Source organism: Dermacentor variabilis, chromosome 4, assembly GCF_050947875.1.
Source record: "Dermacentor variabilis isolate Ectoservices chromosome 4, ASM5094787v1, whole genome shotgun sequence".
In the NCBI taxonomy this organism is placed as follows: domain Eukaryota; kingdom Metazoa; phylum Arthropoda; class Arachnida; order Ixodida; family Ixodidae; genus Dermacentor; species Dermacentor variabilis.
Genome location: NC_134571.1, coordinates 199,852,853 through 199,997,031, shown reverse-complemented (window position 1 = coordinate 199,997,031; position 144,179 = coordinate 199,852,853).

The following is a 144,179-nucleotide window of genomic DNA, read 5'->3' as shown; positions in this document are numbered from 1 at the left end:
TCCATATTAGTAATGATATTGCAGGCTTTGTCTCTTAACGCATGCATCTGATTCTTGCCTATTCCTAGTTTCTTCTTCACTTCTTTCAGGCTTCCTCCGTTCCTGAGAGCATGTTCAATTCTATCCATATTATACTTCCTTATGTCAGCTGTTTTAAGCTTGCTGATTACCTTGGAAAGTTCTGCCAGTTCTATTCTAGCTTTAGGGTTAGAGACTTTCATACATCACTTTTCTTGATCACATCTTTCGTCTCCTGCGATAGCTTACTGGTAGCAGGTCTAACGAGGTTACCACCGACTTGTATTGCACACTCCTCAATGGTGCCCATAAGATTGTCGTTCATTGCTTCAACAGTAAGGTCCTCTTCTTGAGTTAAAGCCGAATACCTGTTCTGTAGCTTGATCCGGAATTCCTCTATTTTCCCTCTTACTGCTAACTCACTGATCGGCTTCTTATGTACGAGTTGCTTCCATTCCCTTCACAAGTCCAGGCTAATTCGTATTCTGACCATCCTATGGTCACTACAGCGCACCTCGCCGAGCACGTCCACTTCTTGTATGATGCCAGGGTTAGCGCAGAGTATAAAGTCTATCTCATTTCTAGTCCCGCCATTCGGGCTCCTCCACGTCCACTTGCGCCTATCCCGCTTGCCGAAGAAGGTATTCATTATCCGCATATTATTCTGTTCTGCAAACTCCACTAATAACTCTCCCCTTCTATTCCTAGAGCCTATGCCATATTCCCCCACTCTTTTGTCTCCAGCCTGCTTCTTGTCTACCATGGCATTAAAGTCGCCCATCAGTACGATGTATTTTGTTTTGATTTTACCCATCGCCAATTCCACGTCTTCATAGAAGCTTTCGAGTTCTTCGTCATCATGACTGGATGTAGGGGCGTAGACGTGTACGACCTTCAACTTGTACCTCTTATTTGGTTAACAATAAGACCTGCCACCCTCTCGTTAATGCTATAGAATTCCTGTATGTTACAAGCTATATCCTTATGAATCAGGAATCCGACTCCTAGTTCTCGTCTCTCCGCTAAGCCCCGGTAGCGCTGGCCGTGCCCACTTTTTAGCACTCTATATGCTTCTTTGTGCTCGTAACTTCACAAAGGCATACTCTACATTAATTGGAGTGACCGACAGTGCAGCATGCGAGGTCTACGGCGCCGAAGAAATTATGGACCACCTACTATGCCACTGTCCACGATATGGCCCAGAAAGACAAGAACTTGCCGAAGCTCTCCAAAAACTGGACAATCGGCCGCTTTCTGTGCACGTGCTGCTGGAACACCGCCCCTATTGCTCGTCCATCCATAAAGCGCTTTTGTGAAGGCGCTTTTGTGCTTCTTAAAGACGACGGGCTTGTGCGAACATCTGTGACTATTAATGCATTTTCTATAAGACTACACGTGTCAGCGAACTCACCGCTAATTTCCTTCATTCCTTCCATTCTCTTTCTCCCTGTCATCTTTGTTTTCCCCATTCCCATTCACCTGGTGTAGGGTAGCCAACCTGATGTTATTGTGGTTAACTTCCCTGCCTTCTGCTTTTCTCTTTCGCCTCCCTTCATTGCATGTGGCTTTACATACATAACCGGAAAATAACTGATATATCTTCAGGTTCAAATCCGCAAAGCCAGATTAGGACCTCAAAATATTCTATTGTCAAAAATATCGCTGTTGCTAAAATATTACTGCCTCAAAATTATTTATATCCTTCGTCAACGCAGGCTGCAAAGGCAAGTGTACGTGATTGGCCTGATAAATTTTGTCGAAGTCGGCCTATAAATGATGCAACTTTATGTGGAACCAAGGAGAGGCCTTTCATGCCTGTCACATCCACGTGCCGCCCGTATAAACTGCGACTAGACTCTTAACAGCAGAACACCACGGTCGCTTGTATGCCACGGCACTTTGCTTCGGCGATTCGCTTTAATGTTTTCCGAACACCTCGCATAAAATAATAAAGTTATATAATATCGCAGCTCACCGAACTATTTATATAATATAATATTGAAAGTTAATTTTCATGCTCGTGGAATCGTATCTGTGAATGAATCAGCCCTGTGTAAAGCCTGATTACGCACGACGAATGCAGTTATCACCAGAAATTCGACGTAACACTCCTCCATAGCACGGAGAATGCAATGAACTTCTCACCACAGCTGCAAACGTCCGGCTTGCCAGTGCTTCCAAGACAGAATGGCTTCTCGCCAGGCTTGCATGCTATGGAAGTCGATGACACCACTGCACATCGAGAGACAGTGCAATCAGATATGTAAATAGCGATTAAAAAATTGTCATCTATCATTACTACACTCAAATGTACGGCTATTAAACTTTAGCACCAGCATTCCAACTAAATAAAGGTAAAAACTGACTCATGTTCACTCAAATAGGTTTCGCAAGTGCAACACAATAATTTGATATTATTGGATGCGGCATACTACCTTGCAACTTGTAGAAACGTCATGTCCTACAATGGTGGCATTGTAGGCCAACAGATTTATTTATTTATTTATTTATTTATTTATTTATTCGAGATATCCTCAATCGGCGAAGCTTTAACAAGGGCAGTGTGGTTACAACTGGAGAAGCAATTAAAATTAAAAACGAGGCGTTAGTCTATAATTGCTAAAAAATAAAAAAGAAGAAAACCCGCTGCAAGCACCTACCATAGCAAACGGTAAAGATGGCACGACAAGAAGAAGAACTAGTGCCTAGTCAGTTTTTAAAAAGAAAGAAAATGACGACTGATAACGATGTCCAAGACGCGCGCGCTTATGAATGCGCAGTGAACGTACGCCGCGTGAACAGATGTAAAGGATACATATAGAACGAAAAAAAATGAGGCGTCATCATCATAAGAAAAAAATGAAATAAAGAGAGAGAAAAAAGTATGCATACAAATGCAGGGAGCTTAACCAGAGGTAGTTCTGGTTCGCTATCATGCACGGGGGGAAAGGTTAAGGGGGACAGGCAGAGAAAGATGTTGGAAGGGGGAGATGATTAGAGAAATAGAGACGATCATGAACAAATCCCGTACGCTAGAGAGCGGTAGTAGTAGGTTAAAGTCAATCGTGAAGGCCCGTAGACCGCAGGAAGCTTAGTAACGGAAGTAAGGCCTTCAGCACGGATGTTTTTTGGGAGCACTGACCTAAAGATTGTAATTCTCATAGTGCACCATTGTACAACTGGTCCAGTACTCTGCACATCACTCGTCTCCGGGCATTATATCGTTGGCAGACACAGATAATGTGTGCGAGCGTCTCATCGCTGTTGCATGTGTCGCATGTGGGGCTGTTGGCCATTCCAATAAGGAAAGAATATGAGTTCGTAAATGCAACGCCCAGCCACAGACGGTATAGCATGGTCCGTTAACGTCTTGGAAGCCCATTCGATAGGTGCATCCGTATATCCGGATACAAGGAACGCAAACGACACATTGTGAAAACGTTCGAGTCCCACAGGGACAAAGTACATTCACGAGATATCAATCGCAGCCCAGCCGCAACTTCTGTTCACGAAAGCGGAATCAAGACACGTTGGCCAATTTTATGTGCCGATCGGGCAGCTTCGTCGGCATGGTCATTCTCGCTGATACTGCAATGTCCTGGAAGCCATTGAACGATTATTTTTACCTTTGTCATGGCTGCGAATTTCTGAGGCCAGTTGTTCATTGAGTCCGTGGCGCATCGGGCTTTGCATGCACTGAAGTCACTAAAGACTGTCGATTGTTGTAGGGGTACCTAAGTAATGACATCAAGTTCAGCACGGAAAGCTGGAAGTTCTGCACCCGTCGATGTGGTCGCACGTGAATTTTTTCAATTTGATTTCTTCAGATCTTGCCGGGATGGTGCCTGCAGCAGCAGAGCTATTGAGTTTTACCGAACCATCTGTGTAGACATGTTGCAGAATCCATGCACGTTCTGTATGTGTTCCGTAGTTGCTTGCTTCAAGGCTTGAAACGGCGCTCCGGCTTTCTTCCTGATGCCTGGAATTATAAATTGCACTTGCGGCCGGCTCAGACACCACAGGGTGTCTGATAATTGTGTAGCAGGCGTAAATTGTGAGGGTAATATCACTGACGTCTCGGAATACTTTTGGCAAAAGTTTAATGTAGCCTCCTGGCAAGCTAGCAAGATGGTGTTAGGGAATCCGAGCCTGGCGCCTGATGTGTGCTCTCGGGACATCTGCATCAATGTATACTGTCAAAGGAGCGTCCCTTGCAATGGCCACTGTCGCAATCGATGACGTAGTTTCTGGGAGACCGAGACAAGTTCTGAGTTCTTGTGCTTGCACACTATGGAGGTTTCAGATGTTTCTAGTGGAAGTTTTTCCTAGTACAGGCAAGCTGTACCGCAGGAAGCCCAGAAATTGTGATTTATATAGTTGCAACATAGATGGTACTGTTGCACCCCAAGACATCCGGCCGAGAAACGCGAGAAGCTGCACAATGGCGGCCAAATGCTTTGTCATGTACGAGACGTGAGGGCTCCGAGACACGTCTCTATTACTGGTGACGCCAAGAAATGGGTGCGTTCGTGTGTATCATACAGTTTGTCCATGAATACGCAAAGCGTACAGGGTTATCGCTTTCCGAGTAAGAGCAACGAGTGCACATTTCTCATATGAAAGCTTCCGGCCTTGCCTACTCAGCTATGCTGACACGGCCGTTGAAGCCTTCTGAAGTCGTGCGCGGACTTGTACACAGGTCACTCCTGAAGCTCTTATGCAAATATCGTCTGCATATACGGACAGCTGTACCGTTTGCGGTAACGAATCGGTGAGACCAGTGAGCACCAGGTTGAACTGGGTAGGGCTGAGTCCTCTATCTCATATTACACCACGACTGACAGTGGTCTGTGTTCTGTCAGACGGCGTTGGTCTGTCTTCAGTCAAAATAAATATCTTCCATCAAAATGGCTGCATATCCAGAGAAAGGTGTGTCCACCAATCCGTACAGCTTCTAAGGCGTGCAGAATTGCATGATGACCTGCATTATCGTACGCACCTTTATTATCAAGGAATAAGGCGGCAGTGATTCGCTTCAGATGTTTCTCGTGCTGTACATATGTAACAAGGTCAATAACACTATCTGTTGACGAGTGTTCGCGTCGAAAACCAGCCATTACCTCTAGATAGACATTGTAAAATTCCAAGTACCATTCTAACCGTGTAAGGATCATTTTCTCCAGTACGTTGCCGACGCAGCTGGTCATTGCTATTGAACGGTGAGATGACAATTCCAAGGAAGCGAGGAGGGGAACAAGTTGACTGGATTGCCACGTGGTAGGGACTACGCTGTCACGCCATGATGCGTTGTATAGGCCAAGAAGTGTATCGCTCGCCTCTTGACCAATGTTTCCAAGCGCAAAGTATGTGATGCCATCGGGTCCTGGTGACGAAGATCGCCTGCATCGAGCAAGTGCGACCGCCAGTTCTTTGCTGGAGAAAAGAGTGTCCATACGGGAATCTCGCGAGCAATGGAAGACAATAGTAATTGGTGTGCAAGGGAGGAATGTCGGACCCGCGATTCTTGCGCAGTAATCTTCGGCTACGTCGGCTTCTCGGCGTCATTAATGGAGGACTAGAGATTTAAATAGACTGCTCTGTTGAGCAGCTGTTCGAAGTTCGCGGACGGTTCTCCAGACAACCGATAGAGGTTTACGCGGATCCAGAGACTCATAAAAAGATTTCCAGCGTTGATTTTGCATTACCCAAGGCGACGCTGAATTTTCTTTTGAATGCGTCAAGCCTCTTTAAGGTCATAAACCAATTTATTCCGTCTGTACCATCACTCCGCCGCCCGGAGCATTGAACTGAGGCTATGTATTTCCGCATCAAAATCTGTGTATTTCTGCAATGGCCGAAATCAACACATAGCATCCTTCAAAGCCTTGGCGACTTGAATGTGGACGAAAAGACTTCGTGGTATGCGTCTTGCATAAGTGATGTAAACATGGGCCAATCTATGTGTAAGATGTGATAGAACGGATTTGGTTATGCCTTTTATCTTCAGGAAGCTAGGAATGTGGTCGCTTCCATGGGTTTCTATGTCTGCGAAAGAATGGACGCAGCGAGTGAGGCATCGCGAGACAAAAGCAAGGTCTAATCAACTACTGTAAGTCCGGCCGCGCAGAAACGTGGAACTACCATCGTTTAAGACAGCAAAGTTCATGGTCTCAGGCAAAGGAAACGAGGTTTATTTCGTTGGAATTTACCTTGATTCTTCCCCAATGTAAATGATGCGCGTTAAAGTCCCCAACAACAATCCATGCACCAGCAGTCACATCTATAATATCGCACAGTCTCTGTCTGTCGAAACGCCTTGATGGAAAAAGGTAAGCGCCCACTAGAGTAAACGCAAGAGCGTATTTTTTCACGGCCAAAAATATATACTGGTTACTGTCATGTGGCCGCGCTGGAGGAACAACGCAAGTCTGTTCACACTGTATGTAGATCATCACTTTGCTAATGCCATTACAAGTCGATGACACATAATGCTCATAGCCTGAGATCAGACAGGTTTCTGCAGGTTCGGTTCAAAGACAATAATGAGGAATCGATTGGCAAAAACGTAATGCGACAATCAGCAATACGGTATTTCAGTCCACGGGCATTCCACTGCATGATAGACGCCTCCTTGGCATGTCTAAAGAACGGCTGACACGGTAGAGCCATTGTGCTTGCATCTCGAGGCTTGCAAGAACCGGATCCCGACCGTCCACCACTGTTAGTGAATGCCCAGCAGATGGCGTCGGCATATCATTTATCAACACAAGAATGACTTTCATTAGAGACTTGATTATAGCGATTACTTGCTTTTCTTGGGGGGGGGGGCACCTCGTACGCGAGCTGCGCCATCATTGTTGCGTTGGTAGTCCACCGTCGATCACTAAAATCACTAAAGATTTAGTGTTGGAAGTACAGGCCAGCTGTTTGCAGTAGACGTATTCACTGCGTCACCAGACACCGTGTTGTTAGTGTGGTTGATCGCCTTGGAAGCACCTACTGCAGGAAGTAGCATCTTTCTTACGACGGTATCAGTATTTCTAGTAGAAGAAAATCGTGTGCGGTGTGCATGACGCTGTCGCACTTTGACAGCGGCCTCTATATGCGTTGAATTTTCTCTCACCATTTGTTTCAGAACAGCTCTGTTTTGCGTCTCGCGTAGTCTTTCAACAACGTTTCATGGGGACCAAAGCAATTGGCACGCTTGCAATCAGTCGCACGGCAAGCATCAGCGCTGTGCTGCTCAGAGCATTTTGGACACAGGGTCAAATTTTTGCATATGCCGCTAACATGCCCGACCTTCAAACAATTACGGTACTGGAGTAGTCTTGGAACGAACGGCGCTGGATGGCGAAAGAATGCTACTTTCAAGTGTGGCGGGAAGCTCCCTCTCTTGAAGGTTAGCTTCACACAGCGTCATTCTCTTAGGCGATGAATTTGAATAATAGTTGCATCTGCTCTGGCGGGTCTAACAGTATAGGCAGATCGTCGTCGTTGATTGACTCACTGACATCAGACATCACACCTGATGAAGTATCGCTGTCCAGCGGTATTATGTTGCGAACATCTCTTGCCCAGCAATTTGACTGTACTGAAGATATCCAGCGCTGCTCTGTTCTTGACATTGACCGCGAAAATGTTCTCACGGGTTCTAATTCTCATATCCGTAATCTCATTCGGAGCAGGAGCCTATAGTGTGACAGATATATGGCTCGCCTGTTTAGCTGATTCAGATCGTCGGTCGGTGTCTCGGCCAAGAAGAGGGTGGAATGAGCTGTTTAATTGTTCTTTGCCATCACCGTCGTCCTTGTTGAAGACAAGTAAGCAGTGAGGATTCTGCTCTTTTCTTTTTACCTTAAGGGCCCCTGAAACGGTTCGGACAAATATTGTGCACACGCAGGATACAGCTAAAGTTAATCATTCGCATCACAATTTGTGTGAGGCGTTTCATATTAAGAGAGCTACGGACGATTACAAGTTACCCTCTTCCATAGTTATACATTTTCTCCTCAACTCGTTCACCGAGTGGTCAGGGCTAAGCTCCGCCTTCACTGGCTCTGCGCCATCATGACGCGTCGTGTCGTCTATTTGCAGTTTTCTACTAGTGAGCGCGCGAAGCCTCTCCAACCTCTCCGCCATGCTGCTTGGCAGTCGACCTCAAGCGACAGCTATCGAATCAGCGTGCGTTGCGAGCATTCTGTCCCAGCGCCAAACGTGTCTCGTATTCCGGTAGCCACAGGCGAGCTGGGCCTTTCGACGGATGGGTGGAGGCATAAAGTCAAGCTGATGAAGGAACTTTAGCGTAGGCGTACGTGAGCTGCCTGATGGGTCTTCACGGTCCAGCCACCCGTTGGCGCTGAGCCTCACCAGCCAAACGAAGAGCTAATATTGCTCTAACCATGTGGAAAACAGTTTAAACATTTGCAAAAACAAGGCGTTAACGATCGCTCCTGCGAAAAATTTACACCAGCAGCAAAAAAGAATACACTTCGTTACTGCTACTGTGTTTGGCTGAGCTCTGTGTCACCAGGTGGCTGCGCCGCGCAGACATTCACATTTGCGCTTCCGCTCATCCCGTAAAACGGCATTGTCAAGCGGCCAGGTCCTCTCCACTCGATTGCGTTTAACCGAATACTGGACTCCCGAAACGCTATTGTGGTAGTAATCCGCCGGTGTAAAGTGACGGCAGCAAATCCTGGCGCCTATCCGATAGCCACACTCCGATGCGCTGCAGCCAGTCCGTTCGTCGGTGCCTTGCAGAGGAACATGGTACCGCAGCTTTACATATTCCCCGTCGCTACGTTTGCAGTCCACAACGCAACAAAGTCGAATCATATTGCTAGCGAAAAGGCTGAGACCGACTCAGACCGCGTAGCCCTCGCCCAAATGGAACACGTTGTAACACAAGCAGGAGACGCTTGCTGTTTTCCGGAAGTGCTTAAACGTAGCGAGAAATTGTTGTTGTGCATTCTCTTTCTGTTACTTTCTTTTTGCAGAAACAAATTAGCTAACATTCCAATTATTACGAACAACATTTGTTTACCATAAAGTTGGAAAAATTATTGATGACGCGCCCCGGCCAACCAATCAGATAGCTCGCCCTACTAACGTCATTGGGGCCAATGACGTCAAATGGGTAGGGGCGGTTTAAAATTCAGCGGAGCGATGCGCTGCGATCGGTAGCGATGTACATGTTTAATACCTTAAAATAAATTACACGCTTTATGTGGAGCGCTTAGATGCGTCAATTAATGATCTGAAGGACCTGCCCTAATGACTCGGTATGTTTGTACAAAATTGCCAAAATTGTTTCAGGGTCCCTTTACAACTGTCAAGTAAACCCCGTCACCCTACAGATCTTTTGAAGCAGAATAGTACAGCAGGGTGTCCTCGCTACCTGTGTCGCTCATGAGGTGATTGCGCTAGCTGATGCCGCTTCTATCGCCGAAGGTCTTGGGAGCAGCGCCTCAGGATAAGACGCAAAAATACTCTTAAAATTAGAGCACTGAAAAACTAGGCTTCACATATGAGCCACTTTGTCTTCTCCAATGAGACAAAGAATGGAATGAAATAAGCATTTCGAAATAAATGCCCTCTTGGCGATAGATGCAGTAAAAGCCGGTAAGCAGTTCCAGGCGGATGCATCAGACTTTGTTTTGTGGTCACCTGGATACGAGCAATAGGTGGGTGGTGAAATGAGCTGATCGTGCAAGTACGTGTGATTGTAAAATTTATGGAAAAGAGAAGGACGGGAAGACTTTCGGCGTAGTGACAGTGAAGGCAACGGTAAGCTATTTTTCATTTAAGATACACTGACTGTGCAGTAGCAATTGGAAGGGATAAAGTCAGTTTCTTTATTCTGGACCAGTTCAAGGGCTTGAAATAAGTTAGCTTGGTTTTGGTCCCAGATTGAAGCTGCAGATTCAAAATATGATCGAGCAAGTGTTTTATACGCGTAAATGAGTATATTTAGAGAATAGTGCTTTACAGATGGTTGAGCCGGAGTTTATACGCCTAAATGAGTATATTTAGAGACTAGTGCTTCACAGATGTTGGGAGCCTGAGATACCCTTTTATAACGTTAGCATTACTGATTATCGAATCAATGGGACATTCCCGAGTCAAACTAGCAGTTATGAGATCTGCTAAGTCCTCATATGACGATACAGAGGAAAGATAAACGTTCTGACGTGAAACGCGCGTTAGTTTAAATATCCTATGGTAAAGTTCCATTTTACAAGTATTGCACTTTTTTACGACGGAATTAAGATCGGCTTGTCAGGCCGGCTTATCACTGAGGTCACGTATTTCGCGGTAAATAACGCAGTCGTATGGATATAAGTACATTATTCAAGAGAGTTGGGCAGGTCATTACCTTAAAATAGAAAAACGTTATGGCGAAAGCCATCTCACCATGACAGTCGACGGTAATGCGATTAGCATTCCAGCAAGGTAGCGACATCAAATATTGCTGAATTCGTGTTTATACTGTAACATATTAGGCGGTTGTTCTGAGAGTTGCGTTACTTCGGCATTATGCGGCAGACACTGTCTCTTGCATCAGTGAGTTTTCTTGTGGCACATGCTTGCCAAGGTCGCCCATGAGCATGGCGGCATCACGATCACTGTACGACGACGACGCAATAATGATGATGGAATGACTAAAAAAATGAGGTTGACTGAACGACAACGGCGGCACGACTACAATCAGATCACGACTCTGAAACGTTGACGATGGTGTAACGATGGCAGCATGGCGACGATCACATTACGACATAGGATGATGACGAGTGTATGACGACGACGGTGTGACAAGGCTAAAATGACGATTATGTCAGGATCACGACGAACCTATGACGACGGTGTGACAACAAATGCAAGACACTCACTGCCGAAGACGCGATACGAGGATGACGAGACAACGGCGGCATAATCACGTTGGAATGACGAAATGACAGAATAACAAACTATAGACGTTCATGGAATGAATTCGACATGACGACGACGGCATGAGGGCAATAGGATGACGTTATTGGAGTGATAACAACGGCAATACTATAGGGTGATGGGGACGGCCTGACAACAGCATGACGACGACCGAGTGAGGACGATGGCGTGACTACGATGGCATGACGAGACTCGGATGAGGAAGTTACAATGACGATCATAGAACGACCATGATGGCATCACGACGACTTGTATGAAGACGGCGCAATGACGACTACGGAACGACAAGGGTATGAAGGCAATTCAATGAAGACGTTTGTGTGACGACGATGGCTTGACGACAATTGCATCATAAAGACTTTTATCACGACGCCGCGTGACGAGGATAGCGAAGCAAGAGTATGATGACAATTACTTGAAGACGAGTGCATGACGACATTGGCGTGCCAACTGTACCACGAATACTGTATGACGACGATGACGAGACGACGGCAGAATGATGAGAGTCAGACGACCAAGCTGGAGTGAGGACCGTAGAACGAAAACTGCGGCATCAGAACTGTAGCCGGACAACTAAACGAATACATCGACGGTGTGACAACGACCGCATGGCGAGATTCTGGTGACGGAACTCAAATGACTACGCTGCATCGACCTCGACGGCATCACGACTATGAGCACATACCTAGTTGCAAGCCCAGAATACAACTTCAGCCGCTGGGTTGCCGTAGAAGGGGCGACGACGACGGCATGGCGAGTGACATCACGAAGCTCGAATGATGACGATGTTAGGAGCACGACGGCATCGCCGCTAAGAGTGAATACTTAATGGTCCAAGCTGATAGACCACTTAGACCACTTGGAATCTTTGTGGTGAATAGTAACATACTGCAAGCCTATGGGCAGACGCTCAGCACGAAGGACTAACGCTCATAACTGACCCTCAGACACCAACCGGAATAGGAAACAGCGTAACCAACGACACGACACCAGATCTAACATTTACGAAGAATCTAGCAGTTTCTCAGTGGACAAACATGCAGGAAAGATTAGGTGGTGACCACTACATCGTCGTCACAACGGTACAAGCAGGCCCAAGGAAAAAGAGGGGGAGAGAACTCAAGCTAGTAGAATGGGACTCTTTCCGTAAAATCCGACAAGATGATGCGAAAGACACTATAACGGACATTGAGAAATGGGCAGAGAAACTGCAAGAAAACATTAAACGAGCTACCAAAACTGTTCCAGAGGAGGCAGGTATAGAGGAGATGGATAGCAGATTATTGCCCATGTGGGAAGCGAAAGGTAGCATGCTGAAAAGATGGAAAAAGCAAAAACATAATCGGAAATTAAGGAAGAGAATTGTGGAATTAAACAAGGAAATCGAGATATATGCAAATAGCTTAACCCAACAGAATTGCGACTTGATGGAAAGGCAGATAGGAATGTCCAAGACCTGGAACATTCTCCGATGTCTCTTGGACCCCGGTAGTACAAAAACCATACAAAGACACAATCTACAGAAGGTTATACACAGCTACAACGGTACAGAAGAAGAGCTCTTTCGAGAGCTCCAAAAGATGTACGTTGGAGATGCGGAGAGAGAACTACTTCCGGATTACCTAGGTAACGAGAATCCTGATCTTGATACCCCTGTTACGGAGGCAGAAGTCAGATATGAACTCACCAGGCTCAACTCGAAATCTGCACCAGGACCTGATGGGATAAGCAACAAAACACTCAGGAACCTAGACGATGTATCCATCCGAGCTCTCACGGACTACATGAATAACTGCTGGGAGCAAGGCAGCATTCCAAGTCAATGGAAATCAGCCCAAATCATTTTTATACCAAAGCCTGGAAAAAAACCACAACTGACGAACTTAAGGCCGATATCACTGACATCCTGCGTCGGTAAACTCATGGAACATGTGGTTCTCACACGTCTCACGAGATACATGGATGATGGAGGACTTTACCCACATACCATGGTTGGATTTCGACCAAAGTTATCGACGCAGGATGTTATGCTCAAACTAAAACATCAGATCATAGATGCAGGTGAGAAAAGTCTAGACACTAAGGCAATACTAGGTCTCGATCTAACTAAGGCCTTTGACACCGTCACGCACAAGGCCATACTACAAAATCTCCAAAAGCTGGATGTAGGACGTAAAACTACGCGTACATCAAAGACTTCTTGACAGATCGTACCGCAAAGATTTCAATTGGAGAATCCAAATCGGACGCGCTCAAGCTAGGTAATAGGGGTACCCCGCAGGGTTCAGTCCTATCTCCCTTTCTATTCAACGTGGCAATGATCGGTCTTCCTGCGAGACTTGACAAGATAGAAGGACTCGGACACAGCCTCTAAGCGGACGACATCACCCTTTGGGTGGCGGGTGGAAGCGATGGGCATGTGGAAGAGATCCTTCAAACAGCAGTAAACACGGTGGAAGACTACATCAAAGACAAGGGACTGAGATGGTCCTCACAAAAATCAGAACTTCTGCTCTATAGGCCCACATTCCGGGGTCGAAAAAGCATTAGGGAAAGGCCGGGCATTGTGGTCACAGTAGAAGGCACCACGATACCGATAGTGGAGAGCCTGAGAATACTGGGACTCCGCATATCCGAAAACGGCCATAACGGAGAAACCATTAGACTACTTGACAATAGTGTTCAACAAACAATCAGACTAATAAAGCGGATATCCAACAGCAACTATGGCATGAAAGAGCACAATCTCATCCGATTAATAGAAACATTCGTAATCAGTCGCATTGTATATGTAGTTCCTTACCTCAAGCTCTACGCTGCGGAGAAAACCAAGATAGATTGCATTATTAGAAGGGCGTATAAGCAAGCCTTGGGACTTCCGGCAAATACGTCAAACGAGAAATTCTTGGCGCTCGGCGTGCACAACACATTAGACGAACTTATTGAGGCCCAGAGAGTAGCGCAGTATGAAAGGCTTACACAGAGTTTGACGGGGAGACACATCTTAGATGACATCGGAATAACCTACGAAGCACAGCACGGAGTGCGGAGAGACATCCCAAGGAAAATAAGGGAACATCTATCAATACCCCCACTCCCCAGAAACATGCACCCAGAGTTTCACCAAGATCGAAGAAACGCACGAGCGAGAGCTCTCCACAAAAGATTCCGTAGTGCCAGGGACGTGGTCTATGTGGACGCGGCAGAGTACGCAAATGGACATAGTATGTCCATAGTTGCTACGAGTCTAGAGGGTGACTGCAGAGTTAGTGGGACGGTAAAAACATGGAAGGCAGAGGTGGCGGAGGAAGCTGCCTTAGCACTGGCAATAGCCTCCACGGAAGCTAACATCGTAGTAAGCGACTGCAAGACAGCCGTCGAAAACTATGCAAAGGGAAGAATCTCGCCGGAAGCACTGAGAATTTTAAACAACTTTCGTGGAGATCGCGACATCCACATTATTTGGGCACCCGCACACTCCTCCCTTCCCGGGAACGAAATAGCGCAGAACCTGGCTCGAGAACTGACAGGCCGAGCAGGTGACACGCAACAAATACTGGGAACGGAGAGAGACCGGATGACCAGCTTTAACGAGATCACCAAACACTATAAATTGGGAAGGGCCCATTTCCCCCGGCACACTCCTCGTTAAATAGACGGCAAGCGACGGCATGGCGCCTCTTACAAACAGATACATATCCGAACCCGGTGGCCTACCACCGCTACTACCCGGACCTTTACACGGATAGATGTAGATTCTGTGAAGAAAGGGCGGACCTACAACATATTGTTTGGGCTTGTCCTCGTACACCCATACAGAATAAAATAATTAAGACCAGAGAGCAGTGGGCGACCGCGTTGCTCAGCTGTGCACCGGAAGACCAACTCAAAGCAATCCAGCAGGCCAAAGATGCCGCCACGGCCCAAGGGCTCGAGGCCGTCATTTAGGTAGAGGCCTAGGTCTCAAATCTGCTGTGCACAAATAAAGTTCATTCCTCCTCCTCCTCCAATGTAGTAGATGATGGATCAAGTTAACTAAGGATATTTAATACATTTTACACCTGTGACGCAGCAGAAGGTGCTCAGAATCTCTGGGTCTGGACAGGCCGCCAAGGGAAACTGACCCTTGCAACGTTTAACACCCGAACCCTCTCGAGTGAGGCTACTTTAGCAGTACTCTTTGAGCAACTAGCAGACATTGTTTGGAATGTTATCGGCCTTAGTGATATTAGAACTAGTGAGGCTTACACATTGCTAAATAACGGCCAAGTCCTCTACTATAGAGGTCTACGCGATAAGAAGCAATACGGGGTAGGATTCCTAATTTATAAGCACATAGGGGGCAACTTTGACGAATTCTACAGCATTAATAAGAGGGTAGTAGTAGTCGGAATCAACCTAATAAGAGGTATCGATTCAAGATAGTAAAAGCCTACGCTCCAACATCCAGCCACGACGATGAGGAAGTAGGTCAGTTTGATGAAGATGTTCAATTAGCGATGACAAAAGTGTAAACTCGGTATACAGTAGTAATTGGTGACTTCAATGCAAAAGTGGGGTAAAAGCAGGCGGGTGAACATGAAATTGGCAACTATGGCGGCGATTCTAAAAACGCTAGAGGAAAGATGCTCCTAGAATTCGCCGAAAGAAATAAGCTGAGAATTATGAACACCTTCTTTAAGGAAACGTAGCAACAGAAAGTAGACCTGGAAAAGCCCTAATGGTGAAAAAAGAAATGAAATTGATTTCATACTTTCTGCCGATCCCGGCATAGTGCAGGATATAGAAGTTATAGATAGGGTAAAGTGCAGTGATTATAGGTTAGTGAAGGCTAAACTTCACCTCAATTGCAACAGAGAAAGAATAAAATTGTTCAAGAAAAAACAGCTCAACTTAGAGGCAATAAGGATAAAAGCTGACAAATTAAGGCTGGTACTTGCAAACAAATATGCGGCCTTAGAACAGAGAGATGATGATGACATAGAGCTAATGAATGAATCCGTAACTACGCTGGCTTCAGAGGCAGCAATTGAAGTGGGAGGCTGGCACCAAGGCAACCAATACGCAAGCTCTCCCGAGTAACAAAAGACCTAATAAGGAGGCTACAAAGAATGTGAGTGTCCTACTCAAGAGATAGGATAGCATTCGCGGAACTGTCAAAACTGATCAACAAAGCGAAAATAACTTATATTCGAAATTACAACGTAAGAAAGACTGAAGAAGCCGTAAAAAATGCACGCAGTCTGAAATCAGTGAGAAGGAAACTTGGCATAGGACAAACCAAGATGTATGCACTGAAAGATAAGAAAGGTAATACCATCAGCAATCTCGAAGGTATAATAAAAGCAGCGGAATAATTCTATACTGACCTATACAGTACCCAGAGACCTCAGTAGTATTCTATATGAAACAATAGTGAACAGTATACAGAAACTCCTCCTATATCTACACAGGAAGCCAGAAGGACCTTGCAAGACATGAAACGAGGGAGCGCGGCAGGAGAAGCTCGAATAACAGTAGATTTAATCAACGATAAAGGATACATAATGCTTGGAAAACTGGCGGTTCTCTATACGAAGTGTCTATCGACTACAAGGGTCCAAGAAAACTAGAAGAATGCAAACATTATACTTATCCACAAAAAGGGAGACGTTAAAGAACTTAAAAATTATAGAACCGTTAGCTTACTCCCAGTATTATATAAAATCTTTACCAAAGTAACCTTCAATAGAATAAGCGCAACAATGGACTTTAGTCAACCAAAGGCACAGGCTGGCTTCAGGACGAGATACTGTACAATTGGTCACGTCCATGTCATTAATAAGGTTATTGAGAAATCCGCAGAGTAGGATAAGCCTTTGTATATGGATTTCACAGATGACGAAAAAGCATTTGATTCAGTAGAAATACCAGCAGTCATAGAGACACTGCGTAATCAACGAGTACAGACCACTTACATAAATAACCTTGAAAATATCTACAGAGATTACACAGCCACCTTAATTCTACACAAGAAAAGTAGGAATACTTTTATATAGAAAGGGGTCAGGCAAGGACACACAATCTCTCCAATGCTATTAACTGCGTGCTTGGAAGAAGTAGTCAAGCTATTAAACTGGGAAGGTTTAGGAGTAAGGATCGACGGCGAATACCTCAGCAAACTTCAGTTTGCCGATGACATTTTTCTATTCAGTAGCACTGCGGACGAGTTACAACAAATGCTTGAGGACCTTCACAAGGAGAGTGCAAGCGTAGGATTGAAGAATAATATGCAGAAGACAAAGATCATGATTAATAACCGGGCAAGCGAACAAGAGTTCAAGATCGCAAGTCAGCCTCCAGAGTCCGTGAAGGAGTCCTTTTACCTAGGTCATTTAATCGCCGGGAACCCTGATCATGAGAAGGAAGTTCACAGAAGAATAAAAATGGGTTGGATCGCATACGGCAGACATCGTGAGCTCCTGACTGGGAGCTTACTGTTATCATTGAAAAGGAAAGTATACAATCAATGCATTTTACCGGTGCTGACATATGGGGCAGAGATTTGGAGACTGACAAAGAAGCTTAAGAACAAGTTAAGGAGCGCGCAAAGAGCGATGGAACGAAGAATGCTAGGCATAACTTTTAGAGACACAAAGAAAGCGGTTTGGATCAGAGAGCAAATGGGTATAGACGATATTCTAATAAAATATAAGAGACAAAAATGGCGCTGGGCAGGTCATGTAATGCGCAGATTAGATAACCGTTGGACCATTAGGCTGACAGAATGGGTGCCAAAAGAAGGGAAGCGCAGTAGAGGACGGCAGAAGACTAGGTGGTGCGACGAAATTAGGAAAATTGTGGGTGCTAGTTCGAATCGGTTGGTGCAGGACAGAGGTAATTGGAGATCGCAGGGAGAGGCCTTCGTACTGGAGTGGACATAAAATAGGCTGTGATGATGATGATGAGCTTATACACCAACAATTTAGTATTTGCCTTGTCAAATGCCTACGAACACCAAGAAAAAGTAATCAGCATGGGAACCTCTATCTATTATAGCATGCAGTTAATGTGCGAATTTAAAAAGTTGCGTTTCGCAGGAAAACAAACGTCGGAAGCTATGTTGTGATGAAGTCAAAAGAACCTTAAATTCAAAGAAGTGAAAAAGCTTTGAGTATAATATATGCTCCATTATTTGTAAGGCGTGCTAGTTAAGGCAATGGATCGGTAATTTAGTGGTGAAAGTCTGCTACCCGATTTGTTTAATGCCTTTATCTCCCATCGAAATGCTGAAACTGCATTATTAACGCGATAGCGTTAAAGTACCCGTGTAGCATAAAATACAGTGTCGGTGCCAGCGTTAGCGAAGTAGTCGTATGTATTTGAGTATATGTTTACACCACGCCTTCCTGTGTGGCTGCCGTATATTCGGGTTATATTGCCACATCAACCTATTCCTAAAGTTGATCGTACCTTGACTTACATTCTTGACAAAGTTATTGCTTTTAACTTTAAGAATGACAGCCTACAAACAAATGTCATAAAACAAAACACCGACAGCGCAGGTCTTTGATGATAAATCTTCTCACACTTATTATTAAAAGTGGGAAGCAATAACAGTAACCTGAAAGTGACGCAATTTTTTTCGGCGTGGCTTTGCACCACCTCCGGGAACGGCCTAAGCAAGGTGCCGCGTTTCTACCAGAAAGCTCCCCTTCGTGCATAGCATTCGCCGCCAGCGTTTCCCTGGAAGAACTGCGGTTACATAAGCTGCAGTTGCTGGAAGGACGCGATGAAGTCAGAGATTTTTGAATGCGAGAAAGTGAAAGCTCAAGCGTCCTCCAATTTTCTTTCCCCAACAGAAAGCTGAACAGAGATGAATAATAAAACGAACTGAGAACTGTCTTTTTAGCTGCTCCTCTTATTTAAAGGGATGCTGGATCGCTCTTTATCGAAGAGGAGAAATTAATTTGAAGTTAATATAGGCTATTTCAGAAATGCTTTGGCGCATTAAGTATTTTAATGTGTTCAGCAGAAGCGGAGTTATTAGCAATCAAATCAGCTGTGATCCTTTTCGCGGTGCCCCGGTGCCTTCTTCAATGCCTTGCACTGCGATGGCCACGACGGAGCGGGGCGTGCGCACATCGCCCCGCCTTCTAAATATCACCGTGGCGCGCAGTTCAAATTTAGTTTTGGATGTTAGTAGACGACGCTACATACGAGTTCGGGGCCTACGACGCGCCGAATATAAGCCAAACGCGGTTGTCCTCAGTAAAGCCCCTCCGTCGCTATTTTCGCCTAACAGATTAAGTACCGCCAAACTACCTTCCTCTTCCGCGCTCCTCTCCCACTCACCCCCTTAGCTTCCCGCGTCAAATTGAACTTACGTAGCTACATCATTCTGTTCCGAAGGAAAGTGACGCACCGTCACATGGCTCTCCGCGCCTTGTCAGCAAAACTGGACGACAGGCAAAGCGTGCGGGCGCAGCGTGCACTCAACAAACGCGCAAACGAACACGGACGATGCCTACACGTAGGTGGAGGGGCTACAGCGAGCTATTCAGGTTGGCGCCCGCTGTTGCATCTGATAAGCACCTGTGAGCGTCCAACAGCAGCCATCGTATAATAAAGCACTCGCAGGGGAAATCCCAGCAGCGCATCTACAGAAAGCGGAAATACCGGAACCGGAAATACCGTAACCAGAACTGGTGTAAGGGCAAAAGGCAGCGCATATCAAAGGTTGGCGTTCTTAGAAAAAGCATGGCGGCGCTAGGTGGAGGGGCTTTACGGAATAGCGCGGATCGAGGCACCCTAGGGGTTTTAGTCCTCGGCGGAGCAGCAGCGCGCTTAGAGAGTGGACTCGTCGCGGCGGCCGCGGTATCGGCGCTACGTAGGGAACCACAGCTTCATGCAAATTTAGTGCCTATGCGCACAGTTTGCTTTGTGCACGATGGGGCTTTAGTGCGCGCTCGCGCTCATATGCTACAGTATGACATTGCTTGTCCTTCAACAGCTTGGCCGACGGATAATAGCCACATCCAACTTGCGTATCTTTGAAGCGCTATCAGTCTGCCATGGCGTCTAACCAGGAGCGGGCGGGAGCGAATGCGCGCTGGCAAGCGTGCCTGTGGTCTCACATTAAGTTTCGCCTGGTTCGGCGCCAGTTCAGCATTCAAAACTACTCGAAATTAGCGAGCTCCACAGGCTACGACTCCAATAAGCAGGGAAGGTAAATTTTAATTGCTTCGTGGGCGGTAGCGGCCGAGCGTGAGCAGACAGCTGGTTTCTTCCGGAAATACGTAAGTATTATTGAAATTCGAAAGCACACTTTTGCTTATTACGGCCTGTTTATTGAACTTCGTCAATAAGTATTCACAGTGACACTATGAAGAAGCGCAAAGATCCAAACACCCTTCTTGATCGACGTCAGCAGCCACGTATGGGAATCCGCTTACGAAATACAGGAGCAGGGGCGCTATAACGTAAAGCTCTTCCAAACTTTTGTATCGCAATTCTGCAGTCAGCTCCCCGCGACTGGTCAAAAACTCTTTTGAACAACCTCCGCTTTGCCTGTCTCTCACGCGACGTCACGAACATGGCGATAGCTCCCCATCTGATATGACGTGTACACACTTATTATGCATGATTGGACTGAACAAAAGAAAAATAGTTATTTCTAATTGGACGCCTTTTCACCATTACACCTCGGATATTGGTCAAAAGGTTTAGGCATGTACCCAGTTCACCTGCCTGTCACGCGACGTCACAAAACCGCGAAAACTGACTCGTCAAAGTGATGTGTTTGCGTTAAAGATGCATTAATATGCCGAACAAATACGAACTTTTTTTCTTAATAGCCGGAGGCTGCCCCGTTCCATAAGGAATAAAACATGGCTACCGCCGATCGCTCAGGCACTGGCTACGTACTCGCTTCTGCCTGAGGTCATGGGTTTATTTACATACAATGAAGCTGTTACGCGGCCGTGTGGTGTTTTCGATCACTTTTGTCACGTTTACTACCTCGCGCTGCCAACTCTTTTTCGCTGAGGGTTCGTTTTAGTAGTATTCTTAACCTTCCGACGCATGTCGCCGCGATTTCCTGCCAGCCACCGCAGGCTAAGTAAGGGAAAGCGGACAAATCACAGACGCCGTCACCACCCTCTTCATCCGGTTATCGATTTTCAGTGCACTGGCTCGGCCACATCAAATCGCTTTCCACTTGAGCATGCTTTTCGCCTCTTGTCAGCCAATTAGATAAGACAAGCCGCTCAGTGCAGGCAATGTTATTCCTTTTTAAAGCAAACAAAATTGGCCTCCTGTGAACAAAAAAAAAGCGTTTGATTGGTCTGTTCAGACAACCCTGCAGGTGACCGCCCGGTGCTTGCGCCAGGTGTTACGCAAATCTGACGTCAGAAGATTGGAATAAAAAAATATCGGAATAGTTTCACGCTATAGGTCACTAGGTTTGGGTAGACACGCATCCTTCAACGGTGCGACGCCTGTTGCGCCACAGAGAAAGCGCAAGTGCTAGACATGCAAAGAGACGCCACGCCGCGAGCATGCGCAGCGTTGAAGCACAAACGGAGAGGGCGCGAACGCGGTCGGTACAATTATCACCACGGTGCGACATTTTATGCATTCCGCACCCTCTCCAGTGAAGCTGTTCGCCGGGCGATATCCGCGGGGTGGTCAGACGCCACTTGGCGACGACGGCTCAAAGCCTCCCACTCCCGCGCAACGCTCAGAAAAGATGGCCACTCCGTGAAGACGGCCCAGCTTGGCTCGGACTGACTAGGCGAGCGCGGCGCTGCGACCCAGTAGCGGAGAGCGCACGCGCCAAGCCGGTGGCGGCGCAGCTCGGCACCGCGCGTTGCCAAGGCTACGGCGCAGCTGCGGTCAAATGAAGGTCAAATTGCAGACGACGGCAAAACTCGGCTCGACGCGAATAGTAAAGCTATCGCTTTAATATCGCGGAAGTGCCGGTGGAACAAGCGTTCGTTGAGACTCCAACGTGCAGTGGCCTAGTTTACGGCGGACCATCACCAATAGCGGCGACGCTGTATTGTGATGACGTGGCAGGAAAAGTTCTCAAGTTCAACGACTGCTCCGGCTACAGGGGTGGCAGCGCCCGAGAAAAAGCGACGCGGGAGGAGAGCGATCGAAAAGAAGCTGCCGAAAGCAGGGCGCACGCTCTCTTTCAAGCAGTCCAATACAACGCTGCTGCTCATGAGACTGGCCTATCCGAAACGACCAGCCGAAGGTGTCGTTGGTTTCAGATTCCCTAATAACGAATTTTTGAAGCGAAAGCGCCACATGGCTCATTGAACGAACATTATGCAGGTCCCACGCACTGTAGGAATCGACGTAAGCGATGCTTTCTGTGCTGTTTGCTTTGATTGACGACAATTGTCGGGGGTGTTGACACCAAATGTTAAATTTTTTCAACGTTTAGTTCAACACGAAAGTGGTGGGTTGATGTTAAACGCTACCTTGCCTGTGACACTGCTGTTTGTTTGCGTAGCACACAGAACACCCCACAAGGACACGTGCTTACTTGAGGCGTTCTTGTGCGCCATTGTTCATGGCCATATCAGGGTTCACCATATTCATTGTCTCACATTGCACATCGCATCGTAGTAGAAGTATTCAACTTTATTCAAATGATGGGGCTGTACGTGCCAAAACCACAACCGGATAAGGAGGCACGTCGTAGTGGCGGACTCCGGATTAATTTTGACTCCATTGTTTTCTTTAACATGTCCCTAAACCTAAATGCACGAGCGTTTTTTATTTCGGCCCCGTCGAAATGTGGCTGCTGCGGTCGGGATCAAATCCGTGACCTCCACCAATGCCATAACCGCAAAACTACCGCGGCGGGCACAGAATTATTTATTGGTCGTGTGGCCGCGCTTTAAAGCGGCTCTGCTTCTGCACGCACTCCTTAAGTTGTGCACTTGACAAATGTGCATGGTGTTTATTTTTGGGAAATAGCAGAAGCGTTCCGTACAATACCTTCAGTTTGGCCGCCACCGCTGTTTTCTTGCCTTCTCGCGTATTTTTCCTCTCCCGACTTCCTCCCTGTGCGGTACTGCGAGCGAAGTGTGGCAAGGCCTGCGTCGCTTCTACCCACGCCTCTTGTTCCACCACCACCAACCCCACTACCAATTATCTGCACCCCTCCATTCTCCCATTCTATCTAGCTTTTCTCTGGTCTTGCACACTGGTAGAAAAATAACCACTGCAATTTCTGAAATGTTTTGCGGGGGGTCACGGACAATTACAGCTGTCAAAAGGGTAAGGTGGCGACGCGCAGGGAGCTCCAGAGGGCACTGTGGACATTCGACGCAGTGCAAAGGCCCAAACGAGTTCCTCGCGTCGCCTTTCCACTCTGCCATGCTCCTGTCATGTATACACACGGTCACTGGCCAGCGAGCGCTTTGAAACGCCTGGCCAACGTCTCCTATGTTGAATTCCAATGGTAGAACCAGATAAAGTTTTCCTCCTCTGTATGAAGCAATCCCATTCCAATGGCAGAATGAGAGCGTTAGTTGCGTGTTCCAATGGCAGATTGGGAGCAGCCACCGATTCTGGATCGCTCTGCGCGGAGCAAAAATACTTGCTCCATCGAAACCGACAGATTTGACCGGAAGTCCGCCTGACGTATTTCCTTCACCCGCCTCTGCTTCCTGTCACGGTCGCCTGTTTCTGGTCGCGGGCAGCTATGGACGACATGGAAAACATGGACGCTACATCGCGCCGTGCGTTTTTGTTCCTCCTCCTGGATAGTGACATCTCCGACTCAGTCAGTATAAGTTCCCAAGTCCAATGACGATTATTCTGACAAGAAAGAAAAACAAACGCGCGGAATGGAGGGATGATCCAGATGATTGTGGGGATGGTGATGAGGCCCACCCGATCCACCTTTAGTCTAGCGCCCTCTCGGTTGATATCTCTCTACGAAGTGCTCCCGTGGGAGCTCACGCATTCCATTCGCAGGTATGACGAGAACGATCTCAGGCGGAACCATGCGCTCCGTTCGTGATGCGGCCGAGCACTCGCGATCTCCCACTGGAATTCACCACTAATAGCACAAGGCTGGTGCACTTAGAACGGTGACATCTTGCTACATTGCCCGACAGCCATCGAATCTATTGGGGATTCTCCCGAGTAAGTCAGGGTGATTTTGACGTCACCGCTTTCGCCACGCCAGGCTTTGGCAATGGACATTTCCACCCAAGTTGCATGATGTCACTAAGCACAAGCCTGCAATCACTCATTGAACCCATAGGGTGAGACACTCAGCTTCTGAGCGCGCGGTCGTAGGTTCGGTAGACTTTTTCCTTTCAAATTCATTCTGTTTTTATACATTCGTTCCTTTATAGCGATTACAGAGGCGAGGTTAGAACGCAGGCGAGAGCTTGTGCGTGAAAGGAAAGCGCCGATAACAGACGATTCCGAGAGTGAGGGTGACGTGGCGTCCGCCGGTGTCCTCTCCCCTCACGCAACACTGGGCGCGCCATCGCGAGGCGCTGAGTAATGCCCCCTAAAGGGGTGCGAAAAATAGCACCTCTTCCTCTTCGCAATCACTCCCTCTCTAGCGGCAGCAGCTGTTCCGTTTCGCCCGTTCTTTGTCGAAGCGCGCACGTGACGTACGTCGCAGCCAAGGTGAATTGAGGTGCCATGCCGCTGCTGTAGACACTGGATTTTTCGCTCAATTGGACATTTGATTCTTTCGCAAAAAAAAAATGGAGGAAGCTTAAACTTCCCCTGTAATTGCGGAACATCGCTTGTTGCGCCGTCCTTAACTTCTACATTTTCCTTGTTATTCTTCAAGGCTCCACCCAATATGTTAGCGCCATTACAAAGCAATTATTGCACACCTTTCTTTTCACGGATAGCGGTGAGCTCCCGCACTTGATTAGACAGTGACTGCCGTATGCGCAACAACCTTGCTTTATTCTTTTCAATTTTTCTTTTCGTGACAATGGTTCCCTGTAAATAATCGGCCGAGGCAAACGTACTCTTGCATACATTCTCGAGGCTGCCTACTAATAGAGAATTCTCGTTCCCTTGTCAGACTATTGAACTTTAACTTTGTCTTATAATAATAATAATACTAGTATTCTTTAAGCTTACAATTGCAGTTTGTCTGTTAAGGTCCTCAACCGTTTGTTTTAAGACTCCCGCGCTGCTGAAGGGGATCTCATCTTGCGGAGAAATTCGCCATTTATCCTGACTCCTAATTCTTGTCAGTCTAATAGCGGAGATACTTCTTGAATGTGTGCAGCGAATAGCATTCGAAAGCTTTCATGTTGCTATATGGCTCCCATAGACTACGCAAAGGCGTTCCATGAATTATAAATACGAACAGTCATGGAAGCAATCCGTGTACAGGAAGGATGCTTGAATACCTTAGCAACTGTCTACAAAGATTCCACAGGTACCTTCATTCTTCGCAATAAAAGCGTTAAAATTCCAGTCCAGAAAAAGGTCAGGTGAGGAGACAAACTTTTGAAGGCTAGTGGGCTCATACCTATATATAAACATAAAATTACATACATATGTACATCTACGTTCATATATGCAAGCAAATATAGGCAGTCCACGTCATAAGAGTCTGTCAAACTGTAAGTACCAAGTGTAATGTATGCATGCTCGAAGCTTAAAGCGTACTTACTTGTATCCACGATAAAAATGATGACCACGAGAGAACACAGGGCTAGACACTTTAAATTCATGACGTGCAGAAATGTGGAGAAGCGAATCAACGCTGCTGAATATATCGGACTTGAAAACTGCAAAAAATTTTAGATAGGAAATAAGTTTTCCGAAAAGAATACAGGCCGTTCTTGCTCAAGAGAGCAGAGCCAATGCAAAATTTATTGTCCGCAGGCAGCAATTTGAACACAAACAGAACACAATCACAAACAACATCAGCAACAGAAACATCACTGGGACAAACAACTTCGTTAGCAAATAGATTTGAAGACATGTTAGTAAGTCACGTGACGCCGCGACGCAGTGACGGGGTGTTAGCACACACACGAAATACAATATCTGTGTCGCAAAGCCGTGATGCGCATTGTCCCGTCACGATCATGACACCGGCGTCTTTCGGGACAAAACATTTTCTCGCAAGCTTTTCTTCAAAATATGGACGCCACAGACGCTAAGAGCATAGGCTAACGTCGCTGGTATTCCGTTCTTGAGGAGAAACCGGCCAAGGAACGGACGGTTTCGGAAACCGGCCATGACAGTGACGGACGGGGGCCGAACACGGCTGAGGGAATCAGGCCAAGTAGTTCAAAATATAATCTGATATTCAACGATATTTCACCTAAGCAGTGGCCGCGCAGCCATGCAGAACTCAATGTGTTGAAACTCATGCTTGCAGAGTCTACACCACGCAATTTTTATCCTTGTATGGCAGTTAATTCTCGCGAAAACTTAAGCAGCAACACACATTAGACGTACTTATAGGACTGGGTTTTTTAAAAAAAAAGGTAGTTACATTTATTGTGCGCTTCTGTCAACACAATTCCATGTGTTTTCTAAGCACGCGAAGATGAGCTACATATAGCGCCCGGGTATCCCACGCGTTTCACCTATTCTGAGTAAAAAAAAAATAATTGATTACAAGCTCGTGAACAATCATAGCGCAAGCATTATCTATAATTATTTCGAACACAGCAGCGTCAGCCTACTAAAAGTAGCGCCGATACTTTACTACGCCGCGGCAAGCACCAGTTCTGTTCAATCTCTTACCTGTATTCGCCAGTTCAGGTGGGCCGAAGACCACAGAATCTCCTTCATTTTATACAGCGTTATGTGCGTGCATAATTATGAATGGCAGCATCTGCAGTGACGTAGAAAATGTATCACCCTTTGTCTTTACGCTGGTGAGACATGGATTGGCCTGAAGTTTCAGTATCGTGCATGAAAAATTTTTACGTATGACGGTGTGCAGCAGGAAACAATCTATTTCGCCAGCGCGCATATCATTGTTTCTTATAAACTTATGGTTATTTTTCTGAACCATCCCACCTCCCTGGAAATTTACCTGGACTGCAAAAATAGACTTTAGGCAAAGTTCTGGCTTCAGATGTCAAATACAGCATAGGAACACAGCATATTCCCAAATACATCACATTGTGAAGTATGCTAATAAAATGTTCACCTCTATACATTGTTCGAAAATAAGCATAGTGATCCCCACTCCTGAGTCGCAGAATAGTAATTTGATGTGTCTGTCTTTACGACATTATATTAAAGATGACTCACATCTGCATATGTGCAACTGCAGTACTAAAAAGTTGCGAGCAGTATGAGAGCACATGCTTCAGATTATCAGACACTTCAAGGTGCACCTTAGTCAGCGCGTCAGATGCTGTCTACATGTAGACTTTTGCTCTGCTCGCGCAACAGAACATTTAGCCCAGCACACTGCTACGAGTACGACTGGTAAAATAGAAAGTATTTGAAGACACACGTCTTTCCAGTTTTCCATCTTTCTCTGCTTATCCAAAAATTCAATCTGCTTCTCATATATTTAGTGTACCAGGATTTTGGTGTGATGATAATTGTGCATGATACTGCGGTTCTGGTCTTTTATTCCCGGGACAAATGTACTTTCAGCCAATATCACAGGCAGGTGGTCATATTTATTTTCACAGCATTCACAAAAACATTTAGCGATTCTATAAAATGCTGTCCCAAGGCATAACGGAGCATTGCAAGTGTCATTACTATGATTTGAGGATTTACGTTTAGCAGGGCAGAACATGCTGAAAAATCACCTTTTAACATACTTTTCAGGAATAATGAACGTTTTACGAAAAACATTGAATGGCCACCTTCACTTCGGCTCAAATAAGAACAGAAAATATATACGTCTTCGCGTTTGCTCTGAGCACCTGTGGCGCCGCTACCTTTACCCTTTTTACCGCAGTTTTAACTTGGAGGTTGCATATTTTCCTGGCGTGATCTCAGCGGATTCAAAATGTATTTGGAATAGTGTAGTACTTACCTAATGATTGTGTGTGGAAATATTTTGACCTATGTTCTCCATCATCACCACCCCATTTTTATCCCTAGAGCAGGGCGAACGTATCTCCCAACGATCTTCAATTACCGTGATCCTATTTATGCGTGCAAATTATCTGATTTTATCCCACCACCTAAGTCGCTGCCATCTCCCACAGCGTTTACGTCCTCTTGCCGCGCATTCTCTAAATATGACAGAACAGCTGCTATCTGTGACACATGTGGCCCCGGCTCAATTTCTTCATTTTTATTGCCAAGTACAATATCGTCTACCCCTTTGCTCCCTAATCCACACCTGCCTTCCTGTCTCTCAACGTTACGATTGCCATTTCTTTGTTCATGGGATGGTAGGCAACGAAATGTTCACTTTAAACATGGCCCCAACTATCAATACACAAAGATACTTGGTCTCTGGCTGTTCTTACATGATTTGCGATTTGTGTCCTGTAGAACTAAAAGTATATTTCTCTTCACAGGAAACACTGAAGTATGACTGTTGAAGAAAGAGGAGATCTCTGTTTCACCGAGGAGCACACGTGTACTCGTTTTCGTCGTCCGGTGACCGCTTTTCACCGGCTTAGAAATGTTAAACGTTATTGCTCGGCGCAGGACGCCCCTGCATGTATCGCAATCTTCTCGAATATTATCTATGGTTTTACCCGTTGTCCATTGTGACCGAACCTTATTTAATTTGATTGTATTCGCAACTCAAATTGTGTAGTGCTTTCTGGAAGGCACGCAGGCGCCAGTGGCTACGCTGGAACCTCGGACGAGTCATACAATCCGACACGCTTCACCCACAGATGAGATTCTCGACGCTCGCCAACTGCGCTCACCGCTATCGTTTGGTTTGAATGTAACCTAGTTTTATGGGCACAGGTTGGAACAGTAAATATTTTAGTGATTCACAGTATGTGTTACTTTGTCTTGCACCGTTACTACAACGTGACAATGACCGTACTACAACGTGAGTAGCAATACTGTGAACGACAAAACTAACTTTTATTGGGTGAACCTGTGCCCACAAAACAGGCTACACATATAGCACAAGGACAGCGGCGAACACGGTCGGCGATCGTCGAAAATCTGATCAACGGGTCAAGCGCGTCGGCTTTTATACATCAATCGTCGAATGTTCCAGACTAATCGTTGGGACCCGCGTGCCTTCCACAAAGTTCTACACTATTCGCGTCAGGCGATGAAATCAGATAACATAAGGTTCGGCGACAACAGACAGCGGATAGAAGCTTCGATAACTTTCCAGAAACTTCGGATACATGCAGGCGCGTTCTGCACTGTGAGGTAACACTTGTTAGGCGGCGAAACGTGGTCGCCCGATAAAGATAAGTACACGTGTCACTATCGTCAGAGAGCTCTCTAAGTTACCATGCTTCCAGTATGCTTGAACAGTGTCAGCATCCTGTTGCGCTCAGGTATCATCATTTTAGTCGGCGCCAAAGACACCGGAAGACGTAGAAAGTATCATCGAGGGCAACCAACATCTACTGCAAGAGTATCAAATTTCCGGCCCAAGAGGAATCTTTTGGCTGCATGGAGGAAAAGGGAAATTACTGCTGACAAACTTCAACCAGGAGTACAAACACCTCAGCAAGGGCACGGCTATCGTATATATAGAGGAAATTGTAGAAACTAGCAATGCGTTTCTCTTTTCGGATTATGCCGCATCTGCCTCGACAGCAGTAGTTCACGAACGAGCCTTCGACATCAAACCTATTCTCTCTATGAGTAACGAGCAAAAGCTCAAACGTGTTCTTCAGTGTTACAAAGACTGCTTTTCGATGTAATCGAGGATTAGACAAACACTAGCTGCTAGGCATCGCATAGTAACCGACAAATGCGCTCGGCCACTGCGCCAGACATTGTGCCAAGTTTCGATGCGGGAACGAGAAGCCTTAAATTTACAATTCGATGATATGCTACGCGACGAAATCGAGAAGCCCGTGGAAGTCAGCCGTAGTTTTGGCGCAGATAAAAGGACGAAACCCTGCGTTTATGCGTGGATTATCGACGCCTGAACAAGACCACGAACAAGGACTTATACCCGCTCCCACCGATAGGAGACGCAATGGCTCAGCTTCTGGCAATATATGTCGACGACTGGCATGGCAGGAAGACCGCCTTAGTGACGGTGGACGGCCTCTAAAAGTTCAACGTCATGCCATTCTGACTGTGTTCGACACCTGCAATGTCCCAGTGTGTGATGGACATGGTGTAAGCAGGGTCGAAGTGACAGACCTGTCTCGTCTACCTAGAGAACGTTGTTGTCTTCGCTATAAATTTCGACGACCACCTTAGGCGGCTTGGGACAGTACTAGGTTCCCTCAAGTCGTCAACGCTCACTCTGAAGCTCGAAAAGTGACCCTTCGCTTACGACGAGCTGGTATTCTTGGCCAACGTCATCAGCGAATCTGGAGTACACCCTCATACGCAGAAGACATCTGCCATTGCTGAATTTTCACCACCCGCCGACAAAAAGGGCGTGTGAAGATTACTTACGGTGTGGTTACCATAGATGCTTGGTCAAAGACTTTTCACACAAACGCCGCAAATTGAAGCATTCGAAGAGCTTACGAAGCCTGCAGTCTGCACTGGTGCTCGTCCACTTCGATGAAGACGCTGACATCGAAATACACACCTATACGAGTACCATAGGCCTCAATGCCGTCTTTGCCCAGAGATGGATTCGAAAGGGTTATTGATTACACTACGCGGTCACTGTCGAAAGTAGAAGCTAGTTAATCGAAGATTGAAGAAACCACTCGATAACATGTGGGCTACTATAAAATTCCGCCCTTACCTGCAAAACAGGCCCTTCGAAGTCGCAAGCGACCATCATGCCATCTGTATGCTGGCAAATTAAAAGACCCTTCAGGACGCCTCGCACGAAGGAGTGTCGAGAGACAGAGGGCTTTAATATCACTGTCATCTACAAGTCAAGCCTGAAGCACGCTGATGCCGTCTGCTTATCACAGGCCCCCACTGACCCACCGCCGCAAAACGACGAGGATGACGACGCCTTTCTGGGAAGAATAAGCACATAACACCGCTGAACAGCTATGAGCAGACCCGGTACTAAAGGACCTCGTGGAGTACTTGGAAGGTAATACTGGCGTTGTCCCTAGGGCATTTTGGCGAGAATTTCTTTAGTTTTCCTTGCAAAACGGCGTACTCGTAAAGTACTTCTCACAAGTCCACGCCAACTACCTTGTTCTTCTCTATGAACTGCACACAGGGGTACTGCACGGCCTACATAAAGATCCGACCACAGTGCACGTCGGGTTGTCCCGGAGGCTATAGAGAATGCAGTAAAGCTATTACTGGCCGCGCCTCACCGCCGAGTTGCCTATTACGTCAGGATATGTAGAGACTGCCAATTACACCCGACACCACAGACAAGGCCAGCGGGATTGCTGAAGCCGATAGAGCCGCCTTGCTGACCATTCTAGGAGATAGGAATGGACTTTTTTGGTAATTTAGAAGTAAACAGATGGTAATAAGTGGATCGTCGAGGCTACCGACTACATTAGCCGCTACGCAGAAACGAAAGCCCTCTCCAAAGATCCTGCGGCCGAAGTGGCGAAATTCTTTTTGGACAGCATCCTGTTATGACATGGTGCCTTAGAAGTCCCCATTACCGACAGAGGAACTGCTTTTATGGCGGAGCTTACTCAAGCTGTCCTGCAATATAGCCAGACAAATCGCAGGGCAACGGCCTACCACCCGCAGACGAATGGCGCTATAGAGCGCCTGAACAAGACCCTCGTCGACATGCTATTCATGTACGTTGACGTCGACCAAAATACCTGGGATGTGGTCCTTCCCTAGATAACCTTCGCTTGTAACACGGCGGTGCTAGAAAAAACCCAGATTGCGGCATTGAAGCTGGTTTCAGGAAGAAACTGACTCTCGATGCCACGCTACCGAGCTTCACCGAGGAAGACAACCTCGACGTCGCAGCCTATCTCCGGTGCACCGAAGGAGCTCGACTGCTCATCCGCCGGCGCATCAATAACCAGCACAGGACCGAAAGCCGGCAATACAATGTACGGTGACGCTACGTAGAGTACAAGCCTAGCGACCATGTTTGGAGCTGCACTCCGATACGCCGACGAGAACTTAGTGAGAATCTTTTGCGACGCTATTGCGGACCCTGCAAGATCATCCGATGTATAGGCGCACTGGCATATGAGGTCGTGCCAGACGGCATTTCAATATTACAGCGGCACCACTCCGAACCTGATATAGTCCTTGTTATGCGCCTTAGGCATTTCGGCGCCCGCTGACGAACTTTGGGACTTTGTTTCCTCGTTGCCTGGTTTTTTTTTCTTTATTACTGGTGGTTTTCTATTCTCTTTCGTATTTGTTTCATCAGCATCAGTACGATGCGTTGTAAGGGGAGGGCATTTACATATCTACTAGTTTTCTTTCTACGGTCACAGCCTTTCACCCGCTACCAAACGTTATCGCTCGGCGCAGGACGTCCCTGCATGTATCGGAAGCTTCTCGAATATTATCGATGGTTCTAACTCACGCCCGGATAGCAGATTAGCCAGTAAGAAAATAACAGATTGTTTCCAGCGTGCTTTCTTAAGGAGGTGAAGTGGCGCCCTTATCTGCGCTCAAGCTGGTCGATACGATAACGGCGCAAGCTTCACGGCTTCGCTGGTACGTCACCGCACGACGTCACTAATGCAATATCACACTGTCCATTGTCCGTTGTCACTGAACCGTCTGTAATGTGGGGCCCTGGGCCCTATAACCTAAAACTATTCCAATATATTTTTTCCAATCTTCTGACGTCAAACTTGCGTAACCGCCGACGCAAGCATCGGGCAGTGGCCCGCAGCGTTGCCCCAACAGCCCAATCAAAAACTCTCTTAGTTTATAGGAGGTCACTTTCCTTTGCTTTCAAAACGAATAACATTGCCTACAATGAATGGTTTTTCGTTTGTAATTGGCTGCCAGGAGGCGAGGAGCACGTTCATGTGGAGAGGGTTTCGATGGGGCAGAGCCAGCGCACTGGAGATAGATAACCGGATGAAGAGGGTGGTGCCAGCGCCTGTGATTGGTCCGCTTTCCCTTTCTTAGGTGGTGGCGGCTTCTCTAAGATCACGGTAGCCTGCAGCCAAAGGCAATATCGCTAAAACGGATCTTCAGCAAGAGTTGGCAGAGCGAGATGGTAAACGCGCCAAAAGTGCTTGAAAACGTTACACGGCCACGCAAGAAGTTTTATTATAGAGAAATTAACCTATGGTCTCCGGAAGGTGCGAGTAAACAGTGCCTGAGCGGTCGGCGGCAGCCATCTTTTATTCCTTTCAGAACGGGGCCACCTGCTGCTATTCAGAAGAAATTTCGGTTTTCTTCGGCATATTAATGCATCTTTAACGCGTAAACGTCACTTTGACGCTGAGAGTTTTAGCGGTTTTGTGACGTCGCGTGACAGGCAGGTGAAGTGGGTGCAGCCCGAAAACGTTTGACCAATAGCCGAGGGCTAATGACAAAAAGGCTTCAAATCAGAAGTAAATATTTTTCTTTTCCTTGGACAAATCGTGCATAATGAGTGTGTACACGTCATATCAGATGAGGAGCTATCCCGGTTTTCGTGACCTTGCGTGGCAGACAAGTGGGGATGGTCCAAAAAAGTTTTTGGCCAATCGCGGAGGGCCGCAATTGCAGGATTGGAATAGAAAAGTTTGGAATAGTTTTACGCTATAGCACCCCTATAACATAAAACTATTCCAATATGTTTTAATCCAATCTCCTGACGTCAAATTTGCGTAGCCGCAGACGCAAGCATCAGGCGGTCACCCGCACGGTTGTCTGAACAGAAAAATCGAACACTCTGCTCATTCATAGGAGGTCACTCTCGTTTGCTTGAACAACGAATAACATTGCCTACACAAAGCGGCTTCTGTTATCTAGTTGGCTGATAAGAGGCGAGGAGCACGCTCAAGTGGAGACAATTCGCTGGGGCCGAGCCACTGCACTGATAATCGAGAACCGGATGACGAGGGTGGTGCCGGCGTCGGCGATTGGTCCGCTTTCCCTTACTTAGCTTGCGATGGCTGATCGAAAATCGCGGCGGCATGCAACTGAAGCTTACGAATGACGCTTAAATGGATTCTGAGCAAAGAATAGTTGGTAGAACGAGGTCGTAAACGTGCCGAAAGTGCTCTAAAAGGTTACACTGTCACGCAAGAAGCTTTATTATAGGCAAATAAACCCATGCGCTCCGCCAGGTGCGAGTAGCCAGTGCCTGAACGATCGGCGGCAGCCATCTTTTATTTCTTTCGGAACGCGGCAGCCTGCGAGTATTCAGAAGAAACTTCAGTATTGTGCGGCAAATAAATGCATGTTTAACGCGTACACGTCACTTTGACGCGGTGAGTTTCTGCGGTTTTGTAATGTCGCGTCAAAAGCAGCTGAAGTGGGTGTAGCCAGAAAACTTTTCACCAATAGCCGAGGGCTAATGGCGAAAGGCATCGGTTCAGAAATTATTTTTCTTTTCCTTTGTCAAATCATGCATATTCAGTGTCTACACGTCATATCATATCAGATGGGGAGCTATCGCGGTTTTCGTGACGTCGCGTGACAGACAGGTGAGGTGGGGTGATCCCAAAAAGTTTTTGACCAGTCGCGGAGTGCTGATTGCAGAATCGGAATAGAAAATTTAAGCATTGTTTTACGTAATAGCGCCCCTGTTTATATGTGCAACTCGACCTCTCTAGTGCTTTCTGGAAGGCAAGCGGGCACCACCGATTACGCCGGAACTTTCGCCGACTCATGCATAGAAGCCGACACTCTTGAACCGCAGATGAGGTTTTCGACGATCGCGGGCTGTGCTCGCCGCTATCGTTGTGCTTTGAGTATAACCTATTTTCTGGGTACAAGTTCACCCAGTGAAAAGTTGGTTTCCTAATTCAGTTTTTGCTACTGTGTTTTTCACCATCATTACAACGTGACAACAGGAATGACGGCTGAAAGAGTGCCATGTACATTTATTCGGCTGCTCCACCACTAAAACAAATCTTCATCTCATTAAACAGGATATGCCCAACATTCAGATGACCGAGCAGTTTGAAAAAAATATATATGTCTCATTTATTAAGTGAATCAGCTTAATCTACTTCGATAGGGGCGACTTTGCAAGACACGTTTATTGTCAAACACGTTTATTGATATAACGGGCCACATGTATGTGTGTATGTATTCTGTGATCGCAAATACCAGATCTCCGGTGCGCTCCAACAATATAAAAATGAAAGTTCTCGAAAAAAGGTTTTGCTCTGCCCCAGTGGCAAGCATATTTCTGCCATGCCAACGCTGTGCAGTCCTTAAGGCAATTGGCACGGACGTCATGTCGCACAGCAACACTTTCACTAGAACAGCAAGAATAGGTGCACCCGCACCAGTTTGTGTCAGCTCACAATCGCGAATACACTCCAATAACAGGCAACATTAGCATTTTATTTCGCATGCGTCATAGCGCACAGCAAGGAGCGACAGCTTTCCAGTATTTCGCATTCTTTACTCCCACATGCATAATTCATAACTTGCTTGCAAAAAATTTGCAGGTGTAGCTTCACACAAGAGTGCTTTGCGTGTGTTTTAGCCGTGCGCACTGTTACCTTCAACTCGTCTCCTGTTCTATATGAACTATACCTGATATACTAACATAGCTGTACCGAGAAACGTTTAAATCACACAACTCGTCAGGAACTCATGACTCTGTTAATACTAAAATCTCAGAGCAATGATCAAAAACGTGCTGAAAGCCCCTTTCTTGTGTATTAAACTTCGCCTGTTTAACCCCCACAGTGTACAAACACCATACGGAATCATGGAAAAGTTGAACAACTGCGAAAAGTACATTCGTAGAAATGAAATATGAAATTTCAGTAAAAATACAGTTACCGTCCGCGGTAGCCCGCAGCTAGGGTGTTCCAATCCTGAGCTCGAGGGTACGGGTTCAATGGCGGCCGAGGCTGTCGCAGGTCGACGTGGGCATGACAGAAAAAGTTCGCATATGCCGTGCATTCTGTCAATGTTAAGGAGCCCCAGGAATTTGAAATTAATCCAACGCGACGTGCCTCATGCTTATAAAACCCAACGGAACAAAATTAAGACTAAACGATTTAACAGATGCACCCACACGCAAACACAAGCACCCATGTTTACTTTCGCACTGCTATGCCTCAACCCAATGGCTTAAAGCAGGCCCGAACAGCCTGAACCGAAAGCTGGGTAGATATTTTCATGTTCTATTCAAACAGTTTCATCGTTACCGTAGTTTTTACGCAGCAAGCACATGCTTTTGCTTCCTTGGTGTACCCCGCTTCATAGCTATTCGTACTAAGGTGGTGGTGGTAACAACTTTATTTCGTCAACAGAAAGGATTTGGTTGACTTCAGTGGGCTTCCAGGGTGCGTGAGGTTGTCGTCCGATCAGTTCCTCTAGCGCCATCTGTTATGGTCGTGAGGCCCTGTCTGTCGGCGACTTCCAAAGCTCACCTCATGGCGTGCAGTTGAACCACCGGGTCCGAGCTGGACACCGCATCCTCCCCGCTTGCTCGTTAGAGAGATGCCATTCTCTTTTCGATTTTAGATTGTCGCAGTCGAATAAAATTTGTTTTAAATCTGCCTTTGTGACCCCGCAGAGCTTACATTCGGGGGTGTAGACTCCTGGGTAGGCCTTGGAGTATATATAGGTGTTGGGGAAGGTGTTAGTTTGTAGCTAACGCCCGGCCACTTGATGTTTATTAAGGCTTTTGTCCGGTGGCGGGAGCGTCCTTCTGTTCTTTCTGTAATATAATGTTATCTCGTGGTAGGTGATCAAGGTCTCTCTTGCCGGCCTCAGGACCGGCTCGCCCACTGCCCGGTTGACGAAACCTCGGGCTAAGTTGTCGTCCGCTTAGTTCCCAGGAAGTGACGTGTGGGCCAGAACCCATATGATTTTAATGGGTCTGGCGTTGAAATTTTGTGGTTTTAGGATTTGTTTGGCCAGTTTATGGACCCTCCGTTTTGCAAAGTTTCCAACGGCTTTCTTCGAGTCGCTAAACATCGTGTTGGCTTCAGTGCTTATAATGGCTAGGGCGATGGCCGCTTCCTCCGCCTCGTGTGCCTTTTTGCTCCGCACAGAGGCGGCTGAGATTGGTTTTAGGTCGATGCTCACGACGCCTATCGAAAAGGCATCGTGATCACAGAGCTCTGAAACGTCCGTACAGACTGCCTCCTTATGGTTTGAATATTGCCTGTGGAGAGCTCTGGCTCTCGCCTTCCTCCTTTCTGCGTAGTGTCCGGGATGCATGTTTTTCGGGATTGGATCTATTCTGAGATACTTGTGTATGACTCTAGGCATTTGCACGGCATCCGTCCCTATGCATTCTTGCCTGATATCCAAGGTCCTCAGAATGTGTCTTCCCGTGGGTGTTTTTGTTAGCCTGTCGTACTGTGTGATTCTGTGCGCTTCGACTAGCTCGAGAAGCGTGTTGTGTATGGCTAACATTAGCAGCCTTTCTTTTTATGTATACTGAGGGAGATGAAGGGGATCCCTTGTACGATTGTCTTATGAAGCATTCAACCTTGTTCTTTTCCGCTGCCTGAAGTTTGAGATAGGGGAGTGAATATACGAAAGCCTGCACTAGCCTCCTCAAATCTGTTTCTTTCTTTCCCTGGTGTTTGTTAGCTATTCGTCTTATGAGCCTGTTGGTTTGTCCAACACATGCGACTAGTTTGTTTAGCGTAGTTGTGTTTTTCCCGTTGTTTTGGATGTGCATTCCCAGGATTCTCAAGGTTTGTGCTTCTGGAACTTTTGAACCATCAACCCTAACATCCAATTGTGCCGGGGGATAGTTTTTCTCAGGTCTTTGTCAGAGAAGTAGGAGTTCGGATTTTTGAGGCGAGCAGGTTAGTCCGACTCTCCTGGCGCATCGGGTCACTATATTCGCTCCCGTCTTTAGCGTGCTCTTGATATCACCTTCGTTTCCCCTCACTGTCCAGGAGGTGATGTCTGCGTAGAGTGCCGAAGATAAGTTTGGTATGGCGGCGAGAAGCTTGGCCATGGGTATGAGGGTCATGTTGAACAGAAAGGGTGACAGCACTGACCCCTGCGGTGTGCCTTTGCTTCCTAATTGTAGTGTATCCGACTTGATGCACCCGAATGTTATTTGAGCCGTTCTGTCCGTTAGGAAAGCCTTGATGTATGAGTATATTCTCTCTCCCAAGTTTCAGTCGGAGAGGGCATTCCTGATGGTATTGTGGGTGACATTATCAAAGGCTTTGGTGAGGTCCAGTGCCATTATTGCTTTAGTGTTGGTGTTATTCGGCGTGTTTATTACCTCTTCCGAAAGCCTGAGCATTATATCTTGCGTAGACAGGTTGGGCCGAAAGCCTATCATCGTGTGCGGAAAGAGATTGTGCTTGTCCATGTCGTCTTGTAACCTAGATAGCGCGACGTGCTCCAATAGCTTCCCTAAGCATGATGTTAGGGATATGGGTCTGATGTTGCTTAGTTCGAGTTTCTTGCCTGGCTTGGGTATTAGAGTTACCTTGGCGTGTTTCCACGTCTCTGGCAGCCACCCATACTTCCCAGCACTTGTTAAAGTACTCCGAGATCCATTGAATATAGTCTTCGTCTAGATTTCTTAGTATTTTGTTCGTCACCCCATCCGTTCCTGGAGCGGAGGATGCTCTAAGTTTCTGTATGGCCGTCTTTACCTCTGCTACCGTTATGTTTTCGTCAAGTTCAGGGTTGGGGTTGCCGCTATAGCTGGGAAGCGTCAGGTTTTTCGTTGTGCATAGGTATCGGTTTTGTAATTCCGTTATCATTTCTTCGTCATTAAGTGAGCTTGCATGAATTATGCGTGCTACATTCCTCTGGTGAGCGGGTCTGCTGTTTTCTGGGTCTAAAAGATTTCTCAGAAGATGCCATGTGTCTTTGAGCCCCAATTTTCCGCTAATTTGATCACATGTTTGTCCCCATTGTTGTTTAACTAAGTTTTGAGTATGACTTTCGATTTCTCTTTCTAGTTTGGCTATTCTAATTCTAAGTTTTCTGTTGTGTTTTTGTTTCATCCATCTTTTTTGTAAGATATTATGTGCCTGCCACATGTGTAATAATCTGCTGTCGGCGGCTTTGTTTTCGGCTATCGTCTTGGTGGTGTGCTCTGCGTCTTTCAAGGGTTTGTAAATCCATTCATTTAGGTTTTCAATCTTGTTGCCATCTGCGTTACCCTGTCTCCTTTCTCTGAATTTATCACTGTCTACCTCTCGTGTCACCCTTCTTCTTTCCTTCTTGAGCGTACTGCTGGGTATAGCGGTCTCTATAATGTAATGGTCGCTCCCTAGGTTTTCGTTCGTGTTGTGCCATTGTGCGTCTACTATGTTTTTGCATAGGGTCAGGTCAGGGCATGTGTTAGCTTGCACACTCTTCCCTATCCTAGTTGGCACCAGCGGATCTGTCAGGAGCGTGTATCATTCGTCCTGAACATGTTGCCAAAGGCTAGTTCCCTTCTTTAAATTTGTTCTGTAACGCCATGCCATGCGTTATGCGTTCATATCTCCGACTACTGTTAGGGGATTAGTTTTACTGATTTTCTGGCTTCGTTCATGGCTTTTATTATGGGGGAGGATTCTGCCTTGGGGGCGCTACATATGTTTAGAATGAAGAGCGGGGCCTCGCTTCCTTTAGCGGTATGACATCTATCAGGAGGCAGTCTGCACCGTTCGATTGAATTTCGTGCTCTATTGCTGTTAGATTTCTATGGACCAAGAAGGCCGTGAGTGGTTCTTCTTCCTTGTCGTTTTCACATGTTTTATAATCCCGAACCTTTACGTTTTTCTTGGTTTCTTGTAGGGCTATGACATCGGAATTTTTTTTCTTCTTCAAGGTTTTGAATGTGGAGCTCTAGGTTCAGAAATAATTCTAGGTTCTAGGTTCTAGCTCTAGGTTCAGACAAAATTCAGAAATAATTCTTAATTTTGTCTAGAATGGGGGGGGGGGGGAGTCTTTTTCATGCTCGAAAAGACATTTCCGCGCGAACATTGTGAACTCGGGCTGGATTTCGCGGCAACGCCCATGCACCGGGAGTCAGATAAAGCAAGCAGCCCCATCCGAGCACAAAGTTTCAAGGGCGTTTTGATGGCGAACGGGCTCGCCGCGGAATCGCGCGGCGGCCGCGGAATCTACGGAGCGTATGGATGTCAGTTCCGAAACTTTATGGGTATAACGTTCTCATAAACTCTTGAAGTGAAAGGTGGATTGACATTTCCAAAGTTGTGCTTTAGATATTCAATTTCGAAGATTTGTGGGTTTGATGTTATAAACATTTGACACCAACTTGCCATTGACTTTTCTAAAATCTTAGATCGGAACATACAACGAGACAAGCCAAATCGACGCACTATCAGACAAGTTGACAAAGCACGCGGCGAGGTCCGATGAAACGTAGCGTTGTGGTGGTTCATTTGTGCCGTCATGTCTATGAAAAATATCAACATTTTTTTTTCACCTATGCCAAAACATCCATGTCAAGACACTGAAGCCAGCCAGTGTAACTACGGTCTTATCGATTTCTTTTCTACTTGGACTTTTATTCGCGAAGACACGTTCGGTCTCCTCATTCTTTCATTCTCGATACCCTATACCCACGGGCTGCCAGAGCCAGCCAGAGCGCACGCGTTTTTCTCGTGTTGCCCCAACCACCACGCGGGGCACTGTGGTGCGCGTTTAGTTTTTTCTGGCTGATTGGATTTTCGCCTGGCAGAATTTTGGACACCTTCTGGCTAGCAGACGAGAAAAAGAAAAAATGGTCGCTCCGCGCCATCGCTGTGAGGACTCGACGGATTTCACAGCGTTCGCTTGAGCACAACCTCTCCGGAAAGTCTTGTCTCGCCGGTGTAGGATACGGAGCACTATGCGTATGGTTCTCGGTGGACCAAACGTCTCACGTTTTCTTCTATATTCACTCGGAAGTCACATTAAATGCCCAAAGTAGGCATTGGATATTGGCCCCAGCTTACTCTCCATTGCATTTTTTTTTCATTTCGGTGCCCCCGCCCCACAAAAGCAAAAAAAGAAATACATTTTTGCGGAGCAGCAAATTGTCGCATGGCGAAATTTCGATTTTGTTACTTCTCTTGCGGAAATAATCGGCCACGGGACATTTCATTTCCCGGATACTGTTATTATATTAGTGTAATAGTAATTATACAGACACTTCAGGCGCATTCCTTCTGTCGCCGTCACTCTCATGTTTTGTATGACATCCAAGGGCGACAACTTCTTGACCGCGCACCGCATGCTGTATGTGCGCGTGAAAGCATGCGGGAGGGGGGAATGGGTGAGCCCACGATGGCAGCTCAGTCTTGAGTGCGCAAATGAGAAAAACGGGGAGCAAGCGCGCCGCCTTCCGTCGCGCGCTATACATCGGGGGGAGTGGTTGGAATGGGGGCGGGATCTAGGATTCTGTGAATCCGTGGTTGCGCAACATGTTTATTTGCCTTCTTTGACTTTGACACATTATATACAGTGGCTTATTCTTAGACACGTAGATTTATTGGAGACTTACATGTATACTTAAATATCTTGTTGCGAGGTTTTCTGTATACGTCCAGTGAACTTTCTTTCCAGTGACACTTTTTTTGCCCTTTATGAAGTATTTGTATATTCCATCGTAACTTCGCATTTCTAATGAACGAGGGCGAGTCAAGTGAAAATGACCCTACCCATCTCCCGCAATAATGGTTCGGTTCATTATATGCGAGACATGCGCGTAGCACACAGGCATCTCTCATTTACAAAAGTGACACGCAGGTGTGAGGACAAATCTTCTTTAATGCTCTCATACATTATGTTGAACATGGTTACATGACGTAATGGACTCTTCAGAAGTTGAGCAGCGTGGTGCCGTGAGATTTTTGACAGCTGAAGGTGTTTCCCAAAAAGAAATTAGTTGCCGTATGGCTGCCATGTACGTTGAACATTGCATTTCATTGGCCACTGCGAAGCGTGGGAGTAAACGGTTGAAAGAAGGACGTGAAAGTTGCAAAGAGGATCCAAGACCAGGCCAAAGCCATCGTGCAATCACCCCCAATAAAACTGCAAAGGTTGATGAGCTGATGAGACAAAAACGGAGGATACGCATCGATGAACTGGCAGAGCATATAAACATCAGTCACGGTTCGGTTCACGCCATATTTCATGAACATCTCGGTTATCGGCTCTTGCGTGCGCAATGGGCGGATAAGATTTCTAACAACCGCCAGAAGACGAACTGGCTCACTTTCATTTCACCCGCCCTCGTATATTTTGCAGAACGGCTTTGTATACGTGCTCACTGTTCGGACAATAATTTTGGGGCAATTACTCACGATACACGACCGGTGACAGCTGCTCCTGCATAATACATTGGAATAAATCACAGCGTCATTGAGGTTTTCCACTGGCTGTTGCATATGTACAAAAATGTAAACAAGGTTCTTGATTGACAAAGTTTCATTAACATATTTGTCCTCAACATGTTCACTTCATGGCCTTTACATTTTTCATATCAGTGGCATGCACTGCTTTGCTGGTTTCGAACTGATATAGTTCTAAAGTTCGTGTGATATTTTCTTTACGTATTAAATAGACAAAAACACGGAAGCATTGATATCAATTATTTCTGGCGTAATTTTTGGCACATACGAGCATATATTCTAATGAAAACATACATATTTTACTTGTTTTGACAGTGCGTAGCGTTCAAGCATTCGATTGAAGCATCTTTGGCAAGGGCACTGCAGTTGTTATTCATGTATTTGATCCCTCGACAAATTGTTTAAGAAGCTCTCGCTCGGGCCCAACTCCGATGCGGCCTATACATGTAAAACGCAGAAATGCTTTTCTGAGATAACCCCTAAATCGCTTTTAATAAAATTTGTGGCATTTGAGAGCGAAAGTTAAATTCTAGTATCTGTTGGAAGCGGAATTTTGATTTAGGGCCTGCATTTTGTTTTAAATATTTTGAAAAATTCGAAAGTGCGAAAGAAATAGAAGCACGACGTTTACAAACTAATAGCTCTGCATTAAGAACAGATATCGTCGTTCTGTAAACGGCATCTATTATAAGAGTCAAACCGTACAAATTTGGGATGTCAATTTGTACCTTACGTGACTTTGTTACGTGGTGTACAAGGGTTCTGCATAAGCAGTATTTCCATAATACTACATTTTTTTGGATTCATGTGTGACATATCAGCTTTGTCCGCTGTAGATGTACTATTATATGCGATTCCCAGAATTGTGATATTATTTTTCATTGTTGAGTTACAGAGTATTAAACGTGATAGTTTCGTTTCCTGGAAATTTTCGATTTTTGACAATTTTTAATAAAGAATTGACAACCTAAATGAAAACTTCGAAACTACAAATCAGTAGAATTCAAGTTTTTCTTTTTTAATGCAACGAACCACATCAAATTTGGTGCAGTGGGTGCCGCGAAAAACGAATCAATCTTCTACAGGAATCCCCCATCTCCCCCCCGAACGAAATTTCTGGCTACGCCACTGCTGGGCTCGGTTTCTCGATCTGCTTCTGCCTCGCTGTTGCTGCTGCTGTTTCGGGTGCGCAGGTTGCGCTCCCTGTCCCTCATGTCGCTGAAATTCCACTTGAGGCTTGCCATTTCATTTCTTGTTTCCCTTGGAGGGCGGTCTCTCATATCTGATCTTGCATTGGTTGGATCCCATGAAGTGTTCTCCCTTGCACAGGATGCACCTCGGCGAGCACGTGTGCTCGTCTTGGACCGGATGCTCATCGCCGCACCTGTAGCAGAGATTTTTTCGTTCTTCGGGGCGCACGTCCGAGCGATGTCCCGGTCTTCTACAGTTGTAGCATGCTTCCACTTTGGGTCTGAAGAGGTAGCAGTTGTGGATTCCCCCGCCGAATCGAATGGAGTCCGGGACGCTCTTGGTGTTTGCGATAGTGATGAGCAGGGCTTTTGATGATTTTCCCATCCTTCTTGTGTCCACAACCTCTAGCTGTGGGTTGACTTTAACGATGTTCTCCATGATCTCGGCGTGGCTTTGGTCCTCTAGTACGTGATACGCAACCATCTTGATGCTGTTGTCCGGTGCCGCTACGTAGGCACACCTCGAATAGACTTGGTCTAGGATTTTTCTATGTTGTACTTCCGCGTATTTCCCGGCGCGTTCCATAGAACGGGTGCTCACGGTAAAGGAGTTGTTAAAAGGATTGATCCTTACTTGGTCGTGTTGCTTGATTTCCCCGAAGTTCAGTCCGATGTCCAGGCACAGGGCGTGCAGTAATGTAGTGGCCGTGTGGTCTCGGAGCCGAAGTCCGCCTCTCGGCCGGTGTAAGATCTTGTGGTCGCTCTCTGGCAGACGCGGGAGCGTCTTCTTTTTATATGGGTGGCGTCTTATTGATGCGTTCACGCCACTGGTCTTGACGGCCTTGCCGGTGGCGTCCGTCGGTGTCATAGCTGCATCTTGCTGGGCATTGGCGTCCCCATGCTTGGGGCGAGCTCGATCATGGGCTTTGATGGCAGCCTGTATCCATAGGCTTCGATCTTCATATTCCTCCGGGGAGATTTCTTCTCCGTCTACGGCGTACTCCATTGCGACAGCGTTGGTGACGGCTCGAGGGGCCGGCGGCGACGCCGATAGCGCCCCTAATCGCGCTAGGCCTGAAGTAGGCCCAGCTCGACTGCTTGCGGCCGGTGAACGAAAGTGGCCCTTACGGGGCAAGAAGGGGTTTTGCGGGCCTCGAAAAACAGCGGCAGTGTTCGAGGCACTCTCTGCGACCTCGTGGGAGAAGGTCAGGGTCTGCTGGTACAGATAGTCGCTCGGAAAAGACCAAGAACTCGGGAGCCCATACGGAGCACATCCGCACGACTCAACGCGCCAAGCGTCTCTCTCTATTCGTTCTAAATAATCCTGATATCCCTTTGAAAAGTAACGAGCTAGCCTTTAACTTAACATAAATGTCTTTCCTAATTTCGTTTTTTACTCTTACGCAGTTACTCATAGCACGTTTCTTTTTCATTACCGCCCCTCATGAGATTGTTACAGCCTCTCTGATCTTCAGCTTGCCGTTCTTCGTTGTTATGTTGCTCACTATACCGGTCGCATACTTGCAGGTAAGCTTCCTAGTCGGTTTGCATCATTGCGATTCAATGACTTTATAGTACAAATACTTGAACACTCGGGCAACCCATTTACTTTGTTATTGCTAATTCGTACTTAAAATCAATTTTCAATATAAGATCACTCGCTTCCGCTGACGCGCGAAGGCTACCGCCATCACGTAGTCCTGCAAGGCACCAAGCTGCGCCCACGCTCCGCTGTGAGTCGTTGGCCTATTCGGCAAGGGCCAACTAATCAGAGCCTGGCCGCAGCTCCCATGGTGACGAAACTCAGCGAGGTTCCCAAAGAAAATCTTTGCTTGTAATACAAGTAATCTTATTAGTAACGGGTTCGCTGACCTATATCCTCACTCTACACAGCCAACACGAGAGGAAATGGCGTTGTATTCAGGCGAATACATACTCCAGCCTGCACCACCTACATAGAATGCACCCCACGGGTTTCACTGACGGCTGTCCTTAGAGCATAAACTCAGCCGCACGAAAACATCACATGTGAGTGTCTCGAGAGCATTCCACACATAGACAGCCCCACAATACACAAACATCCACTGAAGATGAAGAGGCAGTGGGACGAATCGATGGCAGACGAGGGTCGGGAGAGCGAATTGGCTGTTCTGCGCCAAACTCGTGTCAATGGAGCCCTGGAACAAGCGTCCCAACCGTTCCGCCTTCTTTTATTTATTTTCAATAATGTTCTCAGTCACTCACTTACTCTGCAACTGAAATCTCGCTCGAGCGTGTCAGTACCATGCACAAATAATCCAGATGTTCTGCCACTGAAACATGTCTTGATCTCATTAAACAGAATATTCCAAACATTGACATTAGTGAGCAGCTCAAAAAATATGTGCCTCACTTGATCAAATGATTCAGATTAAAGTAATTCGATGGGGGCGACTTTGCGAAAGCTACCCGAAACTAATTTAGTAAGTAAGTAAGTTTATTTCGACCATCACGTCGTACATGATGACGCAGGGGGACCGAAGTTAAAGCTGTCTTTCAACAGCTTGACAGAGCAACGGCCCCCCTTGTTTGGCAGTAGCATACAAAGTAACATAAAAAGAAGATACACAGAAAGAAACTCTGCTCATGGCGGTCACATTACACAACAGAGCAATATATTATAGACGTCCAGCATAAAACATGGGATCAAGTCCTGCCGTACGTTACATTCGCGTACAACACCGCCATTCAGGAAATAACACGATTCACACCGTTCTGTCTTGCCTACGGGCGCGAGGTCAGACCACGCTAGACGCAATGCTCCCGCACGACACCGACGCATCACTTACTTCCGACGCCGAGCAACTTACTCAACACGCAGAGGAAGCTCGTCAGCTCGCGCGGATACACATCACGAAGAAACAATGTACAAACGCACGACGCTACAACCTTCGACGTCGGCAAGTCGAGTACCAGCCAGGTGACCAAGTCTGGGTGTGGATTCCAATCCGTCGCCAGGGGTTGTCTGAGAAGCTGCTTAGTACATACTTTGGACCCTACAAAGTGATACGCCGCGTTAGTGGACTATGAGGTGAATCCCGACGGTGCCGCGTCGCCTCGGGGTCGACAGCACCACTCAGAGATAGTGCATGTCATTCGCCTCAAACCGCATTTCGCGCGTTAAGGCGGCGCCAACCAGGTGTCATACGACTTCCACACTTCCGCTTTCTTTTAGTAAGCATCGTAGTTTAGTAAGCATCGTGTCGATGCTTTTCTTTTGGCGGGGGAATAATGCCGCTAGGAATGCCGCTAGGTGTCACGCGCCAGCAACGAGAAAGAAGTGACTGGAATGTGCGCTCGGCAAGAGGTGGGCGCTGAAGAAGTAGAGGCTGAGGACGCCGGCTTGAGTTTTGCGCACGCCATCTTGTAGAACTGCCCGTCTCGCCAACGCCGCGTGCATCTTCAATTGACTTTACATGACAAAACTGGTGGAGGTGCTAATAAACATATTACATAAAGGCTGCATCTGGTACATAACTTTAAAAAAGAGAATTGAGCCATACAGACATGGCAAAAAAATAAAAAAAATGAAGGCGTTTAATGGTTTACACAAAGCAATGACATGCCAAAGGCACTTTAACAGAAAAAACAGGAATAACATCGAGTAACACCATAATTCTGTAAAGTGATTTGGCTTTCGTTGCATAAAGAAATAACAAGAGAAAGTTTAGGAAAGAAAGTAAGCCAAGAGTGTCCGAAATGTAACATATTGAGGTGTTATATCCTGTCTCAATAGGTCATTAAGAAGTCGTGGAAGCCGGTGTTCCAACGTTTGTGGCCCATGTGCTGTTCGAAATGTTTTAATTTTCCACATATCCTTATTTCTTGTGTTGTAGTTTTGTTCGCGCCTTCTCAGGCCTGAAAGAGTGAATAAAAGAAGTTTTATTTAAATGTTCTTGTTTAAATGTTCGGCTGAGGTGATAGTTATACATTTTTGTTACTGGAAATATTTTGTGTTCTAAAAATATTTCTCTTGTATGATGCAATCTCGGTAATTTCTTAACAATCCGCATTGCTTCTTTTTTTTTGTAATACAAGCAAGTTGTTCAGGTTTGCCTGTGTTGTAGTTCCCCAGATAAGGCTACAATAGTTAAGGTGAGAATTAAATAAAGAGTAATAAACTAACATCATAACACAAGAGGGTAAGATTTCACAGTTGCGATAGAGCAGACAAATTATTTGTGATAATTTGGAAGTAATGTGGGCCACATGGTCGTCCCAGGACATCTGCTGGTTAAACACAACGCTCAGAGTTTCAAACTGTTTTACTATTTCTAGCGGACAAGATCTAAAGTATATTTGTTTTGTCAGAGTATCTTGTTTACTCTTGGCCCGAAAAACAACTGTCTTCGTTTTGCTCACCTTAATTTGCAATGCATTTTTTGTGTCCATTTGTCTAGGTGTTCAAGCATGCAGTTTGCTGAATCTATTAGATCAATGGCATTTTTGCCGGATAAAAATATGCTCGTATCATCAGCGTATCTGATAAAATTTGCGAGGAGAAATACGTTGACGATGTCATTGATATAAAGATTGAAGAGAAATGGACCGAGTGTGCTTCCTTGCGGAACACCGAAGCGGACAGCGAGAGTTTGTGAGATGAAGCCATTTACACTTACAGCTTGTCGGCGATATTCCAGATACCATTTGACTATGGATGCTGCGTGCCCGCGATAACCGTATTGTTCAAGCTTCCGGAGAATTAATCCATGGTTTATAAGGTCAAACGCTTTTGCAAAATCAATGAAAATGCCCAAGACTATACTGTTCTGTTCAAATTATTTTAGTATATATTCCTTCTGCTCTAAGAGTGCGAATTCTGTTGAAAGGTGCTTTCTAAACCCATATTGTGATTTGGTGAGTATATGATGTTTGGATTCAAGTTCTGTAAACTGTTTGTGAAGAGATTTTTCTAATACCTTTGAGAATATTGGAAGTACGGATACAGGGCGGTAATTGCCTAACTCGTTCCTATCGCCCTTCTTGAAAAGTACAGAATAGCGGGCAACTTGCATTCCATGAAGAAATACAGCATTTGCATTACAGAGATTAATGATATGAGTGATGTAGGGCAAAATGATATCCAGAATTGATTTTACGGGGCGTATTTGTAGTCCATCTATATCACGTGAGGTACTATTTTTGAGCTCTGTGAAAATTGTCATTACTTCAACTTCAGTCACAGGTTTAAGATATATCGTTTTGTCAAACAGGGGGACATTATTTAAGTCGTTATCCACGTCTCTGTCACAAGAAAGACCAAAAAAATATTTATAAAACTCGTCCGCTCTATTTTTGTCGGACACCAGTGTTCCATTTAATTTCAGTGATGTAATTCCTCTAGGATTTGTATCATTAGTTATCAGGCTGTTTAGTTTTTTTCCAAACAACATCAGTACGCCATTTAGTTCATTCGAAATCATGTATGAAATATTCATTCCTAACTTTATTAAGTATCTTGTTCAGGCGGTTACGATAGGTTTTAAAAATATAGAAGTCGCCCATTTCCTTCGTTCTTATAAACTTATGATAGAGTTTATTCGTTTTTTTCTTAAACAGAAGATCAGGTGTGAGCCATGGTTTGCGGGTTTTTTATTTCACTTAAATGCCATTATGGGAAAGCAAGCAGCGTAAATTGGTTTCAGAATAGCAAGGAAGTCCTGATAAGCGAGGTTTGCGTCACGTTCCGAAAGAACAGCATCCCAGTTAGCTTCAGATACGCGCTGTCTAAAAGCGAAAAGGCTTTCCTACGTGATCGCTTGATAAGAGAATGATTGTTTGTCTCTATTTTTGAGCTTTCCTTTCAAACACAAGAATATCGGCAGATGATCACTGATGTCTGAGATAATTACACCACATTAAGACAACTCATTGGCAACATTAGTTATGAATAGATCTGTAAGGGACGATGATCTAGCTGTTATGCGGGTTGCTAGCAGAATCATGTCAGAAAGCCCGCTCGCCTTTAGTAATAAGTCAAAACTTTTCTTCGAGCTGTCATGAGCACACATATTTATGTTCATATCTCCATCACTGACCAGTGTAAGGTTTTTGTTGGAGATAAAAGAAAACAACTATTCAAGAAAGCCGAAAAAATAGGATTGCAACCCTCAGGAGGACAATAAGAGACAACGAAAAGAGAGTTTTCTGCAAGTACTGATAGAACTTCATAATCTGCTTTTCTCCGAGTAAACTGTGGTAAGAGCTCAGGTTCATGTTCACTATTTATTAACAAACAGACGCCAGCACCACGACCTCTATCACGATTTAACAAGAATGTTTGATAGTTAGGAAAACTAGGAACTTCTGAATCATCCGTAGCCCAGGTTTCTGTTAACATAATGACATTGAATGTCACGTCTTATTGTTGTAGCAGGTTAGTTAAACTAGGTATTTTGTTTCTAATTGAATGGGCATTGAGATGGAGGCATTTGAAAGACTTTAGAAAGGCTGTGCCAAGGTGACTCGTAAAGTCACTAGGGAAAACATGTGTATCCGACGCGGAAACCATTGTTAGCTAAAGGGTAGGAAATAAAAACGCAAAATGGCTCAAACAAGCCTAGCAAGCTCACTTCCCTTAGATATAACAGTTGCGGTCGCGCCGTCAGTCTTTCTGATAAGAATTCTGCCATTGTTGTGCCAGACATACTTATACCCTGCACTCTTCGCCCATTCTTTCACGTCCCTCCAAAGTTCCTGGTTTCGCTTTAGAATGGGCAATGTGTGGAGTATACAAGTGGCATGCGATGTCCGCAAATGCCACGTATCTTATGTGTTCCGAAAACATAAATATCAAAGTTCTGCAACAATGTTAACCGACGAATAATTAAAATGAAATTCTATATTTTTCCACCCAAAACCACGATCTGTTTATAGGGCACGCAGTAGTCAGGGGACTCCGGATGAATTTTGACCACTAAGGTTTCTTTAACGTGCTCACAATCCATGGGTGTTTTTGCATGTTGCCCGCATCAAAATGCGCCAGCTGCGGCCGGTATTTCATTCGATGACCTCGTGCTTAGCAGCGCCACACCATAGCCGCTAAGCGGCCGCGGTGGATCACCGACGATCGCGATACTCCCTAATGCGATATTTACTTATTTATTTATTTATTCATTGTGAACTGAATGTTTCGCAGTATTGTCACGTAGTGCTGACGGTGAAGAAGGCAGCCAAACTGTTACTATAGAAAGTAGCGTTTTATTGGGCGAACTTCTGCCCTAAAAAGCAGGCTGCACTCAAACAACAACAATAGCGGCGAACACACTCGGCCATCGTCGAAAATCTGAACAGTGGGTCGAGCGCGTCGGCTTTTATACAGCAGTCGTCGAATGTTGCAGACTAATCGCTGGGACCCGCGTGTCTTCCAAAAAGTTCTACACATTTCGCGTCACGCGATGAAATCAGATAACACAAGGTTCGGCGACAACAGACAGCGGATAGAAGCACACACATAGACGTAGACATAGACAGGATAGGCACACACACACACATACACACACACACACATGAATATATATATATATATATATATATATATATATACATACATACGTGTGTGTGTGTGTGTGTGTGTGTGTGTGTGTGCTGGTACGACACACTGGCATGATGTCGCTTTCATAAGCAGCTTCTTGGTGTGCGGCGTGACGCATGCGAAGTAAAATCAAAATGTTGCCTGTTCTTTGCGTGCTTATGCGATTGCCACCTGACGCAAACTGGCGCGGGCGCACGTGTTCTTGCTGTTCTAAAGAAAGTGTTACTGCACGACATGACGTCCGCGCCAATCGCATGCAAGGGCTGTACGGCGTTGGCCCGACAGAAATATGGCAGCGACTGGGGCAGAAACATTTTTTCCAAAGCGCATCTCTCAAGCCCGAGACACATGCTGCGATTTAAGGTGCGATCCGTCGGACGACCATTCCCCTCGGCAGCCGCACTCAACAGGTTCTCAACCTGACCCGCCGCACGCGGCACTGAATCCCATGCAGCTCATGCGACCAACTTGCTGAAAGCGGGAGACACATGGTGCGATTTTCCGTGCGATCTGTTGTACGGCGCGTCGTGTGCGACTTGCCGCATGCGGCGATTCGGGACACATGGCACGAATTACCGAGCGACGGGTAGCTCCGCCCAAAACCGGCGCCCCTGCGTGGAAGTTCGGAATGCTGCATAACTTCGAACAGAAAGTGAAAGAAAACGTATTTGCACAGCTCTCTTGTCATCGTTTGTTTCAAACAATATAAACACGCGTATGGAAGCACTGTAGACGTGTTTCCGCGAGGTCGCGTTAGCAGTAACGGCTCCATTGAGAGCCGCCGATGGCATAGGAGCCGGCAGGCATAGCTCGCTCGGCCATCGAATCCGACAACGGTGGCACTTGTGACACTATCGCTTGCAGCTCGAATAACGAAGCGCCTATGTTAGTCGGCATAACATGTACACAGTTATCTCAGGCTTAAATTGCAGCACATTTGATTTCATTGGCGCCGACGGAAGCGAACGAGCATGCCAGGCGATCTTGCGATCGCTGGGAGACTGTGAAGGCCTAGCTCGCCGGCCGTCTATCCGAGGCCGAGAGCCCATGCTGATGCGTCCGCAGCTCGTAATAAAGCGCCTAAATTCATCAGCGCAATCAATGCCTGAACATTTATGTTTCTCTTAAGTCAAAACACGGTTAGTTTTCTCGGTGCCGTTAGTAGCGATGAGTAAACACGCCAGTCAGGCGAGCCGCTTCGTATAGGCGATTGCTGGCGCTTCTGCGCTGACCGCGTCCGATTAGAAATCACGCCAACGATTTACTAATCGCACAACGTTGCATAACATGCACTCTTTCGAGGCCACTTTATTCTATAAGTTATTTCGTGTCAGAAACAAATTGCAGCTTATTTATGTGCCGCCGTCAGCGGCGAAACGGGCCGTCGTTTCGACCAGGGAGGAAAAAAATTGGAGGACGCTTAAGCTTCGCCTTCAAGAGTGGAACGCGACAGCGTTCCCATCGACCCGCCAAGGGGTGTAAGACAAAGCGCTACGGCGCCGGGATCACTAACGAGGCGTCCCGCATCGGACTTTGCGGCCACCTATCACACGGAGAGCGTCGAGCAACGCAGCGTTCGGCGCGGCAACGAAACGTGCGCCTGAGCAAACGGAACGAACCAAAGAACTCGGTGTCTCGGAGGGGGAAACGATCTACGCCAGCCAAACGTCGTGATCGGCACGGGCAGAGAGATAGATAGATAGTGATCTAAAGAAAGGAACGGCGCTTGATTCTGCAACCCGCGTGGGAGCACGGCGAAGCGTCGTCAGGGGAGAGGGAGTCGGAGCCGCGACGCGCTTGGCACCGGTCCGCGCAAAGCCCCAATGCGCGCATGGCGCGCCACCTGTCGGGGCAGCGCCGTACATTGAGAGGAGGGGGTCTTCTGTGTTTGCCGCAAGATGGCTCTGCGTGTGCGGTAAGCGCAGAAGAAATGTAGCGGAAACTTACTTCGCTACTCGTGTAAATGAGACTTCTGTAAGTTACATGCTCATAATTACCGATATACACCGCAGTATAACTTTCTACGGCATGTTTTTAAGGCAACACCGCGTTCACTAGAAGCGCGTTTGTACCGCTTTCAAGCGTCGAACCCGTGGCTGAGTGGTAGCGTCTCCGTCTCACACTCCGGAGACCCTGGTTCGATTCCCACGCAGCCCATTTTGGAAGTTGCTTTTTATTTATGAAGTGCCTGCCGTGATTTATCGCTCACGGCCAACGCCGCGGACGCCGACGCCGACACCGACGCCGACGACACCGGCTTTTCTGCGACACGAGCTCCTTAACGCTATCGCGTTAAAAAGAAGAGACATGATCGGAGCGGCGAGGTGCTCGCTCGCCGGCTCCGCCCCGTCGGGTCTACAACGTGGCCGTGACTTCCGCGCTACCGGCGCTTTCATTGGCTGCGGTCGCCCGACCGATGCGGCAGTCGCACGACAATATTCAGCAAGTTGGTCGCATGTGCGGCGTGCGATTCGGCGCCACGTGCGGCGGATTTGGTTGAGAACCTGTTGAGCGCGGTTGCCGATGCGAATGGTCGTTCGACCGATCGCACCCAAAATCGCACCATGTGTCTCCCACTGAATACTGTCGTGCCTGCCGCATCGGCCGGACGACCGCGGCCAATGACAGCGCCGGTAGCGCGAAAGTCACGGCCACGTTGTAGACCCGACGGGGCGGAGCCGGCGAGCGAGCGCCTCGACGCTGGCTGGAAAGCAGGCCTCTCTCGCCGCTGACGGCGGCATGCACATAAATCGGCTACAATTTGTTTCTGACACGAAATACCGTTTAGAATAAAGTGAACTCAAAAGAGGGTGTGTTAGAAAACGTTATGCGAAATAGTAAATTGTTGGCATTATTTCTACTCGGAGGCGATCAGCGTATACGCGCCAGCAATCGGCTATACAAAGCGGCTCGCCAGACTAGCGTGTTTACTCATCGCTACAAACGACGCCGCGAAATCTAACCGTATTTTCACTTAAAAAAAACACAAATGTTCAGGCATTGATTGCGCTGATGAATTTAGGCGCTTTATTACGAGCTGCGGACGCATCGCAAGGGCCCTCCGTCCCGGATAGAGGGCAGCGAGCTAGGCCTACACCGTCTCCCAGCGATCGCAAGCTCACCTGGCATGTTCGTTCGCTTCCGTCGGCGCCAATGAAATCAAATGTGCTGCAGTTCAAGCCTGACATACCTCTTTGCACGTTGTGCCGACTAACATAAGCGCTGCGTTAACGAGCTGCAAGCGATCGTGTGACAAGCGCCACCGGTGTCAGACTCGATGGCCGAGTGAGCTACCCGCCGCTCGCTCATTCAGACCATGTGTCCCGAATCGCCGCATGCGGGAAGTCGCACACGAGACGCCGTACGACAGATCACACGGAAAAACGCACCATGTGTGTCACGCTTTAGGCGCCCGTTCATGCGCGGAGCGTCGCAAGCTTTTGCGTCGCTCGTAACTGAGCGAACGAGCAAAGCGAAAGATGAGAGAACCAACCCGGAGAGCAGCGGCGGATAGCGATAGGAGGCAGCGACAGCGAAGAGAGGGCGAGGCGGAAAGCCAACGAAGTGAGGGTGGCGAGAGGGCGATAAAAAAAGCATAGCACCGCGGAAGACGGGCTCTGCGACGACGGCCGCTACGAAATGGCGCCAGAGTAGCGAGCCGATGGCATGCGGCGACCGCGTCGACCGAAACCATATGGAAACAAGGCGCTGAATGAGCGGAGCTCTGTGTGCGGCGGCTGCTGTGAATCGCGGCAACGCGTAACCAACGCGCTGCCCCTCGCGATCTTAGCTAGGCAGTGGCGCCACTCTTGGCTCCGTTTGCAATGTGCTCAGTGTGACAGATCGTCCGCATAAGCCAATTTATCGCGAAATGAAAACACGTATAGAGCAACGCTCAAATAACCAGGTTATACCCTGAGAAAAGTCGGGGAATGCGGGAGATGGAAATTCAAGACGATGAGCAAAATGTGAACAAGGTGAATGCAGGAGCAGGTTATACCCTGTACCTTATGACTACTTCCCATTATATTTCATTCATTTCTATTTTGTGTTTTTTTATTTTCTGTTTTGTCTAAAGCGCTCCTTGTCAAGCTTGCACGAGTTTTTTCTGTGTCCATCCCCTCTGCAATACTTAAAGCATTGAGCGCACAATAAAAAAATAAATGTCGCGTTAGGGAGTATCGCAATCGTCGGTGATCCACCGCGGCGCCTTAGCGGCTATGGTGTGGCGCTGCTAAGCACGAGGTCACCGAATGAAATACCGGCTGCGGGTGTCGCATTTTGATGCGCGCAAGTTGCTAGAACACCCACGGATTGCGAGCACGTTAAAGGTCAAAATTCATCCGGAGTTCCGTCACTACTGCGTGCCCAATAAACAGATCGTGGTTTTGGCTTGTAAAATCCAGAATTTCATTTTAATTATTCGTCGGTGAACATTTTGGCAGGAGTTTGATAATTATGTTTTCGGAGCACATAAGATATGTGGCATTTGCGGCCATTGCATGCGGCACCTATACCCCACACAGTGCCCATTCTATACTTTAATGAGTTTCGAGTAGCTTTCGCAAAATCGCTCCCATCGAAGTACGTTAACCTGAATTGAGCTGCGGCCAGGCATTGGTTGGCCCTGGCCAAATAGGCCAACCAATCACAGCGGAGCGGGGGCGCCGCTGGGTGCCTTGCAGCACGACGCGATGGCGGGGGCCTTCGCGCGTCAGCAGAAACGAGTGAGTTTGGTGTTGAAAATTGATGTTGAAGAACGAATTAGGAATAAGAAAGAAAGTTAATGGGTTGCGCGAGCGTCCAAGTTTTTGTGCATTAATTTCATTGAAGCGATGAAGGAAACCGACTAGGAAGATTACCTGCAAATCTTGCGACCGGTGTAGTGAGCAACATAACAATATAGAACGGCAAATTCAAGGTCAGAGAGGCTGTAACGGTCTCATTGGTGGCGGTAATGAACAATACACCAGCTATGAGTAACTGCGTAAGAGGAAAAAACGAAATCAGGAAAGAAATTTATGATAAATGAAACAAAAATTAAGCTGTTTACTTTTCGTAGCGATATCAGGATATTTTAGAACGAGTAGTTATAAAGCGGGGTACACCAAGCAAGAAAAAGCATGTGCTTGCTGCGTAAAAACTGCGGTGACGATGAAACTGTTTGAATAGAACATGAAAATATCTATCCAGCTTTAGGTTGAGGCTCTTCGGGCCTGCTTTAAACCACTGGGTTGAGGCATAGCAGTTCGAAAGTAAACATGGACGTTTGTGTTTGCGTGTGTGTGCATCTGTTAAATCCTTTAGTCTTAATTTTCTTCCCTTGGGTTTCATAAGTACGAGGCACACCATATTGGAATAATTTTGAATTTCTGGTGCTCCTTAACATTGACAGAATGCAAGGTACATGAGAATGCTCTCATCGAACTGCGACCACCTCGGCCGCCATTGAACCCGCATAGTCGAGCTCAGGATCGGGGAGCCATACCTCCGGGCTACCGCCGCCGGTATATTTATTTTTACTGAAATCACACTTCGATGTGTTATTTGTACGAATGTACTTTTCGCAGTTGTTCTGCTTTTGCATGATGCGGAATGGTGTTTTGTCGTTTGTGGGGTTAAACGAACGAAGTTTAATAGAGAAGAAAGAGGCTGTCAGCCCGTTCGTGATCATTGTTCTGAGATTTTAGTAGTAATAGAGTCACGAGTTTTTGATGAGTAGTGTGATTGAGCACCTGCCGATACTGCTATGTTAGTATGTGAGGTATAGTTAATATAGAACAGGAGACCACATTTGAAGGTTGCAGTGCACACACGCAAAACTTTATTGTGTGACGCAACTCCTGCAAAATTTTTCAAGGTATAAATTATGCGTATGGGAGTAAAGAATGTGAAGCACCGGCACGCTGTCGCTTTCATAAGCAGCTTTCTTGCTGTGCGGCAGGACGCATGCAAAATAAGATGAAAAGCTTGCCTGTTATTCGCGATTTCTTGCGATTGTGTCATGACGCAAACTGGAGCGGGCGCACGTATTCCCCTTTTGTTAACAAATTGTTGCTGTGCGACATGACGTCCGCGCCGATCGCCTCCAAGGACTGCACGGCGTTGGCACGACAGAAATATATGCAGAAAGAATATTTTGGGGCGCAGGTCTTGAGCGCCCGTCGCTGGGATGGTCGTCGGCGTGCCTCAGCATCCCTCGTAACCGAGCGAACGAGCAGAGCCAATGAAAGAGCGAACGGGGTGGGGGCGCAGCAAGCGATGAAAGGCGACGATATCGTAGAGAGGGCGAGGAGAAACGTGGAGGAGGAGGCTACAGTGAAATCATGAGGCGGAAAGCGAAGGAAGAGAGGACGGGGAAATGGTGATTAGAAAAGCCTCGTCCCGAGCAAGACGGGCGTTACGAGATGGCGCCACAGCAGCGAGCCATCGTCTGTTCACCGATGGCATGTGGCGACCGCGTACACCAGAACCATATGCAAACAAGACGCTGGATGAGCAGAAGTCTGTCTGCGGCGGCTGCTGTGAATCGCGCACAGCGTCACCCACGCGCAATCTCTCGAGATCTTCTATTAGCCAGGCAGTTGCGCCACTCTTCGCTCCGTTTACAACGTGCCGGTCGAGGCATATTGCCCCCGCCAGCCAATTTATCGCGAATTGAAAACACCTATAGAGCTGCGCTCAAGTATTGCTTTAAGGAGTATCGCAATCGTCGGCAAATTTTTTTGCAGGAATTTCGTTTTTTCCCTTTTCCGAGCACATGAGATATGTGGTTATTGCGGCCGTCGGATGCGTACATATATATACTGTACATATTGCCCCTTCTATACTCGTACTTGTTTCGGGTAGCTTTCTCAACGTCGTCCCCTTCGAAATTGATTTGATAAAGTGAGGTATATGTTTTACTGCTGCTCGATCATGTCAGTGTTGGGAACATACTGTTTAATGAGATCACAATGTGTATCATTGTTGGGACTGCTCGAATAATTGTGCATGGTACTAACACGATCGAGCGACGTTTCAGTTGTACAGTGAGTGAGTGAGTAAAGGCCTAATTGAGCGTAAATAAAGGCGTTGTGGTTGGGGCTTCTATACCAGGGCCCCACTGGAACGAACGTCTCGCTAAATTTCGTCCGAAAGGGCCACTTAGTTCTCTCATTCCTCGTGCGCAAGCCATGCCTCTCACTGCATATTCCTCATTAGTTGATTTTTGTGCATTATAGGTTTGTCTATGTGCTCAATATTCTCGACAATGTGACATGTGATTTCTCTTATTGTGGGTGTGTCTGTGCACCACGGGCATCATCAGTGAACCCTGTGGGGTGTAGTGTGCATTGGTGGTGCAGGTTGCGGTGTGTATTCCTCTGAATGCGGCGCCAGTCACTCCTCTGTTAGTTGTTTAAATTAGGGTGAGGATATAGGACAGCGAACCTGTTACTATATAAAGTAGATGTATTAAAAGCAAGCTTTTCTTTGGGAACGTCGCGGGGTTTCGTCACTATGGGATCTGCGGCGTGGCTCTTCTCTTGCCGAATAGGCCAACCTATCACTGCGGAGCGCGCACACCGCCTGCGCGACTGGGTTCCTTGCAGGATTTGCAGATGGCACTCGCCTTCGCGCATCCGCCCATTTTACCATGTGCCAACGGGTGCCGTAGCTTAATTCTGTGGGGCATTTTTAACAGCGGAGCTGTTAAAGCTTTAGTTCCGCCTTGGAGCGTTACCAGTAAACTCAGCCCAGCTGAGTTACGTCTCACGTTGCCTAGCAACCACCTGCCAGAACACCAAGCCACGTAACCTGCTCGCACCCCACGCCTGTAGTCGTGACGTCACAGGCGAGTAAAAACTGGGAACAGCCGGAGCGACGAAACACCTCTGGCCTCCTCTAGTCCGTGGGTAGGTGCTGCTGCCGCGGGAAGACCGAAGAAAGTTCTGACGCCCGAAGAAGAAGCGGCTTACCAGGAAAAGCGCCGTATTGCCAAGCGAGAAGCGATGCCTGGCCGCCGAGCTGATCCCGAACAGCGCGCTGAAAATGCGGCGGAGAAGAGGTGATGCCGAGTCGAATATCCAGAGTTTCTGTCCAGGGAATGCGAGAGTCGGTGCCTGAACAGTCGACGTCGCCGAGAGAGCTAACCCGGCCTGCGACTACTCGAAAACTTCCAGCGTCAAGCCCGCCGAGACAGCAACTTAGCGAAACCTAGCGTAGCCTCGTAACTTAGCCAAGCCTACTACAACCTCGCAACACCCAAAAACGGCTTAGCCAAGCCTACCAAAAACTTAACAAAACTGAGCATAAACTCGGCAAACTTGCAAAAACCTTGGGCAAGCCACGTGAAAGCTAGCTGATCACAAGCTCCGCTCTTGACTCTACCTTCTCATCACTAGTTCAAGATGCGTAGGTTTTTGTTTTGCTTTTAACATAATATTAGTAAATAATGTTGTGACATTTCAAGGATATAAGTTCTAAACACAACGGAATTTACTTATAGGTACGTGATTTGAAATGTTCGGGCCTGGCATTAGAAAAAAAAAGTGCGAGATATGGCAAGAATGACGGTAAAGCATGCCGCGTGTGGGGGGCCCCTCAAGGTAGGCGAGGGGGGGGATGAGAATAGAGTGAAAATGGAGTCAACCGACCGAGACTGCGATGTCAATGTTAGAATAAAGAAAATGTACGATATACAGGATGAGCTTCTGAAGCAGACCGACTTGCTCAAAGAAGAGCTCAGCAAGGAGCGAGATGCATGGAAGGCCGTAGAAGAAAGAATTTGAGCAGCCGAGGAAAAACTCAACAGGATCGATACCATGAGCGGGAATGGCAGGAACGATGGAACACCGTCTCCCGGCGCGACAGAACAGGGAGCGTCATCAACAAGGCACGTGGAATGCCTGGAACGTGGCGCGGGAGCAACTGGGAAAAGGCTTACGTTCCTTGAAGCGGCTACAAAGGAAAATGAGGAACGAAGTGATCAGTGCCACGTGTCATACTTGAGTCACGCAGAAAAGGGTTGCAAAGGGATGCAAGAAACGCCCTCGACCGTAGGAGAGAGTGAAACGGAGATTATCGCCGGCGACTGAAACCTAGCCATTGCGAAGTGCCGCCATATGGGCTGCAGAATTAATCATAATTTCCCTCTCCCAAATCACGAAGAAGAACCTAGCTAGGTGTTCAGAGGCGATTGTGGAGAGAGTGAAAGGAGACAGAAGATCGACGGCAGACACATTTCCAGGGCGGACATTGGGTTTTCTCATGGAGCGAGCAAAAAAATATGCTCGCGGAAAATCTCCGCAGACGCAACCGTGTAGTAGCGAGTGGGCTAAATGACGCGCTAAACAGAAAAGACACCCCACAGGGTTCACTGACGATGCCCGTGGTGCACAGACACACCCACAATAAGACAAACACACATGTCACTTTGTCAAGAATATTGAGCACATAGACAAACCTATAATGCACAAAAATCAACTAATGAGGAATATGCAGTGGAAGGCAAGGCTTACGCACAAAGAATAAGAAAGGTAAGTGGCCCTTTTGGACCAAATTTAGCGAGGCGTTCCCTCCAGTAGGGCCCTGGTATAGAACCTCCAACCACCATGGCTTTATTCATGCTCAATTAAGCCTTTATTCACTCACTCACTCTACAACTGAAACGTCGCTCGATCGTGCCATTACCATGGACAATTAATCGAGCAGTCCCACTAATGAAACAGATCTTGATCTCATTAAACAGTATATTCCCAACACTGACATGATCGAGCAGCTCTAAAACATATACATCACTATATCAAATAAACTTCTATGGCGACGACGTTGGGAAAGCTACCCAAAACAAATACAAGTATAGAAGGGGCAATATGTACAGTATATATATGTACGCATCCGACGGCCGCAATAACCACATATCTCATGTGCTCGGAAAAGGGAAAAAACGAAATTCCTGCAAAAAAATTTGCCGACGATTGCGATACTCCTTAAAGCAATACTTGGGCGCCATCTCGTAACGCCCGTCTTGCTCGGGACGAGGCTTTTCTAATCACCATTTCCCCGTCCTCTCTTCCTTCGCTTTCCGCCTCATGATTTCACTGTAGCCTCCTCCTCCACGTTTCTCCTCGCCCTCTCTACGATATCGTCGCCTTTCATCGCTTGCTGCGCCCCCACCCCGTTCGCTCTTTCATTGGCTCTGCTCGTTCGCTCGGTTACGAGGGATGGTGAGGCACGCCGACGACCATCGCAGCGACGGGCGCTCAAGACCTGCGCCCCAAAATATTCTTTCTGCATATATTTCTGTCGTGCCAACGCCGTGCAGTCCTTGGAGGCGATCGGCGCGGACGTCATGTCGCACAGCAACAATTTGTTAAGAAAAGGGGAATACGTGCGCCCGCTCCAGTTTGCGTCATGACACAATCGCAAGAATACGCGAATAACAGGCAACCTTTTCATCTTATTTTGCATGCGTCCTGCCGCACAGCAAGAAAGCTGCTTATGAAAGCGACAGCGTGCCGGTGCTTCACATTCTTTACTCCCATACGCATAATTTATACCTTGAAAAATTTTGCAGGAGTTGCGTCACACAATAAAGTTTTGCGTGTGTGCACTGCAACCTTCAAATGTGGTCTCCTGTTCTATATTAACTATACCTCACATACAAACATAGCAGTATCGGCAGGTGCTTAATCACACTACTCATCAAGAACTCGTGACTCTATTACTACTAAAATCTCAGAACAATGATCACGAACGGGCTGACAGCCTCTTTCTTCTCTATTAAACTTCGTTCGTTTAACCCCACAAACGACAAAACACCATTCGGCATCATGCAAAAGCAGAACAACTGCGAAAAGTACATTCGTACAAATAACACATCGAAGTGTGATTTCAGTAAAAATAAATATACCGGCGGCGGTAGCCCGGAGGTATGGCTCCCCGATCCTGAGCTCGACTATGCGGGTTCAATGGCGGCCGAGGTGGTCGCAGTTCGATGAGAGCATTCTCATGTACCTTGCATTCTGTCAATGTTAAGGAGCACCAGAAATTCAAAATTATTCCAATATGGTGTGCCTCGTACTTATGAAACCCAAGGGAAGAAAATTAAGACTAAAGGATTTAACAGATGCACACACACGCAAACACAAACGTCCATGTTTACTTTCGAACTGCTATGCCTCAACCCAGCGGTTTAAAGCAGGCCCGAAGAGCCTCAACCTAAAGCTGGATAGATATTTTCATGTTCTATTCAAACAGTTTCATCGTCACCGCAGTTTTTACGCAGCAAGCACATGCTTTTTCTTGCTTGGTGTACCCCGCTTTATAACTACTCGTTCTAAAATATCCTGATATCGCTACGAAAAGTAAACAGCTTAATTTCTGTTTCATTGATCATAAATTTCTTGCCTGATTTCGTTTTTTCCTCTTACGCAGTTACTCATAGCTGGTGTATTGTTCATTACCGCCACCAATGAGACCGTTACAGCCTCTCTGACCTTGAATTTGCCGTTCTTTATTGTTATGTTGCTCACTACACCGGTCGCAAGATTTGCAGGTAATCTTCCTAGGCGGTTTCCTTCATCGATTCAATGAAATTAATGTACAAAAACTTGGACGCTCGCGCAACCCATTAACTTTCTTTCTTATTCCTTATTCGTTCTTCAACATCAATTTTCAACACCAAACTCCCTCGTTTCTGCTGACGCGCGAAGGCCCCCGCCATCGCGTCGTGCTGCAAGGCACCCAGCGGCGCCCCCGCTCCGCTGTGATTGGTCGGCCTATTTGGCCAGGGCCAACCAATGCCTGGCCGCAGCTCAATTCAGGTTAACGTATTTCGATGGGAGCGATTTTGCGAAAGCTACTCGAAACTCATTAAAGTATAGAATGGGCAATGTGTGGCGTATAGGTGCCGCGTGCGATGGCCGCAAATGCCACGTATCTTATGTGCTCCGAAAACATAATTATCAAACTCCTGCCAAAATGTTCACCGACGAATAATTAAAATGAATTTCTGGATTTTACCAGCCAAAACCACGATCTGTTTATAGGGCACGCAGTAGTGACGGAACTCCGGATGAATTTTGACCTTTAACGTGCTCACAATCCGTGGGTGTTCTAGCAATTTGCGCGCATCAAAATGCGACTCCCGCGGTTGGTATTTCATTCGGTGACCTCGTTCTTAGCAGCGCCACACCATAGCCGCTAAGGCGCCGCGGTGGATCACCGACGATTGCGATACTCCCTAACGCGACATTTATTTTTTTATTGTGCGCTCAATGCTTTAAGTATTGCAGAGGGGATGGACACAGAAAAAACTCGTGCAAGCTTGACAAGGAGCGCTTTAGATAAAACAGAAAATAAAAAAACACAAAATAGAAATGAATGAAATATAATGGGAAGTTGTCATAAGGTACAGGGTATAACCTGCTCCTGCATTCACCTTGTTCACGTTTTGCTCATCGTCTTGAATTTCCATCTCCCGCATTCCCCGACTTTTCTCAGGGTATAACCTGGTTATTTGAGCGTTGCTCTATACGTGTTTTCATTTCGCGATAAATTGGCTTATGCGGACGATCTGTCACACTGAGCACATTGCAAACGGAGCCAAGAGTGGCGCCACTGCCTAGCTAAGATCGCGAGGGGCAGCGCGTTGGTTACGCGTTGCCGCGATTCACAGCAGCCGCCGCACACAGAGCTCCGCTCATTCAGCGCCTTGTTTCCATATGGTTTCGGTCGACGCGGTCGCCGCATGCCAACGGCTCGCTACTCTGGCGCCATTTCGTAGCGGCCGTCGTCGCAGAGCCCGTCTTCCGCGGTGCTATGCTTTTTTTATCGCCCTCTCGCCACCCTCACTTCGTTGGCTTTCCGCCTCGCCCTCTCTTCGCTGTCGCTGCCTCCTATCGCTATCCGCCGCTGCTCTCCGGGTTGGTTCTCTCATCTTTCGCTTTGCTCGTTCGCTCAGTTACGAGCGACGCAAAAGCTTGCGACGCTCAGCGCAGGAACGGGCGCCTAAAGCGTGACACACATGGTGCGATTTTCCGTGTGATCTGTCGTACGGCGTCTCGTGTGCGACTTCCCGCATGCGGCGATTCGGGACACATGGTCTGAATGAGCGAGCGGCGGGTAGCTCACTCGGCCATCGAGTCTGACACCGGTGGCGCTTGTCACACGATCGCTTGCAGCTCGTTAACGCAGCGCTTATGTTAGTCGGCACAACGTGCAAAGAGGTATGTCAGGCTTGAACTGCAGCATATTTGATTTCATTGGCGCCGACGGAAGCGAACGAGCATGCCAGGTGAGCTTGCGATCGCTGGGAGACGGTGTAGGCCTAGCTCGCTGCCCTCTATCCGGGACGGAGGGCCCTTGCGATGCGTCCGCAGCTCGTAATAAAGCGCCTAAATTCATCAGCGCAATCAATGCCTGAACATTTGTGTTTTTTTTAAGTGAAAATACGGTTAGATTTCGCGGCGTCGTTTGTAGCGATGAGTAAACACGCTAGTCTGGCGAGCCGCTTTGTATAGCCGATTGCTGGCGCGTATACGCTGATCGCCTCCGAGTAGAAATAATGCCAACAATTTACTATTTCGCATAACGTTTTCTAACACACCCTCTTTTGAGTTCACTTTATTCTAAACGGTATTTCGTGTCAGAAACAAATTGTAGCCGATTTATGTGCATGCCGCCGTCAGCGGCGAGAGAGGCCTGCTTTCCAGCCAGCGTCGAGGCGCTCGCTCGCCGGCTCCGCCCCGTCGGGTCTACAACGTGGCCGTGACTTTCGCGCTACCGGCGCTGTCATTGGCCGCGGTCGTCCGGCCGATGCGGCAGGCACGACAGTATTCAGTGGGAGACACATGGTGCGATTTTGGGTGCGATCGGTCGAACGACCATTCGCATCGGCAACCGCGCTCAACAGGTTCTCAACCAAATCCGCCGCACGTGGCGCCGAATCGCACGCCGCACATGCGACCAACTTGCTGAATATTGTCGTGCGACTGCCGCATCGGTCGGGCGACCGCAGCCAATGAAAGCGCCGGTAGCGCGGAAGTCACGGCCACGTTGTAGACCCGACGGGGCGGAGCCGGCGAGCGAGCACCTCGCCGCTCCGATCGTGTCTGTTCTTTTTTCCTCCCTGGTTTAAACGACGGCCTCTTTCGCCGCTGACGGCGGCACATAAATAAGCTGCAATTTGTTTCTGACACGAAATAACTTATAGAATAAAGTGGCCTCGAAAGAGTGCATGTTATGCAACGTTGTGCGATTAGTAAATCGTTGGCGTGATTTCTAATCGGACGCGGTCAGCGCCGACGCGCCAGCAATCGCCTATACGAAGCGGCTCGCCTGACTGGCGTGTTTACTCATCGCTACTAACGGCACCGAGAAAACTAACCGTGTTTTGACTTAAGAGAAACATAAATGTTCTGGCATTGATTGCGCTGATGAATTTATGCGCTTTATTACGAGCTGCGGACTCATCAGCATGGGCTCTCGGCCTCGGATAGACGGCCGGCGAGCTAGGCCTTCACAGTCTCCCAGCGATCGCAAGCTCGCCTGGCATGCTCGTTCGCTTCCGTCGGCGCGAATGAAATCAAATGTGCTGCAATTTAAGCCTGAGATAACTGTGTACATGTTATGCCGACTAACATAGGCGCTTCGTTATTCGAGCTGCAAGCGATAGTGTCACAAGTGCCACCGTTGTCGGATTCGATGGCCGAGCGAGCTATGCCTGCCGGCTCCTATGCCATCGGCGGCTCTCAATGGAGCCGTTACTGCTAACGCGACCTCGCGGAAACACGTCTACAGTGCTTCCATACGCGTGTTTATATTGTTTGAAACAAACGATTACAAGAGTGCTGTGCAAATACGTTTTCTTTCACTTTCTGTTCGAAGTTATGCAGCATTCCGAACTTCCACGCAGGGGCGCCGGTTCTGGGCGGAGCTACCCGTCGCTCGGTAATTCGTGCCATGTGTCCCGAATCGCCGCATGCGGCAAGTCGCACACGACGCGCCGTGCAGCAGATCGCACGGAAAATCGCACCATGTGTCTCCCGCTTTCAGCAAGTTGGTCGCATGCGCTGCATGGGATTCAGAGCCGCGTGCGGCGGGTCAGGTTGAGGACCTGTTGAGTGCGGCTGCCGAGGGTATGGTCGTATGACGGATCGCACCCTAAATCGCAGCATGTGTCTAGGGCTTGAGAGATGCGCTTTGGAAAAAATGTTTCGGCCCCAGTCGCTGCCATATTTCTGTCGGGCCAACGCCGTACCGCCCTTGCATGCGATTGGCACGGACGTCATGTCGTGCAGTAACACTTTCTTTAGAACAGCAAGAACACGTGCGCCCGCGCCAGTTTGCGTCAGGTGGAAATCGCATAAGCACGCAAAGAACAGGCAACATTTTGATTTTACTTCGCATGCGTCACGCCGCACACCAAGAAGCTGCTTATGAAAGCGACTTCATGCCAGTGTGTCGTACCAGCACACACACACACACACACACACACACACACACACACACACACACACATATATATATATATATATATATGTGTGTGTGTGTGTGTGTGCTGGTATATATATATATATATACATATACATATATATATATATATATATATATATATATATATATATATATATATATGTGTGTATGTGTGTGTGTGTGTGTGTATGTGTGTGTGCGTGTGTGTGTGTGTACTTTCGCCCTGCTATGCCTCAGCCCAAGGGCTACAAGGAGGCCAGAATAACCCAAACCAAAGCCGGCCAGATATTTCTGTCGTTGTGAAGAGACATTTTCGTCGTTTCCCTAGCTTTAGCGCAGCAAGCCCATGGCTCTTCTTTACAGAGTCATGAGTTTCTGAAGAGTAGTGCGATTTAAACACCTCCTGATGCAGCTTACATCCTGGGGCGCTATAAGGTAAAACTATTCCAAACTATTCTATTCCAATTCTGCTATCAGCCCTCCACGATTGGTCAAAATTTTTTTCGACCACCCCCACTTCACCTGTCTGTCACGCGCCGTCACGAAAACCGCGATACCTCCCCATCTGACATAATGTGTACACACTGATTATGCATGATTTGACAGGAAAAAGAAAAACAGTTATTTCTGATTCGACCCCTTTTCGCCATTAGCCCTCGGCTATTGTGTAAAAGTTTTCGGGCTGCAACCACTTCACCTGCCTGTCACGCGACGTCACAAATCCGCAAGAGCTCACCGCGTCAAAGTGACGTGTACGCGATAAAGATGCATTAATATGCCGAACAAAAGTGAATTTTCTTCGGAAAAGCCGCAGGCTGCCCCGTTCCGAAAGGAATAGAAGATGGCTGCCGCCGATCGCTCAGACGCTGGCTACTCGCACCTGCCGGAGAGCATGGGTGTATTTGCGTACAATAAAACTTCTTGCGTGGCCATGTAACGTTTTCGAGCACTTTCGGCACGTTTACCCCCTCTATCTGCCAACTCTTCTTTGCTCTTTTGCGTTTTAGCGTCATTTATGAGCTACCGTTGCATGCCGCAGCGATTTTAGACCAGCCACCGCAAGCTAAGTAAGGGAATTAGCCGACCAATCGTAGACGCCAGCACCACCCTCTTCGTCAGGTTATCGACTTTCAATGCAGTGGCTCTGCCCCATCGAATCCCTCTCCACTTGAGCGTTCTCCTCGCCTCTTGTCAGCCAATTATATACGACAAGTCGCTCAGTGTAGACAATGTTATTCGTTTTTCAAGCAAACAAATGTGACCTCCTATGAACGAGGAGAGCGTTTGATTGGTCTGTTCAGACAACCCTGCGGGTGACCGCCCGGTGCTTGCGTTGGCAGTTACGCAAATTTGACGTCAGGAGATTGGAATAGAAACATATCGGGATAGCTTTACGTTATAGGGCCCCTGCTTGCAGAAATTTCTGCAAGCAGGTTATAAATTATGCATGTAAGAGTGAAGAATGTTAAACACTGAAACGCTTTCGCGTTCATAAGCAGCTTCTTGCTGTGTGGCGTGACACATGCGAAATGAAATGATAATGTTGCCTGTTTTTTGCGTGCTTATACGACTGCCACCTGACGTAATCTGCCGCGGGCGCACGTGTTCTTGCTGTTCTAAAGAAAGTGTTTCTGCGTGACATGACATCCGTGCCAATCGCATGCAAGGACTTCACGGTGTTGGCACGACACCAATATGGCTGCGACTGGGGCAGAAACATTTTTTCGAGAGCGCAGCTCTTAGGCGCCCGTTCCTGCGCTGAGCGTCGCGAGCTTTCGCGTCGCTCGTAACTGAGCGAACGAGCAAAGCGAAAGATGAAAGAACCAACGCGAAGAGCAGCGGTGGATGAAAGGCAGGGATAGCGAAGAAAAGGCGAGGCGGAAAGCGGAGGAAGATGGCGAGAGGGCGATAAGAAAAGCGTAGCGCCGCAGAAGACGGGCTCTGTGACGACGGCCGCTACGAGATGGCGCCACAGTAGCGAGCCGTCGTTCGTTCACCGATGGCATGCGGCGACTGCGTCGACCGGAACCATATGGAAACAAGGCGCTGAATGAGCGGAGCTCTTTCTTCGGCGGCGTCTACGAATCGCGGCAACGCGTAACCAACGCGCAGCCTCTCGTGATCTTATATTAGCTAGGCAGTGGCGCCAACCTTCGCTCCGTTTGCAATGTGCTCAGTGTGATAGATCGTCCGCGCCGGCAATGTATCGCTAAATGAAAACACGTTTAGAGCCACGTTCGAATAACCTGGTTATACCCTGTACCTTATGACAACATGCCATCATATTTCATTCATTTCTTTTTGTTTTTTATTTCATGTTTATCTAAAGCGGTTATTGTCAAATCTGTAAGTTTTTTTTCTATTCCCCTCCCCTCTACAATACTGACACGTACACTTGCCTATCTTTATCGGGCGCCTAACAAATGTTTTCGCACTGCGCGGGACGCGCCTGCATGTATCGGAAGTTTCTGGAATGTTATCGATGCTTCTATCCGCTGTCTGTTGTCGCCGAACCTTGTGTTATCTGATTTCATCGCGTGACGCGAATGGTGTAGAACTTTTCGGAAGACACGCGGGTCCCAGCGATTAGTCTGCAACATTCGACGACTGCTGTATAAAAGCCGACACGCTCGACCCACTGTTCAGATTTTCGACGATTGCCGAGTGTGTTCGCCGCTATTGTTGTTGTTTGAGTGCAGCCTGCTTTTTAGGGCAGAAGTTCGCCCATTAAAACGCTAGTTTCTATAGTAACAGTTTGGCTGCCTTCTTCACCGTCAGCACTACGTGACAATACTGCGAAACATTCAGTTCACAATGAGTAAATAAATAAATAACTAAATAAATAAATATCGCATTAGGGAGTATCGTGATCGTCGGTGATCCGCCGCGGCCGCTTAGCGGCTATGGTGTGGCGCTGCTAAGCTGGAGGTCGTCGAATGAAATACCGGCCGCGGCTGGGGCATTTTGATGCGGGCAACATGCAAGAACACCCATGGATTGTGAGCACGTTAAAGAAACCTTAGTGGTCAAAATTCATCCGGAGTCCCCTCACTACTGCGTGCCCTATAAACAGATCGTGGTTTTGGGTGGTAAAATATAGAATTTCATTTTAATTATTCGTCGGTTAACATTGTTGAAGAACTTTGATATTTATGTTTTCGGAGCACATAAGATACGTGGCATTTGCGGACATCGCATGCCACTTGTATACTCCACACATTGCCCATTCTAAAGCGAAACCATGAACTTTGGAGGGACGTGAAAGAATGGGCGAAGAGTGCAGGGTATAAGTATGTCTGGCACAACAATGGCAGAATTCTTATCAGAAAGACTGACGGCGCGACCGCAACTGTTATATCTAAGGGAAGTGAGCTTGCTAGGCTTGTTTGAGCCATTTTGCGTTTTTATTTCCTACCCTTTAGCTAACAATGGTTTCCGCGTCGGATACATATGTTTTGCCTAGTGACTTTACGAGTCACCTTGACACAGCCTTTCTAAAGTCTTTCAAATGCCTCCATCTCAATGCCCATTCAATTAGAAACAAAATACCTAGTTTAACTAACCTGCTACAACAATTAGACGTGACATTCAATGTCATTATGTTAACAGAAACCTGGGCTGCGGATGATTCAGAAGTTCCTAGTTTTCCTAACTATAAAACATTCTTCTTAAATCGTGATACAGGTCGTGGCGCTGGCGTCTGTTTGTTAATAAATAGTGAACATGAACCTGAGCTCTTACCACAGTTTACTCGGAGAACAGCAGATTATGAAGTTCTATCAGTACTTGCAGAAAACTCTCTTTTCGTTGTCTCTTATTGTCCTCCTGAGGGTTGCAATCCTATTTTTACGGCTTTCTTGAATAGTTGTTTTCTTTTATCTCAAACAAAAACCTTACGCTGGTCAGTGATGGAGATATGAACATAAATATGTGTGCTCATGACAGCTCGAAGAAAAGTTTTGACTTATTACTAAAGGCGAGCGGGCTTTCTGACATGATTCTGCTAGCAACCCGCATAACAGCTAGATCATCGTCCCTTACAGATCTATTCATAACTAATGTTGCCAATAAGTTATCTTAATGTGGTGTAATTATCTCAGACATCAGTGATCATCTGCCGATATTCTTGTGTTTGAAAGGAAAGCTCAAAAATAGAGACAAACAATCATTCTCTTATCAAGCGATCACGTAGGAAAGCCTTTTCGCTTTTAGACAGCGCGTATCTGAAGCTAACTGGGATGCTGTTCTTTCGGAACGTGACGCAAACCTCGCTTATAAGGACTTCCTTGCTATTCTGAAACCAATTTACGCTGCTTGCTTTCCCATAAAGGCATTTAAGTGAAATAAGAAACCCGCAAACCATGGCTCACACCTGATCTTCTGCTTAAGATAAAAAAAAAAGAATAAACTCTATCATAAGTTTATAAGAACGAAGGAAATGGGCGACTTGTATATCTTTAAAACCTATCGTAACCGCCTGAACAAGATACTTAAGAAAGTTAGGAATGAATATTTCATACATGATTTCGAATCAACTAAATGGCGTACTGATCTTGTTTGGAAAAAAGCTAAACAGCCTGATAACTAATGATACAAATCCTAGAGGAATTACATCACTGAAATTAAATGGAACACAGGTGTCCGACCAAAATCTAGCGGACGAGTTTTATAAATATTTCTTTGGTCTTTCTTGTGACAGAGACGTGGATAGCGACTTAAATGATGTCCCCCTGTTTGACAAAACGATATATCTTAAACCTGTGACTGAAGTTGAAGTAATGACAATTTTCACAGAGCTCAAAAATAGTACCTCACGTGATATACATGGACTACAAATACGGCCCGTAAAATCAATTCCGGATATCATTTTGCCCTACATCACTCACATCATTAATCTCTGTAATGCAAATGCTGTATTTCTTCATGGAATGCAAGTTGCCCGCTATTCTGTACTTTTCAAGAAGGGAGATAGGAACGAGTTAGGCAATTCCCTCCCTGTATCCATACTTCCAATATTCTCAAAGGTATTAGAAAAATCTCTTCACAAACAGTTTACAGAACTTGAATCCAAACATCATATACTCACCAAATCACAATGTGGGTTTAGAAAGCACCTTTCAACAGAATTCGCACTCTTAGAGCAGAAGGAATATATACTAAAACAATTTGAACAGAACAGTATAGTCTTGGGCATTTTCATTGATTTTGCAAAAGCGTTTGACCTTATAAACCATGAATTAATTCTCCGGAAGCTTGAACAATACGGTTATCGCGGGCACGCAGCATCCATAGTCAAATGGTATCTGGAATATCGCCGACAAGCTGTAAGTGTAAATGGCTTCATCTCACAAACTCTCGCTGTCCGCTTCGGTGTTCCGCAAGGAAGCACACTCGGTCCATTTCTCTTCAATCTTTATATCAATGACATCGTCAACGTATTTCTCCTCGCAAATTTTATCAGATACGCTGATGATACGAGCATATTTTTATCCGGCAAAAATGCCATTGATCTAATAGATTCAGCCAACTGCATGCTCGAACACCTAGACAAATGGACACAAAAAAATGCATTGCATATTAAGGTGAGCAAAACGAAGGCAGTTGTTTTTAGGGGCCAAGAGTAAACAAGTTACTCTGACAAAACAAATGTACTTTAGATCTTGTCCGCTAGAAATAGTAAAACAGTTTGAAACTCTGAGCGTTGTGTTTAACCAGCAGATGTCCTGGGACGACCATGTGGCCCACATTACTTCCAAATTATCACAAATAATTTGTCTGCTCTATCGCAACTGTGAAATCTTACCCTCTTGTGTTATGATGTTAGTTTATTACTCTTTATTTAATTCTCGCCTTAACTATTGTAGCCTTATCTGGGGAACTACAACACAGGCAAACCTGAACAACTTGCTTGTATTACAAAAAAGAAAGAAGCAATGCGGATTGTTAAGAAATTACCGAGGTTGCATCATACAAGAGAAATATTTTTAGAACACAAAATATTTCCAGTAACAAAAATGTATAACTATCACCTCAGCCGAACATTTAAACAAGAACATTTAAATAAAACATCTTTTATTCAAACTCTTTCAGGCCTGAGAAGGCGCGAACAAAACTACAACACAAGAAATAAGGATATGTGGAAAACTGAAACATTTCGAACAGCATATGGGCCACAAACGTTGGAACACCGGCTTCCACGACTTCTTAATGACCTATTGAGACAGGATATAACACCTCAATATGTTACATTTCGGACACTCTTGGCTTACTTTCTTTCCTAATCTTTTTCTTGTTATTTCTTTATGCAACTAAAGCCAAATCAATTTACAGAATTATGGTGTTACTCGATGTTATTCCTGTTTTTTCTGTTAAAGTGCCTTTGGCATGTCGTTGCTTTGTGTAAACCAATAAACGCCTTCATTTTTTTAAATTTTTTTGCCATGTCTGTATGGCTCAATTCTCTTTTTTAAAGTTATGTACCAGATGCAGCCTTTATGTAATATGTTTATTAGCACCTCCACCAGTTTTGTCATGAAAAGTCAATTGAAGATGCACCCGCCGTTGGCGAGACGGGCAGTTCTACAAGATGGCGTGCGCAAAACTCAAGCCGGCGTCCTCAGCCTCTACTTCTTCAGCGCCCACCTCTTGCCGAGCGCGCATTCCAGTCACTTCTTTCTCGGCGCTGGCGCGTGACACCTAGCGGCATTCCTAGCGGCATTATTCCCCCGCCAAAAGAAAAGCATCGACACGATGCTTACTAAACTACGATGCTTACTAAAAGAAAGCGGAAGTGTGGAAGTCGTATGACACCGGGTTGGCGCCGCCTTAACGCGCGAAATACGGTTTGAGGCGAATGACATGCACTATCTCTGAGTGGTGTTGTCGACCCCGAGGCGACGCGGCACCGTCGGGATTCACCTCATAGTTCACTAACGCGGCGTGTCACTTTGTAGGGTCCAAGGTATCTACTAAGCAGCTTCTCAGACAACCCCTGGCGACGGATTGGAATCCACACCCAGACTTGGTCACCTGGCTGGTACTCGACTTGCCGATGTCGAAGGTTGTAGCGTCGTGTGTTTGCACTCTGCTTCTTCGTGATGTGTATCCGCGCGAGCTGACGAGCTTCCTCTGCGTGTTGAGTAAGTTGCTCGGCGTCGGAAGTAAGTGATGCGTCGGTGTCGTGCGTGAGCATTGAGTCTAGCGTGGTCTGGACCTCGCGCCCGTAGACAAGACGGAACGGTGTGAATCGTGTTATTTCCTGAATGGCGGTGTTGTACGCGAATGTAACGTACGGCAGGACTTGATCCCATGTTTTATGCTGGACGTCTACAATATATTGCTCTGTTGTGTAATGTGACCGCCATGAGCAGAGTTTCTTTCTGTGTATCTTCTTTTTATGTTACTTTGTATGCTACTGCCAAACAAGGGGGGCCGTTGCTCTGTCAAGCTGTTGAAAGACAGCTTTAACTTCGGTCCCCCTGCGCCATCATGTACGACGTGATGGTCGAAATAAACTTACTTACTCACTAAATTAGTTTCGGGTAGCTTTCGCAAAGTCGGCCCCATCGAACTACTTTAATCTGAATCATTTGATCAAGTGAGGCACATATTTTTTGAGCTGCTCACTAATGTCAATGTTTGGAATATTCTGTTTAATGAGATCAAGACATGTTTCAGTGGCAGAACATCTGGATTATTTGTGCATGGTACTGACACGCTCGAGCGAGATTTCAGTTGCAGAGTGAGCGAGTGACTGAGAACATTATTGAAAATAAATAAAAGAAGGCGGAACGGTTGGGACCCTTGTTCCAGGGCTCCATTGACACGAGTTTGGCGCAAAACAGCCAATTCGCTCTACCGACCCTCGTCTGCCATCGATTCGTCCCCCTGCCTCTTCATCTTCAGTGGATGTTTGTGTATTGTGGGGCTTTCTATGTGTGGAATGCTCTCGAGACACTCACATGTGATGTTTTCGTGCGGCTGAGTTTATGCTCTAAGGACAGCCGTCAGTGAAACCCGTGGGGTGCATTCTATGTAGGTGGTGCAGGCTGGAGTATGTATTCGCCTGAATACAACGCCAGTTCCTCTCGTGTTGGCTGTGTAGAGTGAGGATATAGGTCAGCGAACCCGTTACTAATAAGATTACTTGTATTAAAAGCAAAGATTTTCTTTGGGAACCTCGCTGAGTTTCGTCACCATGGGAGCTGCGGCCAGGCTCTGATTAGTTGGCCCTTGCCGAATAGGCCAACGACTCACAGCGGAGCGTGGGCGCAGCTTGGTGCCTTGCAGGACTACGTGATGGCGGTAGCCTTCGCGCGTCAGCGGAAGCGAGTGATTTTATATTGAAAATTGATTTTAAGTACGAATTAGCAATAACAAAGTAAATGGGTTGCCCGAGTGTTCAAGTATTTGTACTATAAAGTCATTGAATCGCAATGATGCAAACCGACTAGGAAGCTTACCTGCAAGTATGCGACCGGTATAGTGAGCAACATAACAACGAAGAACGGCAAGCTGAAGATCAGAGAGGCTGTAACAATCTCATGAGGGGCGGTAATGAAAAAGAAACGTGCTATGAGTAACTGCGTAAGAGTAAAAAACGAAATTAGGAAAGACATTTATGTTAAGTTAAAGGCTAGCTCGTTACTTTTCAAAGGGATATCAGGATTATTTAGAACGAATAGAGAGAGACGCTTGGCGCGTTGAGTCGTGCGGATGTGCTCCGTATGGGCTCCCGAGTTCTTGGTCTTTTCCGAGCGACTATCTGTACCAGCAGACCCTGACCTTCTCCCACGAGGTCGCAGAGAGTGCCTCGAACACTGCCGCTGTTTTTCGAGGCCCGCAAAACCCCTTCTTGCCCCGTAAGGGCCACTTTCGTTCACCGGCCGCAAGCAGTCGAGCTGGGCCTACTTCAGGCCTAGCGCGATTAGGGGCGCTATCGGCGTCGCCGCCGGCCCCTCGAGCCGTCACCAACGCTGTCGCAATGGAGTACGCCGTAGACGGAGAAGAAATCTCCCCGGAGGAATATGAAGATCGAAGCCTATGGATACAGGCTGCCATCAAAGCCCATGATCGAGCTCGCGCCAAGCATGGGGACGCCAATGCCCAGCAAGATGCAGCTATGACACCGACGGGCGCCACCGGCAAGGCCGTCAAGACCAGTGGGGTGAACGCATCAATAAGACGCCACCCATATAAAAAGAAGACGCTCCCGCGTCTGCCAGAGAGCGACCACAAGATCGTACACCGGCCGAGAGGCGGACTTCGGCTCCGAGACCACACGGCCACTACATTACTCTGCGCCCTGTGCCTGGACATCGGACTGAACTTTGGGGAAATCAAGCAACACGACCAAGTAAGGATGAATCCTTTTAACAACTCCTTTACCGTGAGCACCCCTTCTATGGAACGCGCCGGGAAATACGCGGAAGTACAACATATGAAAATCCTAGACCAAGTCTATTCGAGGTGTACCTACGTAGCGGCACCGGACAACAGCATCAAGGTGGTTGCGTATCACGTTCTAGAGGACCAAAGCCACGCCGAGATAATGGACAACATCGTTAAAGTCAACCCACAGCTAGAGGTTGTGGACACAAGAAGGATGGGAAAATCATCAAAAGCCCTGCTCATCACTTTCGCAAACACCAAGAGCGTCCCGGACTCCATTCGATTCGGCGGGGGAATCCACAACTGCTACCTCTTCAGACCCAAAGTGGAATCATGCTACAACTGTAGAAGACCGGGACATCGCTCGGACGTGCATCCCGAAGAACGAAAAAATCTCTGCTACAGGTGCGGCGATGAGCATCCGGTCCAAGACGAGCACACGTGCTCGCCGAGGTGCATCCTGTGCAAGGGAGAACACTTCATGGGATACAACCAATGCAAGATCAGATATGAGAGACCGCCCTCCAAGGGAAACAAGAAACGAAATGGCAAGCCTCAAGTGGAATTTCAGCGACAGGAGGGACAGGGAGCGCAACCTGCGCACCCGAAACAGCAGCAGCAACAGCGAGGCAGAAGCAGATCGAGAAACCGAGCCCAGCAGTGGCGTAGCCAGAAATTTCGTTCGGGGGGGAGATGGGGGATTCCTGTAGAAAATTGATTCGTTTTTCTCGGCACCCACTGCACCAAATTTGATGTGGTTCGTTGCATTACAAAAGAAAACCTTGAATTCTACTGATTTGTAGTTTCGAAGTTTTCATTTAGGTTGTCAATTCTTTATTAAAAATTGTCAAAAATCGAAAATTTCCAGGAAACGAAACTATCACGTTTAATACTCTGTAACTCAACAATGAAAAATAATATCACAATTCTGAGAATCGCATCTAATAGTACATCTACAGCGGACAAAGCTGATATGTCACACATGAATCCAAAAAAAAATGTAGTATTATGGAAATACTGCTTTTGCAGAACCCTTGTACACCACGTAACAAAGTTACGTAAGGTACAAATTGACATCCCAAATTTGTACGGTTTGACTCTTATAATAGATGCCGTTTACAGAACCACGATATCTGTTCTTAATGCAGAGCTATTAGTTTGTAAACGTCGTGCTTCTATTTCTTTCGCACTTTCGAATTTTTCAAAATATTTAAAACAAAATGCAGGCCCTAAATCAAAATTCCGCTTCCAACAGATACTAGAATTTAACTTTCGCTCTCAAATGCAACAAATTTTATTAAAAGCGATTTAGGGGTTATCTCAGAAAAGCATTTCTGCGTTTTACATGTATAGGCCGCATCGGAGTTGGGCCCGAGCCAGAGTTTCTAAAACAATTTGTCGAGGGATCAAATACATGAATAACAACTGCAGTGCCCTTGCCAAAGATGCTGCAATCGAATGCTTGAACGCTACGCACTGTCAAAACAAGTAAAATATGTATGTTTTCATTTGAAGATATTCTCGTATGTGCCAAAAATTACGCCCGAAATAATTGATATCAATGCTTCCGTGTTTTTGTCTATTTAATACGTAAAGAAAATATCACACGAACTTTAGAACTATATCAGTTCGAAACCAGCAAAGCAGTGCATGCCACTGATATGAAAAATGTAAAGGCCATGAAGTGTACATGTTGAGGACAAATATGTTAATGAAACTTTGTCAATCAAGAACCTTGTTTACATTTTTGTACATATGCAACAGCCAGTGAAAAACCTCAATGACGCTGTGATTTATTCCAACGTATTATGCAGGAAGTCGCAAAGCGACAGGTCTCAGCTGTATAGCGGATGTTGCAGCGTTTCCCATTTGAACTTTGCCAGTTTTGTATTAACCACACCAGCGACGTGGGGACGTGCATTGTCGTGGAACAATTGAAAGATAAATTATGGGGCTTTACGTGCCAAAACCAATTTCTGATTATGAGGCATGCCGTAGTGGAAGACACCGGTAATTTCGACCACCTGTGGTTCTTCAACATGCCCTTAAATCTATGTACACGGGTGTTTTCGCATTTCGCCCTCATCTAAATGCGGCCGCCGTGGCCGGGATTCGATCCCACGACCTCGTGCTCAGCAGCCCAACACCATAGCCAGGTCGTGGAACAACATGACCTCATTCGTCAATTTTCCACGTCGTTTCTTCTTGATTGCGACACGCAGCCGATCTGGCGTTTCACAATATCGGAAATGATTGATAGTCTCTCCGGGTTTAGCAAATTCTATCAGTAATGGCCCCTGACGATCGAGAAAGAAAAAGCCAAAAACACCTTTTCACCGGAAACGATGGCCTTTGCTTTCTTTGAGGGTGGTGAACTCGAATGTTTCCACTGTAAGCTTTGCCGTCGTGTTTCAGGGTCGTAGTAGTGGCACCATGATTCGTCCCCGATCACAGTTGCAGACAAGAAGTCGTCACCTTCATTGTGATACAGGATGAGATGAGTCAAAGCAGCGCAGAAACGCTTCGTCTTCTGGCGGTTGTTAGAAATCTTATCCGCCCATTGCGCACGCGAGAGCCGATAACCGAGATGTTCATGAAATATGGCGTGAACTGAACCGTGACTGATGTTTATATGCTCTGCCAGTTCATCGATGCGTATCCTCCGTTCTTGTCTCATCAGCTCATCAACCTTTGCAGTTTTGTTGGGGGTGATTGCACGATGGCTTTCGCCTGGTCTTGGATCATCTTTGAAACTTTCACGTCCTTCTTTCAACCATTTACTCCTATGCTTCACAGTGGCCAATGAAATGCAATGTTCAACGTACATGGCAGCCATACGGCAACTAATTTCTTTTTGGGAAACACCTCCAGCTGTCAAAAATCTCACGGCGCCACGCTGCTCAACTTCTGAAGAGTCCATTACGTCATGTAACCATGTTCAACCTAATGTATGAGAGCATTAAAGAAGATTTGCCCTCACACCTGCGTGTCACTTTTGTAAATTAGAGATGCCTGTGTGCTACGCGCATGCCTCGCATATAATGAACCGAACCATTATTGCGGGAGATGGGTAGGGTCATTTTCACTTGACTCGCCCTCGTTCATTATAAATGCGAAGTTACGATGGAATATACAAATACTTCATAAAGGGCAAAAAAAGTGTCACTGGAAAGAAAGTTTACTGCACGTATACAGAAAAGCTCGCAACAAGATATTTAAGTATACATGTAAGTCTCCAATAAATCTACGTGTCTAAGAATAAGTCACTGTATATAATGTGTATAAGTCAAAGAAGGCAAATAAACATGTTGCGCAATCACGGATCCACAGAATCCTAGATCCCGCCCCCATTCCAACCACTCCCCCCCATGTATAGCGCGTGACGGAAGGCGGCGCGCTTGCTCCCCGTTTTGCTCATTTGCGCACTCAAGACTGAGCTGCCATCGTGGGCTCACCCATTCCCCCCTCCCGCATGCTTTCATGCGCACATACAGCATGCGGTGCGCGGTCAAGAAGTTGTCGCCCTTGGATGTCATACAAAACATGAGAGTGACGGCGACAGAAGGAATGCGCCTGAAGTGTCTGTATAATTACTATTACACTAATATAATAACAGTATCCGGGAAATGAAATGTCCCGTGGCCGATTATTTCCGCAAGAGAAGTAACAAAATCGAAATTTCGCCATGCGACAATTTGCTGCTCCGCAAAAATGTATTTTTTTTTTCCTGTTGCGGGGCGGGGACACCGAAATGAAAAAAATGCAATGGAGAGTAAGCTGGGGCCAATATCCAATGCCTACTTTGGGCATCTAATGTGACTTCCGAGTGAATATAGAAGAAAACGTGAGACGCTTGGTCCACCGCGAACCATACGCATAGAGCTCCGTATCCTACACCGGCGAGACAAGACTTTCCGGAGAGGTTGTGCTCAAGCGAACGCGGTGCAATCCGTCGAGCCCTCACAGCGATGGCGCTGAGCGACCATTTTTTCTTTTTCTCGTCTGCTAGCCAGAAGGTGTCCAAAATTCTGCCAGGCGAAAATCCAATCAGCCAGAAAAAACTAAACGCACACCACAGTGCCCCGCGTGGTGGTTGGGGCAACACGAGAAAAACGCATGCGCTCTGGCTGGCTCTGGCAGCCCGTGGGTATAGGGTATCGAGAATGAAAGAATGAGGAGACCGAACGTGTCTTCGCGAATAAAAGTCCAAGTAGAAAAGAAATCGATAAGACCGTAGTTACACTGGCTGGCTTCAGTGTCTTGAGATGGATGTTTTGGCATAGGTGAAAAAAAAAATGTTGATATTTTTCATAGGACATGATGGCACAAATGAACCACCACAACGCTACGTTTCATCGGACCTCGCTGCGTGCTCTGTCAACTTGCCTGATAGTGCGTCGATTTGGCTTGTCTCGTTGTATGTTCCGATCTAAGATTTTAGAAAAGTCAATGCGAAGTTGGTGTCAAATGTTTATAAAATCAAACCCACATATCTCCGAAATTGAATATCTAAAGCACAGCTTTGGAAATGTCAATCCACCTTTCACTTCAAGAGTTTATGAGAAAATTATACCCATAAGGTTTCGGAACTGACATCCATGCGCTCCGTAGATTCCGCGGCCGCCGCGCGATTCCGCGGCGAGCCCGTTCACCATCAAAACGCCCTTGAGACTTTGTGCTCGGATGGGGCTGCTTGCGTTATCTGACTCCCGGTGCATGGGCGTTGCCGCGAAATCCAGCCCGAGTTCACAATGTTCGCGCGGAAATGTCTTTTCGAGCATGAAAAAGACTCCCCCCCCCATTCTAGACAAAATTCAGAATTACTTCTGAATTTTGTCTGAACCTAGAGCTAGAACCTAGAACCTAGAATTATTTCTGAACCTAGAGCTCCACATTCAAAACCTTGAAGAAGAAAAAAAATTCCGATGTCATAGCCCTACAAGAAACCAAGAAAAACGTAAAGGTTTGGGATTATAAAACATGTGAAAACGACAAGGAAGAAGAACCACTCACGGCGTTCTTGGTCCATAGAAATCTAACAGCAATAGAGCACGAAATTCAATCGAACGGTGCAGACTGCCTCCTGAAAGATGTCATACCGCTAAAAGAAGCGAGGCCCCGCTCTTCTTTCTAAACATATGTAGCACCCCCAAGGCAGAATCCTCCCCCATAATAAAAGCCATGAACGAAGCCAGAAAAATCAGTAAAACTAATCACCTAATAGTAGTGGGAGATATGAACGCACAACGCATGGCATGGGGTTACAGAACAAATTTAAAGAAGGGAACTAGCCTTTGGCAACATGTTCAGGACGAATGATACACGCTCCTGACAGATCCGCTGGTGCCAACTAGGATAGGGAAGAGTGTGCAAGCTAACAGATGCCCTGACCTGACCCTATGCAAAAACATAGTAGACGCACAATGGCACAGCACGAACGAAAACCTAGGGAGCGACCATTACATTATAGAGACCACTATACCCAGCAGTACGCTCAAGAAGGAAAGAAGAAGGGTGACACGAGTGGTAGACTGTGATAAATTCAGAGAAAGGAGACAGGGTAACGCAGATGGCAACAAGATTGAAAACCTAAATGAATGGATTCACAAACCCTTGAAAGACGCAGAGCACACCACCAAGACGATAGAGATAGCAGCTGAAAAGAAAGCCGCCGACAGCAGATTATTACACATGTGGCAGGCACATAATATCTTACAAAAAAGATGGATGAAACAAAAACACAACAGAAAACTTGGAATTAGAATAGCCAAACTAGAAAGAGAAATCGAAAGTCATACTCAAAACTTAGTTAAACAACAATGGGGACAAACATGTGATCAAATGAGCGGAAAATTGGGGCTCAAAGACACATGGCATCTTCTGAGACATCTTTTAGACCCAGAAAACAGCAGACCGGCTCACCAGAGGAATGTAGCACGCATAATTCATGCAAGCTCACTTAATGACGAAGAAATGATAACGGAATTACAAAACCGATACCTATGCACAACGAAAAACCTGACGCTTCCCAACTATAGCGGCAACCCCAACCCTGAACTTGACGAAAACATAAAGGTAGCAGTGGTAAAGACGGCCATACAGAAACTTAGAGCATCCTCTGCTCCAGGAACGGATGGGGTGACGAACAAAATACTAAGAAATCTAGACGAAGACTCTATTCAATGGATCTCGGAGTACTTTAACAAGTGCTGGGAAGTATGGGTGGCTGCCAGAGACGTGGAAACACGCCAAGGTAACTCTAATACCCAAGCCAGGCAAGAAACTCGAACTAAGCAACATCAGACCCATATCCCTAACATCATGCTTAGGGAAGCTATTGGAGCACGTCGCGCTATCTAGGTTACAAGATGACATGGACAAGCACAATCTCTTTCCGCACACGATGATAGGCTTTCGGCCCAACCTGTCTACGCAAGATACAATGCTCAGGCTTTCGGAAGAGGTAATAAACTTGCCGAATAACACCAACACTAAAGCAATAATGGCACTGGACCTCACCAAAGCCTTTGATAATGTCACCCACAATGCCATCAGGAATGCCCTCTCCGACTGAAACTTGGGAGAGAGAATATACTCATACATCAAGGCTTTCCTAACCGACAGAACGGCTCAAATAACATTCGGGTGCATCAAGTCGGATACACTACAATTAGGAAGCAAAGGCACACCGCAGGGGTCAGTGCTGTCACCCTTTCTGTTCAACATAACCCTCATACCCATGGCCAAGCTTCTCGCCGCCATACCAAACTTATCTTCGGCACTCTACGCAGACGACATCACCTCCTGGACCGTGAGGGGAAACGAAGGTGATATCAAGAGCACGCTGCAGACGGGAGCGAATATAGTGACCCGATGCGCCAGGAGAGTCAGACTAACCTGCTCGCCTCAAAAATCCGAACTCCTACTTATCAGACACAGACCTAAGAAAAACGATCCCCCGGCGCAATTGGATGTTAGGGTTGATGGTACAAAAGTTCCAGAAGCAGAAACCTTGAGAATCCTGGGAATGCACATTCAAACCAACCGGAAAAACACAACTACGCTAAACAAACTAGTCGCATGTGTTGGACAAACCAACAGGCTCATAAGACGAATAGCTAACAAACACCAGGGAATGAAAGAAACAGATTTGAGGAGGCTAGTGCAGGCTTTCGTATATTCACTCCCCTATCTCAAACTTCAGGCAGCGGAAAAGAACAATGTTGAATGCCTCATAAGACAATCGTACAAGGCAGCCCCTTCATCTCCCTCAGTATACATAAACAGAAAGGCTGCTAATGTTAGGCATACACAACACGCTTCCCGAGCTAGTCGAGGCGCACAGAATCGCACAGTACGACAGGCTAACAAAAACACCCACGGGAAGACACATTCTGAGGACCTTGGATATCAGGCAAGAATGCATAGGGACGGATGCCGTGCAAATGCCTAGAGTCATACACAAGTATCTCAGAATAGATCCAATCCCGAAAAACATACATCCCGAACACTACGCAGAAAGGAGGAAGGCGAGAGCCAGAGCCCTCCACAGGCAATATTCAAACCATAAGAAGGCAGTCTGTACGGACGTTTCAGCGCTCTGTGATCACGATGCCTTTTCGATAGGCGTCGTGAGCATCGACCTAAAACCAATCTCAGCCGCCTCTGTGCGGAGCAAAAAGGCACACGAGGCGGAGGAAGCGGCCATCGCCCTAGCCATTATAAGCACTGAAGCCAACACGATTTTTAGCGACTCGAAGAAAGCCGTTGGAAACTTTGCAAAACGGAGGGTCCACAAACTCGCCAAACAAATCCTAAAACCACGAAATTTCAACGCCAGACTTATTAAAATCATATGGGATCTGGCCCACGCGTCGCATCCTGGGAACTAGGCGGCCCACAACTTAGCCCGAGGTTTCGTCAACCGGGCAGTGGGCGAGCCGGTACTGAGGCCAGCAAGAGAGACCTTGACCGCCTACCACGAGATAACATTATATTACAGAAAGAACAGAAGGACGCTCCCGCCGCCGGACAAAAGCCTTAATAAACATTAAGTGGCCTGGCGTTAGCTACAAACTAACACCTTCCCCAACCCCTATATATACTCCAAGGCCTACCAAGGAGTCTACTCCCCCGAATGTAAGCTCTGCGGGGTCACAAAGGCAGATTTAACACAAATTTTATTCGACTGCGACAATCTAAAATCGAAAAGAGAATGGCATCTCTCTAACGAGCAAGCGGGGGAGGATGCGGTGTCCAGCTCGGACCCGGTGGTTCAACTGCAGGCCATGAGGTGACCTTTGGAAGTCGCCGACAGACAGGGCCTCACAACCATAACAGATGGCACTAGAGGAACTGATCGGACGACCACCTCACGCACCCTGGAAGCCCACTAAAGTCAACCAAATCCTTTCTATTGACGAAATAAAGTTGTTACCACCACCACCTTAGTACGAATAGCTATGAAGCGGGGTACACCAAGGAAGCAAAAGCATGTGCTTGCTGCGTAAAAACTACGGTAACGATGAAACTATTTGAATAGAACATGAAAATATCTACCCAGCTTTCGGTTCAGGCTGTTCGGGCCTGCTTTAAGCCATTGGGTTGCGGCGTAGCAGTGCGAAAGTAAACAAGGGTGCTTGTGTTTGCGTGTGGGTGCATCTGTTAAATCGTTTAGTCTTAATTTTGTTCCGTTGGGTTTTATAAGCATGAGGCGCGTAGCATTGGATTAATTTCAAATTCCTGGGGCTCCTTAACATTGACAGAATGCACGGCATATGCAAATTTTTTCTGTCATGCCCACGTCGACCTGCGGCAGCCTCGGCCGCCATTGAACCCGTACCCTCGAGCTCAGGATTGGAACACCCTAGCTGCGGGCTACCGCGGACGGTAACTGTATATTTACTGAAATTTGATATTTTATTTCTACGAATGTACTTTTTGCAGTTGTTCAACTTTTCCATGATTCCGTATGGTGTTTGTACACTGTGGGGGTTAAACAGGCGAAGTTTAATACACAAGAAAGGGGCTTTCAGCACGTTTTTGATCATTGCTCTGAGATTTTAGTATTAACAGAGTCATGAGTTCCTGACGAGTTGTGTGATTTAAACGTTTCTCGGTACAGCTATGCTAGTATATCAGGTATAGTTCATATAGAACAGGAGACGAGTTGAAGGTAACAGTGCGCACGGCCAAAACACACGCAAAGCACTCTTGTGTGAAGCTACACCTGCAAATTTTTTGCAAGCAAGCTATGAATTATGCATGTGGGAGTAAAGAATGCGAAACACTGGAAAGCTGTCGCTCCTTTCTGTGCACTGTGACGCATGCGAAATAAAATGCTAATGTTGCATGTTATTGGAGTGTATTCGCGATTGTGAGCTGACACAAACTGGTGCGGGTGCACCTATTCTTGCTGTTCTAGTGAAAGTGTTGCTGTGCGACATGACGTCCGTGCCAATTGCCTTAAGGACTGCACAGCGTTGGCATGGCAGAAATATGCTTGCCACTGGGGCAGAGCTAAACCTTTTTTCGAGAACTTTCATTTTTATATTGTTGGAGCACACCAGAGATCTGGTATTTGCGATCACAGAATACATACACACATACATGTGGCCCGTTATATCAATAAACGCGATTGACAATAAACGTGTCTTGCAAGGTCGCCCCAATCGAAGTAGATTAAGCGGATTCACTTAATAAATGAGACATATATATTTTTTTCAAACTGCTCGGTCATCTGAATGTTGGGCATATCCTGTTTAATGAGATGAAGATTTGTTTTAGTGGTGGAGCAGCCGAATAAATGTACATGGTACTCTTTCAGCCGTCATTCCTCTTGTCACGTTGTAATGATGGTGAAAAACACACTAGCAAAAACTGAATTAGGAAACTAACTTTTCAGTGCGTGAACTTGTGCCCAGAAAACAGGTTATACTCAAAGCACAACGATAGCGGCGAGCACAGTCGGCGATCGTCGAAAACCTCATGTGCGGTTCAAGAGTATCGGCTTCTATGCATGAGTCGGCGAAAGTTCCGGCGTAATCGCTGGTGCCCACTTGCCTTCCAGAAAGCACTACAGAGGTCGAGTTGGACATATAAACAGGGGCGCTATTACGTAAAACAATGCCTAAATTTTCTATTCCGATTCTGCAATCAGCACTCCGCTACTGGTCAAAAACTTTTTTGGATCACCCCCACCTCACCTGTCTGTCACGCGACGTCACGAAAACCGCGATAGCTCCCCATCTGATATGATATGACGTGTAGACATTGAACATGCATGATTTGACAAAGGAAAAGAAAAATAATTTCTGAACCGATGCCTTTCGCCATTAGCCCTCGGCTATTGGTGAAAAGTTTTCTGGCTACACCCACTTCTCACCGCGTCACCGCGTCACCGCGTCACCGCGTCAAAGTGACGTGTACGAGTTAAAGATGCATTTATTTGCCGCACAATACTGAAGTTTCTTCTGAATACTCGCAGGCTGCCGCGTTCCGAAAGAAATAAAAGATGGCTGCCGCCGATCGCTCCGGCACTGGCTACTCGCACCTGCCGGAGCGCATGGGTTTATTTGCCTATAATAAATCTTCTTGCGTGACAGTGTAACCTTTTAGAGCACTTTCGGCACGTTTACGACCTCTTTCTACCAACTATTCTTTGCTGAGAATCCATTTAAGCGTCATTCTTAAGCTTCAGTTGCGTGCCGCCGCGATTTTCGATCAGCCATCGCAAGCTAAGTAAGGGAAAGCGGACCAATCGCAGACGCCGGCACCACCCTCTTCATCCGGTTCTCGATTATCAGTGCAGTGGCTCGGCCCCAGCGAATTGTCTCCACTTGAGCGTGCTTCTCGCCTCTTATAAGCCAACTAGATAACAATAGCCGCTTTGTGTAGGCAATGTTATTCGCTGTTCAAGCAAACACGAGTGACCTCCTATGAACGAGCAGAGTGTTCGATTTTTCTGTTCAGACAACCGTGCGGGTGACCGCCTGATGCTTGCGTCTGCGGCTACGCAAATTTGACGTCAGGAGATTGGATTAAAACATATTGGAATAGTTTTACGTTATAGGGGAGCTATAGCGTAAAACTATTCCAAACATTTCTATTCCAATCCTGCAATAGCGGCCCTCCGCTATTGGCCAAAAACTTTTTTGGACCATCCCCACTTGTCTGCCACGCAAGGTCACGAAAACCGGGATAGCTCCTCATCTGATATGACGTGTACACACTCATTATGCACGATTTGTCCAAGGAAAAGAAAAATATTTACTTCTGATTCGAAGCCTTTTTGTCATTAGCCCTCGGCTATTGGTCAAACGTTTTCGGGCTGCACCCACTTCACCTGCCTGTCACGCGACGTCACAAAACCGCTAAAACTCACAGCGTCAAAGTGACGTTTACGCGTTAAAGATGCATTAATATGCCGAAGAAAACCGAAATTTCTTCTGAATAGCAGCAGGTGGCCCCGTTCTGAAAGGAATAAAAGATGGCTGCCGCCGACCGCTCAGGCACTGTCTACTCGCACCTTCCGGAGACCATAGGTTAATTTCTCTATAATAAAACTTCTTGCGTGGCCGTGTAACGTTTTCAAGCACTTTTGGCGCGTTTACCACCTCGCTCTGCCAACTCTTGCTGAAGATCCGTTTTAGCGATATTGCCTTTGGCTGCAGGCTACCGTGATCTTAGAGAAGCCGCCACCACCTAAGAAAGGGAAAGCGGACCAATCACAGGCGCCGGCACCACCCTCTTCATCCGGTTATCTATCTTCAGTGCGCTGGCTCGGCCCCATTGAAACCCTCTCGACATGAGCGTGCTCCTCGCCTCCTGGCAGCCAATTACAAACGAAAAACCATTCATTGTAGGCAATGTTATTCGTTTTGAAAGCAAAGGAAAGTGACCTCCTATAAACTAAGAGAGTGTTTGATTGGGCTGTTGGGGCAACGCTGCGGGCCACTGCCCGATGCTTGCGTCGGCGGTTACGCAAGTTTGACGTCAGAAGATTGGAATAAATATATTGGAATAGTTTTAGGTTATAGGGCCCAGGGCCCCACATTACAGACGGTTCAGTGACAACGGACAATGGACAGTGTGATATTGCATTAGTGACGTCGTGCGGTGACGTACCAGCGAAGCCGTGAAGCTTGCGCCGTTATTGTATCGACCAGCTTGAGCGCAGATAAGGGCGCCACTTCACCTCCTTAAGAAAGCACGCTGGAAACAAACCGTTATTTTCTTACTGGCTAATCTGCTATCCGGGCGTGAGTTAGAACCATCGATAATATTCGAGAAGCTTCCGATACATGCAGGGACGTCCTGCGCCGAGCGATAACGTTTGGTAGCGGGTGAAAGGCGGTGACCGTAGAAAGAAAACTAGTAGATATGTAAATGCCCTCCCCTTACAACGCATCGTCCTAATGCTGATGAAAGAAATACGAAAGAGAATAGAAAACCACCAGTAATAAAGAAAAAAAAACCAGGCAACGAGGAAACAAAGTCCCAAAGTTCGTCAGCGGGCGCCGAAATGCCTAAGGCGCATAACAAGGACTATATCAGGTTCGGAGTGGCGCCGCTGTAATATTGAAATGCCGTCTGGCACGACCTCATATGCCAGTGCGCCTATACATCGGATGATCTTGCAGGGTCCGCAATAGCGTCGCAAAAGATTCTCACTAAGTTCTCGTCGGCGTATCGGAGTGCAGCTCCAAACATGGTCGCGAGGCTTGTACTCTACGTAGCGTCACCGAACATTGTATTGCCGGCTTTCGGTCCTGTGCTGGTTATTGATGCGCCGGCGGATGAGCAGTCGAGCTCCTTCGGTGCACCGGAGATAGGCTCCGACGTCGAGGTTGTCTTCCTCGGTGAAGCTCGGTAGCGTGGCATCGAGAGTCAGTTTCTTCCTGAAACCAGCTTCAATGCCGCAATCTGGGTTTTTTCTAGCACCGCCTTGTTACAAGCGAAGGTTATCTAGGGAAGGACCACATCCCAGGTATTTTGGTCGACGTCAACGTACATGAATAGCATGTCGACGAGGGTCTTGTTCAGGCGCTTTATAGCGCCATTCGTCTGCGGGTGGTAGGCCGTTGCCCTGCGATTTGTCTGGCTATATTGCAGGACAGCTTGAGTAAGCTCCGCCATAAAAGCAGTTCCTCTGTCGGTAATGGGGACTTCTAAGGCACCATGTCATAACAGGATGCTGTCCAAAAAGAATTTCGCCACTTCGGCCGCAGGATCTTTGGAGAGGTCTTTCGTTTCTGCGTAGCGGCTAATGTAGTCGGTAGCCTCGACGATCCACTTATTACCATCTGTTTACTTCTAAATTACCAAAAAAGTCCATTCCTATCTCCTAGAATGGTCAGCAAGGCGGCGCGATCTGCTTCAGCAATCCCGCTGGCCTTGTCTGTGGTGTCGGGTGTAATTGGCAGTCTCCACATATCCTGACGTAGTAGGCAACTCGGCGGTGAGGCGCAGCCAGTAATAGCTTTACTGCATTCTCGATAGCCTCCGGGACAACCCGACGTGCACTGTGGTCGGATCTTTATGTAGGCCGTGCAGTACCCCTGTGTGCAGTTCATAGAGAAGAACAAGGTAGTTGGCGTGGACTTGTGAGAAGTACATTACGAGTACGCCGTTTTGCAAGGAAAACTAAAGAAATTCTCGCCAAAATGCCCTAGGGACAACGCCAGTATTACCTTCCAAGTACTCCACGAGGTCCTTTAGTACCGGGTGTGCTCATTGCTGTTCAGCGGTGTTATGTGCTTATTCTTCCCAGAAAGGCGTCGTCATCCTCGTCGTTTTGCGGCGGTGGGTCAGTGGGGGCCTGTGATAAGCAGTCGGCATCAGCGTGCTTCAGGCTCGACTTGTAGATGACAGTGATATTAAAGCCCTCTGTCTCTCGACACTCCTTCGTGCGAGGCGTGCTGAAATGTCTTTTAATTTGCCAGCATACAGATGGCATGATGGTCGCTTGCGACTTCGAAGGGCCTGCTCTGCAGGTAAGGGCGGAATTCCGTAGTAGCCCAGATGTTATCGAGTGGTTTCTTCAATCTTCGATTAACTAGCTTCTACTTTCGACAGTGACCGCGTAGTGTAATCAATAACCCTTTCGAATCCATCTCTGGGCAAAGACGGCATTGAGGCCTATGGTACTCGAATAGGTGTGCATTTCGATGTCAGCGTCTTCATCGAAGTGGACGAGCACCAGTGCAGACTGCACGCTTCGTAAGCTCTTCGAATGCTTCAATTTGCGGCGTTTGTGTGAAAAGTCTTTGACCAAGTATCTATAGTAACCACACCGTAAGTAATCTTCACACGCCCTTTTTGTCGGCGGGTGGTGAAAATTCAGCAATGGCAGATGTCTTCTGCGTATGAGGGTGTACTCCAGATTCGCTGATGACGTTGGCCAAGAATACCAGCTCGTCGTAAGCGAAGCGGCACTTTTCGAGCTTCAGAGTGAGCGTTGACGACTTGAGGGAACCTAGTACTGTCCCAAGCCGCCTAAGGTGGTCGTCGAAATTTATGGCGAAGACAACAACGTCCTCTAGGTAGACGAGACAGGTCTGTCACTTCGACCCTGCTTACACCATGTCCATCACACACTGGGACATTGCAGGTGTCGAACACAGTCAGAATGGCATGACGTTGAACTTTTAGAGGCCGTCCACCGTCATTAAGGCGGTCTTCCTGCCATGCCAGTTGTCGACAAATATTGCCAGAAGCCAGCCATTGCGTCTCCTATCGGTGGGAGCGGGTATAAGTCCTTGTTCGTGGTCTTGTTCAGGCGACGATAATCCACGCATAAACGCAGGGTTTCGTCCTTTTATCTTCGCCAAAACTACGGCTGACTTCCACGGGCTTCTCGATTTCATCGGGTAGCATATCATCGAATTGTAAATTTATGGCTTCTCGTTCCCGCATCGAAACTTGGCACAATGTCTGGCGCAGTGGCCGAGCGCGTTCGTCGGTTACTATGCGATGCCTACCAGCTAGTGTTTGTCTAATCCTCGATTACATCGAAAAGCAGTCTTTGTAAGATTGAAGAACACATTTGAGCTTTTGCTGGTTACTCATAGAGAGAATAGGTTTGATGTCGAAGGCTGGTTCGTGAACTCTTGCTGCCGAGGCAGATGCGGCATAGTCCGAAAAGAGAAACGCATTGCTAGTTTCTACAATTTCCTCTATGTATACGATATCCGTGCCCTTGCTGAGGTGTTTGTACTCCTGGTTGAAGTTTGTCAGCAGTAATTTCCCTTTTCCTCCATGCAGCCAAAAGATTCCTCTTGGGCCGGAAATTTGATACTCTTACAGTAGATGTTGGTTGCCCTCGATGATACTTTCTACGTCTTCCGGTGTCTTTGGCGCCGACTAAAATGATGATACCTGTGGGCAACAGGATGCTGACACTCTTCAAGCATACTGGAAGCATGGTGACTCAGAGAGCTCTCTGACGATAGTGACACGTGTACTTATCTTTATCGGGCGACCACGTTTCGCCGCCTAACAAATGCTACCTCGCAGTGCGGAACGCGCCAGCATGTATCCGAAGTTTCTGGAAAGTTATCGAAGCTTCTATCGGCTGTGTGTTGTCGCCGAACCTTATGTTATCTGATTTCATCGCCTGACGCGAATGGTGTAGAACTTTGTGAAAAGCACGCGGGTCCCAACGATTAGTCTGGAACATTCGACGATTGATGTATAAAAGCCGACGCGCTTGACCCGTTGATCAGATTTTCGACGATCGCCGACCGTGTTCGCCGCTATCCTTGTGCTATATGTGTAGCCTGTTTTGTGGGCACAGGTTCACCCAATAAAAGTTAGTTTTGTCGTTCACAGTATTGCTACTCTGTTCTTCAACGTCACCACCACGTGACAATAGCACATGTTCTTCGTATAGCCTTGTCGACTTGGACTTCAGGTGGTTGACTGCACCGTGATGGCTCAGGAAGTCCATGCCGATAATTATGTTTAGCGACAGCGAACATCGCAGTTTAGGTCCGGTCATGAACAAGAGCTCATGCCGCGCAGATACCGTTCAGCATTCTAGTCAATTGAATATTCTAGTCGGCTCCCTGTGCTTTGCATGACAACAGGAGGCACTGGTTCTGTCATTTCGGCTCTTCGCTTAGCCTTGATCATCATCATCATCATGCTTTATTTTCTTCCCGACATACGCACAGTGTCGTGGTGGTCTTCCTGGAAGTCTCTGACAGAAGTCCTTGGTTCTGCGGTAATTCTTGCCGCCTGGGATCAGCTCTATGGTCCGTGGCGACGTGGACGATAACCTAACCGCTTGAGCTTGCAGGAGGTTTCACTTGCACAACCAAGCACCACCACCACACGTCACGTTGTAGTAACGGTGCAAGACAAAGTAACACATACTGTTAATCACTAAAATATTTACTGTTCCAACCTGTGCCCATAAAACTAGGTTACATTCAAACCAAACGATAGCGGTGAGCGCAGTTGGCGAGCGTCGAGAATCTCATCTGTGGGTGAAGCGTGTCGGATTGTATGACTCGTCCGAGGTTCCAGCGTAGCCACTGGCGCCTGCGTGCCTTCCAGAAAGCACTACACAATTTGAGTTGCGAATACAATCAAATTAAATAATGTTCGGTCACAATGGACAACGGGTAAAACCATAGATAATATTCGAGAAGCTTCCGATACATGCAGGGGCGTCCTGCGCCGAGCAATAACGTGTAACATTTCTAAGCCGGTGAAAAGCGGTCACCGGACGACGAAAACGAGTACACGTGTGCTCCTCGGTGAAACAGAGATCTCCTCTTTCTTCAACAGTCATACTTCAGTGTTTCCTGTGAAGAGAAATATACTTTTAGTTCTACAGGACACAAATCGCAAATCATGTAAGAACAGCCAGAGACCAAGTATCTTTGTGTATTGATAGTTGGGGCCATGTTTAAAGTGAACATTTCGTTGCCTACCATCCCATGAACAAAGAAATGGCAATCGTAACGTTGAGAGACAGGAAGGCAGGGGTGGATTAGGGAGCAAAGGGGTAGACGATATTGTACTTGGCAATAAAAATGAAGAAATTGAGCCGGGGCCACATGTGTCACAGATAGCAGCTGTTCTATCATATTTAGAGAATGCGCGGCAAGAGGACGTAAACGCTGTGGGAGATGGCAGCGACTTAGGTGGTGGGATAAAATCAGATAATTTGCACGCATAAATAGGATGACGGTAATTGAAGATCGTTGGGAGATACGTTCGCCCTGCTCTAGGTATAAAAATGGGGTGGTGATGATGGAGAACATAGGTCAAAATATTTCCACACACAATCATTAGGTAAGTACTACACTATTCCAAATACATTTTGAATCCGCTGAGATCACGCCAGGAAAATATGCAACCTCCAAGTTAAAACTGCGGTAAAAAGGGTTAAGGTAGCGGCGCCACAGGTGCTCAGAGCAAACGCGAAGACGTATATATTTTCTGTTCTTATTTGAGCCGAAGTTAAGGTGGCCATTCAATGTTTTTCGTAAAACGTTCATTATTCCTGAAAAGTATGTTAAAAGGTGATTTTTCAGCATGTTCTGCCCTGCTAAACGTAAATCCTCAAATCATAGTAATGACACTTGCAATGCTCCGTTATGCCTTGGGACAGCATTTTATAGACTCGCTAAATGTTTTTGTGAATGCTTTGAAAATAAACATGACAACCTGCCTGTGATATTGGCTGAAAGTACATTTGTCCCGGGAATAAAAGACCAGAACCGCAGTATCGTGCACAATTACCATCACCCCAAAATCCTGGTACACTAAATATATGAGAAGCAGATTGAATTTGTGGATAAGCAGATAAAGATGGAAAACTGGAAAGACGCGTGTCTTCAAATACTTCCTATTTTACCAGTCGTACTCGTAGCAGTGTGCTGGGCTAAATGTTCGGTTGCGCGAGCAGAGCAAAAGTCTACATGTAGACAGCATCTGACGCGCTGACTAAGGTGCACCTTGAAGTGTCTGATAATCTGAAGCATGTGCTCTAATACTGCTCGCAACATTTTAGTACTGCAGTTGCACATATGCAGATGTGAGTCATCTTTAATATAATGTCGTAAAGACAGACACATCAAATTACTATTCTGCGACTCAAGAGTGGGGATCACTATGCTTATTTTCGAACAATGTATAGAGGTGAACATTTTATTAGCATACTTCACAATGTGATGTATTTGGGAATATGCTGTGTTCCTATGCTGTATTTGACATCTGAAGCCAGAACTTTGCCTAAAGTCTATTTCTGCAGTCCAGGTAAATTTCCAGGGAGGTGGGATGGTTCAGAAAAAGAACCATAATTTTATAAGAAACAATGATATGCGCGCTGGCGAAATAGATTGTTTCCTCCTGCACTGCGTCATACGTAAAAATTTTTCATGCACGAGACTGAAACTTCAGGCCAATCCATGTTTCACCAGCGTAAAGACAAAGGGTGATACATTTTTTACGTCACTGCAGATGCTGCCATTCATAATTATGCACGCACATAACGCTGTATAAAATGAAGGAGATTCTGTGGTCTTCGGCCCACCTGAACTGGCGAATACAGGTAAGAGATTCCACAGAACTGGTGCTTGCCGCGGCGTAGTAAAGTATCGGCGCTACTTTTAGTAGGCTGACGCTGCTGTGTTCGAAATAGTTATAGGTAATGCTTGAGCTATGATTGTTCACGAGCTTGTAATCAATTATTTTTTTTACTCAGAATAGGTGAAACGCGTGGGATACCCGGGCGCTATATGTAGCTCATCTTTGCGTGCTTAGAAAACACATGGAATTGTGTTGATAGAAGCGCACAATAAATGTAACTACCTTTTTTTTTAAAAAAAACTCAGTCCTATAAGTACGTCTAATGTGTGTTGCTGCTTAAGTTTTCGCGAGAATTAACTGCCATACAAGGATAAAAATTGCGTGGTGTAGACTCTGCAAGCATGAGTTTCAACACATTGAGTTCTGCATGGCTGCGCGGCCACTGCTTAGGTGAAATATCGTTGAATATCAGAATATATCTTGAACTACTTGGCCTGATTCCCTCAGCCGTGTTCGGCCCCCGTCCGTCACTGTCATGGCCGGTTTCAGAAACCGTCCGTTCCTTGGCCGGTTTCTCCTCAAGAACGGAATGCCAGCGACGTTAGCCTATGCTCTTAGCGTCTGTGGCGTCCATATTTTGAAGAAAAGCTTGCGAGAAAATGTTTTGTCCCGAAAGACGCCGGTGTCCTGATCGTGACGGGACAATGCGCATCACGGCTTTGCGACACAGATATTGTATTTCGTGTGTGTGCTAACACCCCGTCACTGCTTCGCGGCGTCACGTGACTTACTAACATGTCTTCAAATCGATTTGCTAACGAAGTTGTTTGTCCTAGTGATGTTTCTGTTGCTGATGTTGTTTGTGATTGTGTTCTGTTTGTGTTCAAATTGCTGCCTGCGGACAATGAATTTTGCATTGGCTCTGCTCTCTTGAGCAAGAACGGCCTGTATTCTTTTCGGAAAACTTATTTTCTATCTGAAATTTTTTGCAGCTTTCAAGTCCGATATATTCAGCAGCGTTGATTCGCTTCTCCACATTCCTGCACGTCATGAATTTAAAGTGTCTAGCCCTGTGTTCTCTCGTGGTCATCATTTTTATCGTGAATACAAGTAAGTACGCTTTAAGCTTCGAGCATGCATACATTACACTTGGTACTTACAGTTTGACAGACTCTTATGACGTGGACTGCCTATATTTGCTTGCATATATGAACGTAGATGTACATATGTATGTAATTTTATGTTTATATATAGGTATGAGCCCACTAGCCTTCAAAAGTTTGTCTCCTCACCTGACCTCTTTCTCGACTGGAATTTTAACGCTTTTATTGCGAAGAATGAAGGTACCTGTGGAATCTTTGTAGACAGTTGCTAAGATATTCAAGCATCCTTCCTGTACACGGATTGCTTCCATGACTGTTCGTATTTATAATTCATGGAACGCCTTTGCGTAGTCTATGGGAGCCATATAGCAACATGAAAGCTTTCGAATGCTATTCGCTGCACACATTGAAGAAGTATCTCCGCTATTAGACTGACAAGAATTAGGAGTCAGGATAAATGGCGAATTTCTCCGCAAGATGAGATCCCCTTCAGCAGCGCGGGAGTCTTAAAACAAACGGTTGAGGACCTTAACAGACAAACTGCAATTGTAAGCTTAAAGAATACTAGTATTATTATTATTATAAGACAAAGTTAAAGTTCAATAGTCTGACAAGGGAACGAGAATTCTCCATTAGCAGGCAGCCTCGAGAATGTGTGCAAGAGTACGTTTGCCTCGGCCGATTATTTACAGGGAACCATTGTCACGAAAAGAAAAATTGAAAAGAATAAAGCAAGGTTGTTGCGCATACGGCAGTCACTGTCTAATCAAGTGCGGGAGCTCACCGCTATCCGTGAAAAGAAAGGTGTGCAATAATTGCTTTGTAATGGCGCTAACATATTGGGTGGAGCCTTGAAGAATAACAAGGAAAATGTAGAAGTTAAGGACGGCGCAACAAGCGATGTTCCGCAATTACAGGGGAAGTTTAAGCTTCCTCCATTTTTTTTTTGCGAAAGAATCAAATGTCCAATTGAGCGAAAAATCCAGTGTCTACAGCAGCGGCATGGCACCTCAATTCACCTTGGCTGCGACGTACGTCACGTGCGCGCTTCGACAAAGAACGGGCGAAACGGAACAGCTGCTGCCGCTAGAGAGGGAGTGATTGCGAAGAGGAAGAGGTGCTATTTTTCGCACCCCTTTAGGGGGCATTACTCAGCGCCTCGCGATGGCGCGCCCAGTGTTGCGTGAGGGGAGAGGACACCGGCGGACGCCACGTCACCCTCACTCTCGGAATCGTCTGTTACCGGCGCTTTCCTTTCGCGCACAAGCTCTCGCCTGCGTTCTAACCTCACCTCTGTGATCGCTATAAAGGAATGAATGTATAAAAACAGAATGAATTTGAAAGGAAAAAGTCTACCGAACCTACGACCGCGCGCTCAGAAGCTGAGTGTCTCACCCTATGGGTTCAATGAGCGATTGCAGGCTTGTGCTTAGTGACATCATGCAACTTGGGTGGAAATGTCCATTGCCAAAGCCTGGCGTGGCGAAAGCGGTGACGTCAAAATCACCCTGACTTACTCGGGAGAATCCCCAATAGATTCGATGGCTGTCGGGCAATGTAGCAAGATGTCACCGTTCTAAGTGCACCAGCCTTGTGCTATTAGTGGTGAATTCCAGTGGGAGATCGCGAGTGCTCGGCCGCATCACGAACGGAGCGCATGGTTCTGCCTGAGATCGTTCTCGTCATACCTGCGAATGGAATGCGTGAGCTCCCACGGGAGCACTTCGTACAGAGATATCAACCGAGAGGGCGCTAGACTAAAGGTGGATCGGGTGGGCCTCATCACCATCCCCACAATCATCTGGATCATCCCGCCATTCCGCGCGTTTGTTTTTCTTTCTTGTCAGAATAATTGTCATTGGACTTGGGAACTTATACTGACTGAGTCGGAGATGTCACTATCCAGGAGGAGGAACAAAAACGCACGGCGCGATGTAGCGTCCATGTTTTCCATGTCGTCCATAGCTGCCCGCGACCAGAAACAGGCGACCGTGACAGGAAGCAGAGGCGGGTGAAGGAAATACGTCAGGCGGACTTCCGGTCAAATCTGTCGGTTTCGATGGAGCAAGTATTTTTGCTCCGCGCAGAGGGATCCAGAATCGGTGGCTGCTCCCAATCTGCCATTGGAACACGCAACTAACGCTCTCATTCTGCCATTGGAATGGGATTGCTTCATACAGAGGAGGAAAACTTTATCTGGTTCTACCATTGGAATTCAACATAGGAGACGTTGGCCAGGCGTTTCAAAGCGCTCGCTGGCCAGTGACCGTGTGTATACATGACAGGAGCATGGCATAGTGGAAAGGCGACGCGAGGAACTCGTTTGGGCCTTTGCACTGCGTCGAATGTCCACAGTGCCCTCTGGAGCTCCCTGCGCGTCGCCACCTTACCCTTTTGACAGCTGTAATTGTCCGTGACCCCCCGCAAAACATTTCAGAAATTGCAGTGGTTATTTTTCTACCAGTGTGCAAGACCAGAGAAAAGCTAGATAGAATGGGAGAATGGAGGGGGGAGAGGAGGCAGATAATTGGTAGTGGGGTTGGTGGTGGTGGAACAAGAGGCGTGGGTAGAAGCGACGCAGGCCTTGCCACTCTTCGCTCGCAGTACCGCACAGGGAGGAAGTCGAGAGAGGAAAAATACGCGAGAAGGCAAGGAAACAACGGTGGCGGCCAAACTGAAGGTATGGTACGCAACGCTTCTGCTATTTCCCAAAAATAAACACCATGCACATTTGTCAAGTGCACAACTTAAGGAGTGCGTGCAGAAGCAGAGCCGCTTTAAAGCGCGGTCACACGACCAATAAATAATTCTGTGCCCGCCGCGGTAGTTTTGCGGTTATGGCATTCGTGGAGGTCATGGATTTGATGCCGACCGCAGCAGCCACATTTCGACGGGGCCGAAATAAAAAATGCTCGTGCATTTAGGTTTAGGGACATGTTAAAGAAAACAATGGAGTCAAAATTAATCCGGAGTCCGTCACTACGACGTGCCACCTTATCCGGAGGTTGAGTAAAGTTGAATACTTCTACTACAATGCGATGTGCAATGTGAGACAATGAATATGGCGAACCCTGATATGGCCATGAACATTGGCGCACATGAACGCCTCAAGTAAGCACGTGTCCTTGTGGGGTGTTCTGTGTGCTACGCAAACAAACAGCAGTGTCACAGGCAAGGTAGCGTTTAACATCAACCCACCACTTTCGTGTTGAACTAAACGTTGAAAAAATTTAACATTTGGTGTCAACACCCCCGACAATTGTCGTCAATCAAAGCAAACAGCACATAAAGCTTCGCTTGCGTCGATTCCTACAGTGCGTGGGGCCCGCATAATGTTCGTTCAATGAGCCATGTGGCGCTTTCGCATCAAAAATGCGTTATTAGGGAATCTAAAACCAACGACACCTTCGGCTGGTCGTTTCGGATAGGCCAGTCTCATGAGCAGCAGCGTTCTATTGGACTGCTTGAAAGAGAGCGTGCGCCCTGCTTTCGGCAGCTTCTTTTCGATCGCTCTCCTCCCGCGTCGCTTTTTCTCGGGCGCTCCCACCCCTGTCGCCGAAGCAGTCGTTGAACTTGAGAACTTTTCTTGCCACGTCATCACAATACAGCGTCGCCGCTATTGGTGATGGTCCGCCGCAAACTAGGCCACTGCACATTGGAGTCTCAACGAACGCTTGTTCCACCGGCACTTCCGCTATATTAAAGCTATAGCTTTACTATTCGCGTCGAGCCGAGTTTTGCCGTCGTCTGCAATTTGACCTTCATTTGACAGCAGCTGCGCCTTAGCCTTGGCAACGCGCGGTGCCGAGCTGCGCCGCCACCGGCTTGGCGCGTGCGCTCTCCGCAACTGGGTCGCAGCGCCGCGCTTGCCTAGTCAGTCCGAGCGAGGCTGGGCCGTCTTCACGGAGTGGCCATCTTTTAACGCGATAGCGTTAAGGAGCTCGTGTCGCAGAAAAGCCGGTGTCGTCGGCGTCGGTGTCGGTGTCGGCGTCGGCGTCCGCGGCGTTGGCCGTGAGCGATAAATCCCAGCAGGCACTTCATAAATAAAAAGCAACTTCCAAGATGGGCTGGGTGGGAATCGAACCAGGGTCTCCGGAGTGTGAGACGGAGACGTTACCACTGAGCCACGAGTTCGATGCTTCAAAGCGGTACAAAAGCGCCTCTAGTGAACGCGGTGTTGCCTTAGAAACGAGCTGTTTGTAGGGCTCAGGCGTGCGTCGCTTGCTCAGGCGCACATTTCGTTGTCGCGCCGAACGCTGCGTTGCTCGACGCTCACCGCGTCCGATGCGGGGCGCGTAGTCGCTGCGCCGTAGCCCATTGTCTTACACCCCTTGGCGGGTCGACGGGAACGCTGTCGCGTTCCACTCTTGAAGGCGAAGCTTAAGCGTCCTCCAATTTTTCTGAGCGTTGCGCGGGAGTGGGAGGCTTTGAGCCGTCGTCGCCAAGTGGCGTCTGACCACCCCGCGGATATCGCCCGGCGAACAGCTTCACTGGAGAGGGTGCGGAATGCATAAAATGTCCCACCGTGGTGATAAATGTACCGACCGCGTTCGCGCCTTCTCCGTTTGTGCTTCAACGCTGCGCAGGCTCGCGGCGTGGCGTCTCTTTGCATGTCTAGCACTTGCGCTTTCTCTGTGGCGCAACAGGCGTCGCACCGTTGAAGGATGCGTGTCTACCCAAATCTAGGGACCTATAGCGTGAAACTATTCCGATATGTTTTTATTCCAATCTTCTGACGTCAGATTTGCGTAACACCTGGCGCAAGCACCGGGCGGTCACCCGCAACGTGCCAAAAGTGATCGAAAACACCACACGGCCGCGTAACAGCTTCATTGTATGTAAATAAACCCATGGCCTCCGGCAGAGGCGAGTACGTAGCCAGTGCCTGAGCAATCGGCGGCAGCCATGTTTTATTCGTTTTTGAACGGGGCAGCCTCCGGTATTAAGAAAAAAAGTTCGTATTTGTTCGTCATATTAATGCATATTTAACGCATACACGTCACTTTGACGAGTCAGTTTTCGCGGTTTTGTGTCGTCGCGTGACAGGCAGGTGAACTGGGTACAGGCCTAAAGCTTTTGACCAATATCCGAGGTCTAATGGTGAAAAGGCGTCGAATTAGAAATAACTATTTTTCTTTTCTTCAGTCCAATCATGCATAATAAATGTGTACACGTCATATCAGGTGGGGAGCTATCGCGGTGTTCGTGACGTCGCGTGAGAGACAGGCAAAGCGGAGGTTGTTCAAGAGAGTTTTTGACCAGTCGCGGGGAGCTGACTGCAGAATTGAAATAGAAAAGTTTGGAAGAGCTTTACGTTATAGCGCCCCTACTCCTGTATTTCGTAAGCGGATTCCCATACGTGGCTGCTGACGTCGATCAAGAAGGGTGTTTGGATCTTTGCGCTTCTTCATAGTGTCACTGTGAATCCTTATTGACGAAGTTCAATAAACAGGCCGTAATAAGCAAAATTGTGCTTTCGAATTTCAATAATACTTACGTATTTCCGGAAGAAACCAGCTGTCTGCTCACGCTCGGCCGCTACCGCCCACGAAGCAATTAAAATTTACCTTCCCTGCTTATTGGAGTCGTAGCCTGTGGGGCTCGCTAATTTCGAGTAGTTTTGAATGCTGAACTGGCGCCGAACCAGGCGAAACTTAATGTGAGACCACAGGCACGCTTGCCAGCGCGCATTCGCTCCCGCCCGCTCCTGGTTAGACGCCATGGCAGACTGATAGCGCTTCAAAGATACGCAAGTTGGATGTGGCTATTATCCGTCGGCCAAGCTGTTGAAGGACAAGCAATGTCATACTGTAGCATATGAGCGCGAGCGCGCACTAAAGCCCCATCGTGCACAAAGCAAACTGTGCGCATACGCACTAAATTTGCATGAAGCTGTGGTCCCCTACGTAGCGCCGATGCCGCGGCCGCCGCGACGAGTCCACTCTCTAAGCGCGCTGCTGCTCCGCCGAGGACTAAAACCCCTAGGGTGCCTCGATCCGCGCTATTCCGTAAAACCCCTCCACCTAGCGCCGCCATGCTTTTTCCAAGAACGCCAACCTTTGATATGCGCTGCCTTTTGCCCTTAAACCAGTTCTGGTTACGGTATTTCCGGTTCCGGTATTTCCGCTTTCTGTAGATGCGCTGCTAGAATTTCCCCTGCGAGTGCTTTATTATACGATGGCTGCTGTTGGACGCTCACAGGTGCTTATCAGATGCAACAGCGGGCGCCAACCTGAATAGCTCGCTGTAGCCCCTCCACCTACGTGTAGGCATCGTCCGTGTTCGTTTGCGCGTTTGTTGAGTGCACGCTGCGCCCGCACGCTTTGCCTGTCGTCCAGTTTTGCTGACAAGGCGCGGAGAGCCATGTGACGGTGCGTCACTTTCCTTCGGAACAGAATGATGTAGCTACGTAAGTTCAATTTGACGCCGGAAGCTAAGGGGGTGAGTGGGAGAGGAGCGCGGAAGAGGAAGGTAGTTTGGCGGTACTTAATCTGTTAGGCGAAAATAGCGACGGAGGGGCTTTACTGAGGACAACCGCGTTTGGCTTATATTCGGAGCGTCGTAGGCCTCGAACTCGTATGTAGCGTCGTCTACTAACATCCAAAACTAAATTTGAACTGCGCGCCACGGTGATATTTAGAAGGCGGAGCGATGTGCGCACGCCCCGCTCCGTCGTGGCCATCGCAGTGCAAGGCATTGAGGAAGGCACCGAGGCACCGCGAAAAGGATCACAGCTAATTTGATTGCTAATAACTCCGCTTCTGCTGAACACATTAAAATACTTAATGCGCCAAAGCATTTCTGAAATAGCCTATATTAACTTCAAATTAATTTCTCCTCTTTGATAAAGAGCGATCCAGCATCCCTTTAAATAAGAGGAGCAGCTAAAAAGACAGTTCTCAGTTCGTTTTATTATTCATCTCTGTTCAGCTTTCTGTTGGGGAAAGAAAATTGGAGGACGCTTGAGCTTTCACTTTCTCGCATTCAAAAATCTCTGACTTCATCGCGTCCTTCCAGCAACTGCAGCTTATGTAACCGTAGTTCTTCCAGGGAAACGCTGGCGGCGAATGCTATGCACGAAGGGGAGCTTTCTGGTAGAAACGCGGCCGCTTGCTTAGGCCGTTCCCGGAGGTGGTGCAAAGCCACGCCGAAAAAAATTGCGTCACTTTCAGGTTACTGTTATTGCTTCCCACTTTTAATAATAAGTGTGAGAAGATTTATCATCAAAGACCTGCGCTGTCGGTGTTTTGTTTTATGACAATTGTTTGTAGGCTGTCATTCTTAAAGTTAAAAGCAATAACTTTGTCAAGAATGTAAGTCAAGGTACGATCAACTTTAGCAATAGGTTGGTGTGGCAATATAACCCGAATATACCGCAGCCACACAGGAAGGCGTGGTGTAAACATATACTCAAATACATACGATAACTTCGCCAACGCTGACACCGACACTGTATTTTATGCTACACGGGTACTTTAACGCTATCGCGTTAATAATGCAGTTTCAGCATTTCGATGGGAGGTAAAGGCATTTAAACAAATCGGGTAGCAGACTTTCATCACTAAATTACCGATCCATTGCCTTAACTAGCACGCCTTAAAAATAATGGAGCATATATTATACTCAAAGCTTTTGAACTTCTTTGAATTTAAGGTTCTTTTCACTTCATCACAACATAGCTGCCGACGTTTGTTTTCCTGCGAAACGCAACTTTTTATATTCGCACATTAACTGCATGCTATAATAGATAGAGGTTCCCATGCTGATCACATTTTCTTGGTGTTTCGTAGGCATTTGACAAGGCAAAAACTAAATTGTTGGTGTATAAGCTCATCATCATCATCAGCCTATTTTATGTCCACTGTAGTACGAAGGCCTCTCCCTGCGATCTCCAATTACCTCTGTCCTGCACCAACCGATTCGAACTAGCACCCACAATTTTCCTAATTTCGTCGCACCACCTAGTCTTCTGCCGTCCTCTACTGCGCTTCCCTTCTTTTGGCACCCATTCTGTCACCCTAATGGTCCAACGGTCATCTAATCTGCGCATTACATAACCTGCCCAGCGCCATTTTTGTCTCTTATATTTTATTAGAATATCGTCTATACCCGTTTGCTCTCTGATCCAAACCGCTTTCTTTGTGTCTCTAAAAGTTATGCCTAGCATTCTTCGTTCCATCGCTCTTTGCGCGGTCCTTAACTTGTTCTTAAGCTTCTTTGTCAGTCTCCAAATCTCTGCCCCATATGTCAGCACCGGTAAAATGCATTGATTGTATACTTTCCTTTTCAATGATAACGGTGAGCTCCCAGTCAGGAGCTCACGATGTCTGCCGTATGCGATCCAACCCATTTTTATTCTTCTGTGAACTTCCTTCTCATGATCAGGGTTCCCGGCGATTAAATGACCTAGGTAAAAGGACTCCTTCAAGGACTCTGGAGGCTGACTTGCGATCTTGAACTCTTGTTCGCTTGCCCGGTTATTAATCATGATCTTTGTCTTCTGCATATTAATCTTCAATCCTACTCTCGCACTCTCCTTGTGAAGGTCCTCAAGCATTTGTTGTAACTCGTCCGCAGTGCTGCTGAATAGAAAAATGTCATCGGCAAACTGAAGGTTGCTGAGGTATTCGCCGTCGATCCTTACTCCTAAACCTTCCCAGTTTAATAGCTTGACTACTCCTTCCAAGCACGCAGTGAATAGCATTGGAGAGATTGTGTGTCCTTGCCTGACCCCTTTCTTTATAGAAGTATTCCTACTTTTCTTGTGTAGAATTAAGGTGGCTGTGTGATCTCTGTAGATATTTTCAAGGTTATTTATGTAAGCGGTCTGTACTCGTTGATTACGCGGTGTCTCTATGACTGCTGGTATCTGTACTGAATCAAATGCTTTTTCGTCATCTGTGAAATCCATATACAAAGGCTTATCCTACACTGCGGATTTCTCTATAACCTTATTAATGACATGGACGTGATCCATTGTACAGTATCTCGTCCTGAAGCCAGCCTGTGCCTTTGGTTGACTAAAGTCCATTGTTGCGCTTATTCTATTGAAGGTTACTTTGGTAAAGATTTTATATAATACTGGGAGTAAGCTAACGGTTCTATAATTTTTAAGTTCTTTAACGTCTCCCTTTTTGTGGATAAGTATAATGTTTGCATTCTTCTAGTTTTCTTGGACCCTTGTAGTCGATAGACACTTCGTATAGAGAACCGCCAGTTTTCCAAGCATTATGTATCCTTTATCATTGATTAAATCTACTGTTATTCGAGCTTCTCCTGCCGCGCTCCCTCGTTTCATGTCTTGCAAGGTCCTTCTGGCTTCCTGTGTAGATATAGGAGGAGTTTCTGTATACTGTTCACTATTGTTTCATATAGAATACTACTGAGGTGTCTGGGTACTGTATAGGTCAGTATAGAATTATTCCGCTGCTTTTATTATACCTTCGAGATTGCTGATGGTATTACCTTTCTTATCTTTCAGTGCATACATCTTGGTTTGTCCTATGCCAAGTTTCCTTCTCGCTGATTTCAGACTGCGTGCATTTTTTACGGCTTCTTCAGTCTTTCTTACGTTATAATTTCGAATATATGTTATTTTCGTTTTGTTGATCAGTTTTGACAGTTCCGCGAATGCTATCCTATCTCTTGAGTAGGACACTCACATTCTTTGTAGCCTCCTTATTAGGTCTTTTGTTACTCGGGAGAGCTTGCATATTGGTTCCCTTGGTGCCTGCCTCCCACTTCAATTGCTGCCTCTGAAGCCAGCGTAGTTACGGTTTCATTCATTAGCTCTATGTCATCATCATCTCTCTGTTCTAAGGCCGCATATTTGTTTGCAAGTACCAGCCTTAATTTGTCAGCTTTTATCCTTATTGCCTCTAAGTTGAGCTGTTTTTTCTTGAACAATTTTACTCTTTCTCTGTTGCAATTGAGGTGAAGCCTAGCCTTCACTAACCTGTAATCACTGCACTTTACCCTATCTATAACTTCTATATCCTGCACTATGAAGGGATCGGCAGAAAGTATGAAATCAATTTCATTTCTTTTTTCACCATTAGGGCTTTTCCAGGTCTACTTTCTGTTGCTACGTTTCCTTAAAGAAGGCGTTCATAATTCTCAGCTTATTTCTTTCGGCGAATTCTAGCAGCATCTTTCCTCTAGCGTTTTTGGAATCGCCGCCATAGTTGCCAATTTCATGTTCACCCGCCTGCTTTTACCCCACTTTTGCATTGAAGTCACTAATTACTACTGTATACGGAGTTTACACTTTTGTCATCGCTAATTGAACATCTTCATCAAACTGACCTACTTCCTCATCGTCGTGGCTGGATGTTGGAGCGTAGGCTTTTACTATCTTGAATCTATACCTCTTATTAGGTTGATTACGACTACTACTACCCTCTTATTAATGCTGTAGAATTCGTCAAAGTTGCCCACTATGTCCTTAAAATTAGGAATCCTACCCTGTATTGCTTCTTATCGCGGAGACCTCTATAGTAGAGGACTTGGCCGTTATTTAGCAATGTGTAAGCCTCACTAGTTCTAATATCACTAAGGCCGATAACATTCCGAACAATGTCTGCTAGTTACTCAAAGAGCCCTGCTAAAGTAGCCTCACTCGAGAGGGTTCGGGTGTTAAACGTTGCAAGGGTCAGTTTCCCTTGGCGGCCTGTCCAGACCCAGAGATTCTGAGCACCTTCTGCTGCGTCACAGGTGTAAAATGTATTAAATATCCTTAGTTAACTTGATCCATCATCTACTACATTGGCTCGAGTGTTTTCTTACTAATCGCTTGGAGTATGTTACTATTCACCTCGAAGATTCCAAGTGGTCTAAGTGGTTCATCAGCTTGGACCATTAGGTATTCACTCTTAGTGGCGATGCCGTCGTGCTCCTAACATCGTCATCATTCGAGCTTCGCGATGTCACTCGCCATGCCGTCGTCGTCGCCCCTTCTACGGCAACCCAGCGGCTGAAGTTGTATTCTGGGCTTGCAACTAGGTATGTGCTCATAGTCGTGATGCCGTCGAGGTCGATGCAGCGTAGTCATTCGAGTTCCGTCACCAGAATCTCGCCATGCGGTCGTTGACACGCCGTCGATGCATTCGTTTAGTTGCCCGGCTGTAGTTCTGATGCCGCAGTTTTCGTTCTACGGTCCTCACTCCAGCTTGGTCGTCCGACTCTCATCATTCTGCCATCGTCACGTCATCGTCGTCATACAGTATTCGTGGTACAGTTGGCACGCCAATGTCGTAATGCACTCGTCTTCAAGTAATTGTCATCATACTCTTGCCTCGCTATCCTCGTCACGCGGCGTCGTGATAAAAGTCATCATCATCATCATCATCATCATCATCATCATCATCATCATCATCATCATCATCATCATCCTCATCAGCCTGGCTACGCCCACTGCAGGGCAAAGGCCTCTCCCATGCTTCTCCAACAACCCCGGTCATGTACTAATTGTGGCCATGCCGTCCCTGCAAACTTCTTAATCTCATCCGCCCACCTAACTTTCTGCCGCCCCCTGCTACGCTTCCCTTCCCTTGGGATCCAGTCCGTAACCCTTAATGACCATCGGTTATTTTCCCTCCTCATTACATGTCCTGCCCATGCCAATTTCTTTTTCTTGATTTCAACTAAGATGTCATTAACTCGCGTTTGTTCCCTCACCCAAACTGCTCTTTTCTTATCCCTTAACGTTACACCTATCATTCTTCTTTCCATAGCTCGTTGTGTCGTCCTCAATTTGAGGAGAACCCTTTTAGTAAGCCTCCAGGTTTCTGCCCCGTAGGTGAGTACTGGTAAGACACAGCTATTATATACTTTTCTCTTGAGGGATAAAAGTCTTTATGATGCAATTGTCGTCAAGCCATCGTCGTCACACAAACGTCTTCATTGAATTGGCTTCATACCCTTGTCGTTCCGTAGTCGTCATTGCGCCGTCTTCATACAAGTCGTTCTGATGCCATCATGGTCGTTCTATGATCGTGATTGTAACTTCCTCATCCGAGTCTCGTCATGCCATCCTAGTCACGCCATCGTCCTCACTCGGTCGTCGTCATGCTGTTGTCAGGCCGTCCCCGTCACCCTATAGTATTACCGTTGTTATCACTCCAATAACGTCATCCTATTGCCCTCATGCCGTCGTCGTCATGCCGAATTCATTCCATGAACGTCTATAGTTTGTTATTCTGTCATAATCATGCGTTCGTCATTCCAACGTGATTATGCCGCCGTTGTCTGGTCATCCTCGTATCGCGTCTTCGGCAGTGAGTGTCTTGCATTTGTTGTCACACCGTCGTCATAGGTTCGTCGTGATCGTGACATAATCGTCATTTTAGCCTTGTCACACCGTCGTCGTCATACACTCGTCATCATCCTATGTCGTAATGTGATCGTCGCCATGCTGCCATCGTTACACCATCGTCATCGTTTCAGAATCGTGATCTGATTATAGTCGTGCCGCCGTTGTCGTTCAGTCAACCTCATTTTTATTAGTCATTCCATCGTCATTATTGCGTCGTCGTCGTACAGTGATCGTGATGCCGCCATGCTCATGGGCGACCTTGGCGAGCATGTGCCACAAGAAAACTCACTGATGCAAGAGACAGTGTATGCCGCATAATGCCGAAGTAACGCAACTCTCAGAACAACCGCCTAATATGTTACAGTATAAACACGAATTCAGCAATATTTGATGTGGCTACCTTGCTGGAATGCTAATCGCATTACCGTCGACTGTCATGGTGAGATAGCTTTCGCCATAACGTTTTTCTAATTTAAGGTAATGACCTGCCCAACTCTCTTGAATAATGTACTTATATCCATACGACTGCGTTGTTTACCGCGAAATACGTGACCTCAGTGATAAGCCGGCCTGACAAGCCGATCTTAATTCTGTCGTAAAAAAGTGCAATACTTGTAAAATGGAACTTTACCATAGGATATTTAAACTAACGCGCGTTTCACGTCAGAACGTTTATCTTTCCTCTGTATCGTCATATGAGGACTTAGCAGATCTCATAACTGCTAGTTTGACTCGGGAATCTCCCATTGATTCGATAATCAGTAATGCTAACGTTATAAAAGGGTATCTCAGGCTCCCAACATCTGCAAAGCACTAGTCTCTAAATATACTCATTTACGCGTATAATCTCCGGCTCGACCATCTGTAAAGCACTAGTCTCTAAATATACTCATCTACGCGTATAAAACACTTGCTCGATCATATTTTGAATCTGCAGCTTCAATCTGGGACCAAAACCAAGCTAACATATTTCAAGCCCTCGAACTGGTCCAGAATAAAGAAACTGACTTTATCCCTTCCAATTGCTACTGCACAGTCAGTGTAACTTAAATAAAAAATAGCTTACCGTTGCCTTCACTGTCACTACGCCGTAAGCCTTCCCGTCGTTCTCTTTTCCATAAATTTTACAATCACACGTACTTGCACGATCAGCTCATTTCACCACCCACCTATTGCTCGTATCCAGGTGACCACAAAACAAAGTCTGATGCATCCGCCTGGAACTGCTTACCGGCTTTTACGGCAACTATCGCCAAAAGGGCATTTATTTCGAAATGCTTATTTCATTCCATTCTTTGTCTCATTGGAGAACACAAAGTAGCTCATGTGTGAAACCTAGTTTTTCAGTGCTCTAATTTTAACAGTATTTTTGCGTCTTATCCTGAGGCGCTGCTCCCAAGACCTTCGGCGATAGAAGCGGAATCAGCTAGCGCAATCGCCTCATGAGCGACACAGGTAGCGAGGACACCCTGCTGTACTATTCTGCTTCAAAAGACCTGTAGGGTGACGGTGTTTACTTGACAGTTGTAAAGGGACCCTGAAACAATTTTGGCAATTTTGTGCAAACATACCGAGTCATTAGAGCAGGTCCTTCTGATCATTAATTGACGCATCTAAGCGCTCCACATAAAGCGTGTAATTTATTATAAGGTATTAAACATGTACATCGCTACCGATCGCAGCGCATCGCTCCGCTGAATTTTAAACCGCCCCTACCCATTTGACGTCATTGGCCCCAATGACGTTAGTAGGGCGAGCTATCTGATTGGTTGGCCGGGGCGCGTCATCAATAATTTTTCCAACACTATGGTAAACAAATGTTGTTCGTAATAATTGGAATGTTAGCTATTTTGTTTCTACAAAAAGAAAGTAACAGAAAGAGAATGCACAACAACAATTTCTCGCTACATTTAAGCACTTCCGGAAAACAGCAAGCGTCTCCTGCTTGTGTTACAACGTGTTCCATTTGGGCGAGGGCAGCGCGGTCTGAGTCGGTCTCAGCCTTTTCGCAAGCACTATGATTCGACTTGGTTGCGTTGTGGACTGCAAACGTAGCGACGGGGAATATGTAAAGCTGCGGAACGGTGTTCCTCTGCAAGGCAGCCGACGAACGGACTGGCTGCAGTGCATCGGAGTGTGGCTATCGGATAGGCGCCAGGATTTGCTGCCGTCACTTTACACCGGCGGATTACTACCACAATAGCGTTTCGGGAGTCCAGTATTCGGTTAAACGCAAGCGAGTGGAGAGGACCTGGCCGCTTGACAATGCCGTTTTACGGGTTGAGCGGAAGCGCAAACGTGAATGTCTGCACGGCGCAGCCACCTGGTGACACTGAGCTCAGCCATACACAGTAGCAGTAACGAAGTGTATTCCTCTTTGCCGCTTTGTGTAAATTTTTCGCAGGAGCGATCGTTAACGCCTTGTTTTTGCAAATGTTTAAACTGTTTTCCACATGGTTAGAGCAATATTAGCTCTTCGTTTGGCTGGTTAGGCTCAGCGCCAGCGGGTGGCTGGACCGTGAAGACCCATCAGGCAGCTCACGTACGCCTACGCTAAAGTTCCTTCATCAGCTGGAGTTTATGCCTCCACCCATCCGTCGAAAGGCCCAGCTCGCCTGTGGCTACCGGAATACGAGGCACGTTTGCCGCTGGGACAGAATGCTCGCAACGCACGCTGATTCGATAGCTGTCGCTTGAGGTCGACTGCCAAGCAGCATGGCGGAGAGGTTGGAGAGGCTTCGCGCGCTCACTAGTAGAAAACTGCAAATAGACGACACGAGGCGTCATGATGACGCAGAGCCAGTGAAGGCGTAGCTTAGCCCTGACCACTCGGTGAACGAGTTGAGGAGAAAATGTATGACTATGGAAGAGGGTAATTCGTAATCGTCCGTAGCTCTCTTAAAATGAAACTCCTCACACAAATTGTGATGCGAATGATTAACTTTAGCTGTATCCTGCGTGTGCACAAAATTTGTCCGAACCGTTTCAGGGGCCCTTAAGGCAAAAAGGAAAGAGCAGAATCGTCACTGCTTACTTGTCTTCAACAAGGACGACGGTGATGGCAAAGAACAATTAGACAGCTCATTCCACCCTCTTCTCGGCCGAGACACCGACCGACGATCTGAATCAGCTAAACAGGCGAGCCATATATCTGTCACACTATAGGCTCCTATTCCGAATGAGATTACGGATATGAGAATTAGCACCCGTAAGAACATTTTCGCGGTCGATGTCAAGAACAGAGCAGCGCTGGATATCTTCAGTACAGTCAAATTGCTGGGCAAGAGATGTTCGCAACATAATACCGCTGGACAGCGATACTTCATCAGGTGTGATGTCTGATGTCAGTGAGTCAATCAACCACGACGATCTGCCTATATTGTTAGACCCGCCAGAGCAGATGCAACTATTATTCAAATTCATCGCCTAGGAGAATCACGTTGTGTGAAGCTAACCTTCAAGAGAGGGAGCTTCCCGCCACACTTGAAAGTAGCATTCTTTCGCCATCCAGCGCCGTTCGTTCTAACACTACTCCAGTACCGTAATTGTTTGAAGGTCGGGCATGTTAGCGGCATATGCAAAAATTTGACCCTGTGTCCAAAATGCTCTGAGCAGCACAGCGCTGATGCTTGCCGTGCGACTGATTGCAAGCGTGCCAATTGCTTTGGTCCCCATGAAACGTTGTTGAAAGACTGCGCGAGACGCAAAACAGAGCTGTTCTGAAACAAATGGTGAGAGAAAATTCAACGCATATAGAGGCCGCTGTCAAAGTGCGACAGCGTCATGCACACCGCACACGATTTTCTTCTACTAGAAATATTGATACCGTCGTAAGAAAGATGCTACTTCCTGCAGTTGGTGCTTCCAAGGCGATCAACCACACTAACAACACGGTGTCTGGTGACGCAGTGAATACGTCTACTGCAAACACCTGGCCTGTGCTTCCAACACTAAATCTTTTAGTGATTTTAGTGATCGACGGTGGACTTCCAACGCAACAATGATGGCGCAGCTCGCGTGCGAGGTGCCCCCCCCCAAGGAAAGCAAGTAATCGCTATAATCAAGTCTCTAATGAAAGTCATTCTTGTGTTAATAAATGATATGCCGACGCCATCTGCTGGGCATTCACTGCCAGTGGTGGACGGTCGGGATCCGGTTCTTGCAAGCCTCGAGATGCAAGCACAATGGCTCTACCGTGTCAGCCGTTCTTTAGACATGCCAAGTAGGCGTCTATCATGCAGTGGAATGCCCGTGGACTGAAATACCGTATTGCTGATTGTCGCTTTTTGTTTTTGCCAATCGATTCCTCATTATTGTCTTTGAACCGAACCTGCAGAAACCTGTCTGATCTCAGGCTATGAGCATTATGTGTCATCGACTTGTAATGGCATTAGCAAAGTGATGATCTACATACAGTGTGAACAGACTTGCGTTGTTCCTCCAGCGCGGCCACATGACAGTAACCAGTATATATTTTTGGCCGTGAAAAATACGCTCTTGCGTTTACTTTAGTGGGCGCTTACCTTTTTCCATCAAGGCGTTTCGACAGACAGAGACTGTGTGATATTATAGATGTGACTCCTGGTGCATGGATTGTTGTTGGGGACTTTAACGCGCACCATTTAGATTAGGGAAGAATCAAGGCAAATTCCAACGAAATAAACCTCGTTTCCTTTGCCTGAGACCATGAACTTTGCTGTCTTAAACGATGGCAGTACCACGTTTCTGCGCGGCCGGACTTACAGTAGTTGTTTAGACCTTGCTTTTGTCTCGCGATGCCTCACTCGCTGCGTCCATTCTTTCGCAGACATAGAAACCCATGGAAGCGACCACATTCCTAGCTTCCTGAAGATAAAAGGCATAACCAAATCCGTTCCATCACATCTTGCACATAGATTGGCCCATGTTTACATCACTTATGCAAGACGCATACCACGAAGTCTTTTCGTCCACACTAAAAATTCAGGTCGCCAAGGCTTTGAAGGATGCTATGCGTTCATTTCGGCCATTGCAGAAATACACAGATTTTGATGCGGAAATACATAGCCTCATTTCAATGCTCCGGGCGGCGGAGCGATGGTACAGACGGAATAAATTGGTTTATGACCTTAGAGAGGCTTGACGCATTCAAAAGAAAATTCAGCGTCGCCTTGGGTAATGCAAAATCAACGCTGGAAATCTTTTTATGAGTCTCTGGATCCGCGTAAACCTCTATCGGTTGTCTGGAGAACAGTCCGCGAACTTCGAACAGCTACTCAACAGAACAGTCTATTTAAATCTCTAGTCCTCCATTAATGACGCCGAGAAGTCGACGTAGCCGAAGATTACTGCGCAAGAATCGAGGGTCCGACATTTCTGCCTTGCACACCAATTACTATTGTCTTCCATTGCTCGCGAGATTCCCGTATGGACACTCTTTTCTCCAGCAAAGAACTGGTGGTCGCACTTGCTCGATGCAGGCGATCTTCGTCACCAGGACCCGATGGCATCACATACTTTGCGCTTGGAAACATTGGTCAAGAGGCGAGGGATACAATTCTTGGCCTATACAACGCATCATGGCGTGACAGCGTAGTCCCTACCACGTGGCAATCCAGTCACCTTGTTCCACTCGTCGCTTCCTTGGAATTGTCATCTCACCGTTCAATAGCAATGACCAGCTGCGTCGGCAACGTACTGGAGAAAATGATCCTTACACGGTTAGAATGGTACTTGGAATTTTACAATGTCTATCTAGAGGTAATGGCTGGTTTTCGACGCGAACACTCGTCAACAGATAGTGTTATTGACCTTGTTACATATGTACAGCACGAGAAACATCTGAAGCGAATCACTGCGGCCTTAATCCTTGATATTAAAGGTGCGTACGATAATGCAGGTCATCATGCAATTCTGCACGCCTTAGAAGCTGTACGGATTGATGGAAACACCTTTCTCTGGATATGCAGCCATTTTGATGAAAGATATTTATTTTGACTCAAGGCGGACCAACGCCATCTGACTGAAGACAGACCACTGTCAGTCGTGGTGTATTATGAGATGGAGGACTCAGCCCTACCCAGTTCAACCTTGTGCTCACTGGTCTCGCCGATTCGTTACCGCAAACGGTACAGCTGTCCGTATATGCAGACGATATTTGCATAAGAGCTTCAGGAGTGACCTGTGTACAAGTCCGCGCACGACTTCCGAAGGCTTCAATGGCCGTGTCAGCATAGCTGAGTAGGCAAGGCCGGAAGCTTTCATATGAGAAATGTGCACTCGTTGCTCTTACTCGGAAAGCGATAACCATGTGCGCTTTGCGTATTCATGACCAAACTGTATGATACACACGAACGCACCCACTTCTTGGCGTCACCAGTAATAGAGACGTATCTCGGAGCCCTCACGTCTCGTACATGACAAAGCATTTGGCCGCCATTGTGCAGCTTCTCGCGTTTCTCGGCCGGATGTCTTGGGGCGCAACAGTACCATCTATGTTGCAACTATATAAATCACTATTTCTGGGCTTCCTGCGGTACAGCTTACCTGTACTAGGAAATACTTCCACTAGAAACATCTGAAACCTCCATAGTGTGCAAGCACAAGAACTCAGAACTTGTCTCGGTCTGCCATAAACTACGTCATCGATTGCGACAGTGGCCATTGCAAGGGACGCTCCTTTGACAGTATACATTGATGCAGATGTCCCGAGAGCACACATCAGGCGCCAGGCTCGGATTCCCTAACACCATCTTGCTAGCTTGCCAGGAGGCTACATTAAACTTTTGCCAAAAGTATTTCGAGACGTCAGTGATATTACCATCACAATTTACGCCTGCTACACAATTATCAGACACCCTGTGGTGTCTGAGCCGGCCGCAAGTGCAATTAATAATTCCAGGCATCAGGAAGAAAGCCGGAGCGCCGTTTCAAGCCTTGAAGCAAGCAAATACGGAACACATACAGAACGTGCATGGATTCTGCAACATGTCTACACAGATGGTTCGGTAAAACTCAACAGCTCTGCTGCTGCAGGCATCATCCCGGCAAGATCTGAAGAAATCAAATTGAAAAAATTCACGTGCGACCACATCGACGGGTGCAGAACTTGCAGCTTTCCGTGCTGAACTTGATTTCATTACTTAGGAACCCCTACAACAATCGACAGTCTTTAGTGACTTCAGTGCATACAAAGCCCGATGCGCCACGGACTCAATGAACAACTGGCCTCAGAAATTCGCAGCCATGACAAAGGTAAAAATAATCTTTCAATGGCTTCCAGGACATTGCAGTATCTGCGAGAATGACCATGCCGGCGAAGCTGCCCGATCGGCACATAAAAGTGGCCAACGTGTCTTGATTCCGCTTTCGTGAACAGAAGTTGCGGCTGGGCTGCGATTGATATCTCGTGAATGTACTTTGTCCCTGTGGGACTCGAACGTTTTCACAATGTGTCGCTTGCGTTCGTTGTATCCGGATATACGGATGCACCTATCGAATGGACTTCTACGACGTTAACGGACCTTGCTATACCGAATGTAGCTGGGCGTTGCCTTTACGAACTCATATTCTTTCCTTATTGGAATGTTTAACAGCCCCACGTGCGACACATGCAACAGCGATGAGACGCTCGCACACATTATCTGTGTCTGCCAACGATATAATGTCCGGAGACAAGTGATGTGCAGAGTACTGGACCAGTTGGACAATGGTGCACTATGAGAATTACAATCTTTAGGTCAGTGCTCCCAAAAAACATCCGTGCTGAAGGCCTTACTTCCGTTACTAAGCTTCCTGCGGTCTACGGGCCTTCACGATAGACTTTAACCTACCACTACCGCTCTCTAGCGTACGGGGTTTGTTCATGCTCGTCTCTATTTCTCTAATCATCTCCCCCTTCCAATATCTTTCTCTGCCTGTCCCCCTTAACCTTTCCCCCCGTGCAGGATAGCGAACCAGAACTACCTCTGGTTAAGCTCCCTGCATTTGTATGCATACTTTTTTCTCTCTCTTTATTTCATTTTTTTTCTTATGATGATGACGCCTCATTTTTTTTCGTACTATATGTATCCTTTACATCTGTTCACGCGGCGTACGTTCACTGCGCATTCATAAGCGCGCGCGTCTTGGACATCGTTATCAGTTGTCATTTTCTTTCTTTTTAAAAACTGACTAGGCACTAGTTTTTCTTCTTGTCGTGCCATCTTTACCGTTTGCAATGGTAGGTGCTTGCAGCGGGTTTTCTTCATTTTTATTTTTTAGCAATTATAGACTAACGCCTCGTTTTTAATTTTTAATTGCTTCTCCAGTTGTAACCACACTGCCCTTGTTAAAGCTTCGCCAATTGAGGATATCTGGAATAAATAAATAAATAAATAAATAAATCTGTTGGCCTACAATGCCACCATTGTAGGACATGACGTTTCTACAAGTTGCAAGGTAGTATGCCGCATCCAATAATATTAAAATATTGTGTTGCACTTGCGAAATCTATTTGAGTGTACATGAATCAGTTTTTACCTTTATTTAGTTGGAATGCTGGTGCTAAAGTTTAATAGCCGTACATTTGAGTGTAGTAATGATAGGTGACAATTTTTTAATCGCTATTTACGTATCTGATTGCACTGTCTCTCGATGTGCAGTGGTGTCATCGACTTCCATAGCATGCAAGCCTGGCGAGAAGCCTTTCTGTCTTGGAAGCACTGGCAAGCCGGACGTTTGCAGCTGTGGTGAGAAGTTCATTGCATTCTCCGTGCTATGGAGGAGTGTTACGTCGAATTTCTGGTGATAACTGCATTCGTCGTGCGTAATCAGGCTTTACACAGGGCCGATTCATTCACAGATACGATTCCACGAGCATGAAAATTAACTTTCAGTATTATATTATATAAATAGTTCGGTGAGGTGCGATATTATATAACTTTATTATTTTATGCGAGGTGTTCGGAAAACATTAAAGCGAATCGCCGAAGCAAAGTTCTGTGGCATACAAGCGACCGTGGTGTTCTGCTGCTAAGAGTCTAGTCGCAGTTTATACGGGCGGCACGTGGATGTGACAGGCATGAAAGGCCTCTCCTTGGTCCCATATAAAGTTGCATCATTTATAGGCCGACTTCGACAAAATTTATCAGGCCAATCACGTACACTTGTCTTTGCAGCCTGCGCTGACGAAGGATATAAATAATTTTGAGGCAGTAATATTTTATCAACAGCGATATTTTTGACAATAAAATATTTTGAGGTCCTAATCTCGCTTTGCGGATTTGAACCTGAAGATATATCAGTTATTTTCCGGTTATGTATGTAATGCCACATGCAATGAAGGGAGGCGAAAGAGAAAAGCAGAAGGCAGGGAGGTTAACCACAATAACGTCTGGTTGGCTACCCTACACCGGGTGAATGGGAATGGGGAAAACAAAGATGACAGGGAGAAAGAGAATGGAAGGAATGAAGGAAATTAGCGGTGAGTTCGCTGACACGTGTAGTCTTATAGAAATTGCATTAATAGTCACAGATGTTCGCACAAGCCCGTCGTCTTTAAGAAGCACAAAAGCGCCTTCACAAAAGCGCTTTATGGATGGACGAGCAATAGGGGCGGTGTTCCAGCAGCACGTGCACAGAAAGCGGCCGATTGTCCAGTTTTTGGAGAGCTTTGGCAAGTTCTTGTCTTTCTGGGCCATATCGTGGACAGTGGCATAGTAGGTGGTCGATAATTTCTTCGGTGTCGTAGACCTCGCATGCTGCAAGGTCGGTCACTCCAATTAATGTAGAGTATGCCTTTGTGAAGTTACGAGCACAAAGAAGCATACAGAGTGCTAAAAAGTGGGCACTGCCTGTGCTACCGGGGCTTAGCGGAGAGACGAGAACTAGGAGTCGGATTCCTGATTCAGTAGGAAATAGCTTGTAACATACAGGGATTCTATAGCATTACCGAGAGGGTGGCAGGTCTTGTTGTTAACCTAGTAAGAGGCACAAGTTGCAGGTCGTACACGTCTACGCACCTACATCCAGTCATGATGACGAATAACTCGAAAGCTTCTATGAAGACGTGGAATCGGCGATGGGTAAAGTCAAAACAAAATACATTGTACTGATTGGCGACTTCAATGCCATGGTAGACAAGAAGCAGGCTGGAGACAAAAGAGTGGGGGAATATGGCATAGGGTCTAGGAATAGAAGGGGAGAGTTATTAGTGGAGTTTGCAGAACACAATAATATGCGGATAATGAATACCTTCTTCGGCAAGCGGGATAGGCGAAAGTGAACGTGGAGGAGCCCGAATGGCGGGACTAGAAATGAGATAGACTTTATACTCTGCGCTAACCCTGGCATCATACAAGAAGTGGACGTGCTCGGCGAGGTGCGCTGTAGTGATCATAGGATGGTCAGAATTCGAATTAGCCTGGACTTGTGAAGGGAATGGAAAAAACTCGTACATAAGAAGCAGATCAGTGAGTTAGCAGTAAGAGGGAAAATAGAGGAATTCCGGATCAAGCTACAGAACAGGTATTCGGCTTTAACTCAGGAAGAGGACCTTACTGTTGAAGCAATGAACGACAATCTTATGGGCACCATTAAGGAGTGTGCAATACAAGTCGGTGGTAACCTCGTTAGACAGGCTACCAGTAAGCTATCGCCGGAGACGAAAGATGTGATCAAGAAAAGTGATGTATGAAAGTCTCTAACCCTAAAGCTAGAATAGAACTGGCAGAACTTTCCAACGTAATCAGCAAGCTTAAAACAGCTGACATAAGGAAGTATAATATGGATAGAATTGAACATGCTCTCAGGAACGGAGGAAGCCTGAAAGAAGTGAAGAAACTAGGAATAGGCAAGAATCAGATGCACGCGTTAAGAGACAAAGCCGGCAATATCATTACTAATATGGACGAGATAGTTCAAGTGGCTGAGGAGTTTTATAGAGATTTATACAGTACCAGTAGCACAGACGACGATAATGGAAGAGCGAATAGTCAAGAGGAACTTGAAATCCCACAAGTAACGCCGCAAGAAGTAAAGGACGCCTTGGGAGCTATGTAAAGGGGAAGGCAGCTGGGGAGGATCAGGTAACAGCAGATTTGTTGAAAGATAGTGGGCAGATTGTTCTAGAAAAATGGTCACCCTGTATACGCAATGCCTCATGACTTCGAGCGTACCGGAATTTAGGATGAACGATAACATAATACTAATACATAAGAAAGGGGACGCCAAAAATTTGAAAAATTATAGACCGATGTGCTTACTGTCCGTTGCCTACAAAGTATTTACTAAGGTAATCGCAAATAGTATCAGGAACACCTTAGACATCTGTCAACCAAAGGACAGGCAGGATTCCGTAAAGGCTACTCAGCAATAGACCACATTCACACTATCAATCAGGTGATAGAGAAATGCGCGGAATATAACCAACCCTTATAAACAGCTTTCATTGATTACGAGAAAGCGTTTGATTCAGTCGAAACCTCAGCAGTTGTGGAGGCATTACGGAATCAGGGTGTAGACGAGCCGTGTGTAAAATACTGAAAGATATCTATAGCGGCTCCACAACCACCGTAGTCCTCCATAACGAAAGCAACAAAATCCCAATAAAGAAAGGCGTCAGACAGGGAGATACCATCTCTGCAATGCTATTCACAGCGTGTTTACAGGAGGTATTCAGAGACTTGGAGTGGGAAGAATTGGGGATGAAAGTTGATGGAGAATACCTTAGCAACTTGAGATTCGCTGATGATATTGCCTTGCTTAGTAACTCAGGAGACCAATTGCAATGCATGCTCACTGATCTGGAAAAGCAAACCAGAAGGGTGGGTCTGAAAATTAACCTGCAGAAAACTAAAGTATAGTTTAACAGTCTCGGAAGGGAACAGCAGTTTACGATAGGTAGCGAAGCACTAGAAGTGATAAGGGAATACATCTACTTAGGGCAGCTATTGACCGCGGATCCCGATCATGAGACAGAAGTAATCAAAAGAATAAGAATGTGCTGGTGTGCGTTTGGCAGGCATTCTCAGATCATGGACAGCAGGTTGCCATTAGCCCTGAAGAGAAACGTGTATAATAGCTGTGTCTTACCAGCACTCATCTACGGGGCACAAACCTGGAGGCTTACGAAAAGGGTTCTACTTAAATTGAGGGCGGCGCAACGAGCTATGGAAAGAAGAATGACGGGTGTAACGTTAAGGGATAAGAAAAGAGCAGATTGGGTGAGGGAACAAATGCGAGTTAATGACATCTTAGTTGAAATCAAGAAAAAGAAATGGGGGGGCATGGGCAGGACATGTAATGAGGAGGGAAGATAACCGATGGCCTTTAAGGGCTGCGAACTGGATTCCAAGGGAAGGAAGGCGTAGCAGGGGGCGGCAGAAAGTTAGGTGCGCGGATGATAAGAAATTTGCAGGGACGACATGGTCACATTTAGTACATGACCTGGGTAGTTGGAGAAGTATGGGAGAGGCGTTTGCCCTGCAGTGGGCGTAACCAGGCTGACGAGGATGATGATGATGATGATGATGATGATGATAATGCCTTTGTGAAGGCAACTCCTAACCAAAGGTGACAGAGAAGCGTAGCTTCACGTCGAGGAAGTTCAAGCGGAGGTCGGAGTTGGAGTGAGGGATTTAATCGATGCAGTCGTATACGTCGTAAGTTTGGCGAGTTCCATTTGATCGGTGAGAGACCGCGTCCCAGGTGTCAAAGGTGCCTTGCGCCGTCTGTCCTAGAAAGCGGAATTGTTACGCTGATGTCTTCTTGATGTGCTTTGGGAGCAGGCTTATCGGCGTAATCATTGCCACTGATTCCACATTGGACAGGTGCCCATTGAAAAACAACCTCGTGACCTATTTGTTGGACGTGAAGGTGAAGTTTCACGATTTCGTATGTCCATTGGTCATAACATCCAGGTTGGAGAACTGATTGCGTGCACTGTAATTCCAGTTTTGAATCACAGAACACAGCCCAGAGTTCTAGGTCTTTAAGAATCAACGAATTCCAGTGCACGACGCAGAGCCGTTAGTTCTGCGGCCGTTGAGGTCGTGACACGCGATGTCTTGAACCGAAGTGTTATTCCTCGCGTTGGTATAACTAGCGCACCCCCACAAATGGACGACGCAGTCGATCCATCGGTATAGATGTGCACTTGGTTGCCGTTCTTTTGATACAAAAGAAGTAAGCTCAGCTGTTTGAGAGCAGGGGCCGGTAGATCTCTCTTCTTGCGTAGTCCTGGAATTATTATATGTACTTGTGGACGGCTCAAACACCACGGAGGAAACGCTGGCTTGGCCGCAGGTGGGTATCCTGAAGCAAACGGCGCAGGATGCACATTGACAAAACCGCTAAATGTCGAGCAGGGCCATGCAGCAGTGAGGCTCGCCAGGCGGTGGGAAGGGGCGCTAGCATAATGCGTGAGATGCATACGCATTGTATCAATGGTAATGTGCGTCGTGATTGGGTAATCCTGCACAATGGCAATGGTTTCAGCCTTTGATGCACTGCGTGGTAAGCCAAGACATATCTTAAGGGCTTGCGCTTGAATGCTCTGAATCGTACGCAGGTTAGTCTTGCAGGTGCTGGATATTGCAGGCAGGCTGTACCGCAGGAATCCAAAGAACAACGCCATGTACAGCTGTAATATAGCGTGTATAGATACTCCGCAACTTTTTCCTGCAAGGAACCTGAACAGGTGACAGCAGTCAGCCGCTTTTTCTCGTAATTCCCGTGCGGAGTCCAAGACAGGTATCTGTCAATCACGAATCCCAAGAACCTGTGACTTCTTCTGTATGGTATAAATTGTCCTTTAATAGATACGCCGTGAGCAAACATTGGCTTCCTCATGAATGCCCCCATTGCGCATTTTCCGCATGAAATTTCAAGTCCTTGTTGACGAAGGTAGCAAGATGTCATTGTGGTTGCCTTCTGAAGCCGAGCGCGAATCTGAAGTTGTGTTACACCTGATGCCCAAATGCAGATCAGATGCCGTCAGCATAGATGGAAAGTCATACGGTGCTTGGCGTGTTGTCAACTAATCCACTGAGGGTCAGATTGAAAAGCGTCTGGCTAAGTACTCCACCTTCAGGGACTCCTCGGCTACGGTAATGCTCGGATGTCGGCCTATTTTCTGTGTGCACGTAGAATCGCCTCGTCTGTAAATAGTGACACAGCCACATATATATTACAACTAAGTCCGACGGCGTCTAACGTGCTAAGGATGACTTCATGGGTGACATTATCATAAGCCCCTTTAACGTGTAGAAACAGAGCAGCAGATAGCCGCTTACAGGCCTTTTGCTGTTGCACGATTGTTACCAAGTCAGCAACATTGTCTGTTGACGAACGGCCACGCCTGAATCTGGCCGGAGCATCTGGGTAGATTTCATAGTACACTAAGTACCATTCCAGACGTGTTAAAATCCTTCTTTTCATTGTTTTTCTGACACAGCTGGGAAGTGCGGTCGGACGGTATGAGGAAATGTCCAAAGGCGACTTGCCAGCTTGGAGAAGTGGAATGAGGCGAGTTCACTTCCTATCTTGCGGAACCGTACGCGTATGCCAGGAGTCGTTGTACAGGAGCAAGATCGCCTTCCGAGCTTGGTTTCCTAGGTTACGCAGGGCACGGTATGTAATGCCGTCAGGTTCTGGCGCTGAAAACGCCTGCACAAAGCCAGCGCAGGTTCTAGTTCTTCCATAGAAAAATGGCATTCCATGCGGGCATCCCGTGAGAACAGTGGGTGGTCGAGCGTTGCCGTACCCTTTCCATCAGAATTTGCTTCGCCAGCAATCTTTCTGCAGAAAGATTCAGCAACATCAATATCTCTACATTGTAGATGGAGTGCCAGCGATTTAAACTGCTGGCGCTGACCAAAGGTTGTGCGAAGGCCACGAGCAGTCCTCCATATAAGCGACAAAGGTTTTCGCGAAACCAGGGACTCGCAAAAGGATACTCAATGTCGCGAAGCCAGCTGGTTCATGTGACGCTGTATTTTCTATTATGTTCGTCTAGCCAACCTCAAATTATTATTGGACTTCGTGCGTCTATATCTTCGTTTTGCACGATGGCGAATTGCTCGAAGTTTCGCGAGTTCGATGTCGAAATCGGTGCCTGAGCTGTTAAAAAGCGAATGCGTGGTTGTTTGTATGGCATCCTTTATCGCGCCCTGTAGCTAATACGAGTTGCCGTCACGACAACAGCCCTCCATGATTACTTTGTATTTAGGGCAATCGGTGCACTAGACGGTTCTGGAGGACTTGGAGTTAGTCAAAGAGCCGATCTTCAAATAGGTTGGGATGTGGTCGCTACCCCGCGTTTCTAATTCCGAAAACCGGTGCACTCTCCTCGAACGCGAACGTGAAACGAAGTATACGCTGATGCACGCAGATAAGTAGGGCTTCCATCATTTGACAGGCAAAATTGACTTTCATAGGCAAAGGACACCAACGTTCTGCCTTTAGAGTTAATTTTGGAGCTTCCCCATAGGTAATGGTGGGCATTAAAGTCGCCAGTGATCACCCACGGCTGTGGAGTCGATGTCGAAATTCCCCGTAAGCGCTCACAATCTAGGCGGCTTGTTGGAGATCACTAGGCTCCAAGAATTGTGAACGTGAGCTGTTTCTCCTTCACTGTTAAGCAAACGTATTGATTTGCTTCATTAGGAGGCACTGCGTGATGTACATAAGTGAAGTCACGGCGTATAAACGCATCAACCTTGCTGCACTCTCCGTGGGTAGAGGACACAAAGCAATGATACCCGGACAGTCTGTTGGGAGCTGACAAGTTGGGCTCGCAAATCACGATACTGGGGATTCGGTGCGTAAAGACAAACTGTCTAAAGTCGGACATGCGTGACTTAAGTGCTCTGGCATTCCACTGAAAGACAGAGGCATTCTTGACCTCCTCTTGAAACAACGGCATCTCTCGGGCCATGGTTTTACCCTAAGCCGCAAGCACCGGACTAAAGGTGTCCAGCACCTGCAGTGCGCTCTATGCCGATGGGGTTTTCATGTTGCTCAGTAGAATGTGCATGGCATCCATAAGTGACTTTAACATTACTATGACTCGGCGATCCTCAGTCGTCGTCGCATCCACGGTTCTTGAGGTCATTGAGGGCGGTGCAATTTGATGTGACTCTTAGGAAGGTCGGGCTTGTGGAAGTGTAGGCCACTCTTCAGGAGGAGCGAGTCTTGCCCTTGTCTTCGGTTTCGCAGTGTCCGTCTTTGTGGAAGTGGGCGCTGATATCGTAGCCGCTTTGCCGGAAGATGGTGTATATCTTTCGGTAGATGCAACTCTTCGTGGTGCTCTTCGGTGGCGATGTCGTCGTCGCTTGAGAGTAGCGGCAGTACTGCTCGCTCCTTCCTTACCCGCGAGCAATTATCGGATGAGGCGTCATGAGTACCATGGCAGTTAGGGCACTCACAGTTGCGCGGCAGGCATCTGCTGAATGAGATTCAGCACACCGTGGGCATACGAGGTTATTCCTACGGGCACCTTTTACGTGTCCCATCTTGCAGCATTTCTAGCGTTGCAGGGGCTTTGGTACATTTGGGTATACCGGATGGCGGACGTGGCCAACTTTGGCGTGTGAGGGAAGGCTGTCTCCCTCAAACCCAAGCATCAGGCAACGTGTGTTGCCAAGTCTTGGGATGTGCGTGATAAGAGTGCCTTCTGTAGTTGGCTTTACTAATATTGGTAAGTCGTCGGTTGGTATAGAAATACTGACATCATAAATAACGCCGACAGTGCATTGCAGGCTGTAGGAATCATGGATCGCACTTTCACTTTGTCGATCGCCGTTACGCGCCGCAGGCTTTGCAGTGCAGTACGGTGTAGAACACCTACTACGAGGACATTCTTCAGTGCTTTTATTCTCACGTCTTTTATCTCCTTTGGCGCGATTCCCTGAAGAAACGCAGAAAGGACTTGCCTGTTTAGGAGTCGCAGATTGGACACTGGGTCCACAGGCATGAAGAGCATAATGTACGGCCAGCGCTGCAGGGCTATCTTCACGGTGGAGACACTTGGCGACGATGACCTCTGTAGCAGTCGTCGTTTTGTGGTTTTGCTCATGATAAGCGTGAAATCATCGTGCGACGAGTCGACGCTGTGCGAGTACAACTCGGTTGTATCGCTGTCCGTGTCACTTGAAGCATTTCCACGTTTCCTGGACGCGACCTCACGTGATGGCAGGGCGCCAGGAAGGTCCTCGAGGGCTTCTTCATTCATTGCCGCAACAAGGGAGTGGCAACTTCCAGATTTATGAAAGAAACAAAGCGAGAAATGGGGTGCAAGCGTTCTATGGTAGAAACATTTCGTCAACGTCCCCATATGCAATGAAAGGCGCATCATAAGTAACCAGCTGAAGAATAAACAATACCAAAAACTGAAATAGTTCATTTCGGTAAATTGTGCTCTACGAAAAAAAAGCTAATTAGAATTAGCCACAGTGACTAGCATATACGACGGTTGGCTCATCTAAGTGTCTGTTGTCTCACTGTCTGTCGTCAGACACCTGCCTCTATACTGCCTAGTTAATCAACTATTATACCAATTGAATTTCACACAAATTACCCTATTTGTCTTGCATTAGGTAGCCCGCCTGGTTGTTGTTTCATATTGAGGGCCTCGAATTTCACTGACGACTTATCCACTATTACCACCCGGTCTTGATTAAAAATTTTGAGAGCACTTTTGTTACACGAAGTGCACTAGGAGTATTTATCTATGGCCTTAGAATCTTCTGCGCCGGAAGTCGTTGTCGCCCAAACCACACAATGTGACGCTAACTGTCTGAGGCTCAGTGTGCTATTGGATCTTGCCATTGAGTGCGGGAGTTGGCCGACGTTGAGGAGGATTTTGAGATGAAACTGAAGGTTTATTTACATCATTTTCAGCAATAACCCAAAGTAATGAATAGTCATAAAGTCATCGACGGCCGACAGGAAATCGGACACTGCGGCCCGTGGCAAGAAGAACGAAAGAAAATGAACGAGTGAAAGAATGAATGTCTCTTCTCCCTTTCTCTCGCTTTGAACCACTTCGGTCTCTCGGGGTCGCGTCATTTTAGGCCAATCGTCTAGCGCGCTCAGGTATCGTCATTTTCATCCAATGGTAGGCACCCGTGCAAGTGTCGTCCCATTCGGCCCATGGAGTCGCTCCAAGGGCTCCACTGTCCAAGGGGTCACTTGCCACCGGCGTTTCCTCCTGGCCTGCAAGTGCTCAGCGGGAGGAGACGAGTTGTTCTCGAACGACCTTTCAGAGCTGCAAAACAGCTGTGCTCGGGACCAAGATCAACTACCTGGAATCGTGCCAGGCTCCCCTTGCACTTTCTGGAAGAGTCAAGCAGGGGTGTCGACAATAGCTCGACGTGCGACGCTTGACTTGTCTGACAGGTCCGGGAACATGGTGGACGCGCCCCTGCGCACCATAATTGGAATGCAACGGCGATTGGATGTGGTAGGGGAACTCGAGTGATGCCATGAAAAGGGTCCGCATCCAATAGCGCCAGTCAGGGCAGTCGCAGAGGATGTGCGAGATCGCTTCTCAAGTAACTCATGCCTATCCATTGGAAGATGGTCATGACGCACTCTTCTGTTCTGTTACATGACATTTTTTTGACACATTGCACCGTAATAAGTGAGAATCTTCTAGCCCAGCAACGTATAGTTTCAGCTTGTACTTAATCTATTTCAACTTGAATTTCACGCTTGCCGCGTGATCAAGCGAGACTTCTGGAACGCACTAAATATTTCGCGTAAAATTACACGACCGGTTCGTATTCCTGAATACGTGTACAACAATGCTAACGCACGAATCAAGTCCGCAAATCTTTTCTCATTCCTTTAATCATCTTTATTGACCGCCATCCCATACATCTGTGTGCCCTGAGGCATTTACCCTCGCATTAAATAAAATCATGTCGTGCTGCGAGCGTACCTCACGCATAAATTCAATATTCAGAAGGGTGGTTACACTGCAATAAACATCTGTGCAACATGAACACGCGTAGCAGTATGACCGCCACATTGAAATTATAACTGCAGTAGTAATCTAAACAACACAGAAGTTCAACGGAAGATGCAAACTTGAAATGATGAGTAGTATTTGCTGCCCTGCCCCTTGTCTAAACGTTTGCGCAAAGCAACAATCCTTTTTCGACAACTCCTCATGACTTATGTAGTACATTATTTCAGCGCATATTTAATTGTGGGCAAAATGACAAATTTTCAAATCCTCGTAAATTGTTACTTTCGGGTAGGTTTAAAGCAAGCATTAGTCAAAGAAATAGCATGAATTCATTTGTTTTTGCTCATTCCTTCGACTAAATTTTGGTTCGTCGCTTTCATGGTTAGGCATTTGTGAAAGATCTCTCTTTCCATAAGGAGCTGCGCCTGTTCTGTCTTGCAGATGTTAAAGCCACTAATTTATTAACGTTCAGAATTCCTTTTGCTCGGGAAGAACTCTGACAAGAAAATATTTATGCTAGTAATTCCAGCATCGTACATCGACATCTCGTGCGATATACATGCAGCAAATGAATACAGGCGTGGTCAAAAACAAGTGTAGGATTGAAGTCTTTTATTGCTAAAGCAATTATGTGGACACTACAGGCGAATTTTCGCTATAGGGGTCGCTGTGATGTTCCAAATAAAGTCCAAGCGTGATAAGGTCCTATCACTCCCTGCAGGCCGCATGCTGTGGATGCGAGGGGGAGCGTGTGAGGGGGAGCGCAGAATGATGGTGACTTGATGCGCGGCGTGTTCTTAAACACGCAAGAAAGCGAGGGTTGGGGGCACTGGAGAGGAGTTGCGGAGGTGGTGAGTCGTAGCCATTTATATGCTTGTCATGTCTGCCGATCGGCAGCGAAACCAGTACAAGCCAACTGCTACTCCTAGTGTTCGATCTTATGGACATGCGATCCCAGACTCTGATTGATCGTCAGAATTGGCAGTTGTGCGGTGCGAACGCTTGTTCCGGTGCTCTTTGGATTACGCGTGGTGACCGGGACCGGACGGACGGACGACTGCGAGAGCGCTGCGACTAAGACCAATAGATGAGTTTGTGGGATGTCGTGTCTGCCGAAGGACGAATCCTAACATAAAAACGTAACGACTCTTTATTCGACTAACGATGGCAGCGGACGGGCATACCAACGCTACGTTCGTCCTAGTAGCGGAAGGTAGAAAGTCGTCTTTCTCAGCCAGGCAGCCTGTTTTTATAGCCACCGTCGGTGACGCATACCTCGGGTGACGCGGCGGTGGCGCTATGTTTTATCGACCATGCAGTCCAGCGTGCAGCTGTGTTATGCTGGGCCAGATGATAAGAAGACGGAGGGTGCGCAGATATATGCGCGGAGTGTGTCGCCACATCACCTCACCTCCCCCCCCCAGGGTATGGAGAGGCCTCAGGGCTTGTAAAAATCTGGGAAGCGTACTCTACGTCCGCTGCGTGTAGCGACAGAAGCAGGTCGCGATGTCGGCGGTCGTGGATGGACGTCTGTGGGTGCACTGGTATTCCCTAGTTTGGCGGAATCTGTGTAGGCCAGCTTCAGCCAGTCGATAGAGAAGCGGACGGCGTTCCCTTTAATGCGCAGAGGGAAGATTTTGTCGTCGCGGCGGAGAACTGGGTAGGGTCCGCTGTAAGGTGGCAGTAAAGGCCGGCGGACGGTGTCGTCGCGGAGAAAAGTGTGCGAGCACGGTGCCAAATCCTTGAAGACGAAGGGGGCGGTCTTACAGTGGTGAGGTGCAGGTGAGGGAAGGAGGGCAGCGATGGTGTGTCGGCGCCGGGCGATGAAATCGGTGGGATCTGACGTCGCGGTGGTGGATGGCGGTGCAGCAAGAAATTCGCCTGGGAGATGGAGGGGTTCCCCGTAGACGAGCTCTGAGGGTGTAGCCTGAATGTCGGGCTTGAAGGTGGCGCGAAGACCTAGGGTGACGGCTGGGACGGCTTTAGGCCAGGTTGAGTCCGGGTGGCACATGATGGCTGCTTTGAACTATCGGTGGAAACGCTCGATCATCCCGTTGGCGCATGGGTGGTAGCTGGTGGTCCGCGCGCGTTCGAACCCGATGGTCAGCCCGAGCAGCCGGAAAAGGGGCGATTCGAACTGTCGTCCTTGGTCGGTGGTGACGCGGCGAGGGGGCCCGAAGCGGGCAATCCAGCCAGCGAAGAAGGCCGACGCGACGTTTTCCGCAGTGATTCCCTCGAGCGGCCATGCCTCAGGCCATCGAGTATAGCGATCGATGGCGGTGAGGCAGTAGCGATAGCGTCCAGCTGGAGGCAACGGCCCTATGATATCAAGGTGGACGTGTTGAAACCGAGCAGAGGTCTGGGGGAATGCGCCGAGTGGTGAAGTGACATGCCTGGTGACTTTAGCACGCTCGCATTGAATGCAGGAACACGCCCAGGTGCGGCAATCCCGCTACATGGAGGGCCAGACATAGCGGTCGGCCCCGAGGCGTGCAGAGGCGCTTATGCCGCGATGGCTGAGATTATGTAGCTGGTTAAAGAGGCCACGGCGATGGGAAAGGGGCACGTAAGGCCTGCTTCGTGCTGTTGATATGTCGTAGTAGATAGTCGTTGTCGTTTCAGGTATGGGGACTTGCTGCAGCTGTAGCGAGGACCCGTCCTTAAGAAGTTCCTGCAGTTCGGCGTCCGTAGTCTGAGCCTCGGCGAGGACATGATCTGTCATTTTCGAAGGGCTAATAGCTGGCACACGTGTAAGCGCGTCGGCGACCACGTTGTCTTTCCCGCTGACATGTTGGATGTCGGTGGTAAACTGGGCAATCAACGAGAGCTGGTTCTGCTGCACCGGCGGGAGTTTCTCGCGGCGTTGAGAGAAGGCATAGGTCAGAGGTTTATGGTCGGTGTAGATAGTGCAGTGCTGTGCTTCGAGAATGTGGCGAAAGTGCTGAACTGCTTCGTATATCGCCAGAAGTTCTCTGTAGTAAGCTGGCGAACTCGACGGGGCGGGGATCGTGTTTCGTCGGTGGGACTGGCCACAGAAGGGGTCGTTTTGCGATCTGAGAGTTTCTTGGAAAAGAACGCCAAGGGACGCCAGGTGTTGTCGACGCACTGCATAAGGGCGGCGCCTACGGCGATGCTAGAGGCGTCCGTGAAGAGCCCCAAGGGAGCGTCTGGCACAGAATGGGAGAAAGGTGTGGCGGTGCAAAGAGCAGCTTTGCATTTTTCGAAAAGTTGTGTGAAAGCCGGTGTCCACGTGACGGGTTGGTTTTCTCGTAGACCAGTCAAGGCATCATGGAGGGGAGCCTGGCCCTCGGCTGCATGTGGCAAGAAACGCCTGTAAAAGTTCGCCATGCCGAGGAAACGGCGAAGGTCTTTAGCGGTGGTTGGTTGAGTAATTTTGCATGTCTGAGATGCGTTGAGGTAAGGGTCGAGTTCCTTCTGATGAAACTTCATGGCCGAGTAATTTGATGACTGAAGCGCCCAGCGTGCTCTTTGGGACATTGACGAGTAGGCCGTGGTAACTGAGGCGTTGGAAAAGCAGACGAAGGTGCCTGTGGTGTTCGTCGGCGTTGTGGAAAAAGACCAATATGTCGTCAAGATAGGCGAAGCAGAAGTCGAGGCCGCGGACGACTTCGTCGATGAAGCGTTGAACGGTTTGTCCGGCGTTCCTCAGGCCAAAGCTCATGAAGGGAAACTCGAACAAGCCGAAAGGAGTAATGATTGAAGTTTTCGGGACGTCGTCCGGAATGACCGGTATCTGTGTGTAGGCCTTGATCAAGTCTAGCACGGAGAAAACGTGGCAGCCAGAAATGCAATGGGCGAAGTCCTGTATGTGGAGAACGGGGTACCGGTCCGGAATGGTGCGGGCGTTGAGGGCACGGTAATCCCTACAGGGCCGCCAGCCTTCAGTCTTCTTCAGGAAGAGGTGAAGTGGCGAGGCCCATGGGCCGTCGGAGGGGCGGGTGATTCCCTCCCGGAGCATGGATTTGAACTCTGCGTTGGCTATGCGCATGTGGTCCGGGCCAAGGCGACGGGCGCGACAGAAAACCGGGGGACCTGGGGTGGTCCGGATATAGTGCACAGCGGTGTGTTGCGCATCACGTGGCGACCCGCTGGGGAGCGTGAAACCGGTAAATTCGGCGAGGATGGCGTGGTACGGTGAATTATGTTCGACCTATCTAATACGGTCCAGTGAGTGCACACAACTCGCGTGAAAGCGAGACTACAAAACCAATTCATGTGCACGTATCGGGGAATGTGATCACTGTCGTGCAATTCTGGATGCATGCTCCGTGAAGCGGAAGGTGAGAGTGTTCTCAGAACAAACGCTAGGGGGAAACAACTGCTATATGTCACATATACAAGAAAAGTTTCTGAACCGTCCTTGAGGTTGCTGTCGCCTTTGAAGATAATATTTGCGTATTTGAAGAACCGACCTGAAATTTCTAACGCTATATACCGGAAATAAAATAGTAACAAAGTTACAGAAATTCTGAGATTTTTCAACTAATGCCTGAGCATTGTTTGGCTTGGCTATGACTTCGCTTTTTCTTCATATTGCTTGCTTTATTTTCCTAGCTGATGCGCGTCTACCGATGAACTTTCTGGTGCAAACAAGCCTTAGGGTGTAGTAGGCAATTATCACATTTCTCGCCGTATCCGGCCCCTTAATGCACTCATACTAGTTGAGCTGGCCCTCCAGGTACGAGCGCGCTTGACGAAGCAGAGAAGTCACAAGGGAACACCAGCTGCCGCAATAGCTCGTGAGGCGTTGCGCGAGGGCAGAGTGCATCGCCGCGATAAGATGTCACCTTCGCTGTCACGCTCGCAAGCCTGTCTCGCCTGCGATCTGAATGCGCTCAATGAGAACGCGCCAAGCGTCTCAAAACGCTCACTTGCCCGCGAGGTGTTCATAACTCGAAGGACCCTCTGCAGCGTTTAATTGGTCATTGACCCACCCCAATATCTCAAGTTAGCCCACCCGTAAATTTCAAGTTGGTCTACCCTCTAAATTTTAGGTCTTCCCCGAAAGTTCACTTGGGCTGCCCGCCACATCAAAACTTAAATTTGACCTACCTCTAAATTTCAGTTGGCCCGCATGCAAACTTGAAGCTGGCTCACTTCCAAATTTGAGGTGGCCCAGCCCCAAATTTCAAGTTGGCCTGCCCCCAAAGTTATGTTCTCCCACCCCATAACTTAAGTTGGTCCTCCCCTAGGTTTCAAGTTCACCCACCCCAAATTTCAAGTTGGCCCACCCTAAAGTTGAGTTGGTCCAGGTCCAAATTTTAAGTGGGCCCATTCCCAAATTTAAGTTCGCCACACCCAAATTTAGGTTGAGCCCCCCCTCAAATTTCAAGTTGGCACACCCCCAAATTTCATGTTGGCCCACACCCTAATTTAAGTTGGTCCACCCCTATTATAATTTTCCCATGTATTTTCTAAGGAGCCCTAGCTATCCGTATGGGTATTCTTTCATTTTCTTGCTTTAAAAGCTACCAAACATCTAGATTTACACTATCTTAAGCATTAGAGGTCTACAGCTCACCAATTTTTTTTCCGAGAGCCAGGGCGGGGGGCCCACCGAAGAATGCTTAGGCATTAATATTAAAAGACATGACAAAATAGCCTAGATAAGTTCGAAGGCATGGGAAATAATATATGACGACTAAGTAGAAATGTAGCCGTGCAGGAAATTATTGCCACGCGACAAATATTGTTCAAGTGTTCTACATATTCCCACTCGTAATGCGACTATAATTCATTCAGGACAAGGAGTTAGTAAAACTTACGCGCATGAACGTCTTGCCGACAAAATGTATTTTAATGCGATAGCAATTATATGGACACTCCAAGCGCATTTCTGCCATCGGCGTCGCCGTGAGGCTCCGCATAAAGCCCAAGGCGATAACAGCGTCACGGCACGCCCTACACTGGGGAGCCCACCATCGTGGCTCAATCTCGCCCACGCGAACAGGACGAATGCGAAGAGGAAGCGCCCCGTCTTCTCTCGCGCGCGAGGAACCAAACGTTGCGAGGCGCCAGGGGAAGGGGAGGCAGGGACAGTGATGCCAACCTTAGGGATTTATCCCTAGATCTAGAGATTTTTTCTTTGCTTTAGGGATCTAGCGTCTTTTTGTGAAATCTAGGGATTTGAAGAGGCCGTATATTTGTTACTTTAAGCGGCCTCAAGGCAGGCATATCTGATTATATTGCCTTCCAAACAGAAAATACTATGAAAAATGCTGGTTACTGCTCATCTATTTTTGGCGTTCTGCCAAGCCGATAAATGGCGACAGCAGTTCTGCAACGCGAAATAATCGGCTGCTGCACAGTGAGGTAAAACGAAACCATATAATTTTCAAACTGTTTAGTCGTGCGTGTGATCTCCGGCGCTACGAGTGACTGCTGCTCTACGAAAGAAAAAGTTGAATTTTGACTTGTAGTGTCAGCATCAACGCGCTACGTTTACGCTCACCGCGTACCTTCACCGTTCAAACGTGCTGCATGTCAGATGGCAACTTCTGGACCAGGAGACTTTGATGATGGTGAGCCAAGCAAAAAGAAAGCGAAAGCGTACGACCAAAAATATTTGACCAAATAGGAAGCGGATCCGAAGTACAGAGGGTGGTTGTCAGCCACTAAAAAAGGGCCCTTGTACTTTTCCCTCAAAGCATGCAGATCCGATTGTAAAGTGGAAAATCAAAATTCGACCGCCACCTTGCAAGCTCCAAGCACAAGAAAAGCGCTGCAAGCTTGCAAAAGACCCGTGCGCTGACATCCATGCCTTGAATAAGTGGGCAAACTCAAGTAGACAAATCGGTCAATGAGGCTGAAATCAGACTTGCCGCGTTTGTCACGGAACACAATCTACCTTTTAATGCCATGGGGCATTTAGTTCATGTTGTCAAGGCGTCGTGTGACGACTCGCAGATTGCAAAGAACTTAAGTTGCCGCCGGACAAAGTGCGCTGCAATCATAAAAAATGTGCTTGGAGAGGAGAGTCACGAAGAGCTCTGTAAGCTTTTGCGCTCACAGAAGTTCTCCCTTCTGGTGGACGAATCCATTGACAAGGCTACGGTGAAGCATCTGTCACTTGTCGCCCGAGTAATGAACGCCGACGGTGGCATAATGGATGCGTTTTTGGACTTAGTACCAGTCAGTGATGCGACTGCCAGCTCTCTCTACACTAGCTTAAAGGCGGTGTTCAGTGCTGCGGAAATTCCGTAGGACAAAAATTTGATTGGTTTTGCGGCCGACGGAGCGAACGTAATGATGGGTGCACATCATTCCGTCGCGTCGCTGCTACAAGCAGAAATTCCAGGCCTCTTTATTATGAAGTGCGCTTGCCACTCGTTCCATCTGTGCGCCTCGTATGCGTGTAAAACGCTTCCAAGAGGAGTTGAAGATCTGGCACGCGATGTTTTCAATTACTTTTGTCGCCGAAGCAGACATCTGCCTTCCAAGAATACCAGAAGCTGGCTGAGGTGAAACCGCACAAGCTCTTGTACCCAAGCCAAACAAGGTGGCTGTCTCTCCAAGTTGTAGTGACACGCTTGCTTGAGCAGATGCCTGCCCTGATTTTGTTTTTCAAAAAAGCAGCCACTGACGACCGCCTGCTTGCTGCAGAAGCCATTCTGGAAAAACTGCCTACCCGTCAACGAAACTCTACTTCGAGTTTCTTGAGTAGTCTTGCCTTTTTTCACTAACCTAAATAAGGAAATGCAGTCGGAAGAAACCACAGTTCACTTGCTCCATGAAAAGGTTTCGGCCATGCTGAAATGCATACTGGAATGCTACATCAAGCGAGACTACCTGGAGGCCACGCCGTTGTCCGATGTGCGGTACAAAGACCCAGCCAAGTTCCTGCCATTGGAAGAAATTTACCTGGGAGCAAAGCCAACTGCCGCACTAGCCGGTAACACGCACGGCTTAAACGATAATCAGGTTCACAACTTTCGGCTGCGGTGTTTAGAGTTTTTTATTGAAGCAGCTCACCAGATCTACCTGCGGTTCCCCCTAAAAAAGTGAGCAGATGAAAAACCTTCGAGTCATAGACCCGAAAGTTGTACTGGGAAAGACAGTACCATCAATCGCGTCGCTTGAGGTCTTCTTTCCCCTGATCGTGAAAGAAAATGAAGTGAACGAACTGGACAGGGAATGGCGACTTCTTCGCAACATGGAGCTGAGCGACCACGTTGATTTGAGTGCGAGCCAGTTCTGGCACAAAGTGTCTCAAACGAAAAAAAGGAGACGGATCCCAAGAGTACCCCCTGCTGTCAAGTTTTGTGAAGAATCTTTTGTGCCTACCACACTCCAGCGCTGCTGTCGAACGCGTATTTTCGCAAGTCAACCTGCTGAAAAGAAAGCAAAGAAACAGATTGTCGACAGACGCGTTCTGCGGTTTGTTGCATGCAAAAAGAACCTTGATGGACAGCTGCTGCTGCAGCTTCAAGATCACTCCTTCTCATTTGAAGAGGATGAACGAAGATATGTACGATGATTAAGAGTTTAAGGTTGCGTGCGCGTCTTAATTCCTTGTTTGTGTGCCATATAATAATTCTAGAGTGTTAAGAAACCTATCTTCACGCGTCAACATCGACACTGCACGCGCCTTTACGTTATCTTTGCATACAGTATCATTTGCGTCGTACGTGTCTTTATGTTATTGAAGAAAGTGCTACGGTGCAGCGTTCTTTTTTTTAAAGAAAAGCATTTTCCACGTATGCTAGACCACTTCATTGCAACGTGCTGTGCAACCAAAACAACATGTATATTACCAGTTTTAAGGAACCATTTTCTGATTTTGTAATTACCAACTCTACATCTTAAGCACTGCTCTATAACTAGCAAGATTACATTTTTGGGGATGTCAGTTTCTCGTGATGTCATTTCTTAGTCGCTCGAACTACTCTTTGACAATCTTTGATTGAGACTTTGATAAATAAAGAACTGTGCGGTGAGGTACGCCATTTCACCGCTTCTGAGTGTTCTATTTGAGGCGAAAAGGGCCCTTTAACGAAGTCCAACATGTTCGTTTTTCTGCGCGAAGCATAAAAAGACTGTTAATGTTGTCTGAATAAAATACTTTGATGTGATGACGGGGCTTAGCAGACAATGTCCAGCTCTTTCAACTTGGGAACATTCCTTTTTTAAAGGGCTGCATGGTTTCTTTGCGCGTGAAGATGAGCCTGCTGAAGGAGCAGCTCGAAAGGCGGTGCGGTGAAACGGGAGTCGTCTGCTCGAAGTTCACTTCAGATACAGAGGGAGTCAGCAGAGTGTCGTTGCTGACTCCCCCTCTATCTGGTGGTGCCATCTGTCGACCCTCTATGCATGGTAACTCTACAAAAAATTAAGAAAAAAGCTACAGATGCGGCTAATAGACATTTATTTATCTCTGATAAAATGTATAACAAATGGAACGAAGAGTGAACTGCGCTGAGACTTTGTTAAAGCTGAAATTGCCATATTAACAAGTAAACAAAAAAAATCTAGGGATTTTTCTTTAATCTAGGGACTTCTTAGGGTTCATTTTAGGGATAAAACGTTGACCTGAGTTGGCATCACTGGGCAGGGAGGGCGGCGTTCTCTCCGCCTGCAAGTGCGCGTATGGCGGCTGAGAACGGTCGCGCGGCCGTGTCTAAAGAGCGATCTGCGTTGGGGCAGAGTGTATATACGTCCACGGCTCTTAGCTTTCTGCGTGCTGTCGTTCCTCGGTGCTTGCTTTGCGTTGAAGCGACAGACAGCACGAATGTCGCTTCGCCCGCGGCTGCTGCCCCGTTTCCTCACGCCAGCGTTTGGGCAGTGAGTGCCCGCAGTCACCGAGTGTGATCATGTTTGCTCTGCGCGCTGACACCATGCTTATCGGCTTAGTTAGCGTGCGAATATTTATAAGTTGATACGGCCGATAAAAGTATTATCTTTAGTTCGTATGGCTGTCTGCTAATTTGCTATACTAATCAATGCTTCCCCTTTCGGGTGAAACTGCGTCTTTCTTTATGTTGGCTCAATATCGCGCATTTCGAATGAATATTTGGTTCTCCTATTCATATCCCTTTAGGACACTTCGCATGGCCTTTCATGAATATAAAACTGCATAAACATCATGTTGGAAGATTTGGCATAAATATGGGGCACCGAGCAAGCATGATGAACTTTTGATAGTGGGCTTAACTGAGCACTGACGGCCTGAATGTCCAGTGAGATCTTAATATATATGCTGCGTTCGAATATTATTATTTATTACAATGGCTGCATATTTCAAATTAAGCATGTTAATTATCTTTCAGTTGGCAATGGAACTCCATGCCCACCATTGGGTACATCATGCCCTAATGGCAAGTCCCCGAATTGCACTGATTCTCCATATGCGTGCCTCTGCAAATGCTGTGAGTACATCAACTATGTGTTAAGGTGATGAAATTGAGATTCACAAGGAGGTGAATCGTGTGGAATACTTTTTCAGCATATATGAAAGCTCAATTTCGAGGGTTAAGTAAACGCCGGAAAGAAGTTGCAGTCATGCCGTCTACGTTAAAGCCGCCCCGCAAAACTTTTTGAGCACGGTAGCTAAATGACATAGACTCAAGACACCCATGTACACCCGAGCTAAATATTACTCACTTCCATGCAGCGGAGAACGCATAAGGTCACAGTAAAAATCAGTCATGCTTTCCTACAGGTTTGTCGAACCTCCGCCATTTAAACTGCACATGATAACAGAATGGTGCCCTCACGTGATTATTAGCTAGATCTGTGAAAACGTCACGATTAATAAGAACTTTATAAGTGGCCACAAAGATATCCACAACGTTAACAATGTTCATGATACTTCACGTAATCGAAATTGTAGAGATACCACTGTTTTCAAAGCACCGACATAAAAATTCAGTTTTAAAGTTCCGGTATTCAGCGGCCGTCCTCTGTTCTAGCTAGTTGTGCCGGCTCCTCCACAGCGAGAGATCCTGTCGTTAAAATTTTCATGCGTGCTCCAGCGATGACGATGCTGTTCCGGTGAGTCTTTGTGTCTGTGTGTAGAATTTTTGTACTCACAGACTCACTTGAACGCAAGCTGACGTGCAGTGCAAACGGGACATCGGTCAGGTTCACACTGGCACAGAGCACTACGTGTGGGCCGCAGAAGAAACCCTACCCAGTCCCTTTGAAAAAATTCGATAACGTGTCATGCCACAGCAAGCGCCATAATGCTCGCCGCTGAGGCAAACGAACTGTTTAGTGCGGAAACCATAAGTGCAGTAACAGCCTATTAGGTCAGCTTCTTATAAGTGCGAAAACGGCAAGTAGTTGCGTCTACGTGAACATCCAAATCCGAATTTAAACTGAGTGCCACGGTGACGTTCAGTGTTCGGAGCATTGCCGACACAGCCCCGCTCCACCGCAGCCTCCACAGTGCGATACACGGAAGGAGGAGCGGAAGCACCGCGGAACGGTTGAATGGCGATAACTTATCTATGGGATGCATTGAAAGAAGTGTAGTTATAAAAGATTTCTCAAATAGTGTTCTTTATGCAAAACATTTAAAGTGTGGCAGGTGCCATTACTGGCGTCAAGCGTATAATTTAGCCAGTATTTAATTTGTCATGTCGACAGTGTAAACCAATTTACACGCATATCGGGGTTTTATATGCCTAGACATAACACCTTTACATTTCTGCAAATAGTTGGTTATATTGTCAACAATAAGCCCTTAGCGAGATCAAATTTTTAACATTGTAATTACGAAATTAAAGTTACAGGCGGCAACAAAAATAGCATTTATTAGCGAGTATAAGCTATTTTTCTTGGTGAACAGACTACGCTCAGTCTAAATGCTCGAAGCCCGATGAAACGGTACTTGTTTACAGCAGGCAAGGCAGGAGCAATCAGACGCGCTGCTGCAGTTGAACTTTTGGCAGCGCGAACCAGCCACGTGCGAAGAACTGCCGATTGTCTTGGTTGACTGGCGCTTCGGTTCGAGAGTGATCATAGAGGAGCTGGAGCCAATCTAAATGAACAGCCTCACGAACATGGCGGCATTGATAAAGAGGCGGAGTGATATACTGTACAACATATTTCACGGGAGAGGTTTGCCCTACCACACGGTATCGGGAGCCAAATTCACATCCAGAACAGTGGGTCAGAAAGGAAAATTGGGGGGTCAGTTGGAGAAGGACGATGCTTCTGGTGGTATTGAGCTGCAGCTCTTTGAAGCTGCAGCCACTTCAAGACTACTGTATGCCCTCCCTCTTGTGGCGCTGCCCCCACCCCGCCTGCGGAAACTGGAGCTGCAGTACCGGTCAGCAATACGGCTTTGTCTTGGCGTTCGCCGAACCTCGCAACTAGCTGCCACTCTTGCTGAGGCAGGTGCCTGGCCCCTGCCACCACTCTTCTTACAACAGGGGCTACGACACATTGATCGCCTACACCATGCGGCAGATGGTCAAGCACTCCTAACCAACAACGCTATCGGACTCGCCAGAAGAATTGCCAATAGACACAGGGGCCTCAAGGAACATAACCTCATCAGACTCATACACGCGTTCGTCACCTGTCACTTCGCGTACATTGCGGCAATGATCAATGGGACATAATCCGAAAGAGACAGACCTAATGCCCAAATCAGAAAGGTCACCAAGCAAGCCCTCAGCATTCCAACCAGCACCAGCAACGAGAAGCTAGGGCACCTGGGAATGCACAACACCCTAGAAGAAATTGCCGAAGCCCAGCAGCGCGCCCAGCTTGCTAGGCTTTCGACGACGCCTCCGGGGCGCACGATCCTAGAGAAGCCAGGCTTTCCTCAAGGAGACATAGAAAAAGACTTTGTGGACCTCCCACGGGACATCCGCGCCAAGATCACGGTCGGATCTACACCCAGAAACGTACACCCCGAAAACAACAGGGGCAGACGACAAGCGAGAGGACAGGACAATTCCTTCTTAACCAAGCCTTGGCGAACCGTGAACGCTCAGCTTTTGTGGACGCGGCGGCATACGCGCGGAAGAAAGCTTTCGCAGTGGTGGTTGTGGACGGCCGCGGATCCACAAGATATGCAGCCACGGTAATTGCAAGGAAGCCTGAACAGGCCAAACAGGTTGCGATCGCTGTTGCGCTCACCGACGACAATCTTTCCCATATCTACAGAGACCGTGCCCAAAAGGGCACGGTCGGCGCACAGGCTCTCAGAATTGTTTCAAAGAAAGAGATTAAGAACTACGCCATATACTGGTTCCCGGCACACTTAGGACCAAAGATCGGCGACGTACCCAACCTTAATGAGGCGGCACACGAGGCTGCGCGCGCGCTTACAGACCGCGCGGCTGCACCCGACCACTCGGAGAATAAGGACGCCCCACTACATACAATGAAATCACTAAACACTACTACCTACAACGTAGACAGTATAGCACCCACACCGCACGCTCACTCATGCTCAAGCAGTTACACTCAGAATGCTACAAACAGACGCATACCCCACGCAAAACAGACTACACCATTACATGCCTGAGCTCTACGACAAGTCCTATTGCACCAATTGCAATGCATCCCTTAACGTATATCATTTTTTCTGGCCGAGCTCGCAAGCTCACTTAAACTCCGAACCGGATAAGCGCAAGTTTGAAAAAGCAATCCGGAGCGAACTCGCTCCCCAACTCTGGGTTGTCCAGCAGGTCCACGACGCAGCGAGGAAACTCAACCTCCCGATTCCGTGCTGGGAGACGCCCACTCCATGAGAGCCTAAAACTCTCGTGGCCTGCAGGACCTGAATAAAATTGATTTCCTTCCTTCTTTCCTAACCCACCTACGCTCCCGGCCAGCATCGCGCATGGGACTGCTGTGTGGCCTCTATAAAGGAAGTCATAGGGGGCCCGTCTGCAAACGCTGTACAGCCTCGCCCACCACATCGACCTGCTATGGCCATCTCGACGGAGCTGCCAGGTGCCTCGAAGAACCGTTCGCCAACACGTCCCATACAGCAGAAGGCAGCCTCTCTCTTCCAAGAGAGACTTGGGGACCACCTTCACATCTTCGTCGATGGATCCGTGATACCGGAGATACCGGAGATACAGCAGCCTGCGTTGCACCGGTCCTACAAAAGAGCAAGCTGTGCCGTCTCCCAGGAAATGCAAACTCTATGGCAGCAGAGCTACCAGGACTCCACATTGCTGTGGAGCTACTGGCAGAGGAGCTTCCAGCGAGCCCGGTAGCCATCTTCTGCGACTCCAAGGCGGCACTGATCTGCCTGCAGAGCCCTGACAGGGCTAGCCTTGTGATTGCGCTGCTCTCTTCAAGACTGACGGCCCTTCAGGATGCAGCATGCTCACTATCCCTGCATTCGCTACCGGCACACGTGGGGATGCGGAGCAATGAAGAGCCGGACACTATTGCAAAGAGTGCCCACCAATGAAGCGTCCCCCTCAGCCTTGCTGTAACGGTCGCAGGCTTCTCGAGACACTGGCTGCGCCGGCACGTCATCGCCTGCCACCCGGACAAATGGGTATCCCTGGGCTGGCCACCATGACCTCTTCCACAGCACGGCCTCCCACGAAGGGATGCCTCGTTGCTGCTCCGACTGCGAGTTGGCTGCTACTAGACGGAAGCCCACCGGCACCGCCTTGGGAAAGCCACCTCGCCAGCCTGTGCCTCCTGCGGTGAACCAGAGACTCGAGCACCTCCTGCTGGCCTGCCCTGCTCACCTGCAACACCGCGGCCGACTTCTGCAGCAGTTACACCGCCAGGTGTTCCCATGGTCACGACAGGAAGATATCCTCTTCCCCTGTCGTAATCAGCTAGCAGCCTTCCTAAGTGTCGTCGAGTACCTCGAATCGTCGGGGCTCTCGGTGAGACTATAGGAAATTTTTACAAAGACGGATAGCCTAACGGCCATCCCACGACTTCGGGCTTCCTGATCTGCTACTACTTCGCTTCTACTGGGCCACCTCCTCCTGTACTGTCTAACGCCAGCCTGCTCCTCCGGTCGAACCCACCGGGCCCTCCCGGCCAGGCTGCTCTGATACTGCTAAGACGACCCCCTACCTTTCTCCCTCCTACCCTCTCTCTTGTTTACTCCCATCTCCAGCTTCCTGCTGGTGCTGAGCCGTGCTGCCGCATTGGTTGCAGAAGATAGTGCCAGCCTTTCCTCCTTTCCCCACAAGAAGACTTCTCTCTCTTGTCGAAAGGGCAAGGGCGAGCGGTCAGCATCGCACAGCATTTCATTTCATTTATTTGTTTCCACAAGCAAGGATGTACAAGGTTGTGGCGGAAAAACAAGGGCAAAAGAGCTGCGGAAAAGCAGCTTGACTGGCTCCAGGTTCCGTTTACAATGGCAACAGCAGGGCAGGTGGGAAACGTTAAGGGAAAAAAAGAAGAAAAAAAGAAAGAAGAGCAAGAACACTAAGGGCGAAAATCACTAAGTACAACGGTACACAGTCAAGATTGCAGGAACATATCACGCAGATTTTTTGCGGAACAAGTGAGCACATCGATATTGCATCTGGTGAGATCATTGAGTAAACTGGGCAGCCAGTGGCATAAGATTTGCTGGCCATAATTAGTCCGAAGTTGAGGAACACACCAAGTCTCAGGAGCTCGAGTTGTGTAGGGGGTTTTTCGTTTTGTGAGATTATCGAGAGAGCTGAGGGCACCAATATTTTTTCTCATATCTCCTGTAGGTTGACAACAAGCGCAGGTTTATTAGGGCAGGCAATTTAAGGGTTCTAAGCGCGCTGAAAAGAGGAGCGGAATGAAAATCGCGAGGCTTATTACAAATGACACGAAGAAATTTCTACTGGATTACAAACAGCTTGTGAATATTTGTGGCTGAAGTGCCCCATACGAGGCAGCAGTAATTTAGGTGACTGAAATAAAGTGAGTTATAAATCAGCAATTTCACGGATTGCGGCAGGTATATAAAGGAATAGACAACACCCAAAACCTGTGACAGTTTGCCGGTGAGGAAATTTACATGAGAGCGCCATGTCATATCATGATCAAAGTGCACACCAAGACATTTGATTGATTGGACAACTTCAATAGTACTGGAGTCAAGCACAATATCTCCAGGTAGCACGACATTCATACTTCTTGGATGAAAGAGCAAGGCTCTGGTTTTTGCTGAGTTGATTGTGAGACCATATTCAAGGGACCACTGGTGTACTTTGGAGAGCACACTGTTAGCACGTAAGACCAGGTCATCCAGAGAGTTGGATGAAAAAAGATGTGTGGTGTCATCGGCATACATAATGCACGTTGTGCCAGAATCAATGTTAATAATGTCATTGACGAAAATATAGCAAGAGAGGGCCCATGGTGCTTCCTTGTGGGGCACCTACATGAACAGGAAGTACACTGGATGATAATCCATTTACATGCACAAATTGCTTTCTGTGATTCAAGTAAGCTGAGAGCAATGCCACGGATGCCATAATAAGTTAGTTTATGAACCAGAAGTTTATGATCAATAGAATCGAAGGCTTTAGATAAATCGACAAAAACGCCTAAGGTTAATAAATGTCTCAAAATTTTCAAGGATTAGTTCTCTCTGCTTAAGGAGTGCTAGTTCAGTCGACATGAATCTGCGGAAAGCGTGTTGATGTGGGGTTAATAAGTTATGTTTGTCAAGAAAGCAGGATAACCTGCAAAATATTATCTTCTCTAGTCCTTTGAAAAAAAATCGGAAGTATGGAGATGTGTCTGTAGTTCGATATAAGTGATTTATTACCTTTTTTGAAAATGGGAAGCACCTTTGCCACCTGCATTCTTTTTGGCCTTGATAGAGACAGATATTGCAGATACGAGCAAGAACGGGTGAAATAATATCAAGTACACAGCTGAGAGGCCCGATTTGCAGGCCATCAGCATCACAGGCACTACTATTACTCAGGTTACGGAAAAGCAGTGTTATTTCAAGTTCATTAGTAGGGTTCAAAAATATTGATTCCGCGCGGTGAGTATCTATAAATTGACGGGCACACAGGCTGGCAGTTTGGTGACATGAACTGGTGAAATAATCATTAAAACAACCAGAAAGGGCATCACTGCAGATTCCCTTACCGTTAATGACAATGTGCATCTCAGGTGTGTGGCACGGCTCTCTGTTTTTTCATGTGTTTAACTTGTGCCAGATTTTAAGGCCATCACTTTGGCATCTTCAAAAGTTCTTTTCAAGATATGAGGTACTAGCCGTACCTAGCTGTTTCGTTAGCCGGTTACGGAAGGACCTAAATGTTTTCAAATCACCAGGACCTTTGGAAATAGTAAAC